Below are 144,179 nucleotides of genomic sequence, written 5' to 3'. Positions count from 1 at the left end.
GTCCATGGGATTTTCCAGGCAAGAGTCCTGGAGTGGGTTGCCATTGCCTTCTCCCGAGTGACAGCCCATGGGGTCACGAAAGAGTCAGATATGACTGAGCAACTAACATTTAAACATAGCAGCAATGAACTAAATTCTGCTAACAGTGAGTGAGCTTAAAAGTAGATTCATTGCCCGTTAATCCTCAGACGCCTCGCTGACACCATGATGACAGCCTTGCAGAAGGTCAGATCTATACCGTGCCCACCCAGACTCCTAACCTACAGGGTGTGAGGTAATAAATGGGAGCTGTTTTCCACCACCATAAGGTTGTGGTCATTGGTTATACAGTATAGACAACGGACACACTCCCTTCTCCTGTAAGCCCCCAATCTGGGTAAGGTGGTCTCAGCTCCCTGCTTTACTTGTCACCTTTACTCCATGTACACTGATTAGCAATTCTCTTTTTTTTTGCTTGTGCTGGGTCTTTGTTGCAGCGCACAGGCTCTTGGATTTGGTGCACAGGCTTCTCTCATTGCAGAGTATGGTATCCAGAGCATGCAGGCTCCAGCACAAGGGCTCTCTATTTGAGGTGTGCAGGCTTGTAGGATCTTAGTTTCCTGACCAAGGTTCGAACCCGTATCCCCTGCTTTGGAAGGGAGATTCTTAACCACTGGACACCAGAGAAGTCCCCAGCAATTCTTTTAGTTGAAAAAAAAGTACCAATTTTTTTTCTTACTACAAAAATAAGACACATTCATTCTAAAACATTTATAAAATACTTATAAGCAAAAAGAAACTAATGAATTTCTTTCAGCTTTCTATTTTTTAGGTAAATTCAAACTTTCTTCCAAGGAGTTTTCTGTCTTTTTGAGTCCTGTAGTTTATTCTTTTTCAGCTCTGCTATGGATGTACCTTTACCCAAATATAAATTTATAATTAGAAAAGACTGCATTTATATGGATTGTTCTTGAACTTTTCCAAAAAGGTGTACTCTCAAAATACCCATATAGTTGGGAAGAGGAATTATTCCCAGAGGGAAAAGTTTCCATGGACACAGCAAAACCATTGTCCAATCTTTGCTCAGAGGGAGTCTCATTCCACCCAAGGAGAAAAGAAAGTGCCAAGTGTCTGAGGCCGTTGTTCCCGAACATCTTTTCAGTAAATAAAGGGCTTCCGAATTTAGAAATTTAGGTGCTGAGTTTGAAAAGGAGGAACAGCAGAGGCAGACAGTTCTATGCATCCTCCTTTACTTTTCCTTTCCTTCTTCACCCTGGGCAGCAGTAGAGGAAGACTCCCTGCAGGCTCGGAGGGTCTCAGACCCCAGGTGGTAGCTCCAAGGCATTTCCTTCTTCCTTCTTCCTTTGCAACTGTCCCTCTTTCTGCCATTCTACCTTGATGTCACCTCAGTGAGGATCACCTGCCATTAGGTGACGCTCCTTATCTTTCTACTTGGCTAGTGATCCCTTTTAAGGGAAGTTCGCCCATGCATTTATCTAACAAACACTCCTTAAGTGACTACTGTGTGCTGAACTGGGTTTCCCTGGGTGGCGCAGGGGTAAAGAATCCACCTGTGAATGCAGGAGATGTAGGTGTGCTTGGGAACATCCGCTGGAGAAGGGAAAGGCCACACACTCTAGTATTCTTGTCTGGGAAATCCCATGGACAGAGGAGCCTGGTGGGCTATGGTCCATGGGGTTGCAAAAGAGTCAGACATGATTTACAGACTGAACACGTGTGCTGAGCACTGTGATGGATGACCAAGCATGTGAGCAAGAGGCAGCCTACACTCCAGGAGCTCAGCTCTAGTAGAGAAGACCCATGAACATAGAGAAGACACAGTGTGTCTTGAGTGCTCTGAAAAAAGTAAAATTGTTAGTTGCTCAGTTGTGTCCAACTCTTTGCAACCCCATGAACTGTAGCCCACCAGGCTCCTCTGTCCATGGAATTCTCTAGGTAAGAATACTGGAGTGCACAACCATTCCCTTCTCCGGGGGATTTTCCCAACCCAGGGATTGAACCCATATCACATAGTCAATTGATGTGACCATTATCAGTCAAGAACAGTTCCACTACACACATCCTTTGTACCACTTCCTTTATGACCATAGCCATACCTGCTCCTCCCATCTACCTGACCCTTGAAACCACTAAGCTGTTTTTCATATCTGTAAGTTTGTCATTTCAAGAATGTTACATAAAGGGAATCACACACTATGTAACCTTTTGAGACTGACTTTTTTCACCCAGCAGAATTCTCTGGAGGTCCATCCAGGTTGTTACCCATATTAATAGTTTCTTCCTTTTTGTTGCCAAGTAGTATTCTATGGTATGGATATACCAGGTTGATTTACCCTTTCAGCTGTCTGGATATTTGGGTGTTTCCTGTTTTTAGCAACTACAAGTAAAGCTATTATGAACATTCATGTACAGATTTTTGTGTAAACCTAAGTTTTCATTTCTCTAAGACAGAGGCCCGGAAGTGCAAATGCTGAGTGATACAGTAAGTGTATATTTAATAGTATAAGAAACAGCCATACTCTTTTCTAGAGTGGCTGTTCCATTTTACATTTTCACCAGCAAAGTCTAAAGATCCAGTTTCTCTGTATTCTTGCTGACATTTAGTGTGGTCATGATTTTCATTTTAGCCATTCTGATTATACATTTATTTTTTAAAAGTTAGACTAATATGCACCAAAACTTTTTAAGAACAGTTATATCTGGCGTGTGTGTGTAGAGCAGGGTGGGGGTGGCTAATACTAAGGAAGACTTACTTTCTATGTTACTTATTTTTTTAGTATTCAAATTTTGCATAAGGTAATACATGTTTGGAATCTAAAACTCAAATAGAAATTTTAAAAATTAATTTATTTGATTGCACCAGATCTTAGTTGCTGCACATGGGATCCTTGACCTTCAGCTGAGACATGTGGAATCTTTAGCTGCAGCATTTGAACTCTCAGCTGCCCCTTGAAAGTGAAAGTGAAAGTGCTCAGTCATGTCCAACTCTTTGTGACATCATGGACTATACAGTCCATGGAATTCTCCAGGCCAGAATACTGGAGTGGGTAGCCTTTCCCTTCTCCCGGGGATCTGCCTGACCCAGGGATCGAACCCAGGTCTCCCGTATTACAGGCAGATTCTTTTTATCAGCTGAGCCACAGGGGAAGCCCAGAGAAAGGAGAGGGACTGATACTACAGGAGTGAAGGAACATCTCTGTTTATCCAAGACCCTGCCTCCTCTGTCCTGCTGTGAGTTCACACACACAGCTCAGCTCCACATGACTTTAAGGCCCCCCCTTCTCTCAGGCAGTCACTTCTCACGGTAAGAGCTCTCCCCCGGCCCCTAGAATTGCTGTTACCGCCCCTGACCCCTCAGCCTATAGAGGGAGCCACAGCTCCCCACTATTGCTTGTGCCCAGCTGGCCCCATCCTACCCTGCCCATACCCCTGGGGACAGTCTTTCCATCAAGCCCTAGCGATGCTCAGCAGCCAGCTCCCTCTGCCAGGGCCCTGGCTGCCGCACCCAATGAGGCCAGCCCACAGAGCTGGTCAGAGGGACCCAGGTCAGCTCAAGTGAGAGGATACCCACTTCTCTGAGCCTGAGGAAAGCAGGAGAAGGTGGACCAATAGAGATGTCTGCAGGTAGGAGTCAGTGAAATTCACACCCGATTCCCTCTATTTTCCTGTGAACGAGGAGGCAGTGACTGTGCCAGACACTAGAGCTAGAGACCGATCACTCCTTTGCACAATCATGCTTCCAGAAAAAATATGTCTTGTTCTTTTCTGAAAAAGAAAGCATTTTCTCTGCTCTTAATGTAGGCTGCTGAGCACAGCTGGGTTTTATTATCACAAAATTAATAAAAGCTTAAGGAGGTCGACTCTGGAACTAGACTGCCTAGTTCCCAAATCCTCATTATCACTGTTCTGTGATGTTGAACGAGTAACCTAGTCTCCAGGCCTCAGCTTTCTCATCTGTAAAATGGGGATGCTAATAATAGGATTTGCCTCCCAGGTTTCAGGAAGATTAAAGGACTCAACACATGGAAAGCCGTCAGCACAACACCTGCCCATCTTGTGCACTCAGCACACATCAGCTGTTCTTACTTCCAGGAGAGGTGGGGAAGGTGAGGTACTGGAGAAATTAAAATAGCCTGGGTAAAGAAGGAGACAGCCCTGAGCAGGGGCAGGTGAAAAGTTGCTGAGACAAAGAAAGCCCAGCTGAGCTTGATGGTGATGAATCTCGTTCTTTCCAAGACAGTCACTGAGTGTTTACCATCTGCCAGGGATTCATAGGAGCTGGCAGTGCAGCTGTGAACCACTCAATTTCAATCAGTACAGGTGGGGTTATGATAAGCGTGGGTGGGTCCAGGTTTCTGGCAGCCCAGGGAAGGGGCGGCTGGGTAGCCCTGCAAATGAGGAAGAGATGCTGCTCCAGGCCAGGTGGCTTGGGCCATGAGAAACAGGTACCCCCTGAAGTTGCTCAGCCCAAAGAGGTGGACGGGCAGGAGGTGTTGCGGGGACACAGCAGGCAACCGCAGGTTCTTAGATTCAAGGGCAGGAAACAGGGTGTAGCCGAAGCAACCTTAGCTGACTGGAAGGAACTTTAGGGGACCAGATGGACCGGAAGGGAAGCTCCTCTGCTCTCCCAGGGCTTCTGGTTTCTTTAGCTTCACCTCTCCTGGTTGCTCTACTCACCTCTCTCTTGACCAGTGTCTTCCTGCTTAATTTTCTGATAGTCACTCTTATCTACAGAGTGATCGCAGCCAATTCACACTATAGCAGGTGGATCAGCTGGCTGCAGTATTAAAATACCCAGGCTGGTCTGTCAGCAGTAGGCAGGTTATCCTTTCTTCTTAGCAATCTCATTAGGCCATTAGTATTCCTGTAAAGTGAGTGGTCCTGTAAAGTAAATTTGCCTTTCCATTCTCATGTTGCAGTGTCCAATGAAAATAGAAATTTTGAGTAATTTTGTTGAGGTTTCTTGTGCTTCATCAGAGCTTCCTCTTGTCACAGAGGAACTGAACAAAGGATGGAAATGATGGCCCAAGATTTTTCCTCCACTTTCTCCATCTGCCAAGTTCTTCCTCTTTCCAGAGACTTTTCCCCACTTAGATCATTCTTTTTTTTTTAATTTGGAAATATTAATATCACATTATGGTTTTATTGAAATGCAATTCATTTACAATGTTGTGGTAGTTTCACATGTACAGCAAAAGGATTCAGATACACGCACACATACAAACACACAGACATATATATATACATATGTGTATATATGTATATTCTTTTTCAGATTCTTTGCCTTATAGGTTATTACAAAATTTTGAGTATAGTTCCCGGTGCTATACAGTAGGTCCTTGTTGATTATCTGTTTTTATGTCACTCTTCTGAATTCTCTCTTGGTTTCTCTCATGTCTTTGCCCTGGATTTTTTTATTCTTTTTTCTTCCCCACCCCTAACATTTCAATTAAAATGTAAACAATCAGAAAAGTTACACCTAGATTCAACAATTCATCTTTGCCATATTTGCTTTCTTCTCCGTCTCTCTCCCTTCCTTCCTCTCCTTGTAGAGAATAAGAACTATCTCCTACAAAACTCCAATACCATTATTGCACCCAGTAAAATTAACAGCAATTCCATATCATCTAATATGTTGTCTATATTTAAGTTCCCTGATTTTCGGCCCTAGCTGTTTGTACTCCTAAATCTTCCCACCTCCACGTTACATTCTGATGCTTAACCCAGCTGCCCTCTTCTTCATAGTGAAAATTCCCTTGGCAGAAACCAAGGAATGCTAGGTTAGCCACAAGGAAAAGCCAAAGGACTGTGGATAAGATGTCCTAGCTGCACCTACCAATGTTTTGCCTTGGGAAAGGAAAAGCCAGTCCACTGTTTTAATTTTTAATTTTTTTTTTTTTTTTTTTTGGAGCTTTGTCCACATTGGGCATCCTTGGTCACCCTCTGTAGAGTCTCTAGTTTGCAGGTTTGTATAATCGATGGCTCACAGCTGGCTTGTCTCTAGCCAGAGGAAGTTCTGAAGCAAAAATCTCAACAAACACCCTGTGTTTGTTGTCTCAGGAACAGCAGTCACATCTAGGTCAAGAGAATGATGGTAATGTAGGTTATTCTAGGCTGGGATCAGTCTGCGCCAGAGATGAAGATGAAGAGAAACTGTGTTCCAAAAATCCCAGGCCTCACATGGATATTACCAACTTTCTCAGATGCTGGATGGGCCTTGGCAGCCTAGAAGCCAACTGCCCCATGAGAGAGGCTGAGCTCTTGCTGACCTGCCTACCATCTCCAGGAAGTTCCTCCCTGGAACCAACTATGAATGAATAAAAGTACCACCTATAAGAAGGAGATACTGTCTCACGATTCTGGAGGCCAGAGTGAAATCAAGGTGTGGGCAGGACTAATATTTAGGAGTTTGTTCAGACTGACTCTTGGTAGGCATCAAATCTCAAGCATCAAAGAAATCTGGATAAATTTCTAGAAAGCCTCCTAGGCAGGTGCCTATGAACACTTTTCTATTAGCAGAAGCACCCAAAGGAGAAGTCCAGAGATGGATCAAGGAAGAAAAAGCAAAAGTCCTACTCCTCTCACTTAGGCCTCAAGCAATTTGTGACACATGTCCTCCGTGTCTTCTCTGTCGCCTTTCAGAATCCCCTTCTAAATTTCCAGTTAATCTCAGCATGAGGAGTAAGTCACCAGCTCTCTGAAGGCCTCCTTGGAGCACAGCCTACTCTCTGCAGGGTATTCCCCATTTGAGCCCTATCTACACCAGCTCTTGGGGATGATCCGATCCTAAGCACACAAACCTCCTCAACTCCTGCTTCCCCCAGCAATTTTTGTGTAAATTAACCTACAAACTGAAGGGCAAGGCAGGGGATGTTTTCCTGTGCTCTTTAATCCGGTATGTAATAAATTATGCCTATTTAATCCTTTAATAACTGAACAAATGACTGAATCAGTCTTAGAACATTCAGCAATCCCTTTTTATCAAAACTTAATTTGAAGTCTATGTAATAGCAGAGAGAGAGAGAGAGAGAGAAGGAGAGAAAGAGACAAGAGACCAGAAAGCGGCAATAGCAATGGCAGTGAATCTCCAGGCCCCATCCTGGATGGGCTGCCAAATGCAGGGGCTAAGGGGAAGGCTCTTCTTCCAGGATAAGCTCAGTGAATGCACTGAGAGGGGGAAAATAGCAGAATATCAGCATCTGAATTCCATCAAAAAGCTTCTAAATTATGGATAAGGCATTGTAATGCCTCTGCTCCAGCGTTTATGTTAGTTAGGACTTGCCTTTGTATAGAATGATGACACTACCAACAGAGAAGTTTGTGGAAGGGGACACTTACTCAAAAGACTCATTGTTTTAGCCACAGGAGGTATCGATTTTATTTGGTCCCTTGCACCGCCCTGGGACTAAGGCACCATGGGTGGCCTTGAGTCACTGACAACAGTGCCTGGAGGCTTCCCGCCAGTAAAACCCTGTCACCCGATTCACTTTTGGCTTCCAGCCAACATTGCCAGTTTACAAGTACCTATGTGCCCTGGATCTTCGGGAATAATTCCAATTTCAAATCCTGGGTCATGTTGCCAGACAATAAGTCAGGCCATGTGTCCTGATGTTTTTAGTTCTAAAAACTCTCATCATAATGTCATATGGTACTAATTGTACTTATAAGAGTTTTTTTTTTATTAAAAATCTTTCTACTACAAAAATAATATAGTCATATTATTAAAATTCTGGAAAATTAGGAAGAAAAACATAGCACCCATAATACCACCATCCTGCATATAGGTATATACAAATGTATAATTTTTCCAGCATATTATCAAAATAAATGCACTATTTTATATTCTACTTTCTCCAACCAATGTTATATTTTTAGAAAAACATTGCTAATAAGCATTTTTAAAGAATGCATTTTAATGAAAGGATAATATTTCTTTCAGATTACTAAAATATATTAATCATATTTATATTTGTTCATAATTTTCACTAGTATTATAAATCCACAATATATACCATTGTAATGTATTTTCTAGATTTTTCATTTTTCTTTAGTTTTTACAAGTTGAATTACAGGCTTGGAGTATGAATATGCTAATGACTCTTGATATATATTGCAAATTGCTTCCCAAAAAAGTTGTGCTAACAAACACAGCCATCAGCCATGTCTGAGGGTGTCTGTTCCACGTCATCACCACCAACAAACCAATGTGTTGAGATGAAGTTTTGAAATGATTCTCATGACAGTTTTGCTGAGCAACGCCCCCATATTTCAGAAGGGAAAGTACAGGTATGACATGGATGATATACTGACGATGGTAAACTGACAAAGGATGTCTTTTAAGCCAGATGAGTAGGGAGGAGAAAAAGCACTTAAATGATGCTTTAAACTCCAAGTTCCAATGATGTATCTGAAGACTGCTAGGAAACAAAACTATGGCAGGCAAACAAACAGCCTGCAGCAATCCCAATTAGGGAAGCTTTCTCAGAAGAAAAGTCTTTTGGCAGATGTGAGTCTGAAGCAAAACTCCAAACAACTCCAGGCGCACTACCCCATACCATGGGTTTGATTTCTGTGTAAATACCTTGGTAAAAGTTGTTGCCCCACACTGGTCTTTTCAATTCTACTCAGATGCAATGTATGGGAATGACTCTATTATTTTCTAACATAACAATAAATAGTGGCTAAATACAACTAAATAGCTATTCACAGACAAAGGAAGGGGAAAATAGCATTTACAGGGAGGGCACCTACGAAGAGCCAAGCCATTCGCATTGGTTTTGTCCGTTTAATGGACTTAGATCAAATGTGCTGGCCCTGCCTCACTTGGCAGCTCTGAAAATCACATTCCAGGGGTGCAGAGTGACTGAGCTTGGGCTTTTTGGTTGGAGCTACCCAGGCTCAAACACTGCACCTCTAAAATGACAGAAAGAGGGGACTTCCCCGGCAGTCCAGTGGTTAAAACTCCCAGCTTCCCCTGCAGGGGGCACGGGTTCGATTCTTATTTGGGGAACTAAGACCACATGTGCCTCGAGGTGTGGCCAAAAAAAAAAAAGAGAGAGACATTTGCTAAGTACTAGGCTTCCCTGGCGGCTCAGATGGTAAAGATTCTGCCCGCAACGCAGGAGACTCGGGTTCAGTCCATGCTTCGGGAAGATCCTGTAGAGAAGGGAATGGCTACCCATTCCAGTATACAGTCCATGGGGTCACAAAGAGCTGGACACTTCTGAGTGACTAACACACACACACAGGCTAATAGGCGAACGATATATGGCAAAATGGTTGATATTGGATGACTGGATGACTCTTGCATTTAGATGCTAATCTTTCTGAAAATTACTGCAGCCTTTAATAGTAATCATTAGATCACATTCTGGATTTTGGCAACTTCCGTGAGGTTTAAAAACAGTAAGGGTGTATTTGTATGACATCCTAGAAAAAATGACCAACTCTTAGTAGGTAAAAATACTATGAAATTTTAAAGATTGTCACAATAAATTCCTGATAGCTGTGACTGCGTGTGTACATGCTAAATCTAGTCCAACTCTTTGTGACCCCATGGATTGTAGTCAGCCAGGCTCCTCTGTCCATGGGATTCTCCAGGCAAAAACACTGGATTGGGCTGCCATGTCCTCCTCCAGAGGATCTTCAGGGATTGAACCTGAGTCTCTTATGTCTCCTGCAATGGCTGACAAGTTCTTTACCACTAGGGCCACATGGGAAGCCCAACTGTGACTAATCTTAGTCAAATAAAAGTTTGTTAATCAGGTTGATGACAGAGCATGGACTCCAGGTCTGCTACCTGCCACTCTGGCCTTCCTTAGCCTGTTTCCTCATCTGTAAATGGGGCAGTATAATATATACTTATTATTACTTGAGAAAACTATCTAACATACTCAGCACAGTGCCTGGCATACCATAAAGGCTCAATAAATATTAGCTATGTTCATTGTAATTATTATATTACATGATGATGAAGATGGAGTCCATCAGATGAAAGCAAAGAATAAACAGGGATGTTTAATCCCTTGGACTTTGATATAATCAAATCATTGAACTATTTTTGCTAAAAAGCTAAGTTTCTCTTGATTAGGGAGTTGAAATTGACTGTCTCTAAGCATAAAAAATATTCATTCCTGGTAATTCCCTGGCGGCCCAGTTGTTAGGTCTCCAAGCCTTCACTGCCGAGGACTCAGGTTTAATCCGTGGTCGGCGAACTAAGATCTTGCAAGCAGCGTGGCACAGCCAATAATAATAATAAATACACATTTCTGAGGTCTCCTTATGGGTTTCTTTACCTTCAGTCTTTTTGTATGTTTGTCAGTTACTTAGTAGATGCTCAGATATACTTGTTGACTAGAGATAAATTTTTTACATTGAGGTATAATTGACATATGAATTATTGCTTTTAGGTATACAGAATAATTATTCAGTATTTATATCCAATTGATCCTTGAAAAACTTGGGGGTTGGGGTAACAAACTCTGGCAGTCAAAAACTGGTGTAAATTTTACATTCAGCCCTCCATATCCACAGTTCCACATCCTCAGATTCAACCAACCACAGTTGTTGTAGTACTGTAGTGTTTGAAGTGAAAGTCAAAGTGAAAGTGTTAGTTGCTCAGTTGTGTCCGACTGTTCGCCAGGCTCCCCTGTCCATGGAACTCTCCAGATAAGAATACTGGAGTGGATTGCCATTACCTTATCTGAGGGATCTTCCCAGACCAGGGATCAAACTCTGTCTCCTGCAAGTCTTCTGCATTACAGGCAGATTCTTTACCATGTGAGGGACCAGGAAGCCCTACTGTAATATTTACTACTGAAAAAAATCCACATGTAAGTAGACTTGCACAGCTCAACTCTGTGTAATTCAAGGGTCAGCTGCATATTGCAAATTGATCATCACAATGTCTACTTAATATCCATCACCATACATAGTTAAAAAATTTTTTCTTCTGATGAGAACTTTTAAGATTTACTCTCTTAGCAACCTTCAAATGTTCAATACATTTTAACTATAGTCACCATGTTCTATACTATATCCCCCAAACGAATTTATTTTACAACGAGTAATTGTGACCCCCCCACCCATTTTACCAACCCCCCCACCCCACCACTCTGCAACCCATGCTTCACCTCTGACAACCACCAACCTCTTCTCTGTACATGTGAGCTTGGTTTTAGGGTTTGGGGACTATATTTTAGGTTCGTATATATGTGAGGTTCATATATATGTGAGATCGTACAGTAGTTGTTTTTCTCTCTCTGACTTACTTCACTTAGCATTACACCCTCAAAGTCCAGCCGTGTTGTCGCAAATTCTTTGCCTTCAGTGTTAACCATCTCAAACTAACCATTCACCTAGTTGCCAATGTGATATTCATACGAGAAAACCCGATCATGTCTTTTCCCTCCTTACCCTCCCCCATGGCCCAAGTATCTCAGGGTGACAGACAAGGCCATCGAGGACCTAGTCCTTGGTCATTCTTCAACCTCCTCTTCTGAGACTTCCCGTCTTGATATATATGTCCTGATTTTATGAAAATGATTGTTTCGCCACCTTAACTCATACTGTCCCCTCTGCTTGCAACACCCTTTCATCTCTTCTTCACTCCCTCTATTTCTACTCATTATTCAAGGCTAAGGCAAATTCCTATTTTTTGTAAAAAACACCAAAAGAAAAGTTTGTCATGTCATATTCATATATGCATCTCAATGTATGACTATCACATTGGAAAGAAATCAAAATATCTGAAAATACAAAAGCCTTAGGAGTAGTTATCTGTAATCATTTTCTTATAATGAGAAAACATTTTAAATATTTAAAAGACTTTAAAATAATTTTAGGGAACTTTCCTGGTGGTCCAGTGGTTAAAACTCTGTGCTTCCACTGCAGGGGGCATGGGGTTTGACCCCGATCAGGGAACTGAGATTCTGCATGCAGCTGCTGCTGCTGTTGCTAAGTCACTTCAGTCGTGTCCAACTCTGTGCAACCCCATAGACGGCAGCCCACCAGGCTCCCCGGTCCCTGAGATTCTCCGGGCAAGAATACTGGAGTGGGTTGCCATTTCCTTCTCCAATGCATTAAAGTGAAAAGTGAAAGTGAAATCGCTCAGTCGTGTTCGACTTTTAGCGACCCCATGGTCTGCAGCCTACCAGGTTCCTCCGTCCATGGGATTTTCCAGGCAAGAATACCGGAGTGGGTTGCCATTGCCTTCTCCGCTGCATGCAGCAGTATGTGGCAAAAGTATATGGCAAAGACAAATATTTTAAATAAAGTTTAGTTGTCATCTCTTCCCAAATCCTCCCTGACCCTGAGGTCTCCTCTGTGCTCCCACAGAACTCCTGAAATGCCTGTAATGGAGAATGCATCATACAGCGTGGAGGTTACCCCACTCTCAACGGGACTAGGGCTATCAATATTTCCACCTTTGTAGCAAGTGCCTAGCATAGTGCCAGGCGCACAGTGAGCACTCAGTAGATGCTTGTTGAACTGACCTGAATTCCCTCATTCACACCTTGCGAAGTCACTCAGTCGTGTCTGACTCTGCAACCCCATGGACTGTAGCCTGCCAGGCTCCTCTGGCCATGGGATTTTCCAGGCAAGAATACTGGAGCGGGTTGCCATTTCCCTCTCCAGGTGTTCACACCTAGTGAGCTGCTGGCAGATCCTGTTCAGACCTGTGGGCTGATCCTGGCCACACACTTGTAAGAGGCACACCCCAAGCAGGGCCAGTGTTCTGTGTCTGCCATTCCCAGTCATTCTGTCAGGAGCTGAGGGTGCCTTTTCCCAGTTTTTGCACTTCAACTTTTTTCTAACTATAGAAGTAATATAGTCTCACTGTAAAAAAAAAAATTTGGAAAGCATAGACTGCAATAAAGTAAGAAAAAAAAGATCTAGTCAGTCCAAATACCTACTATTTTTTAACCAGAATTATTTAGATCACTGTTTTTCAATTTTGTCTTCCCATTTCCTGGCACATATATTAAATTCTAAATTTTCTAAGAACTGGGCTGATTAGGAAGTGGAGGGAGTCTATATCCACAAATGAAAATTTGTAGGGGGCAATAGTGCATATAAAAAGACTTTTAATAATCTCTGTATAACTCAGGTTTAATGTGTTGGCATCTCTTTGTCTCCTAATAAGTTTAAGGGACACTTGGTTTTTGAAATGACGATAGATCTCTTTTTCATCAGTGACTAGGTGTGAAGACGCTACTTATGGCATTCAAGATAGTTAGTCACTCAGTCATGTCCGACTATTTGCGACCCCATGGTCTGTCCACAGGATTCTCCAGGCAAGAATACTGGAGTGGGTTGCCATTTCCCTCTCTAGATTCAAGATAACCCAGAAGCAAAGAAAAACTAATCACTTTTGGAGGAAATGCACAGATATCATTCCAAGATAACTTAGTCATATCCAATGTCAGGAAGAGTATTCTCCATAGAACAAAGGGCTTTCCCTGTTGGTTTTGAGTGGCAGTAGGGTGTCCTTGATGACCCACAAGAATCATTAGACGGTATGTATATCCAGGGAAGAACCCTACTTAAAAGCCAAAAGATCACCTAGGCAGAGTCAGTTGCTCCGTCTCTGTCTGGGATGTTAACACTCCTACAGATCCAACATGGAAAGATCTTCCTCCATTCTGCAATTACTGGTCAACCTCAGAGACTGGAAGACACTGTGGGGCTTCCAATAATGTGGCTATTGCTTAATTAAGCTTCTTCCTAAACCTTATTTAGAAGTACTGGGCCCATGCTATGTCCTGGGGGCCATTGACTAGCTACCTAGCAGGGGCCTGAAGCCAAATAAAGCATGACAAAGTCTCTGAAGATAACCAGGCTCTTCATGCTTCTGAAAAGGTCACAATTTGCCCATGTGTTTGATAACTATTAATATAGCCACTTAATTTTTTTTAATTAAGTATACTTTTTAAAAAAAGAGCATTTTTGGCTTCTCTGAGTCTTCATTGCTGCGCACAGGCTTTCTCTAGTTGCGGTGAGCAGGGGTTACTCTTGTGGTTCATGGGCTTCTCATTGTGGTGGCTTCTTTTGTTGCAGAGCATGGGCTCGGAGGACAGGCTCAGTACTTGTGGCACACAGGCTTAGTTGATCCTTGGCCTGTGAGATCTTCCCGGATCAGGGATGGAACCCATGGGTCCTGCATTGGCAGGCAGATTCTTAAACACTGAGCCACCAGGTAAGTCCAATACAGCTACTTTAAATTGCAATGATACAAAGAATATCATAGCTATAGAAAGCAGTAAAGACAGGTTTGACACAATGGGTCATTCGTGGAGCCCATACTCTGTGTCAGGTGCTCTGTATTTATTCTTTCTAATCCTTATGGTGACCTGGCAAGATAGGATTATTATTATACTTTAAGGTAATTCTGTCCATTTTACAGATGAGGAACTAAGATCCAGAGAGGTTAACACTCAGTTGGTGATAAGTGGAAGGGCTAGGATTCATACTCAGTCTTGTCTGACTACAAATTTCCCTCCCTTCCCACTTGGTTTCCTTTGGTCTGGCTATGCTTGGGTGTCATCATTGGGTGGGTTCTGCTGGAGGAAGGACTAAATGGGAAATGAATTCAGACAGCACTGTCAACCCTTACAGCACTGGTACACTGTGGCAAGGGCCCCAGACTGGGGTAGTTTCTTGGCAAAATATTCAGGAGGGAGAACACAGTCATCATGTCAGCTATTATAGCACTTTGCCACGACTGTGGAAGGTTCTAAAGGTTCCAAAAGAGATCTGAGAGGGCCTAAAAACTCCTTAGAGTGTGGAGATCTCCTATGGAGCAGTTTGCTTTCTAGAAAGGGAAGGACAGAAGTGGTAAAATGCAAGGTGACCACCAGCCCTCTAGGCCCAGGCTTGGCTGCTAAATAGGCTCAGAGAGTCTTGAACAGTGGGGAGCTGGGGTCATGGAAAGTTGAAAGAAATAACCCCTTAGTAGGTGGAAGGGTTGCTAAGCTTAAAAAATAAAAATATAGGATGCCAGGGTAAATTTGAATGTCAGATAAACAAAAAAATTTCAACAAAACATTTATTAGTATAAATTCATCCTTGGATATATACATCCAAGGAACCATTTTATCTGGTGACCACAGCCAAGCTGTTTGAGGATTAACAGGTGTGTACAGGGAACTCCTTCTATGAGGCCTGGGGAGTGTGTCCAGGATGTGTCTTGCTGAGAATGGATATCAGTGTCAGAGGTGGTCCTAGGGAAAATAACTATCTCAACAGGGAACCATGTGAGCCCCAAGCCCTCATTCCAGCCTAGGAGGCAAACAAGCCATCTGAGAATACAGGGGAGTCTATGGATTTTTAGGGGACTTAGAAATTTTCATTTCTAGGTAAAGGCTTCATACTTACAGTTTGATAACATGTTTTACAATTTAAATTGTTAATATAATTGTGAAAAAAAAATAATTAAAAAGAAAAATTTTTAATAGGGCTAAGTTAACCTGTCTGGTATTTGAGGTATTATAAGTATTTGATAAAGGGGGTTATAGAAGAAAGAACTTACTTCATTACTCTTATACTAGAAAAGGGGAACACCACTGCTTGGGTCATTAAAAAACCATTCGAGGCAGTTCAGGGCTCCCCGGTAACTCAAGTCCTTGTCCTTCTGACAGGCTAGCTCTGTACAGGAGAATATTCTCAGTCTACCAAAGGAAGCATAACTTCTCTTTTCTCCAGAGGAGAAGGTAGTACTTCTTGAACCTGGCGTTTCTTGAACTTGGTCAATTAATCCAGTTTTTGGAAAAGAGGAAATTTTTTTTTGTTTGTTTAAAAGAATCATTTTTTAAAGGCTTTTTTATGAAACAGAATTTTTTCACCTGTTTTTTAATATTTAGCAAGTGTCAAGATCATTATATTAGAATGTTGGAGTTTGAAGGAAGGGTTGGGGAGTGTCTCAAAGGCTGTTTCATGTCCAGGAAGCTTCCCCAGGTGCCATATACATGTATGAATTCACTTTGGTTCAAAGGCATGGTTCTAGGCCTTGCACTCTCAAAAACCACTTAATTTCTTGGTTCTCCTTCAGGGGAGACCTACACTAACTGACTTCACCAAGACAGACATAGAACTGGGACACCCATTCATTTACAAAGAAATGTGACAATTTCCTGGATACTGGGGATATACATAGAGACCTCAACTGCAAGCCCAAGGCTGCTTGATGAGCAGGGAATAACGATAATAGATGCCACTGGTCATTTAATGAGTGTTCAAAACTTATAAAACATTAATAGTGACAGTTAACCCTGGTCAAATGGGCAGTTTTCATCCTTACAACCTCATCATGAGAGAAATATTTATCTTTCTTAAACTCATGAGAATACTGAAAAAGATGTCATAGCTCATTAATTCTTTTTTTAAAGCAAAACTTTTCAAAAATAATTTTATTTATTTTTGGCTGTGCTGGGTCTTTGCACCTCGAGGACTTTTCTCTAGCTGCCACGAGCAGGGGCTACTCTGTTGTGGTGTGTGGGCTTCTCACTGCGGTGGCTTCTTTTGTTGCAGAGCCCAAGCTCTAGAGCTCAGGTTCAGTAGTTGTGGCTCACAGGCTTAGTTGCTCTGCAGTGTGTGGGATCTTCCCAGGTCAGGGATTGAACACGTATGTCCTGCATTGGCAGGCAGATTCTTAACCACTGAATCACCAGAGAAGCCCCTCATAAACTCTTAGAGATATGTTTTCAGATGTGAATATCCTACAAACAAAATACATTTATAATATAAAACTCCACAAAAATGTGGTCACTTTTTACTTATCCATCAAATATTTAAGTGTCTAGTGTGGGCTGGGTACTATGCAGGTTGATGCAGACAGAACAGTGTTTAAAATATCAAGGCCCCTGCTCTCACTAAGTTCACAGTCTAGCTGAGATCACTAATCAGTAAAAGAAGCAAAACATCAGCTTTTGAGAATTGCTGTGAAGGCAGTAAGTATGGAAATATGACCAAGTGTAATAGGAGGGGAAGGGGAAAGAAGACAGGTACTCAATGTGGCTCTCTGAGGGGTGACATTGGAACTGAGACCTCAGAGCCATGCAGGGGCCTTCACTTGGGGCTATGCAGGTGCCAGGAAATAGGTCATCTCAGTCCTACGCCCCAGAGCTCCTGACTGTGAGCAGCCTCTTCCGAGGCTCCTTGAAGGGCAACCTGAGCAGTCTGGGTTAGACCCGTGCCCCTCAGTTGGCACAGAAATAAGCAGATAAGCACATAAGTGAGCACGACTCACTGCTCCATGGGATGTGTTGAGCAGTTTGAGAGGTGCTCTAGATCCCAGACCCCGGTTTTAGTCCCACAAGGCAGGGAGCATCATGGACCAGGAACCTGAGGACTACTGTGCCAAGTGCCCAAGGAGTACTGGTGTGGCCCAAAATGCAACCAGTCAGAGTTGAGGACAAGGAGCCTGAACAGAGCTGCTGGTGCAGATTTGAATTTCTGTCCTCCTACCAGGTATTTCTTGCTATTTTAGACTTTTTGGTGGTGACCAAGGTACTTACAGGAAGACTGCTTAGTAACACGTGTGTATTTTGAAAATCGGAGGTATAATTTAAAAATACTTGATTTTCAAAGAGCTTAGCTGGTTTCAAAATCCATTCACAAGAAATTCCAAGACTACACTTGTCAATGAAAGAAAGGAAAGAATTTTAAATATATAACTCCAACTGTTACACTTTTTTGAATGACTGAAAATTATATTTTAAAGTTTTTCAATGATAAGATCATCAAGAATCTGAAGAGATCTTCATTCTAAAGTCTTGATCAGGAATAGTATGTGGCCATTTCAAGTTTAAAACCTGATATAAAAAATCATGCTCCTGGATGTAAGCTCAACATTTCTCAGCAAAAAATTTGAAAACATTTTGAGTTTTACACAAGTTTGATATTGATTTTCTTTAAAACGCAATTATTTTCTCTTATATGATTGTGTAATATAAAAATACATAATGAAAGCTTTAATCAAGTTCCGTACGAATGGCTCCAAATCCGTTTCAGTTTTCTTCCGTGGACCTTACAAAGAGGATCTTTTTCTAAGAGATACGAGAAAGTGCAAAATGTTGCCTTAGAAGATGAGGGAGCCAGCTCTGTGTAAAGCTTATGCGTAAGTGCTCAGTCACTTGGCTGTGTCTGGCTCTTTGCGACCCTGCCTGGCTCCTATATCCATGGAATTTTCCAGGCAAGAATAGTGGAGTAGGTTGCCATTTCCTCCTCCCAGGGATCGAACCAGTGTCTCCTGCAGGTGCAATCTTTTACCACTGAGCTACCTGGACTCCTGTGCAAACCTTGGGGAGAGCATTTAACCTGCAAAACACTGTAATGATCCTCAGGAACGAAGACGAAGACATTGAAAGATAAGGTAGCTGGGCTGCAGCAGAATGTCACTAGGGAGGGCAGGGGTGATGCCAGGCCCTGCTTTTAACCAAGAGCAGTGGGAGGCCTCCAAATGGATTTATGGAAGGGTGTGACTTAATCCAATTTACATTCTATAAATCTAATCTCTGCATGCAATGTAGAGAATGGAACACAGAGGTGCAAGAGTGGAAAGAGAAAGGTCATATAGAAAGTGACTGAGGGGACAGGCAAGAGGAGAGGAGGAGAGGAGCAGGTCATTCTGAGAAGTTTTTCAGAGGTAGGACCAATAGGACTATGCGGAAGAAAAGAAAGGAGGCTAAGCAGGATGCCGGAGTTTTTTGGTTTGAACAATTAAGTAAATCATAATGCCATTTACTGGGCAAAACTGAAGGAGGGACAATTAAGGAAAGAGGACTGGGATCCAAAGCCTCAAGGCAAATTTTTCAACAAAGTGCAACTAGAGAGAATCATAGATGATAAGAGATTTAATGGATATAGTAGTGTTAGTTGCTCAGTCGTGTCCTACTCTGCGATCCCATGGACTGTAGCCTGTCAAGCTCCTCTGTCCATAGAATTCTTCAGGCAAGAATACTGGAGTGGGTAGCCATTCTCTTCTCCAGGGATCTCCTCCACCCAGGAATTGAACCTGCATCTCCCACATTAGCAGGCGGATTCTTTATCACTGAGCCATCTGGGAAGTCCAACCAGCCACCTACCCAGATGCTAAACATACTTGATCCTACAACTAGGAAAAACTTGTGGCCTATCTTCACACATAAATATCACTTCCATTTTACAGATGGACAGCTAAGTAGGTTCAGATAATCCAAGATTAGAATTATATCATCTAAAAGTTTTCCCGGCCCTTAGAAATATTTTTAAGCCAAAAAATGGAAGCTATGGAAAAATCTAGCAGATAAAGAGAACATGAAATGAGGAATTTAATTGATGTGGAATCAGCCTTCCTGGAAAAAAGCCAACAAATATTTTGGTTTCCTCAAAACAAAACAAAAAACAAGCAAAAAAAAAAAACCAAAAACCCTTTTCTTGGCCCAAATTATAGGAACTCTTCGCTGGCAGCTCAGCCTAAGCTTTTTTGCATATGTGCTTTTAGGACAGTCTTGCAAATTGCATGTGTTCTGCACAGCAACCACAGACACTTACCATTCATTAAATAATAATGAAACAGGAGGACTGGATTTTGTTTGTTTCTCCTGGGTCTGTTCCTCACTTAAGTGACCTTAGACAAATCTATTCCCTCTCTCATATCTGATTTCAGGGTAATGTTTATGACTAAGATGCCTTATAAGAGCTTCAGACTATCAATAGTAGTTATGCTCTCCATCTATAAAATTTATCTCCTTCACTATCCTATGGGATGTCTGCACGACACTTCTATTGAAAACCTTCGCACGTAGTTCCAAGTGTAGTCAAAGCCATCTAGGGACGGTGCATATATTCTAAGGCCAATGAAATGACAACGTGGATAACTTGAACCTGAAATCCGTTTCCTATGCTACTGAGAATTGGAAAATGGATAAATGTGATGATCCCCAACGACGTTTTCCTTACTTCTGCCGTTTACCGCCGCATCCAAACTATTCAGAAGCTGCTGACAACATTTGACTCTACAGTATTTGGCAGTTCTACCTAAAAGTGAAATGGTTAAAAGGCCGAACTGGCTGGTAGAACAGCTGCCAAGGCTGGTATTCATGCCCTGGTGCAGTTAGCTGTGTATTCCATGCATTGTTTTAGAAGCTTACAAAACACAGCCATCTTGCATCAGGCATCCCGACCCAGGAAGAAGGCGAGCCCCGTCCCGTCGGCCTAGAGATGCCACCTGCGCGGAGCCAGGCGTCCCAGGTGGCAGAGTTCTCGCTGACCGCCTGCAGCCTGCAACCTGCACCGCGGGACCCGCCACGGCCCGAGCCGGTGTCTTGAGTGAATAAAGTTTGCGGGCTGCCCGGTCGCACCTGGCCCGTAGCGAGAGCAGGAAAACAGCCGTCCGGCCGCCCTGCCAGCTGCTAGAGCAGCCCCAACCGAACGTGGGCGCGGGGTGCGAGGCTTCTATTTGCAAGCTTCCTGTCGGGTAGTGTTTTCAACTGGGGCGCGGAGACTGGGCCGGCGGTGTCCTCCTCCCCGCCCCCACGCCGTCCGGGGCGCCTCGGGGACGCGCGCCGGAGCGGGGAGCCCCCTCCCTCACCCTCCCCGCCGCTGCCCGAGACGCCCGCAGGCCGGGCGTTCACCGGCCGCGCCTCCTCCCGCCAGCCCCTCCCCCCAACTCCCCCCTCGGCGCCCCAAACCCGGGCTTCCTGAGTTCCATGACGTGTGCGCACGGAGCTGGGTGCTAGTGCGGGGCCGGGGAGCCGGAGTTAAAACGGGGGCGGGCGGGCGGCCGTCTCGGCGGGAGCCGGCGGCCCTTCAGCGTGTCTTTTGTGTTTGTACACACACTGCGCGAGGCAGCCGGGAGGAGGGAGCGGGCGGCGCGCGGGGGAGGGGCGAGCGCGCGCCAGCGAACGGGCGCGCGGGGGGAGGGGGGAGGCGGAGCGCGAGCGAGGGGGCGGGGGCGGGGCCGAGCCTTCCCTCCATTGTGTGTGATTGGTTGGCGCGCGGCGCGGGGGCGGGGCGGCTTGTGTTGGGGGATAGCCTCGGTGTCAGCCATCTTTCAATTGTGTTCGCAGCCGCCGCCGCGCCGCCGTCGCTCTCAAACGCCAGCGCCTCCTCTAGCTCGCCGAGCTCCAGCCGAAGGAGAAGGGGGGTAAGTTTCCCCGTCTGCCCGCTTCCCCGGAACCGAGCCCCGCTTGCCGTCAGCCCCGGGCCGGGCCCCGGCGGTGCCGGGAGGGGACCCAGGGTCCCTCCGGCTTGGCCCCAAAACTTTTTGGCCCAGAAATGGAGATGAGGAGCGAGTTTCCCTCTCCCCTCAGGCAGCGGCGGCTCCGGCGGCTCCCCAGTCTCTCGTCGCCTCAGCCCAACAGCAGCAACCGCCGCGTCGCCGAGCCTGTTCTCCCTCCCCGCGCCCCTGGCTCCTTTTTCTTCGGTGAAATCCCGCCCGCTGCCCCTTCCCGGGACCCCAGACCTTCACCACGACCCGCGCGGGCCTCTTAACTACCGACCCCGGACCCCGGACCCCAGTTTTCGGGCGGGAAAAGGGTGGAAATCGCCGCTGCTTCCCACCCTGGGGTAACTCGCTTTTTGCTGCCTCCCCACAGTTGTTGCTAAGCTTCACCATCTTGTCTCTCTTCTCTGGTCACCGACCATATTTTTTCCCCCGTTTCTCTCTTCCCCATTTCAAAAAAGGAGGAAAAAATTTTAAAGAGAAACATTTTTTTCTCCTTTTTAGAGAAGCGGAAACTTGATGCATTTGAAATGCAAAAAAACTTTTGCATTTTGGAGGGCGGCACGTGGCAGGGGATGGAGTATTTTCGAGCGATTTGGTGTTTTGTCTCTTTGGAAAGGAATCGGATACGTTTTGCGATTGTTTCCATTTTGTTCTGGTCTGGGAGCCGAGTTTGTGCCTGCGCGAGGCGCTAGGAGCGAGGCGGGCAGGCTGGGGGACCCTGTGCCGAGGGCCCGGAGGAGGCGAAACCAAAAGTTTATGTGGTGCTTGGGGTGGACCAGTCGGCCAGTCTTGTGCGTTAATTAAAGCCTGGGTGCGGGGCAGGTTTTTTTTATTATTATTATTTCATTGCGAATCCTCTGAGGACTGGACTCGAGGACGGTGCTTTGTAGAATGCTCGCTGTTGGTAGCTGTTGTTCCTCTTGTTTTTTGAGACGCCTTTTTGTCAACAGAACTGTAGAGATGCAAAACCAGGAATGTTTTCAGATATTTACAGCAATCTATCAACTGCCAGACGTAAAGGGGGGGCGGCGGGGGGGGGGGGTGACTAAAACCTTTTTTTGCTGTAATTTGACTCGACCTTTCTGTGGTTTGTGGCTTCGTTCTTTTGACTTGTTAGTGGATGGAATGTTTACAGACATTTCTAATTTCTACTTTATTTAAATTGAAGCGAAAGCTGTTGGGTCTTTTTGTTTTGCTGTTTATCGCTCAGATTGGGCATTTTGAGAGATGACTGGTGTTAAGGCTAACAATTTTCTAGTACTACAGTTTGTTTCAAAAAGTCATATTTGGGTGGTAGACGTAATCTGCACCCTTTCAAATTATATAACATTATGGACCTTTTTTTAAAATACTAATCATAATTTCCAGATGGGGGGGGTGGGTAGTGGCAGGAAAACTTGTGTGTTTGGTAGTTGCATATGGTGATTTTTGGTTTTTCCAATGCTGGTAGGTAAGTAAGGAGGTCTCTATACCATGGCTCGTACAAAGCAGACTGCCCGCAAATCGACCGGTGGTAAAGCACCGAGGAAGCAACTCGCTACAAAAGCCGCTCGCAAGAGTGCGCCCTCTACTGGAGGGGTGAAGAAACCTCATCGTTACAGGTATTTTAAAACAGGGAAAATGGAAGTCTTATCTCTTATAGTATCTATATAATCTAATAAAAAGATGTATAATAAGCATACGTTCTCCTTTAGAGAATCGGTTTTTCCCCTTGTTAAATATTTACTACTTTAAAATGTGCGTATAATTTAGTGTTAGGTTTTATTAGGAATATGTTTAATTTTGAAGCTGTAATCGTGCCCATAGCCCAAAGGAGACGTTGTATCTCTAATAATGTTAATAGGATAGACTAACATTTTACTTAGCTGTTAGGTGTAATATATATGTTTTAAATAGAAAAGTGTTGGTTTTTAAATACATTTTTGAGGATACTCTTGTATCTGGTAAAATAATTTAATCAAGATGGGGGGGCATTGTGTTTTACATAAGTCCTTCATTTACGTGAATTGGTTTTTCCTTCTATTGGCATAGTTTTGAACTACCCTGAGAAGTGTTGTTGAGTGCATCTGCCATTAGAGGGCAGAAGTTGTCTGTATTTACCCTCTGCAAATGATTAGCCTAAAATAAAAGTGTAAGAAATAAGTCAGGATTGAGGTAAATTTCTTGCGTAAAATTACTTAAAGGAAAAAATTTCCATATGGAAGATAAAACACAAAAGAGTGTTCCATCAATTTAATCGTTCATGAGGGATGTGCAGTGTCAAAGGTATTCTGGGAAATTGAACTTAAATACTGTAAGGCTGTTTTTTTTTTTAAGTGAAGCTCATTGGATTGTGCTGGTAGATCTTTCAGAAGAAGGGGATGCCAGTGGGAAGATTGAAATGGTGTCAAATTGAAAGTCTGAAAAAGTTTGACTTCTTTATTAGAGGCCTAGTACCTTCCCAGGTTGTAATTATAACAGAAGTTAGTGATGTTTATGTTACAGATGAAGAAAATTAAGGGGACTGTGATTATCAAACCCCCTGCCAGGAATCTGTTTTAATGGCATGCTTTTTTGTATTAAAAGTATTGTGTTACTTCTAACAGATTTGAATATTTAGGTCATAAATTGATAAGTGAAATTTGATACAAAAGCTGAAGAATAGTTAGGTGATTTATTTTTTGAAAAGTGACTGCATCTCTCTGAAGCTGATGACCTTCTTTTAAGTTCTCTTATGTATTTGGTAACCACTTCTTTAATGTTTTGTTTTAAAGGCCTGGTACTGTGGCACTCCGTGAAATTAGACGTTATCAGAAGTCCACTGAACTTCTGATCCGCAAACTTCCCTTCCAGCGTCTGGTGCGGGAAATTGCTCAGGACTTCAAAACAGACCTGCGCTTCCAGAGCGCAGCTATCGGTGCTTTGCAGGTAAAACGGGTGGGGAGGCGCTTCTGCTTTGTACCAAGGACATCTCTAAATCTTTGCATGTGCTAGTGTGTCATCAGCCAGTGAGATAGGTCTTTATCTATATTTCACTGTTGAGATGTCAGAAAGGTTAAGTTGCTTGAGGTTATACAAACCGATACGATTTAAAAATTTTAAACATGCAGTGGTTAGAGGAAAAAAGAACTCTGGTTTGACTTACAGTTGCTGCTGGACTTTAGGAAGTCATGGGGATAAAGGTCTGTATTGGTAATTAGTTTCAAACAGGGACTGATAGAAAAGGAGAGTTAGAGTAAATGGCTTCCTGGACCTCAAGAGGCAGTTGCAAGTGGAGAGAACATAGTATCTGGGGTGGGGCTAGGCAACATTATAAAGAATTGTACATTGAAATAAACTTGATTGGTAGTTAGGATTGGATTAACAACAGGGAGAAAAAGATGTTACTGGGCTTGTAAAGAGAGAAGTCTGAAGACATGTTTGTTTAAGGGGATTATATATGGATTTCCACTTAAATGGAAAACAGTGAGTTTAGTCTTAGCTCCAGTGTGTCAGAACTTTGAGAAATACAGTTTTAGCTGTGGTTATGTATTTGAAATGGGATTCCCTAATGGCTCAGAGGTAAAGAATATGCCTGCAATGCAGGTTTGATACCTGGGTTGGGAAGATCTCCTGGAGGAGGAAATGGCAAGCCACTCCAGTATTTTGGCCTGAAAAATCCCAAGGACAGGGGAGCCTGGCAGGCTATGGTACAAAGGGTCATAGAGTCACACGTGACTGAGCACACACGTGTATTGGTGGTTTGTGCCAGATTAAACAACTTGAGATGCCCACACTTAAGATACTTGATTTAGGTGTGTGGGTACCATTAACATCAGTCACTTAAGTAACCTATAATGTTAAGTGTGTTTGGCATTCATTAGATCATTGTAACTCAGAGTATGGCAAGACTACCACCTCTGTCAGCATTGGGTTAGAGGTGATTTAAAATGCAGATTACTAGGCACCTCCACAGACCTGCATCAGAATCTCTTTTAGGGGAGGGTCCAGAATCGACATACATTCCATTGGAGGATTTTTCAAGGCTGCTGTTGCCAAGCTTTTCCTTTATGTGTGAGGAAGATTTGATAGGTGCATTCTATCCTGAAGTGTAATTGGTTGAGCTGTTTCTATGGTTAGTCTGAACTTCATTTGATTGGTGAATTCCAGGAGTAGGCATCCATTAAATTCTCAGTGAGTTGAAATTACTGAAATTTCAAACTACTAAAATTTTTCAGTGCTGTTATTTAAGATCTTTATTTTCTGGTTTAATCTTTGACTATTTCTAGATCCCATTTCATTTATTACAAATGCTAGTCACGTTTTCTGCACTAATTTTAAATACAGAAATAGTCTCAAGTGTTGACCTAAAGATGCTGATTTTGTTTTGCAGTTACAGTTGGCAGGGCCCTACTTGAACTACACATTATACTTGAAAGGCCAACATTGTCAAGCCTAAGTGTCAGTGACAGAGCTTTGTAAATTGATTACTAAACAGTCTGGCTAAAAGACTTGTCTTTTAAAAATTCATTGCTGTTATTAAGGTTTGTGTTTTATACTTGTCAGTAAGTGATTGCATTGGTTTTGAGCAAAATGTTCAACTCTGCTGCCTTTAGTACTCTGGCATTGGTAGCTCTTTATTGGAAAATATTTCATTTCTCTTAAGGGTATAGAGATGAAAAATTTGCTAATGCGAATAGGGCAGAAGAAAGCCATTTTTTACTTTAGAGTTACATTGTTTACAACTTCTCTAACACAACTAAAAGAGATGGAGGGGGGTAAGTCTAGGGAGGATGGTGGAAAAATTAAACTTGGTTTGCCATAGATTATCAAGACTTAACTAACTTAAAATTTAGCTTTTGCCCCTAACAACTGAGAGTTTGAATTAAGGTCACCTTATGTTAAAAGTTGACATTGGTGGTTTGAAATGGTGGAACAGTCAGATACTGAATGTTGTGAATTAACATTTCCTTCCATTTACAAGATTTTTTTTTTTTTTGCTATTATCTCAAAATCTTGTTCATTGGGTCCCTCTTTAAATCCCATCATAGCCTTAATGTTTAGGAAACTTTGGACATTGGTAATAGAATTAGAAATACATGGGTCATGGTCAAATTCCCTGTATTGACTCTTCTCCCAGAGCTGACAGACACAACCCTGTGTATCTAGAGTAGGTTCTAAGATAGCAGTGAGAGCCCCAGCTGCCACATATCACATTTGAATAGTACTAGGGGAGCCAAAATCATTCCACTCTTAAATGGGTGTTTGAATTTCAGGACTTGTTGGCTTGTCCATATAGCAGCTCATAGTGCTGTATTTTGCAGAAGCCTTCTAGATTTGCATAATCCTGAGACATGCTGGGTGAAACCAAAAAAAGAAACAACTGTTTTCTTTCTTGAGGAATTTAAGTTCTGGTATCTAATGTGAAACTCAGTAGGGTCTACAGTATGGTATGTTTTCTAAACTTCTTACCGTTTCTAGAATATCCCAAAGATGAATCCCTGAATATTAAAGACTTTTGCTTTTAATATATTCTTTGGAATAGGTAAGATGCAGGGAACTACTTGTGTAGGAAAGGTGCAAATTTCAGGAATTCCCTGGCAGTCCAGTAGTCAGGACTCTGCACTTTCATGGCTAAGGACCCAAGTACAGTTCCTGGTTGGAACCAGGAAAAAAAAGAAAAGATGCAAATTTCAGTTAAGGTTAGCTATAAAAAACCAAGCCTGCAAATACTTTTTGAACTTCTATTCTTTCAAGGGCTAGGCAATGTGAGCATAAAATGAGTATTTAAGTAAGGGTATTAAAAGGTGGCTAGTGTACAAGGCCCGTGGGAATGCCAAGGAAATTAGGAGTTCAAAATTACCTGCACCTGGGAAGCAGGAGCGAGAGGAGTGTTTGCTTTCTCCTTCATGGAATAATCTTGAGGCAGGCCATAAAGGATAGGCAAATAAGACTTATCTGTTGATAACATACTATAGAAAGATATGTAAGGGTAGTAAAATTTGAATGAAACAATTTTATAGAAGAGGCTAAAAAGAATAAAGGTATAAATGTAGAAAAAATATTTTCATAAGAGAATAATAGAAACCATTTGAGGAGTTGTTAGCACTTTTAAAAGCAGAATTTCAAGTGTTACTAGCAAAGTTAGTGTTTATTATAAAGCAAATCTGGTCCCTCCCATCTCTATATCTTATGTGTTACAAAATATTGTGGGGCTTGAATTGCTTAAGAATTTTTTGTATTTCTCTTTTAGTTTTATTGCCTAAAGAGTTCCAAAATGGAAATAATTTTTTAATTAGGACAAAAATAGCAACTCTAAAAATCTGGGTTGTTTTTTTTTTCCTAAATATATCTTAAACAGAAATAACTTGCTTATAGAGAAACCAAATAATGTCTTTGACTTAGTGTTCCTAATCCACTAGAACAGGTTGGACTGATGACTGGTTCATTTCAAAATGAGTAAGCAGTTGTTTTAACCTAGACCAAAGAATTCAACTTTTCAGACAACTGTAAGATGCACTAACAACTTAAGAGTTAATTATAAATAGGAGTGCTCCTTTTTTCTTCCTTCTCTGCGAGTATTGAATGATTTGTGTAGCTAGCAGTTTAGAGTGAAAGTAGGAATAGGAGGATGCTTCAAAAGCTTTCTGATGTAAGGGGAAAAAACAGAGGGATCAGTGTTAATGCTGAGGGGGTACCATGCCATTACAGATAGGGGTGCATAGAGGAAAGTACAGTTAGGGGACATGGTGGGGTGCATATGTTGGCAAAATAGATCAATGTATGTAAGTAGGACACTGACCTGGTGGTCAAACTCTGAAGTGTTTAAAGGAAAGGTAGATGAGGCCCATATGATGGAAACCAGTAGTCAAACAGATATAATGAAGTGGGAGTAAGATTCAGAAAAAGGAGGATATCCCAAGGTGGGAGAGTATTATTTGGAATAGATATACATGATTCCATTTATCTTTGTGAGGATAAGAATAAATGTTAGAGTTGACATTTGATTTTTGCTTTACTAAAGACACATTTCATTTTGCTTAAAAATCACGTATAACATTAGAAAAGGTAAACTATTTGGTAGTGAAATTATTTGACTTTTGTATTTTATAAAGATTTACGGTCTTGAGTTTTTCACTTTCATAAGCTGCCTTTCAACCTCATCCCAGATTTTAAACTAAGCATTTGGTAAGTGGTCAACATCTTCTGAAGCAGGTTTTCACAGGACTCAAAAACATCTTTTTAACTAATATAGATGTATCTTTAACTGTTGATAATAACATTTTTTTTCTCTGTTCCTTTTGTAGGAGGCAAGTGAGGCCTATCTGGTTGGCCTTTTTGAAGACACCAACCTGTGTGCTATCCATGCCAAACGTGTAACAATTATGCCAAAAGACATCCAGCTAGCACGCCGCATACGTGGAGAACGTGCTTAAGAATCCACTATGATGGGAAACATTTCATTCTTTAAAAAAAAAAAAAAAAATTCTCTTCTTCCTGTTATTGGTAGTTCTGAACGTTAGATATTTTTTTTCCATGGGGTCAAAAGGTACCTAAGTATATGATTGCAAGTGGAAAAATAGGGGACAGAAATCAGGTATTGGCAGTTTTTCCATTTTCATTTGTGTGTGAATTTTTAATATAAATGCGGGGACATAAAGCATTAATGAAAGTCAAAATGTTTCAGTGAACAAGTTTCAGCAGTTCAACTTTATAACAATTATAAATAAACCTGTTAAATTTTTCTGGACAATGCCAGCATTTGGATTTTTTTAAAACAAGTAAATTTCTTATTGACTGCAACTAAATGGTGTTTGTAGCATTTTTATCATACAGTAGATTCCATCCATTCACTATACTTTTCTAACTGAGTTGTCCTACATGCAAGTACATGTTTTTAATGTTGTCTGTCTTCTGTGCTGTTCCTGTAAGTTTGCTATTAAAATACATTAAACTATACCTGCTTTTGGTCTTTACTATCAACGTTAACCGTGCAGTTAATTCCTTGAAAGTTCCATATTCAGAATAATTCTAGTATGAAGTGTTTTGTACATTTTATCTGAAACTATTGTGGGGAGGTAAGTATAATCTTTATATGGGAAGGAAACTAGAGCTGCTGGCTTTCCTCCTAATTTTAACTATGGATATGGGTATTTTTAACAATTCCCAAACCTAACTGGCCAGCAGAATCTCATGAAAATAGTTAAATCTGTATAAGTAGTGAAAGTACATTTATAAATAAATGTAGTATTAAACTTTGAATATTTAGTGGTAATTTAACTGCAAGCATAACAGTCTTCAGCTCAAAAACAATGCATTGAAGAGCTGGCTATTTTAAGATACTGTATATTAACCCTGTATTAACCAATCATATATAGTTCATTCTTAAAACTGCGTTTTATTTAGCATTGGGAATGTGAAATGAGGATGGTGAACCTTTTAAGACTTAATATCCCTATAATGTACTGACACTTGTAACATGAACGAAACTGCTCTGAAACTGAAGTGTATTCCTCCAAAGTATGTGCATAGATACGTATGTGTATTACAGAGCTTATCTCATACCATCGTCTTTATTCCTATAAGGTAGGTAGTTCTTTCCTACTTAAAAGAGGTAGTGGAATTTGGGAGGATTCTTAGTTGACTAGGGTCTAAACAATGCCTAGTTTTGAGATCAGGGTTATTCTTTTTCTTAGATACAAGTATGATTTGCCATTCCTTTTGATCCCTGAGTTAATGCTTATTAACTTGAGCTGAAAATCCTTCTACCTGCTATGCTTTGGAGTTGGCTACATGAGAACTTTACCTAGGAAAAATTAGAGTTGGGCAAAAAGTGATGTTGGGGACCATAGTTAAACTTGCCACTGTTGTGCAGTTTTTAGCATCTAAAAAGGGGTAACTTGAATATAAACTATCTTATGAAAATAGCTGATTAATATCTGAAAGTTTCCAGAAAATATTCCAAAAGCCAGGTCAACTTTATAGATGAAAAACCCTATAATCATGGGAAGAGAAAGGTAAGATTCTCCTGGGTGTTCATTAGAAGGACTGAAGCTGAAACTCCAATACTTTGGCCATCTCATGCAGAGTTGACTCATTGGAGAAGAGCTGATGTTGGGAGGGATTTGGGGCAGGAGAAGGGGGACAGAGGATGAGATGGCTGGATGGCATCACCAACTCGATGGGCATGAGTTTGAATTCCGGGAGTTGGTGATGGACAGGGAGGCCTGGTGTGCTGCGGTTCATGGGGTCTCAGAGTCAGACACGACTGAGCGACTGAACTGAACTGAAAGGAAGGGCAAGGAATGGGAAGAGCTTGGAGGAAGGAGTTTGGAAATGTCATTGTCTTGGATAAATGAGGGAATCCCTTGGCTAAAACACCTGTGAGTGATCAGTGCCCGATCTCTTGATTTTCTGATTTTGACAGTCTGGAATTTGAGAGGAAATAAACTGCAAGTTTGAAAATATCAATCTGCTGGAGACTGAGTAAAGGTATAAACTGCTCAGTGACTAAATTCTTATCTCTATGAAATGGGTTCTGTGTATTTTAGAGGTGAAGAGACTTGCCCATGGTCACATAGTAAATAGAAGTGATGGGATTTATTCCCCAGTAGTCTAAACCCAAGGCCTTGCTCTCTCATTCCTATGCCCTGAGTGTGAGATACACAAAAGTAGTTAATTTGGCAGGGTCTCTAGGAAGAAGTTAAGTCTTGACAGTAGAAACAAACGGGAGACAAAACTGAGAATGAGGGGAACAGAAAATTACAAGGGGCCTTCCCTGGTGGTCCAGTGGTTGGGAACCTGCTTGCCAATGCAGGGCACGTGGGTTTGATCTCTGCTCTAGGAAGATCCCACATGCCGTGAAACAACTAAGCCTGTGCACCACAAACTACTGAGCCCATGAGCCCTAGAACCTGTGCCCTGTGCCCTGTGCCCTAGAACCTGGGAAATGAAAGTCACCCGCCAAAACTAGAGCCTAGCTTTCATTCCACAGCTAGAGAGCACATGTGGAGCGTTGAAGACCCAGCGTAGCCAAAAAATTAAAATTGCATTTGAAGACGTGCTGCTCACAACCTGCTCAGTCTTGAGCCATCACCTTCGTTCCTCCATTAAATCCTGTTGACTTCCTCCAAAAGTGTGCCCAAAACTTCCTACTTACCTTCTATCATCCTAGTTTGAGCTGCTATCCTCTCACCTGGACTATTACCATAACTTAGTCTGCATTCATCCACTCATTCCCCCTAGCCTCTACACAGCCCCCAGAGAATGCTTCTAAAACATAAATCATTTCAGATCATTTCCCCACTTAAAAATTCCTAGTGGCTTCCCATTACTCAGCGTAACATCTAAACTGGCTCATGAGGCAGGCCTTTTTGATCTGGCCTTACCAATCTTTCCACCGCTTGCTTACTAAGCTGCAGCCAAACCCTCTGCCCACATACCCTTTGTCACATCCCTTGGTTTTATTTATCAAAATCTGAAATTACATTCCTTTTTTACCCCTACTAGAATGTGCTATAAAAACGGGTTCAGTGTCCTTTCCATTGTAGCCCCAGTACTGGTACATAGAAAAACTGAATAAAAATCGGTTGGATTCACACTAGAATGTTTCTCCTGTCCTTCAGATCGTAATGTTAAGTTTCTATAACCTTAAAACATGGGCTTCCAATGACTCAGCAGGTAAAGAATCTGCCTGCAATGTAGGAGACATCGAAGCCGTGGGTTTGATCCCTGGGTCAGGAAGATCCCCTGGAGAAGAAAACGGCAATCCAATCCAGTATTCTTGCTTGAAAAATCCCACGAACAGAGGAACCTGGTGAACTACAACCCAAAGAGTTGGACATGATTGGATTTATACTAAATGAATGTTTCTACTTTCCTTCAGATTTTAACATTAAATTTCCATAACCTTAAAATAGAGTAATTGATTTATTATTTTGAAGATTAAGTGACAACATGAAAACACAAGGCTGGGCACATAATATTCAATAAATGCTGGGGTAGAATTTTAAATTCTCATAAAGCTAATATGCATACATTCTGTTTCTTGTAGAGAAAAATGCCTTCAACTTCCCATCTTTATAGGTAGTATGCATTTTCTATTAAATTCCTGCTGAATAGCTGTCATTCTTATGCCATTAAGCATTGGTCTCTAAATGAAATAGGATTTAAGTAACACGATCAAGTCAGTTGAGTCAGTAAGAACATTAATAACTAATGGTGAAACTAGGTAAGAAGCATTCTCTTAAAGTCATTATGAATCCTTTTATTTTTCATCTTGAAATTGGTCATTGGTAGTCTGACCAGTGCTATTTTTTTAACTAGAGAATAATTTCTTTACAATGTGGTGTTGCTACCATACAGCAACATGAATAAGCCATAAGTATACAAATATCCCCTTCCTCTTGAGCCTCCCTTCCACCCCCATCCCTCCCACCCCTCTAGGTTGTCACAGAACACCAGGTTAAGCTCCCTGTGTTATATTAATACAACTTCCCACTAGCTATTTTACACATGGTCACGTATATGTTTTATATTCATCTCACTCTCTCTTTCCCCCACTGTGTTCACAAGTCTTTTTTCTATGTCTGTGTCTCTATTAGTGCCCTGCAAATAGATTCATCAGTACCATTTTTAGATTCCATACATATGCATTAATATATGCTATTTGTTTTTCTCTTTCTAGCTTACTTCACTCTCTATGACAGTCTAAGTTCATCCACCTCACTAGAACTGACTGAATTCGTACCTTTTCATGGCTGAGTAATATTCCATTGTATATATGTACCACAGCTTCTTTATCCGTTCATCTGTCTATGGACATCTATTAATAGGTTGCTTCCATGTCCTGGCTATTGTAAATAGTGCTACAGTGAACATGGGTACATATGTCTTTTTGAATTATGATTTTTCTCAGTGTATATGCCCTTCTGCGGGATTGGTGGATCCATTTGGTAGTTTTCTTCCTAGCTTTTTAAAGGATCACCATACTGTCCTCCCTACCAACAGTACAAGAGGGTTTCCTTTTCTCCACATTCTCTCCTGCATTTCATTATGAGTATTTTTTCCAACACTATGTCTAAACATTCTTCATAAAGTTTTAGTCAATCAGAAAATATATTTTTTAAGGAAATAATTATTTGCAGCATAGCTTCCTCATTGAGTTCATGCTCTGGTAGTTTCCTAGCGGTCCAGTGGTAAGCACTCGGCGCTTTCACTGCCTCGGGCCTGGGTTCTCCCCTGGTGGGAGAACTAAGATCCCACAAGCTGTAGAGTGCAGCAGCAAAAAAAAAAAAAAAAAAAAAGAGTTCAGGTCCAATACCTTGTTCATTCAGTAAGTTTTATATTTATGGAACACATACTATGTGCCAGGCACTACTGATGGAATACTGAAGTGGACAAAACAAAGTTCTCTGTCCTCATAGCTATTCTAGAGCTACATTCTAGTGAGGAAAATAGACAACAAGGATAATCCTTAAAGGATGAAAAAGTAAAATACCATAGTCCCCCCCAAATCCCCAGGGACTGGATCCAGGATTGACTGTGGATACCAAAATCTCAGATGCTCTAGTCCTATAGTTGACTTTCCACAGTCATGGCTCCTCATCCAGGAAATCAATCACTGCTGATCATATGATACTGTGGAGTGTGTTTAGTGAAAAATATCCACATATCAGTGAACCCACACAGTTTAAATTCATGCCTTTTAACTACAGAGGCTTAAACTTTGCAGGTCCACTTATAGGCATATTTTTTACAAAATGTTTTTGCTGCTTTGGGTCTTAGTTGCAGCACCTGGAATCTTCAATCTGCACCGTGGCATCTGGGATCTTTAGTTGAGGCATGCAAACTCTTAGTTGCAGCATGTGGGATCTAGTTTCTCGACCAGGGAATGAACCCAGACCCCCTGCATTGGGAGGGTGGAGTCTTAGCCACTGGACCACCAGAGAAGTCCTTGGATTTTTTTTTGTTGTTGTTGGTCAATAAATATACAATGAACCCACCATATCCCTGGGTTCCACAGATACAGAATCCCCACTGTGGGACTTCAGCATCAGCAGATTTGGATATGGGAGGAAGATCCTGGAACCAATCCCCTACAGACACCAAAGGATAATTGTATATCATTTATTAGATAGTGGTAGGTGCTGAAGGAAAAAAGGTAACATGGGTAAGAAGTGTTGTGATACAAGGGGAGTGGGTCCTGGGAGTTAGGCCAGGAAGGCATCACCTCATAAGAGGTGTCTTTTGAGTAAAGACCTAAAGAAATTGAGAAAGCAAGCCACACTGAGGTGAGAGAAGAGTATCAGACCCTACTAGGGGCCCGGTTGAGGGGGCAGTGAGCCTGGTGTGTTCAGGAATCACAGGGAGGCAAAGTAGGAGGAAAATCAGAGATGCAGTGGGCACCAGATCCTGCAGGACTTAGAGGTCCCAGTAAGAACCCTGAGAGGAGGAGCCTCTGGAGAGACTTCTAAGCAGAAGAATAAAATTGTATGACTTAAGCTTTAACAAAATTACTCCAACTGCTGTGTGGAAAATGAGGAGAATAAGGGTAGAGCACGAAGGAGAACCCCTTAGGAAGCTATGGCAGTAAGGTAAAGGTGACATGGTATCGTGGTTTGGATTTCAGTGGTGGCCACAGAGGTGATGAGAAGTGGCATTCTGGGTATTCTTAAAAGGTGGGCTCGCTGGAACTTGCTGACAGGTGTGGGCACAAGAAAGAGAGGAATTTATGGCACCAAGTTTTCGGGCCTGAACAACTGAAAGAATGAAGTTGCTATTGCTTGAGACAGGGGAACCCAAGGGGGCAGGATGGAGGGGGATATAAGGAGCTTAGTTATGGGCATGTTAAGATTGAGGTGCTTAATTAGACTTTAGTGGAGATTTCAAGTAGATTGTTGGATACAAGCCTGGCATTTAGGAGAGAGGTTTGGGCTAGAGATGGAAATTTAGAAGTCATCAGTAAATGCATGGTCTAGAAGCCAAAAAGCTGGATGAGGTCACCAAGGGACTGGGTGTAGATAGAAATAAGAGAAGAGGTCCAAGCACTCAGGCACTCAACATTGAGAGTTTAGGGAGCCAGGGAGCGCTCCGAAGGAGACTGAGATGAGTGGGCAGACAGGAAAAAAGCCAGACGTTTGGGATGTCTGAAAATCCAAAGAAGCAAACACTCCAAAGAAGAGGAGTGGTCTCCATAACAAATACTACCGATCCATCAAGAGAGAGAGGTCTGAGAACTGACAGTTGAATCTGGCAATGTGGAGGTAATTGGTGATCTTTTAAAGGACCATGTTGGTGACACTGGGGGATCAAAACCTGATTAGAGTGGATTCATGAGACACCGGGTTTTTAATCCAAATGCTCACACTGCACATTGTCAATAATGAGATGAACTGACATTATAAACCCCTGATGTAAAACATGAGGACACATTACCCAAATGTTTACCCAAAAGGTTTAACCTGAATATAATCATGAGGAAACAATCAGATAAATCCAAAGTGAGATGCCTTACAAAACCACTGGCCTCTGAAGCTCCTCACTCCCAGTGCAGGGGGCCTGGGTTTTTATCCCTGGTCAGGGAACTAGATCCCACAAGCTGCAACTAAGAGTTCAAATGCCACAACTATAGATCTGGTGTGCCGCAACTAAGACATGGTGCAGCCAAATAAACATTAAAAAAAAACCCTTGGCCTTAGGCTCTTCAAAAATATCGATTTCAGGACTTCCCTGGTGGCACAGTGGATAAGAATCCACATGCCAATGCAGGAGACATGGGTTCGACCCCTGGTCTGGGAAGATCCCACATGCCATGCATGGAGCAACCAAGCTCAGGCACCACAATTACTGCAGCCCCTGCAATGACAGCCTGTGCTCCATAAGAGGAGCCACCGTGATGAGAAGCCGCTGCGCCACAACTAGAGAGGAGGCCCTGCGCGCCGCAGCTAGAGAGGAGGCCCTGCGCGCCGCAGCTAGAGAGGAGGCCCTGCGCGCCACAGCTAGAGAAAGCCCGTGCAGAGCAGCAAAGGCCCAACTCAACCAAAAAGAGAACAATCAATTTCATAAAACAAAACGAGGCAGGGGAACTGCTTTGGATTAAAGGTGACTTGAGAGACATGATAATTAATTGCATGTTAATCAATCCTTCATTGGGTCCTAGATTAAAAAAAGAAGCTATAAAGAAAAGTTAGGGACAGTTGGGCAAACTTCAGTATGAACTATATATTAAATAATGTACCAATTTCAAATTTCTTGGATGTATATAATGGAATTATAGAGGAGAATATACTTGTTCTTGGGAGATGAAAGCTGAAGGAGTGAAAAGTCATAACAGCTGTGGCTTAATCTAAAATATATAGACAGGTGGTAGGGGAGGGGTGGACAGGGAGTTTGGGGTTAATATATGCAAACTAAATACATATAGAATGGATGAACAACAAGGTCTTACTGTATAGCACAGGGAACTATATTCAATGTCTCTGGATAAACCATAATGAAGAATATAAAAAGAATGTATGTGTGCATATATATATATATGTGAGCGTGTATAATTGTGCTTGTACAGTAGAAATTAACACAACCTTGCAAATCAACTATACTTCAATTTTAAAAAAAAAAAAAGAGTAAAAGATAAAAATAAATATGGTGAAACAGTAATTGGTAAATTTACATGAAGAGTATTCATTGTGTTATTGTTTCAACTTTTCTATAGACTTAAAATTTTTGAATCAGTTGGAAATGTTTTTAAAAAGAATTTGAGGAAATGAATTGATAACTCCAGGAGTTTTGGTTAAAATAAAGAGAAATGAAAAGTAACTGAAGAGGAAAGTGGAGCTCAGGAGGGTTTTTGTTTTTTCCTCCAAGATGGGGGAAACAGAATGCTTGCTGTTGTGTGTTTTGTATGTTTGTGCTGTTGGGGTTGTGAGGATTATATTAATTAAAATATGTCAACTGCTTGGAACTGTTCCTGGCACATAGTAAATGCTTAATAAATATTCACTGCTAGTTTTATTGTAAAATTGTTATTGTTAACATAGAAAGTCCGAGAGTCTCAATATAAAATTACTGGTTTTAATGAGATCTCAATAAGATGGTAGGTAATAAAATACTCAAAATCAATAGTCATGATAATTTTTAACATATAAAAATATTGAATCACTATGTTATACACCTGAAACTAATCTAATATTGTATGCCAATTTATACTCCAATTTTTAAAAAGTCAACAGAATTTCTACACATTAACAATAACGACTTAAAATTCATAATAAAACTAATTGCTGGTTATAAGATTTAACATATACATGTGTAATATGAGAATATACTATCTACAATGTTCACTAAGCTATAACACATCAAAAAATAAACCTAGGAAATGTGTGAGAATTATTTAAAGAAAACCCAAACCTCTGTTGAAGGCCATAAGAAAGATCTGAGTAAATTAAGAAAGATATATCATCCTGAATGGAAAGAATCAATACTGTTAAGATTTTAGTTCTTACCACATGAAACTATACATTAAGACAATCTCCATAAAAATTCTAACAGGATTCTTAATGAAACTACTTATTAATTCTAAAGTTCATTTGGAAGAGACAAAATGTAAGAAGAGCTAAGAAATTTTACAAAAAAGAGAAAACACTTGCTTTAAGCAAATGTCAGTGTATTACAAACCACAATATTTAAAAATATTTGCATAAGATAAATAAATAGATAAATGGAACTAAATAAATGTTCAAGGAACAGCACCAAGGAATCCAAGATATGATAACACTAAAGATAGTGTTAAAAACTATTGGGTGCGACTTCCCTGGCAGTCTAATGTCTATGACATTATGCTCCCAATTCAGGGTGCCAGAGTTCAATCACTGGTCAGGAACTAGATCCCACATGCTGCAACTGAGACCTGGCACAGCTAAATAAATTACTTAAATAAATAAAAAGAATTTTTAAAAATCCATTGGATAAGGGTGAAACTATTTAATTTTCAAATAGTAAGATAATTGCTCTATTCATGAGGCAGCATTATATTACTATTTCATACCCCCAAAACTAATTTCAGGATGATTAAATGACTAAATATAAACAACAAAATTAATAGAGAACTGAAATGAAACAGTATAGAATGTTTTAATATTCTTCCTCAAAATCTCCATGTCTATAAACCTGTCTCCTAGAAATGCAAAAGCAAGGATAAACATACATTTCACAGTGCTGTTTGTAAAACTGAAAAAATTGAACATCCTAAATGTCCATCAGTAGAAGAATGACTAAATAAAATGTTATGGAGTGATATTAAGAAATACTATTTAGCCATTAAAAAAGAATGAAGCAGAGAGACCTATACAAGCTGATGTGGAAAGATTTCCAAGCTATACTGTTAAATCAAATAAAAGCAAACTGTGGACTAAGTATAGCATTTTTCTGTCTAGGAATCTAACAACAAAAATGGTAACAAAACCCCAAATCATTTGTAAATCATGTGTGGATGTACTATATGCACATGCATAGAAAAAATCTGGAAGGATACATACCAAACCGCTAACAGTGGTAGCCTAAGGGGAGCAGAGTTTGTGAAATCTCAGATAATTTGGCAGAGGAGCCACTCACTCACAAGCATGGCCTCAGAACTCGCTAATTTGTATAACAACAGCAGTGATTTATTGAGGGCTTGCCATGTGCCAAGCCAAGCACTAGGCTAAACACTGCTTTATCTCAGTTCTCACAAGGACCTCAGGAAGGAGATTGTTCCTACCTCTGTTTTAGAGATGGAAAAACAGGCTCAGAGTATCCCATTCCCGCCCAGCCCTAGTGTCTTGGACACATCCCTCTGTTGTTGCTCCCCTTCTGTAAGGACCCCTCCAGGCTGCCTCCTTTTGTAGTACCCTGTGTCAGGGTTGCTGGCAATTTCAGAAGTTAGATGTAGGGCCCTATGCCAGAATTGTGAGAGGGGCACAATCTCCTTGAGTCTCTGTATACCGGTCCGAAAATCAGGGGCCACTGGTGGAACATAAGGTGATCTCATGTGGCTTGTGAGTGAACTTTCTTCTCTTGTTTCGGCCGCGGGGACCTTACTTCCCTGACCAAGGGTCGAACCCGCGCTCCTTGCAGTGGAAGCGCACAGTCTTAACCACTGGACCTCCCAGGAAGTCCCATGAGTGAACATTTAGTTCATATGTATAGTAGATGAACTAGTAAAATAAACATGGTGCATCAAACCTGTGATTTCAGATAGCACTTCTTTAAATTTTGACTGGCTTAAAAATTAAAAGTAAATAATAATTCAGGTGGTACTGGCCAAAATGACGAAAGTGGCAGGAAAGTAGGGGAATTTATGAGGAAACGCATGAAAAAATGCTTACCATAGAGCCAGAACACACACACAATGAGTGCTCAGTTCACAGTAGATTTTATAGATTATCACCATCATATTTGGACTAGAAATAAGCAGTTCTGGTTCCGAGTGTAGGGGACGGAGGCGCAGTGGGGACAGGGGGGTGACTAGGATTTCTGCCGCCGGACTCAAGGCATCCTCAAGGCGTCCCAGGCGCGGGCTTAGCCGGGTGAGGGACTGCTGAGGCCAGACGGCGTTCTGGAGAACTCGGTGGCTCTAACTGGCTCCAGAATGGTCAGCAGATGGCCGCGCATCGGGTCCTCCCTTCATGTCCTGCGCGACTCGCGGCTCTTAGCGCCCGCAGTGGTGCGGGCCAAGGACGAATTCCGGAGGAGCGCTGCATAGTCTCGGGGATCGGGTGTGGGAAAGGCTGCGGCTGCCAGCCCGCCCTCCGGAGCAGCCGCATCGAGAACCGAGCGCTCAGGCTCCTCCCTGCTCTTCGCCGCCCGCAACCCCCTCGACCTCAGGTCGGGAGGCCTGTCCTCCACGCCTTTCTCCTCCTGAGCCCACCTCTGTGCTCCTTGCCACTGTGGTCGCTCTAATAAGGGCTTTTCTTTTTCCGCGCCTTTCTGAAATCGCCTCCTGACCTGAGCTCACTCTTCGAGATCTCTCCCTCCCCACCCACCGTCCAGCGCCAGAGCGACCCGCCTAAAACGCCAAGCTGATCTTTCCAGCCCCATCTCGCTTAACTCCAGGCGGGCTGGCAGCACCACCACCTTCTCGGTTGTCACCGGAGGCGGCCCCACCAAACCACGCCCCTCGACATCCCGACACGCCCCCGCCGAGACCACGCCCCTCCACGCCAGGATCTCTCCGGGAGCTCGGAATGGGTCGCTCTTGCGGCGATTCCGGGCTTAGCCTCGCACTCCCCGCACGCTCCGCTGGGAGGGACGACCTTGGACGCCCCCTGCCGTCCCTGCACGAGCCGCAGGCGCCCATGATGAGGCCTGCTTCCCAGTCCTCAGGCTCACCGGGGGCAGGGCCGGGACTCGCTATCCCCGCAGCTACTCCTGGCCCTCAGATTTGGGGCCCCTTCCCCCGCCCCCGACAAGGGATCGCCTGCCCTCAAGGCTTTCAGCTAAGGGCTCCCCCACCCCCCGCCTGCCCCTGTGACCCTCTCCAGAGCTGAACACGCCACACGTCCCGCCAAGGGGTTACACTTGGCCCTTTGGAAAACAAAGCTGATTTTTAAGTGCTCAGCTGCCTCGGAGTAGGTGGATGAAAACGTAACATTTATGAACGGAGAAACCATTAGCGTGTAAACACTGCGTTTATTCTTGCCGCGGCTCGGGGGGAGCAGTAGTTAGTTATCCGTCCCGCCTCGCCCAGAGTTGTCTTCGGCAGCCGCGTCCTTCTGCCGGGTAAAGGTGGGCTTCAGCTGCGAACCCACCTGGAGCTGGACCTGATCAGGAAGCAGGGCTGTCAGAGGAAACCCCAGGACGCCGCAGGCTTCCGAAGCACGGTCACTGAGTCCCAGGCTCCCTTGTGACGGAGGAGACTGCGTCCCTGGCTGGTCCCTGACCTGCCCGATTTCCAGTGCTCCGCGTTAAGCTTGATTACCCCGGGCTTCTGTCTTTGATTCAGCCGCCCGGCTGGGAGCTAGGAGAAAGGGTGACCAGGCGGTCTCCAGTCCCGGGAAGGCGAGTCCTTAGGAACACTGAAGCAAGGGGCGGGGGGTGGGAGCGCTCAGCTAGGTTGGTGTTCCTGATGTTCTGGAGGATGAACAGGATTTAAACGGGATCAGGACCAGAGACACCTGGTGAGGCTTTAGGATGGGATTTTATAAATACTGAGAAGCCAGTCACGTGGGGATGTCGCAAAGGGATCAATTATAAAGTCAGGGCAAGACCTGAGGAGCTGCCACTGGGGAAGAGGGGATCCCAAGTCCTGGGGGAGTCAAGTCTTGGGGACGCAACTGTGGAAGGGGATGGAGGAGCTCTCCCAAGAGTGCCTTAAAGGTCCAGCTCAGCTTCTCCCACTGGCCAGGGAGAGGACCCCAGCACCGACACCACTTTCAGTGCTGTTTACCCAAGCCTGGATACCACCCCAGCCAGATATTTTAACAGAACCATTTCCTCCCTTCTCCCAGACTCAAGCACTTGGCAACCAGTCCAAGAGGAAGAACAGGTTAAAACAGTCCTCAGCCAAGCAGGGGCCATTTTCCTAAGGAAAGGGCACACTCAGAGATAACAGTACCACCTCCACTCCTAGGGATTTCCACTAGGTGCCACCAGGGATCTCTTAAGAGCCTCCCTCCCTTCCCTGTGCTGGTTGAGGGGTGGAGACAATGTGGAAGGCTCCCATGGTCCACTCTTAGGAAAAGAAGATTTAACCCAAGAGTTCTAGGACCCTGGAACTTAATGTTGAAAATGGTTGACAAACAATTTAAAGGGAGATATTTGGCTTCATGGGGCTTTCCAGATAGCGCTAGTGGTAAAGAACCTGTGTGCCAATGCAAGCTACATAAGAGGTAAGAGACATGGGTTCAATCCCTGGGTTGGGAAGATCCCCTGGAGGAAAGCATGGCAGCTCACTCTAGTCTTCTTGCATGAAGAATCCCCTGGACAGAGGAGCCTGTTGGGCTGCAGTCCGTAGGGTCGCACAGAGTTGGACATGACTGAAGCAACTTAGCACGCACGCATTTGGATTCGTATCCAGAATGAACATGTTTTTGAATATCTTCTTCACCATGTGCCAAGCCCCACACTAAGCTTTCATTCTCATGTCATCACAGCAACCCTGTGAGGAGTAAGTATTGTTTTCCCTGTTATAGAGATGTGGAAACTGAAGCTCAGAGTTATGAGATGACATGCACCAATCACACAACTATGGAGGGGCAGAGTCAGAATTGAAAAGATGGGCCTTGACTTCAATCTTGGTAGAAGGAAAAAAAAAATAGATAATTTAGAAATAGATGAAAACTTTGTTAGGTTTTGTGAAGCATATAAGGATAAACGTGGACCCACCCACAGGCTTAGTAAGCAGTATCTTCCATATGTGAATGACCAGCATCCCCCGTCATGGTCTGCGCCCTTCCGGTGGGTTGCCCTGATTCATTTCCACTTTGCAATATTGGGTGGTGCCTCTGTTTTCCCACTGGCTCCCCTGCAGGCTCCACTGGGTGAGCAGAGCAGGAGACTGCCAGCCAGGAGAGAGCAAAGGGCTTCTTCCTGGAGGCTTCCTGGGGGCTTTCCATCTGATTCCGGTTTGGGGGAGCATACCTCCATCTCAGTGATTCAATCCAGCAGCATCAGCTAAACCTAGTCCTCAATTAAACCTTCATCATGTACCTCCTGCTATCTACTGGAGATCCTAGCCCTATTTGGACAATGTCCTCTCCTCAGAAGTTTGGGTTCCAGACCCATAGGGCCTCCTCCCCACTGAGACATTAGCACCAGCCAAGCAGTTCCCCCTCCTCCGAGGTCTGTGTGTCAGCTCCAGGCCTTTCCTGCGAGTTTGTTTCCATCATTCCAGTCGCATTCATTCTCCCAGCTCTAGAGTAGGGGCTGCTTCCTGCAGACGCTTCCTTTGTGATACCTTAAAGCTTTCTTTGGGCTCCCCAGTAGCTCTAGTGGTAAAGAACCCACCTGCCAATGCCACAAATGTAACAGACATGGGCTGGGAAGATGCCCTGGGGGAGGACATGGCAATCCACTCCATATTCTTGCCTGGAGAATCCCATGGACCGAGGAGCCCGTGGGCTACAGTCTGTAGGGTCGCACAGAGTCCAACGTGACTGAAGCACCTTAGCACCCACAAAGCTTTCTTTTACTCTTTCACTTACTAGTTAAATTTGTAACTACTTAGTTCTTTTTTTAAAAAAAAATCTTTTAAAAAGTTTTAAAATATTTAATTAATTTATTTATTTAGATGTGCTGGGTCTTAGTTGTGGCATGTGGGATCGAGTTCCCCCACCAGCGATCAAACCTGGCTCACTGCATTGGGTCTTAGCAGAGTCTTAGCCCCTTGACCACCAAGGAAGTCCCAACAGTTCTTTTTGAAAAAATTTATTTTATTGAAGTATAGTTGATTTACAATGTTAGAGAACAGTTCTTTATCTTAAATTTTCTCTGTGAACTGCTGTGGCTTCTGTCTCCTGGGGCCCTTGATTGGTATAGAAATTGGCACCATGAGTGGAGTGTTAGGTGTGCTAACAGCGAGAGGAGCCACTCTCACCCTGATTCCCAGGCCCAGGGACAGACGGTACCATGCAATGGTCTCTGATTCAGAGCATCCACTGTAGCCTGTAAGACAGAACCCCATCCCTTCAAAGTGATGACTCCCAACAAGCACCATAACTAGCTCATCAGTCAGACATTCCACCTTTCAGTTAGGTCAGCTGCTTCTCAGTGATAGAGTGTGTGGTTAAACTGGTTAATCCCATGGGCATCTGCCCTTTGCTGCTCTTTGGACGTGAGGTGACTTCTTTGATCCAAAGCAATATTGTGTAGAACAGCAGGACCGTGAGGAAGGCACTACATAAATCCGTGAATGCTGTTGCTTGCAGAACATTATTAGCAGGAAAGGCACATGTGTATCCAGAACATGTATATAGTCCACTGGGGACAAATCTCTGCCTCTTCCAATATGGAAAGAGTCCACTGTAACCCACCTGCCATTAGGTGGCTCGCTGGGTCCCCATGGGTCTATACTGGGGACTCAGTGTGGTCTCTGCTGTGGGCTGATTAGATGGCTAAGTCGGTGAGAAGTCCATGTGTAGACTTGGACTCAAACCCGGCCATTATGGCTGCTTGGTTACATGGGCTGATTGAGCAAGCACTGGGGTGTCTGGGAAAAGAGGCTGGCTGACATCTTTAGAATATGTTTTGTTCACCTGATTGGCAGGACCCTCCTTTGCAGTGAATACCCTTTAGTGAGTAGTCACATGGGGCACAAATATCCTCACATTACATGCCCATCTGGAGAGATCCAGCCATAGAGTGGGCTGGCCAAAAAGTTTGTTTGGATTTTTTTAAAATATCATATGGAAACCCAAATGAACTTTTTGGCCAACCCAATAACTCTTCCCCAGACCTCGTTGTCACCAACTCGCCAACATGTTCTTTCCACACCCTGCCAATGAATAGTATAAACCCATACTTATGGCCATCTCTCAGTCCAGACAAAGTAGGCAAAATGTCTCTCAGAGTCCTGCCCACTCAGACAAGCTTCTTTCATTGTCCTTCAGGTCCACCCTTGCGTGGGGCTGTAGGGTTATTGCTGTCCCCTTTCTGTTGGCGCCAGCAGATCATACAGAAACTTCTGCAAACCAGGCCTGGACTTTTTGTCTCTTCTCAGCTATCTGATCACAAGGAACTTTCTGTGAAGCCCTAGGATTAAGGTAAGAGAGGCAGGGACTTCCCTGGTAGTCTGGTGGTTAAGAATCCGCCAGTGCAAGTGACATGGATTTCATCGCTGATCCAGGAAGATTCGACATGCTGCGGGGCAACTAGGCTGTGGGCCACAATTACTGAGCCTGTGCTCTGCAACAAAAGAAGCCACCACAATGAGAAGCCCACACACCACAACAGCAGCCTCTGCTCGCGGCAACTAGAGAAAGCCTGCGTGCAGCAACAAAGACCCAGCACTGCCATACATGAATAAACAAATAAACAAGGGAGGAGAGACAATGAAGAAAGAATCGCTGTTCCAGGCATCTTAGCCACCTGCTCACACCACCTACATGTGTCTTCTGAACCCACTGGAGCCCAACCTCTCAGGTGTCATTCCACAGGACAAGCCAGAGTCGAGTGTTGTATCTAAATAGCCATCACGATACCCAAGGTCACCTAGATGTTCCCCAATGTCATCTTCTAGCCGTTTTATAGTTTTATGTTTTATATTTAGGTGATCCAGTTAGAGGTAGTTTTTGTGAAGGGCATAAGGACTGTACCATATTCACTCTTTTGCATGTCCTATTGTTTCAGCACCATTTGTTGAAAAGCATAATTTTATTTTTTGAATTTACATACAGTAAAAATGGACCCTTTGTACAGGGGGTGTGTGTACACTTCTGAGTTTTAATATATATATATAGATTCATGTAACCATCACCACAACCAGGATACAGAACAGCTCCATCACCCTCCAAGATCCCCTCATGCTCTCTCTTTGTAATTGAACTGGCTTCCCAACCTCTGACCACCAGCAATCACTGATCTGTTCTCCATCCCTATAGTTCTGCCATTTTCACAATGCCATATCAACGGACTCAGACACTATGTAACCTTCCAACACCAGCTTCTTTCATTCAGCACAATGCCTCTGAGATTTGTTCATATCCTAGCATGTGCCATAGCTTGTTCCTTTTACTGAGCAGTGTTCCATGGACTGGATGAACAATTTGTCTATGCATTTGCTCATTGAAGAAACTTTGTTTCTAGTTTGATGACTTATTCTAGTTGCTGTAAACATTTGTGTAGAAGTTTTGAGGTGAATATAATTTTCATTTCTCTAGGGTAAATACCTAGGAGTGGGTCCCTTTCTTTTTCAGGTCAGTTTAAATTGAACTGGCTGTTACTAAAGATGGAAAGCATCTTAGCAAGTACACCCCGCAGGGTTGCAGGGTAGTGTGCAGTGCCCAGGCGCCACGTGGCTCAAACTTTGGTCATAGGTGGTATCAGCAGAGACTCCCATGACCCCAGCTTACAGGGTCCCTGAAGGTCTGGAGGTGCCACGGCTTCCATGTCACTTATGAAGTTGGGGTTCCAGGGTGAAGCTGGTCCTCCCGCATCTATGATCTGTCTTCCCTGATGTTATAAGCAGCCAGCCCTCAGACTGCAACTGACAGCAAGTAGGCTCCATGGGACCTCTGTTGATTCCAAAACATGCTTCACACATTCTCTGACACTCTTTCCATCGAAAAGAATCTAATTCCCCTCCACTGGAACATGGGCCATCCTTGGCAACTTGCTTCTAGTGAATAGAATGTGACAGAATTGATGCCGCATAGCTTCTGAGTCTAGATTAGAAAAGGCAGTATGCTTCCTCATGGCTTTTTCCCAGGATGCTTGCTCTTAGAACCCAAGCCCCATGCTGTGAGAAATCCCAGAAGCCACACAGAAAGGCCACGTGTAGGTGTTTCAGCCACAAGTCCAGCTGAGGTCCCAGTCAACAGCCAGCATCGACCAGACATGTGATTGAGGCCTCAGTGACTCCAGGCCCCAGGTGTAGAGTTCAGGTCTAAGCTGATGCTGAGCAGAGCAGAGACAAGCAGTCCTCATCAAACATTTCTCTAGTAACAGATTTGTGAGCCAAATAAATGGTGTCATTGTGTAACACTAAATTTGGGGGGATTTTATTATTATTAGGTAACTGGAGCAGTAGATAACTTCTTTCCCCAGACTCTCTCCTTTAGGCCTTACTGTTTGTCACCACTCCCCAGCCCTAGAGCACCCAGCACAATCTCTTCAATGTCACTAGCTTTGGGAAAGCTAAAGTTAGAAAGAAGAAGGTGTCACCTTGCTAGTTATGCCTCACAATATCTTCTCCCCTTTCTGTAGAGTAATCGAGTTAGGTTAGCACATTTGCTTCAGCTAGAGATGCCATTTCTCAGCAATCCTTGCAGATGGATGTATCTGCTCAATTCAATTTCAGACAATGGAATGTGAGTGGGTGATGTGTGCTACTTCTGGGTTTGGACACGTGCTTTTCTATAATCTCCCCTTTCCATGGGTTGGAACATAGATGGGATGATGTCCCAGCTGGAACCATACAGATGAGGATAAGAGTCTAGGAGATGGAGGAACAACCGCTTCGAGGACGCCTGAGGCCCTGAAAAATGTTGTGGAACAGAGCAGCTTGGGCTCTTCCCTGGTGGCTCAGATGGTAAAGAATCTGCCTGTGATGCAGGAGACCTGGGTTCGATCCCTGGGTCAGGAAGATCCCTTGGAGGAGGTCATGGCAACCCACTCCAGTATTCTTGCCTGGAGAATCCCATGGACAGAGGAGCCTGGTGGGCTACAGTTCATGAGGTTGAGCAGCAGAACAGCTTATCCATTTTTAAAAATTTATCTATTTATGGCTACGTTGGGTCTTGGTTGCTGTGCAGAGTCTTTCCCTAGTTGTGGCAAGTGGGGGACACTCTCCAGTAGCAGTGTGAGTGCTTCTCCTTGCTGTGGCTTCTCGTTGCAGCACAAGGGCTTCAGTAGTTGTAGTACACGGGCTTAGTTGCCCCATGGCATGTGGAATCTTCCTAGGCCAGGGATCAAACCTGTGTCCCCTGCATTGGCAGATGGATTCTTAACCATTGAAGCACCAGAGAAGTCCAGCTTATCTATCTTGAACCTCAGCTGGCTTCCTCTGCATTGGCACATGATAGAGGAGTAAACTTCTATCTTGTTTGAATGACTAAATTTTGGGCTCTCTTTGTCATAGAACCCTTTACCCAAATGATGCCCAAATAATATTGGAAGCAAGTGTCTCTAGTCCTATGACCTAATCTTCCCCAATAAAAGGGCACAGAAGTTCTTGTATACTTTCCTAAAATGGAAAACAAAACACAGAGAGGAAAACTGCAACCAAGGCTCAGGAAATTATCCTGCTCTAAGGTCTTCTCTGAGGAGTGCCATATAACTGGTCTCAGCAAGGGGTCTATGGGAACCTAGAAGAGGGAGAAATTGCCTTCAGGAGGAGTTAATAGGGAAGACACCTACAGAGAGAGCAGCATTAAATTGAAGGTAGGATATGGATAGATGGAAATGGGGTATGGGAAGTTCAGATAAAGGGAAAGTGAGCTAAAAGATGGAGACAGGAAGATGCCAGATCTTTTGGGGAGAGATGGAGAAGAAATAGTACACAGTTTAAAAGTAGAACTAAATGTAAGTCAATATTTTGGGGCTTCAATGCAGCATGGCAAATTCACAGGTTTAGTATCCTGAAAGATTCTTTCCTGTTTCTATTAGAGAGCTGTCTGCAAACAAATCTTTACCTGATGAGAAGTTTAAACATAATTATGTCTAGTATACTACATGCATATTTCATTGCTTTATTAAATCCTTCAAACAACATAGTTCTTGGAGGTATAATTAACCTCTTTAGAACATTACCTCACAACAAAATGAACGAATCATAAACTTCAGATATTCTTTCTAAAAACCCTTTCACACTGCTATATTTAAAATGGATAACCCACAAGGACCTACTGTAAAGCACATGGAACTCTGCTCAATGTTATGTGGCAACCTGGATGGGAGGGGAGTTTGGGGGAAAATAGATACATGTATATGTATGGCTGAGTCTCTTCTCTGTTCACCTGAAACTGTCACAACATTGTTTGTTAACTTGCTATGCATGCGTGCCCAGTTGTGTCCTATTCTTTGCAACCCTATGGACTGTAACCCGCCAGGCTCCTCTGTCCATGGGATTTTTCAGGCAAGAATACTGGAGTGGGTTGCCATTTCCTCCTCCAGGGGATCTTCCTGACCCAAGGTTTGAACCTGCGTCTCCTGCATTCGCAGGCAGATACTTTACTGCTGAGCCACCTGGGAAGCCCTAATCGGCTATTCCCCAAAACAGAATGAAAGTTTTTGAAAAATAAATAAAAATCTCTTTGTAAAGTCTGCAGTCACATTGAGTGATGCCATGTGTTCGTGGCCTAAGGGAATGATCATGGCAGAGTCCCACTCAGTTATTCTTACTCTCCTTCCGGGTCACAGACTTTCTGGCCGGAAGAAATGCCTTTCAGCCTGGCCTGGACCATTGCAGTACACCATTTCCCAGGCCTCAGTGATTAGACCAGCGATGAACACGTGACCAAGCAGGGCCAATCAGAGTTGTTCCCTAGGATTGACGCACAGAGACAGGAAGAGAGGTTTGGGGACTTGTTTTACTCCCAGAACTATTACGCTCGGGCTGCTCCCATAGAGAAAGACTGCAGGCAAAGATGAGCAGAGATGAAAGATGAATAGAGATCTAATAGTGTTGAATTCTACTTTCAGAGTTTCTGCAACTCTTCCTCCAATCCAATGATCTATTCCCAGGATCCTTCCCACTGCTGAGGGTTAAATTCCTCTTTGAGTTGGGTTTCTGTCACTCACAACCAAGAGTCCTGACTAATACAAGGGTGAACCATATAAAGGGAGGCTACTAGGATCAACCACTTCATACCACAGCCACCAATTTAAGATGCCCTTGATTGTAAAACATACTAATATTTTATGTAACACTGAGAAAGGGGGAAATGCTGCCAAATAAGCTATGATGAACCATTCATTATAGGTACATCTTGGCTTCAGAAGTATGAAAATATGAAAAAAGTACTTTCTAGAACTAATGAAATATGGTAGCTGTGCACCCTTGGATGAGCCACTTAATTTCTATCATCCTTAGTACCCTCACCTCTAAAGAGAGGATGATAATACCCACCTTAGACAACTGGGAGGATTAGAAATAATTTGTCTAAAGTATCTACATACAAATGTTAATAATAACCAAAAACTGGAAACAACCTAAGTGTCCATCAATCAGTGAATGGTTAGACAAAATGCAGTATATTCAAATGATGGAATATTATTCAGCAATAAAAAGGAATGAAGTACTGACACCTGTTATGCCATGGGTGAGCTCTGAAAACATTCTGCAAAGTGAAAGAAGCTGGACACAAGAGACAGCTTATTGTATGATTCCATTTATAAGAAATGTTCTGAAAAGGCAAATAGTACATGATATCACTTACATGTGAACTCTAAAAAACAATACAAATGAATCTATATACAAAACAGAGTCAGACTCACAGGCATATAAAATAAATTTATGGCCATCCGATGGGAAAAAGAGGAGAGAGATAAATTAGGAGTATGGGATTAACAGATATGTGCATGCTAAATCGCTTTAGTTGTGTCTGACTCTTTGTGACACTATGGACTGTAGCCTGCCAATTTCCTCTGTCCATGGGGGCTCTCCAGGCAAGAAGACTGGAGTGGGTTACGATGCCCTCCTCCAGGGGATCTTCCAGACCCAGGGATCAAACCCTAGTCTCTTAGTTCTCCTGCACTGGCAGGCAGATTCTTTACCACTAGCACCATCTGGGAAGCCCCTAACAGATGCACACTGGTATATATAAAATAAATAAGCAACAAGGATTTACTGTATAGCACACAGAACTATATTCAATATCTTGTAATATCTTTAATGGAAAAGAATCTGAAAATATATATCTATTTACTGAATCACTTTGCTATATACCTGACACTAACACAACACTGTAAATCAACCATATTTCAACTTTTAAAAATTGTCCAGAAACAGAAAATCTATATGGAGACAGAAAATAGATTAGAGGTTGCCCAGGGCAGGGAGAAAGCAGGAATTACCAGTGAACAGGGGGACTTCCCTGCTGGTCCTGTGGTTAAGACTTTACCTTCCAATGCAGGGGACATGGGTTCAATCCCTGGTCAGGGAAGTAAGGTCCCACATGCTATGGCATATGGCCAAAGTTTTTTTAAAATTAAGAAAAAACAGTGAATGGATGTGAGGGATCTCATTGGGGTAATGGAAATGATCTACAATTGATTTATGATGACAGTTGCACAACTTGGTAAATTTACTGAAAAATTCATTCAATTGGAACACTCAAAATGAAAGAATTATACAAAATGTAAAACACAACTCAATAAACTTATTTTTTAAAAATGTACCTAGAGTAGGAAACAGCAACCCACTCCAGTATTCTTGCTTGAAAAATCCCATGGACAGAGGAGGCTCAAAAAGGTAAAGCATCTGCCGGCAATGCAGGAGACCTGGGTTCGTTCCCTGGGTCGGGAAGATCCCCTGGAGGAGGAAATGGCAACTCACTCCAGTATTCTTGCCTGAAGAATCCCATGGACTGAGGAGGCTGGTGGGCTACAGTCCATGAGGTTGCAATGAGTCAGATAAAACTGAAGTGACTTAGTTAGGTAGCTAGGAAAGTACTAGGAAGCATCGCTTCTAAAAACTACTCTGGTTAGTTCAGCTGTGTAGGGTCCTACACGAAAGAGTAAGAGAGGGTCCCTGTCTATACAGAGCAGACTGACAGGACTTCAGGAGACTAGAAACCTCAACCTGCTCACTCCTCCACCGCCACCATTATACACACAAACTAAGACGTCAGTGACCTAGAGTTTTCTAGGTTGGTCCTGGAGTCAGTTAAAGAACTCAGAAATAGAATCAAGGCTGCTTTCACCTCCTGGAAAGCTGGTTTCATCCCCAAGAGTCTCCTGTGAAGCCCTAACATGTCCTCCTCCCTCCTTACCCTCGGGAGGTCACCAGCCCGGAGACCCTGACATCAGCACAGTGACCCTTGTCATGTTGAGATGCTCAGACACTGGTGGTAATATTCGACCCAGAAAGACATTTCTAAGAGGGCCTCCAGCATGGGGCTTGGACTCAGCTCCCACCAGTGGCCCCTGGGGGCCCAGGGCTCCTCTCCCTGGGGCTGCCAGGCCTGCTGGAAAGAAATATGGGCTTCGGGTTGGGTCAGAGAGCCCAGTGTTCTAAACCCAGCTTTGAGTGCACCGGTCTCGTGACTTCAGGCACCACAATCATCTTGGCTCACCCCACCTCCCCAGGGACTGTAGCGGATGGACGGAATGTCTGGGGTGGCTGCACCTGGATGGGGGGGGGGTACCAGCAGGGCAGACTCCTTTCTCCTCTCCCTTTCTGTGTGGACTGCAATTGGACCTGGCTGCTTTGTCTTCACCTGGGCTCCACCTTACTCCCAGAAATTATGTTGTCAGCAGGTCTTCAGGCCTGAATGAGAGTCTGCCCCCTTGATTTATAGTGACACTTTTACTTTCTTTGAGACTTTGGTAGACACAATCGGGCCTGGCGGCAAAAAACAATGCCCGCTGAGTGGTTTGGGGCTGTAACCATTTAACCATTCACAGCCTGCACCTCCAGGGCCTTGCCTTACCAATGCCTGGCTGTGGGGCCCCAGGGGGCTTGGCCCTGGGGTCACTGCCTCCTGCACTCCGACGACCCCCTCCCTTGCTGTAGCATGCAGAGAGGAGGCAGGGCAGGAGGGCATCTCGCCTCTGCCGAGCAGGGCCCTGGGGCAGAAATCAAGCTCCAGAGCTCTGTGGGACAGAGAAAGCATCACAAGCACCCGGCCTGAGTTTGAATATGCGCTTCAGCACTTGCTGACTAATGACCTGGGCAGGTCTCTTAACCTCCCTGAGCCTCGGTTACTTTGTCTGTAAAATGGGCACCACTGCAGCTGTCTCCCAGGGTTGTTGGGAAATGAATGTGTGCAGAGGCCTGAGTACAGTGCCTGGTGCCCTGAGGTACCTATTAGAGTCCAGGCAGGAGAGATGGCCCTGGTAGGAAGAATAGCAAGAAGGGGAGAAAGAGAAGCCAGAGAGAACCATGGGTTTTGCAGAGAGAAGACTTGGGTTTTGCAGGGCCCGCAGTCCAGGCTTTCCCAGCACTGCTCATCCCCTCATTGCACCCTTCACTCCCCTGCCTGGTGAGGCCTCCTCCCCATTCAGCCTCAGCTTTAAAAACCACCTCCTTAAAATAAATAAATTAATGAATTAATTAATTAATTAATTAAAAGTAAAAAAAATAAAAACCACCTCCTTGGAGAGACCTTCCCTCGAAACCCCCAATCCACGCCAAAGGAGACTGCCCCCACCTTTTTTTTTTTCCCTTCCCGGTAGGATGTATAGGTATATTTTTCTGACCATGTATTTAACATCCACCCACCCCTAGGACGGTCAGTTCTAGGAGGGCAAGGCCATGTTTATCTTGGTCACTTCTGAACCAGCACCCAGCACCAGGCCTGCACAGGTGGAGAGAACCATTCCTTGTCTGCACCTCAGAGAGGTGATGGAGACTGTGGGCAGGGACCCCAGGCCATATGGCAGGGCCCTGCCTCCAGCAGAGACAGGAACCAGGGTCAGCGTGGGTCAAAGGCAGAGCCAGGAGAGGGTGGCAGAGCCAGAGCAGGTAGGGCTGCGGAGGGGCAGGCGTGGGGCACTCTGGCGGAGGGCATGACATAGGCCACAGTCTGGAGGGGCGAGCCTCTCACAGAGTTTGAAAGAGACAATAGTCTGGGGACTGGCTGGATGTGAAGGGGCCAAGCAGAAGGAAGCGGCCAGACTGTAGATGACCTTGAAACAAACTTCCACTAAAGCGCTTGGACCTTCTCTTGGTTTTTAAGTGGGGAAGTAATATGGTCAAGTTCGCCTTGCTCAGAGCTCCCGGCCAAGCGCCACGGTGCTGGAGACGGGGGAGGCTGTTGCCTTGAAGGCAGAGTCTAGTCTCCAGCCTCATTCCTCCCCAGGACAGGGCTCTTGCTGGGCTGAGCAGCTGGTGAATCCGACACGCCCCTCCTCCTTTCACCACCCGTGGCTCACCCTCTACAGGCAGGTTTCCCGTATCTTCTCTAGGTGCCCCCCGCCTCCACTGCATTGGTGTCTGTGCCCTGGCAACGCGGGCTCAGCCCAGTGGCGGCCCCACAGTGGCAGTGAGCCCTTGTGCTTGGAGACCTTCCAGTCAAACCCTCCCCAGCGCACTAACTCCTGATGTCTTCCCTGATCTGCCCACCGCCAGCCCATCTCTGTGTTCCTGAGAGGGGAGGTCCCCTCAACTGGTCTATGAATCAGGTTAGGCTGGGCTCTATTGCAGTAAATCAGCCTCCAAACTTCAGTGACTTTGCAGGAAGGTTCTCACTCAGCCACGTTATATGCTCAGCGCAGGGGGAGAGGGTGAGGGCAGGGCTCTGCTTCACCTAGTGTTTCAGGGATCCAGGCTGCTAGAACCACAGCTGGACAATCCCCAGTCACAGTGGCATGAGAAGAGAGGGCATAGAGAACTCTGACCCGGAACTGACACAGGTCACTGCTATGATGGACCACTGGCCAGCAGCCAGGACTTTGGGACGGTGGGAAGCCCATGAGGGGACTCAGTGCCCAGTGTATTTTCAGCCTGGTGAGTGCCAGGGTGAAGAGCAGGTTGGCTCCTGCCCGGACACAGGAAGATGGATGACAAAGGATGCAGGGGGAAGTGTGGGTTCCCTCCCAGTACCCTCCACCGTCCACCAGCTCCCTGCTTCCTAGAGCACAGCTCTGTAACGTCAGCCTTGCTTCTCCCCACGCCTGCAGAAAACAATCCTGGTCCAGCCTGGCCTCAGCCCAGCTCTTTGCCTCATTCTCCTGATCCCCAGGTCACTCCCTGGCCCCCACCATGAGTCTCTCTCAGGCCACAAAAGACTCCCTGCTGCTCTGAACCTCTGCTTTATCTCCTTTACTCCTCCTGGAACGTTCTGCCTCATCTCTGCTCACTGAAATCCCACCCATTCCTCCAAGCCTAGCTCAAGTATCACCTCTCCCATAAAGGCTTCCAGATTCTTCCACAGCATAGCATCTATGCATCAGACATGTAGGTTTCTCTCACAGTTCATCTCCACGGTCTCCTGCAAGTGAAACTGCCCAGTGCAGAGCCCATGGGCAGCTCCAAGCCAATCATGGGACCACACTCCCTCCCCCGACATCAGCTGATTGGCTCGAAATGGCCAATATGCTGCCTGGCAGCAACCTATGAGGTGGAGCCTGTATGCAAGGATGAGCTGGGCCAATCAGATCCTCTCCGGAGACTTTTAACTGGGGATGGGCATCAGCGGCAGGAGGAAGAGCTGGAGGAAGGCATTGGGGTGCCATAACCCGGAGATGGATGAGTGGGGGCCCCTGTAAGCCGAGACTGAAGAAGCAGAATCATGAGGACAACGAAAAAGGCAGAGCTGGGAGTGACAAAGCCCCAGTTTGTGGAAGAGAGAGGGCATAGGTCTGGGAGTGGAGGGAGAGGCAGGCATTCAGGAGAGGCCTCAAAGCATCCGTCACACCAGGTCACCCAAGGGAGGTGCATCAAAGCTGGCTGTGGACCATTCCCAAGAAATGACTGCACTACAAGCAATAAATGCTGGAGAGGGTGTGGAGAAAAGGGAACCCTCTTACACTGTTGGTGGGAATGCAAATTAGTACAGCCACTATGGAAAACAGTGTGGAGATTTCTTAAAAAGCTGAAAATAGAACTGCCATATGACCCAGCAATCCCACTTCTGGGCATACACACCAAGGAAACCAGATCTGAAAGAGACACGTGCACCCCAATGTTCATCGCAGCACTGTTTATAATAGCCAGGACATGGAAGCAACCCAGATGCCCATCAGCAGACGAATGGATGAGGAAGCTGTGGTACATATACACCATGGAATACTACTCAGCCATTAAAAAGAATTCATTTGAATCAGTTCTAATGAGATGGATGAAACTGGAGCCCATTATACAGAGCGAAGTAAGCCAGAAAGATAAAGACCATTACAATATACTAACACATATATATGGACTTTAGAAAGATGGTAACGATAACCCTATATGCAAAACAGAAAAAGAGACTCAGATGTATGGAATAGACTTGTGGACTCTGGGAAAAGGAGAGGGTGGGATGTTTCAGGAGAACAGCATTGAAACATGTATATTATCTAGGGTGAAACGGATAACCAGCTCAGGTTGGGTACATGAGACAAGTGCTCGGGCCTGGTGCACTGGGAAGACCCAGAGGGATCGGGTAGAGAGGGAGGTGGGAGGGGGGACTGGGATGGGGAATACATGTAAATCCAGGGCTAATTCATATCAATGTATAACAAAAACTACTGTAATGATGTAATTAGCCTCCAACTAATAAAAATTTAAAAAAAAAAAAGAAAAGAAATGACTGCAGAAGCCGGTTCATTTGGAAGTGTTATTGCTCAGTTGTGTCTGACTCTTTGTGACCCCCATGGACTGTAGCCTGTCAGGCTTCTCTATCCATGGAATTCTCCAGGCAAGAATACTGGAGTGGGTACCCTTGCTCTTCTTCAGGGGATCTTCCCGACCCAGGGATTGAACCCGGATCTCTCACATTGCAGGCAAATTCTTTATCATCTGAACCACCAGGGAAGCCCGGTTCATTTGGAAAAGCTGACTCTAAAGCAAGTCCAGGGTGCAGGCCTGCTGAGCTGAGTGTGATCCAACACTGCCTGCTCCCCAGCTTGCCACCCTGCCCCACTGCTGGGAGGCACTGCTGCTGCCTCCTCACTCCTCAGGCCCCGGACACCCAGAAACAAAGGCAAGGAAGGACAGCCTGCCCGGCCAGAGTGGTCCTAGAGGACGCCCCGAACACTGCCTCACACCTGCAATTCCCTCACAGCACCAAGAGCCCCAGGACCCGGACTCTATCTCATGGCACTGCCTCTTGGACATTCAGTATCACTGAGCAAGTTTTCACACCTGTAAAATGGGATAATAATAGCTGTCTGTCCACAGGACATGGGGTTGTCATGGAGATCCAGTGCTTTTACATGGGGGGAAGACTGTCCCTATGTCTTTCTGTTGCCTTCTGTGTTCCAAGACATGATGATGGAGGCCAAGTAAACGGTCTCTCCTGTGACTGAGGCAGAGCTGAGGCCAACAGTGAAGACTTGCCCAGGCGTCTCTTAACCCCTCTGAGCCCTTCTATTCCCATGGCACCTGACCCAGGCAGGCACATACTGTCTTTGTTCCTCTCGCTCACCCTGATCACTTTCCATTTTAGTTTCTGCTTCTTTTCATGATCATATCATCTCCAGAAGTGGCCCCAGGCCCCAGTGACCACTCAGCTCCGTGTCAGGCTGCCAGGTTGGCACGGGGCATCTCAGGGCTGAAGTCAAGTGTAGAAACATTCCCCTCCAGGCTCCTGAGAAGCCGCACAGCAAATCCACCTCCGACACTGAGGTGGAGGTTGCTGGCTGCCTCCCCGGTGTCCACGTATCCCTTCTTCCTTGGTAACTGCCAGTTGTATAGTTGGTGAGAGACAGTGCTAAAAGTCTACATTTCTAACCTAGGGTGCATCCAGGGCAGTGTGTGCTGGTTCAAATGACTCCCTGGTGGGGGGAGCTTCTCCCCAGAGACAAGAGACTGATCTTTCCAAGTGTCTTTATGGCCTTGGATATTGTTCATAAGCATTCTGATTCTAAAAGGGTTCAGGGTTAAATCCATTTAGAAGTATCTACACAGATCTCACTGCTCTAGGTCCTGCCCAAGACCAGTTTCCATAGTTAAGGTCTCCAGTGAGCTCACGTGCAGGGGACTCTCAATTTCAACTGCTGAACCAGCACCTGCTAAACACACTCGAGAAACACTAGGTTAAAACATCTGCTCTTCCAAAGACCCTGCTCTTTTTCATTACAGACCAAGAGGCATGGCACCGGGCTCCAGAGGAAAGACAGGAAGCAGCTTTTGTTTCAGGAAGGCTAAAATCTAGTTTTAGGAAGAGGATGGCAAAGGACTAACACACAGACAAACCCAAATCCTCATGAAAGTGAAAGCCGCTCAGTCGTGTCCGGCTCCTTGCGACCCCATGGACTATACAGCCCATGGAATTTTCCAGGCCAGAATCCTGGAGTGGGTAGCCTTTCCCTTCTCCAGAGGACCTTCCCAACCCAGGAATCAAACCAGTGTCTCCTGCATTGCAGGCGGATTCTTTACCAACTGAGCTATCAGGGAAGCCCAAATCCTCATGAGCACCAGCTGGAAAGGCAAGGCCAGAGCAGGGCTGATTAGAATACAGATGCCTTCACTGGGAGAAGTCAACCTGCATCTGCTCCCCACCGCACACTCCCCAGATGGACAGGAGGTGACCTGTGTCCTGAGGAGGGCCGGGCCCTGTGGAGAGAGGCAAGAGCAATCCCAGAAGTAGACGGAGAGGAGCCAGCAGAGCCGGGGCCCTGGGATGCACAGGAAGCAAAAGCAATGGCATATTCCTTCTCTGGGTGCTGCTGCTTTGAGCCTTGACCAAAAAGAAGAGTTCTGATAAAGCGATGCGCAAGTAGATAACTGCAAAGTCGGCCTGCCTGTTTAGAGGCAAATTAAATGGATTCAATTGCAGCAACTGGAATAGAATTTCCATAAGCTCCCAACACCTCACCCACCTCTCTGCCTCTGTGCTAAAGGACACTGCCTTCTCTCTGGTATATACGGAGACTTCCTGGCCCCAGCAAAGACTTCTGCTCTCCTTGTCCATGCAAGGACATTGCTCACAGCTGGTTCTCTCTCCCCACTGGGTAATCCCCATCAGCAGGAACACATGCTGCTATTTCTCCCAGCTGAAAAGAGAAATTTCTCTCTCACCTCCTTCTCTAGCTCCTCCTCCCTTCTCACTATCTCTTTTTAAAAATTTATTTATGTATTTATTTTTGGCTATGCTGGGTCTTCGTTGCTATGCACGAGCCTTCTTCAGTTGCAGTGAGTGGGGGTTACTCTCTAATTGTGGTGCACCGGCTCTAGAGTGCTCAGTAGTTGTGGCCCATGGGCTTAGTTGCCTCTCAGCATGTGAGATCTTCCCAGACCATGTCTTCTGCATCGGCAGGTGGAGTCCCTCCCTTCTCTTTACAGCCAAACTCTGCTAAAAGTTGTCCATTCCTCTCCTCCCCTTCTCTCTTGGAGCCACTCTGATCAGGCTTTGACCCCACTGCTCCTCCAAAACTGCTCTTGTCTCCATCACCAGTGACTTCTGGTTTGGACCCAGTGCCACACTCTGTCCTCATCACTTGACCTTGCAGTAACATCTGACCAGATGCTCAGTTCCTCCTCCTGGTGCACCCTCCTCTTGGGACTTCTGGGACGCCACACCTGCCTAGTTCTCCTGCTTCTTTGCTCCTTCCCAGGTTTTCTTCCAGTTCTTCCCCAGCTTACTGGCTTTTATGTAATACAGTGCCCTTGATCTTAATTAATCCAGATCCCTTCCATTCTATAACCACACCCCCTCTCTAGATTGCCACTATTCAATAGAAGTTTAATATCAACCACACATGTAATTAAATTTTTTCCAGTAGCCATTTTTTAAAAAGTAAAAATATTACAGGTAAAACTAACTTTAATAACATCTTATTAACTCAATATATCCAAATAGCACCATTTAAACATGTAATCAACATAAAAATTATTAATGAGACACTTTTTGTACTAAATCTTCAAAACACAGTGTACATATAACAGCATACATATCTCAATGTGGACACCAAATTTTCATTGGAAATTCTTGATCTGTATTTCGATTTCATGAACTCTATAGTTGAAAAAGTAGATGTATATACCCAAGTTGCTCCAAACATACTAAGATTTTTTTCCAGTAACTCAATCTAACATCCAAGTTTTAAAAATTTAAATTAATTAAAATTAAACATGTAGAACTTCAGCTGCATGATTTCCACTAATTTCAAGTGCTCAGAAGCCACGTGTGGCCAGGGGCTACTACATCCAACAGCACAGAGCTACATCCTCTCAGAAAACTGTGGTTCTAAATACCAGCAGGGAAAAAAATAAATACATAAATAAATACCAGCAGGTCTTGCTGATGACTTCCCATGTTTATCTCCAGCCTGTACATTTCCTCTGGCCCTGAAGACCTGTCTAACCAGTGTCTACTCAGTTCTGCCCTTGGATGTCTCAGGCACACCTCCAACCTCACCTGTTCAAAACTGCACCCCAGAGGGGCCCACTCCCACCCACCGAACGAGCAGGGCCAGTCTTCTCCATCTTGGTTAATGGCCACTCTTTCTTCCTGTTGCTCAAGACAAAGCCTTGGTACTCTCCTGTCCCTTCTTTCTCTCTTACCTTGTATCTGGCCTGGCAATAAATCTTGTCAGTTTCCCCATTAAAGTATTTCCAAAATTCCATTTCCAGTCACTTTAGCTCCCAACACCCTTGGACATGCCCCTCATGGCTCCTAGATTACTAAAGGGCCTCCTGGATTCTGACCCTGCACCCTGCAGTCTGTCCTCATTCAGAATGCTGCTTTTAAAAGAAGTCATTTCTGCTCAGGGTTCTGCTCAGAACCCTGCAGGTCTCCCAACTCACCTAGGAGAGAAGCCCAAGTCCTTACAATGGCCCCACAAGGCCTTCCCTCATCTGATCCCGCCCCCCCCCGCACGCCCCCACCCCACCTCTCCCCGGCGGACCCCTTCAACCCCAGCTTCTTCTAGGTACCTCCGCCACTCTGCTTCAGCCACACTGGCCACCTGGCTGCTCCTGGAACACTGTAGGCAAACGCAAATCTTGCTGTTTCCCTCCATGTACATTTCATACCCTCTATCCCTGCATTTTTTGCCTTTTGCCTTAATTACTGGCACATTACGTATTTCACTTATGCTGTTCTGGCTCTTCCACTATAAGTGCCAGGAGGGACTTTTGTATTTGTTTGTTTTTGCTGCTTTCAACTGGGTGCCTAGAATAGTACCTGGAACCTATCAGGCCCTCAAGAAAAATTTTAAATGAATGACTTCCAGGAAGACAGAAAAACTGGAGCAAATCCAGGGGCAGTTGCTGCTTTGAGAAGCCTGAAGCTGAAAACTGGCAGGGGGCCCAGACCGCTCCCCGCGTTGGGGTTGGGTCAGGGGCGGTCACGGAATCCTCCCTGCCCTGGAATCTTGCTATCCGCAAGATGGGAGCTGGCGCAGGCAGCTGAGTCTTGGGAGAGCGGCGGCTCTGTGATCTGCTTCCGAGCGGCTGGCAGAAGGCAGAGGCGGGTTGGCTTCCTCCGCTACAACCGCCTCCCGGCCCAGGGAAGCCCGGGAGATCCGAATGTCGAAGAACTCTGAAAAAGCAAAACGTGTCTTTAAACGCAAGCAGGGGATTTGTGCGGAGGATCCTAAATGACAGCTGCCCCGGCGGAGGAGCGCGGAGGGCGGGCCGGGCTTTGTCCCTGGGGGAGGAGCTGAGGGCTCGGAGAACGCGCGGGTCACGTGGCTGCCCGTGGGCCCCGCCCCGCTCCAGCCCCGCGGGACCCGCGCTCAGGGAAAGGAGCCCGTGAAGCCCGGGAGGGCAGCTGAGGACGCATCGCGGCGGTCACACCCTCCCCGTCCTCCGTCCCGCCGGAACAGTGCAAGCCCGAGCCACCGCTCCGAGCCGGGCGCGAGAGCTCCGGTGCCCGGGGCCGCTCGGTGCGGGCGCGCGCCCGGAGCCCCCCTTCTCCCGCCGCCGGCGCGCACGCGGGCCGTGCGTACAAAGGAGAGCCTTTCCCGGGCGCCCGCGCTGCCGCGGCCCCGGCCCCGCGCGGGGCCGGGGGCGGGGGGATCGCCCGCGAGCGGCTCCCAGCCCGCAGGCTCCCCGGCCGCCTGCCTCGGAGCTGCCCTTCATTTATTTATTTTGGTGGGGGAAGGCGGGGGTCATCTATCTTGGAGCAGAAAATCTTTCCAGGAAGTTTGTACCTATTAATATTTCAGTTCCTGGCAGCGGCTTTAAGTGCCGGTGCGTGGGGGAAGGGCCAAGTTCACTGCGGCAGGAGAGGGAGCTGCGGAGCCAGGCCGAGTGTTCTCGGTAGGCCTGAGGCGGTGGGGCCGAAGAGCAGGCCCGTCTCCCTGACACGTTCCCTGCGCCGCATCCAGGAGCTGCCCGGACCTCTGTGGGCCGCGGGCACGACGGCGGCGGGTGCTCTTGGGAGCGTCGTGCTCGGGGCTCCTGCGGGGAGAAGCGGACCCCGAGTCTGCCAACGGAGAGGGGACGTCGGAGGGAGCTGGGAGGAAGGAAAGGCGGAGCCGGGAGCACCCAGTCTCGGAGGGCGCATCCCCGCGAGCGAGGGTCGGCCAGCCGGGTCTCTGCAGCTCAGACCGCAGCCAGCGTTCGCGGGGAACCGACGACGGTGAGGGCCAGAGCTCCGACAAGGTCCAGACGCCCTTTCTGACCTTGGTCGGTCACACAATGGGAGGGCGCTGCAGCAGAAACTTGACCTTATAAAGTTCAGATGCTCCTCGCAACCGCCCTGCAAGGTTATTATCTCCAGTCTTCAGAAAATGGAGCTCGGAGAAGTTAAATAACCTGCTACACAGCGAGGTCCCCTTTTTGTACATATCGTGCAAGAAAGCGTCCCTTGGTAGCAAATGCATCGCTGATCGCTGTGCTTCCTATAGTAGTCCCCACCGCCCCCGCCCCGACACACACAGAATCACGTCCTAAGGGGAACCACGGCACCAAGACTTGTCAGCTTTTCAAAATCCCCTTCATTCACCGCAGAAGTGCCTGCTTGGCTTTCTAGCCAATCACACAACTGGAACGCCGATCATTTTCCAAAGAAACATCTATGTCGTTCCTCCCCTGCACGTGTAGATAAAGAGATTTGAAGCGGTTGACCTCGCCATCTATGGAGCAGGGCTCCTGAAGAGGTTACTTCAAATGCTAACAGGCCCAGGGTAAAAACTGGAGTCGTCTCACACAGCAGCAGGGCACTGTCTCGGTCCCAGTATTGCAAAGTCGGTGGTAGACACCATGGCAGCCTTTTTACTCAGCCTGTCTCAGGGACTCTGGCCAGCCCCGTGTGGAGGTCACTCGCTCCAGGGCCAAGACTTGGAAAACCTTTGGGCAAGGAGCAGTTGGGCTCATGCTCCGTCTCTAGTGTTCAGGAAACCCTGCCGCTTGCCCCCTCCTCTTCCCTAGCCACTTGTGTTTCCTCCTCATCGCCAGAGCCCCGCTGGCCTATGGACCAGAGGGGAGGATGTGAGAGATTCAAGCATTTTAAAGTAGAGCTTGCTGACTGGAAAGTCTTTCCTCACCAGGTCTCCTAGGAAAAATACTCACAGGAAACCCCCTAAGGGAGAACGGGCTGCCGCATCTGTCTCCCCGTGATGCCAGCCTTGGTGATCTGGTGGAGGAATTCCAGCCCTCTGCCGGCTCCAGTCAGTAGGGAGTGCTTTGTGGAGGAGGCTTCAGAGAGTTTTCTCCCCCAGCTCTGGGCCATACCCAAAGCACCCTGTTTCTGCTTGTATTCCCACCGCTGAGGTTTCCGTGAGGGGTGGGGGTGCTGTCGGTGAAATACAAGCCCTCTCCCCAGCTTGGGTGGGCCGGCCTTGCCAGCTGCCTTCGCTCTTGGCTGCAGAAAGCTTGCCAGGCTGCAGTGTGCAAGGGCCTGGAACAATGACTGGTAGCATCAGCTATTTTAATGCAGAGTTAGGCGCACAATCCTTGCTAAAAATAAATACAAAGGAAAACCCCAAAGTAGCTAAGCCTATTTTAATACCTTTTATTTTTCTTGTCCCTGGTTCTTTTGTCTTCCCGTGCAACTTGGAAGTTGTGTTTCACACAGGGCCCACCCTGAGTGTGGTCAGGGCTCCCCTCCACACATGTTCTACCGACGGAGGGAAGGACATACAGCCCAATCTTGATCACTGGCAGGAACAGCAGAGGGAATAGAGGGAACAAAAGGAAAAGGACTCCACAGTCATTTATCTTGTTAAATAGAATGTTGGCACAACTTCTGAGATAACTACAAAGGAGCTTAGTGGTGATGAGCCCCACTGCCTCTCCCCTGCCCAACACAGCCCCACCTTAGGGAGAATGGATGTTTGCAAAGCACCTGGCTGAGAAATAGCTAGCTGCCCTCCTCTAATGGGAGGGAACAAATCCGAGTGCCTCTGGACTCCCGGGGGCATCACTGCTTACCTTTTCATACCGGAAGCCGGGGTGGCAGATAACTTTGGGGGTGTCGACTGTTAAATTACATAAACAAGGAGGCCTTCAGACTGACTGTGGCTCTAATGCATTGGGGGCTACCTAGGCAGACCAAATCTAAGCCTGTAAATGCTTCAAGGTTATGAAATCAGGCCTGAAAAAACAAATCACAAACAGCCAGCTAGGCTGTAAGCTACGGCCAAGAAATAATTTCCTTTCTTTGCTTCTGCAGATCAGTTTCTCGGTCTTCCCCAGCTCCCCGGAGAAGTGCTCCTACCCACTTCCAGTTTAGCCCTGCCCTCTTCAAGTGGGTTTTTGCTCAAACTCTTACAATTTTGAATATGTCTCAGTTGATACAGTATTAGAATCAGTAGCCCCTCTTTTCTCTGGGAACTGATCCTCATCTAGAGAGGCAGTTTCTCCCTGCTGAGATATTACAGAGTTTCTCTCCCTCCTCTGACCCACACCTCTCTCATAGTTGATAGGATCAGGGTGGACCCTTGACCTCATCAGGCTCTTCCCTGGAATTTTGGAACAGAGGTGTAAGGGAGGGAAGGAGAGAGACAATGAAGCCCAACATCTAGGCCTCCTCAGAGAGTTTTTAGTGACTTTTTTTTTTTCCAGCTTACAGGGTACAGTTTTCTATTTCTTTGCATGTCTCTCTTTTTTAATCAACAAGTGAACATTTTAGGTCGGGCATTATAACACCTTTCTGTTTCTTTGCATGTCTCTTTTTTTTTAATCAAAAAGTGGGCATTTTAGGTCAGGCATTATAGCGGTTCTGGACTTGGACGCATTCCCCCCACCCAATCCCCCTAGTCTACCGTTGGGTGTGTTTATCGACTGGCTCAGACCAATTCTGCAGAGTCTGTCTCCCCATAATGTGCCACTCCTGCTCTCTCTGCTCCATTTTTTTCTTCTCGTTTTGATTTTTAATTTGGCCTTTCTAGAGGTTAGCCCTGTGAGCCAGTGATGGGTCAGAAGTTTGTGCCCACACATTTGAGCCAGTAAGGCTTCTACCCTACGCCAGTAGATCTGTGTGTAGGTCAGGAGAATGCATTCAAAGATCAGGCAGTTGTGCGAGACTAACCCTGCCTTTACTTTCTACCAGGCCCTTTTGTGTCTCTTCCGCATGCATGCAAGGCATGCATTCAGCCAAGGATGTGTGGAGAACCAGGGCCCTCTCTGGTCTCTCCTGAGCGGTGCAGCCTTGGGCCCACGCGTGCAGCTTTCCAGACCACCCAGGATATGGACTGGATGCCTAGGAGAAGGGCCCCCCTTCCTCTCCCCCTCCAGAGGACACTGGTCACCAGTGTTAGGCCCCTTACTGTCATGACCAAGAGGGGTGCCTGTGATAGGACCTCAGGCCCAGCCCAGAGGCCTGAGCTCCTCTGCTGAAGAGAGAGCTGGGGTCCTCCTGCTCTCACAGAAAAATGAAGACTTCTGCTCCACGCTAGTTTTACACGGCCTTCCCACTTCTCCCCTTCAGCAGAGAGCAGGTCAGGCCTGGGCAAGGAAACCACAGGACATGGTTCTCAGGCACCAGAAACTCAGGGCTCAGGTGGGGAAGGGAGCCAGATAAGTGACTAGCTCTAGGACAATCCCCTAGGTGCTCTAACCGAGGTGGGGCGGGACGTCGACGGGACAGGGAGGGAGTGTGGGTGGGCAGACGCTGGGCCCTGACGGATGAGGGAGCTCCCGGCTTCGCCTGCCTCTGTCTCTTCTTCCTGCTCTTCCTGGCTCTTGGCGTGCCCCCCACCCCACAACCTCATTCCACTTCCAAAGGGGATCATCACACTTTGGTCCTTTGATTGGCAGGTTTTCTAAGATTTGTATTGTTAAAAGATAAACTGAGGCACATTAAAAATCTTTTTTAAGTTTATTTGAGCAAAAATCAGTTCAAATTGGGCAGCATCCAATCTAACAGAGCTGTACAAAAGGAAAGACTTTTATAGGCAGAAGGGAGAAGGAGCAGTTAATGTGACGCTGAAAGCAGGTGGGTTATCGCAAGGTCACTTTTCTTTAGGGGATAGCAGGGGTGTGTCAGGTGGATGAGCTCACTAGTGCTGACCGGGTGTTTCCTGATGTGTTGGTCTTAGATTCCATTTCTGGGACTGCAGAAACTGTAATTAAGTCTTGGATTGGTAACATAGGGCTTAGCATAAGTAACCCCATTTTGGGCCCGTTGCCCTGTTTTTTTCCCCACAATGTTACTCTGTTGTGCTTATTTATTTATTGTTATGTCTCACTTTTGTAAGTATTTGACTTACTTCCTGGGCGTCCCTGATGGCTCAGAAGGTAAAGAACTTGTCAGGTAGCTGATACATTTACATAGTCCAAAATTAAAAAGGCACAAAATGGTATTCAAACTTCCTGCCTTCCCAGGCCCCTGAAACTCTGCTCTCCTCTATAAAGTCCTGTGTCCCAGCTGAAAAGTTTCAGCTCCCAGCTATACTGCAAAATTCTCTGGCCAGCGGGACTCTGGGACCATCTATTGGGACCACCTGCAGTACCAGCCTTGGAGGCAGGACTGTCTTGACTGAAGCAGAACTTGAGATCTTATCTGTCAAGAGCCCAGTGCGCGCTGGTGGAAAGGATGGGCTGACAAGGGAGCACCCTGATTTGATTAATATTCAGCCACCACACATTAGGGGTCTGCTTCATAGTGTTACATGTCTCATTTCTAATCCTTTTCATAACTCTGTGAGGTACAACTATGATCTTTGTTTTACATTTAAGGGAACTGAAGCTCAGAAAACTCAAGGACACTCAGCTTATAAGTAGCTTCATTGGTTATATGTGTGCGTGAGTACTCAGCCACCTCAGCCGTGTCCAACTCTCTACAGCGCTATGGACTGTAGCCCGCCAGGCTCCTCTGTCCATGGGATTCTCCAGACAAGAATACTGGAGTGAGTTGCCATGCTGTCCTCCAGGGAATCTTCCCGACCCAAGGATCGATCCTGCGTCTCTCCTGCATTTTAGGCAGATTCTTTACCCACTGAGCCACCTGGGAAGCCCTTATTGGTTATATACTGCTGGGGACCCTAAAGCTTGGTGGCTTGGAAATAAAGCATGTTTATTACCTCTCACATTTCATGCGGGCCAGCAGTTCAGGAGTGGCTTCATTCTGGCTCAGGGTCTCTCACGAGATTAGAGCCTAGATGTCTTGCAAGGGCTGCAGTCATCTGAAGGCGTGAGTAGGGGTGGCGGGTTTGCTGCCAAGGCTGCTGACCCACGTGGCTGGCAAGTTAGTGCCACTGGTGGTGGGAGGCCTCAGCTCCCCTTCAGGACATCTCTGAAGCTGCTTCGGTGGCCTCACAGCATGAGGCTGGCCTCCCCCAGAGCCAGTGATCCAAGAGAGAGGGTGCCACGCGGAAGTTGTGATGCCCTTTATGACCTCGTCTCAGAAGTCCCATGTCACTTCCACCTCATCCTATCTTATAGGCCAGTCATTAGGTCAAGTCCGGCTCACACTCAAGGAGGAGGGGATTTTGCTCCATGTTTGGAAGGGAGATTTGCCAAAGCATTTGTGAACACCTTTTAAATCCATCACAGGGCTGATCCAGAATTTTAACTTTAGTCCCCCAAGCCCAATGTTTTTCATTCAATCCCCTATGGGTCCATGAAGCTAAGCTCTCAAATATGAAGCACTGGGATGGGCATGTAAGTTCTCTGCCCTCAGGATGCCCCCATCTGGACATGTCATGAGGACAGGACCCCACAGGACAATATGGGCTCTGACTCGATGGTGTAGATGGCAATTACAGCCAAAGCCAGCAGAGGGTGGGGCCCGAGTGGATCTGAGGGCCCAGGAGAGGCTGGGAGCAAAGGGGGCTGGGACTTGCCGAGCTGACTGGGAAGGGGCCAGGAGAGACTGGGGTGGGCTAGGGTCCTGGGGGCTACTTGAGAGGACCCCTGAAATGACGGGAAAGCCCTGACCAGGTATGAGGGAGTAGACAGTTGTGACGTTGGTCACTGCTGACCCAGGGCCGGGGATGTCAGTCTGTTGGAACAGCATTAATCTTGGCTGTCTGGGCCCCACCATGAAGCTCCTCCAGGCTTTCTCAAGGCACTGGTGGTGCTTAAGTGGGCCCAAACTGAGAGCATGTGCCTGCTCCCAATCTCCTCGGGGTCCTGTGACTCTGGCCACCCCAATGAGGGCAGGTGCTGATGGCCTCACCTTCATCTTGTTTCCTTTCTTAAGCCTGGAGTCATCCTCCTGATGTGTCCCCAAAGCCCCATTCCCCTCCTGCTCCACTGGTCAGGGACCCTGAGTAGTGGGAAATCTCCCTACACTGGGTCCCCCTGACTCCCTCCACCATGGAGCTCCTGAGGGCAGACCCCGTCCCTGGGGAAGGGGTCCTCTCTCGCCCTTTGGCAGGGGGAGGTAAATGCCAGTTGTACTCTGGATGACTTTTAGTGTTTGGGGAACTAGGTCAGAAGTGGGGAGAGGAGGGAATTCTCCCTCATCAGATGATCATTTCAGCAGGAGACTGTCACTTCCTGGAAGGGTAGCATCAACTGTCTGCTAGAAGGTTCTTTAAAGAAGCCCCTGACAATAACGGAGAGGAGATGAAGAATAACGATGATGAATGTGGGTGAGCCAAACCGTGCATCTTCTCAACAGTGCCAGCCCCATGCAAGGCCCCTCGCCTTTGGCAGCCTCTATCTAGGTTCATCACGGAAATCAGGATTGCTGTGGGGGAGGGTGGTGCCTGTAGTGTCTGTCTCCCCTCTGACCCCGGGCTGCCGCCTACTGACTGGAGAAAAGGAGAAGGGGAGAGGAGGCACCAGCTTCTCCTTAAGGGCCAGGAACCCCGGCTGCTGGGTGGGCTTCTTGGTGGGGAGGAGGTGTGAGGAGGATGAGCACATTTGTGAAAGGCAGTTTTCCTGGGTGGGGGGGTGTATGTCTATGAGGAAGGAGATGAGGGGTCCAGAAGAATTCTCCCGGCTGATGGCTGAGTTCAGGGAGGTGTGAGGAGCAGGCCCTCCTGGGATTGGGGTGAGGCCCCGGAAGAGCCTATCACACAGAAGGTGTGACATCTGCACCTGTCCTGGGCAGGAGTCCTCGGTGGTCATTCCTTGACATTCAGTCAATCAGTTACCAACCACGCAGGCAGTACATGCTTGACTGCCTCCAGACAATAAGGGGGAAACTGATGATCAAGCCTGGGGGTTGGGGTGCTGGAGGAGCCCTGACATGTGAGGGAAGACAGAGGGAGACCCAGGGCCTTTGGGGAGGAAGGTCTGGGCTATCTGCACCCCCAGAGCCTCAGGCTGTCTTTCCACTGACCAGAGAAAGTTCCACAGGCACTACTCACAGCCCTATGGCCAAGATTCATGGAGCAGGTCTCAGGACAAGGTGCCCTTGATCTCACTTTACAGATGAAGAAACTGAATCTCAGAGAGGTTGAGTGACTTGAGCCAGGTCACACAGCTAGTGAGTGGTGAAGTCAGAATTCTTTGCCTCAGTGTCAGGAAGTAAGAAGCACTCTTCATGGATCCTATAAAAACATGTTTCAGGTCTCCACTCCCGCCTCTCCTGGAGAGCCTGATTCAAAATAGGTGTCAGGAACTGTGTGTAGAGCAAGTAAGCGAAGACTGAATAGGACACGATGAATGAATTCTGCCTCCTGAGGTGCCTTCTGCACATGCTGCCCAGAGGATGGAGCCCGTCTCTGCTGATCAGGCTCCAAGCTCTCCCCAGTTGTGGGGCAGAGGAAGTGAAGGCAGTCAGGTGGCGTCTTCCTGAAGCCCCAGGTCGTGTGCCCCCCCACAGGCTTCCCAGGCTTGGTCCCTGCCCTCTGGCCAGGGAGGCCCAGGGCTGCTGGGGTGATGGGGTGGGGAGGCTTTCCAACCTAAATGGGAGTGCAGAGGGCCCTGGCAAACCCTGACATTCACTGGGTCAGTCTCCACTCAGCCAAGGCACTGAGCACCTGTGTGTTCCCCTGGTTCTTTGGATTTAATGAAAGACTCACAACAGTCAGAGGATTTACAAGCAGTGAGTGAGCAGTGGTATCTGCTAATGGGGGGTCTCTGCCCAGCACCAAATGGCCAAGGGAAGGGCAAGGCTTGTGTGACCTCCTTGCCTAACGTTGGGTGGTTGAGTCTTTCCTTGTGGCAGGGTGGCCTGAGGCTGGTGGACCAGGACGGGGTCCACACTTCACATGAAGTCCTGGAGCCCGAGATTCCAACTCCTCCACCTGCCATCAACCAGAGAGGTGTCCCACCAACTTTAAGAACGTGTAGGTGTGCGTGAGTGGGTGCCCCCAAGCCAGAGGCCCCACCTGGAGCACCCACTGCAAGCAGGGTGGGAGGCCCTGGCCAGCATGCAAGAGTAGGCTGGCCAGTGAGGTTGCTTCCTGGGTGGACGCCAGGTCTTTTCCAGCAGAAGCATGTGGAGCAGGGAGGAGGGAAAGGGTCAGGAGGGGAAACTGAGGCAGGAAGGGGCCCAGCTTTAGTATCCCCAAACCAGGTGGGACAGAATCCTGACATCCCAGTTCCCTGCTGGGAAGGCTATAGAGTGAGTGGAAAAGAACTGAGCAAGGCATCTATGGGCTGAGACTTTAGTCAGCTCCCTCATCACATGCCTGCCTTTGGCTCTGAATCTCTTGTGTGTGCCCAGTCAGGTCAGACTCTTTCGAGACCCCATGGACTGTAGCCCACCAGGCTACTCTGTCCATGAGATTTCCCATGCAAGAATATTGGAGTAGGTTGCCATTCCCATCTCCAGGAGATCTTCCTGACCCGGGGATCCAACCCACACCTCGGGCACTGGCAGTGGATTCTTTACCCCTGCGCCACCTGGGAAGCCCTTGTATCTGTTATTACCAGGGAAGTATTTATTTTACAAAAGGACCAATTTTCAAGTCCCCTGACCTGTCATGAATATTCAATTTACAAGGGTCACTTTACCACATTTATTCATTGAGAGAAATCCCATCGCAAACGGTTTTGTAAAGCAGGAATCCCTTTGTTAAGCGGCCGCCAGATTTCCCTGTACAGAGTGTGCTCAAAAGGAAGAGCTGCCCCGATGGCCCAGGCTGGGAGCCAGTCGCGCCATCACAGCGTTGGGGCTTGCTGCACCTGGAACTGAGAGGTCCTGGCTCCCACCCTCACCCACATTTGATTTTAATAAATACAAAAGGAGGCAGTTGGTACCACTTCGTGCCGTGCTGGGAAAGCCCACCTCCACCGCCGGGCCTCCACGGGTGGGCTTGGGGCGCCTCGGGATCGCGCCCCGCAGGCTGAGGGGCAGTGCTCATTCTCCGTCCTCAGGCCGAAAACCGAGACCCCAGGAGGGCCAACAACACCTGCCCGGAGATCGCACAGCGACCCGGCTCGGTTCTCTGACTGGTGGCCTCTGGAGGTTCGGGCCGGGACAGGGTCCGCGCGATTGTCCCCCAAGACACACACCCTCCTCCCCGATCCTTCCCCGCCAGGCCAGGCCGGCTGCCTTCCAGCCAGCGGGTCCCCGCCGCCCAGCGCCGAAGCGGGGTAGCCCGCCGTCGCGGGCCTCGCCCCGGGGGCAGCCCTTGCCCGAGCCCGGGTGGCGCGCTCGGCCTGGTCTGGGAGGCCGGGACGCGGGAGGACCAAGGTAGGGGGCCGGCGCCGGGCGCCCTCTGGTGGCCGCCGCGGGCAAGGAGCGGGAGCGCGGGTTTCCCCCCGCGACGCCGCCGGGCGGGGGCGACGGCAGCCTGGGATTCCCCCCGCGCGCGAGGGTGTCCGGGCCTCGCGCCCGCGCGCCCCCTTTTCTCCGAGGAGGAAGCACTTTTGGATGGAACTGAACTTCTGTAAAAAATCAATGAAGTCGACAGGGACACCTGGTCTATAAGACAGGAGAGACGCCCTCGCGCTCGGGACCCGCGGGGAGGAGCCAGGGGGAGCCGCGCCGAGCGGAAATGGTGCCTATTGTCGCGGCGGCGCGCGGCTCCGCTCGGGCCACCGGCCGAGGGGCGCGCCCGCGGGGCCCCCCGGGAGGGGAAGCGGCGCGGGTGGCGGTGGGCGAAGAGGAGCCCCGCCAGGGCCCCCGCACGCCAGCCCCCCGCCGCCCTTTGTCCGCCGCGAGCCCCGCCCCGCCGCCCCCCCCCCCCCCGCGGCCTCCCAGGCCTCGCCCCTCGCGGGTGAGAAAAGCTGGCGGGTGTGATCGCCCGTCTCTACCGCCGAGAACACCTCCGGCAGGGCAGGTGATGGCTCTGAGTCACACGGCACCGCCCGGACCCGATCGTGGGTCTCGGGGCCAGCGTGAGACTTCGGCGGATGTGGGAACCGCACCCCTCCCGCGCCCAGTCCCCCGGGGGGGCCGAGGCGCAGAGGCAGGGACAAGGCCGCCTCAGTCCCTGCGAGGGAGGCAGTTTGCTGCCTAAGTCCCCGGCACCCTCTGGTTTTCAGAAATCGCCCTTTATTTGCAGAGCCCAGTCAGGAGGCGCCGCTTCCTGGACTGTGAAGTCAGAACAGGACGAGAAAGAGTTGCAGCTGCTGCTTCTGAGGATTTGGTCCCAGCTCCTGGGTGCTGCCCGGAGAAGACAGGCTCTTACTTGAGGGGCGGCTGCAGCCCAGACAGGGGAGGGGAGCGTTCCGCGAGCACAGGGCTCGGGCCTTGCCTTCCAGCGCAGGACTGATGCAGGACGGACGTGGGGAGCCGGGGGAGATGGTGAGGAAGCCGGCGGGCGGGGTGGGGGGTGGTTGCTGCTGGAAGAGTCAGAGGCAGATGGGGGACGAGTAGGGAGCCCCCACCAGGGCCTGTCTGCCTGCGGGCTCCGGAACCTGGCACATGGCAGGGGTTCAGTAAATACACGTCTAAGTGTCTGTCAGGACGAAGGAGGGGCTTGAGCTGCCTGGACTCCGGCTGAGCAGAGGCGGCTGGAAAGATCTGAGCGGACTGTTCGGAGCCTGGCAGCCCAGGGGCTTTGAGGGGCAGTTAGGAGGCGCCTGGAAGAGAGAGGCTCGGGGCTGTGTCTGGGTTGAAGATGGGCCCAGCGCGCATGACGTTGAGCAAGGTCTGAGGGCTGGTCGAGGGTGGTGAGGCACCGGGGAAGCGGCCCTGCTGAGGGCTGGAGCTGACTGCTTGTAAAAGTGCCAGTTGACAGCAGTGCACACAGAGGACTCCTCACCAGCAAATGTTTCCCGGCCCGAGCCTCTCTCCAGCTCCTCCCTGGAGAGTGCTCGGTGGTGGTGGCCATGGGCGGCCTGTCCAGGTGAGGCCCTGTCAGGCCAGGAAAGGCCTGAGTGGGAGCCCACCAAGCCTCTTAGATCCCCGAAAAGGCAGCAAAGTCATCTCCCGTGGTTGTAGGAACTGCCCATCACTCACATGCTCCACTCTAACATCTGGGTTCTGAGGCAACTGCTTGCACCACTAGCAGCCGCTGAATGCATGGATCACGGGGTTTTGCACTTATCAGGGTCCCTCACACAAGTAGTTACCTATGACACCTGAGAGGGACTCCCAGGGCTCAGAAAACAAAGAGGGGCCAATTGAGTCTAGGCTGCTGCCACTGTTTGGGCTACAGCGCTGCTGGACGCAGCCCCCTCACCGGCCATCACTCAGCTGTAAGCGCTGCTCCTGGGGGAGCTCCCACTGCCCAAGCTGGGGTCTGCGCTTGCACCCCATTGCCCAGGAGAGGGGGCGCCCTACAGCCTCTGAAGTGGGAGGAAAGGCCCTGCCTCCTAGGATGACTCACACGTTGCCCCCAGTGGGAGGGCGGCGTGATCACTGACAGCCCAAGTGTTTGATGCTGAGAGCTTCAGGGGTCTTCAGCAGGAGGGGCTGGACCCCATAAGGCTCTGAAAGGCCCCCTCCCCACCATGGGGATGATGTCGTAGGGAGGCACCGCTGGCCGAGGCCTGAGTAGAGTCTCAGCTGCCGGGTGTGAGGCTGAGAAGGAGATCCTGAGGGGAGGGGAGCAGAGCCACGGAGGAGCCCGATGGCCCAGGATGGGGGTGCTGGGAATTGGATCAGAAGACCAGGGCTGTTTCCCTCGGGAGAGAAGCAGGAACTCAGGTTAGGTTTTTGTTTGTTTACTTACCTCTTAAAAACTGAAAAAGAGGACTTCCCCAGTGGTCCAGGGAAAGACTCCGAGCTCCCAGTGCAGGGGGCCGGGCTTGGATCCCTGGTCAGAGAACTAGATCCCACATGCCGCAACTAAGACCTGATGCAGCCAAATACACAAAAGAAAACAATACACACACACACACACACACACACACACACACACAAAACTGAAAAGAAGATATACAGTAAAGTTGTGTAAAACGAAAGGCCTCCTTCACTCTTCCCACCCCCTCCTCACCAGGTTGTGTGTCCTGACTAGCCCTCTAATACACTTTAAAATGATGTGTAAGCCATAGTTCGGGTTTGGGTTGGTCTTTTTTAGTAACTGGAATCATGCTGTATATGTCATTCTGTGATATGCTTGTTGGAAATGTTCCAAGTCCTGCATACTCCTTTTAGCTACTACATAACATTCCACAGAATCAGTGTTTGCCCTTTTTTTCCCCTATTTTAACCAGATGATTTTATTGAAGTTAGATAGCTCAGTTGGTAAAGAATCTGCCTGCAATGCAGGAGACCCCGGTTCGATTCCTGGGTCAGGAGGATCTGCTGGAGAAGGGATAGTCTACCCACTCCAGTATTCTTGGCCTTCCCTCATGGCTCAGGTGGTAACGAATCCGCCTGCAATGTGGGAGACCTGGGTTCGATCCCTGGGTTGGGAAGATCTTCTGAAGTAAGGGAAAGGCTACCCACTCCAATAAAAAGTTGGACCCGACTGCGCGACTTTTAACTTTTCAGAAAACATAACCAGTGAATTGATAGTGCCTTGCTTAACGTGCTGCTGATAGTCACTGGATCCAGACCCAAGCACCAATCCTCACAGCCATCCTAGGACCACACACTCTGGAAGGAGTGATGTGCCCCTGTCCCTGTTTGGGTCATTTATTTCTTACAGTCCTGTCCCACCTTTGAAAATGTTTAGTTTTTTTTTTTTTTTTTTTGGCTGTGCCACATGGCTTATGGGATTTTAATTCTCTGACCAGGGATTGAAATCATACCCTTGGTAGTGAAAGTGTAGTGTCCTAACCACTGGACCGCCAGGGAATTCCCCCACCTTTGAAAATGCTTCAATTCCTCTCAGGTTGAATCCCTGTAAAGTCCCTTTGAGTTGGGAGGATGAAATATCAGTATTTTCCTTATATAGTTAAAACCAGATCTTGATTGGGAGTTCCCTGGTTGTCTAGTGGTTAGAATTTGGTGATTTCACTGCTGTAGTCCATGTTCAACCCCTGGTCAGGGAACTGAGATCCCATAAGCCTTATGGTGGGGCCAAAACAAAACAAAAACCAAAGTCTTGATCAGAAGGGTTCATTGACTTTTCCAAAAGCATTCAGGGACTCCCTCCAGCACCTGCTGGGCCACCCGCCAGTATGCACCACATTTTTCCAATTCCTGAGTGTACCTGTGATGATGTCTTTGAAAGGTGGTTGTTTACCTTTTCTTCTAATTATTAAAAACACTTGGATGGGAAGCTAGAAAGGGAGAAGGCAGTGAAGGAGGGGAAGTTCTGACTGGGGGAGGAATGAGCATCCTCATTCAGTTTTTCTGTCACTCTGGAAGAAGGAAATTAAAAAGCTGTGAACTTCCCATTACTGCAGCTTCAACAGTAGATTCCTGATGGCTGCTGGGTTAAAGGAGCATCTGATTGGTTTCTCACTTCAGCATTTCACACTGCAGGGCATATTCTCTTACTTGCGCTAATCTCATTAAAAAATATTTTCCCTTTCTAAATATTTTGAAAGGAAAGTCAGTTTTGTTTCTGTTTTCCTTTTCTCTCCATGAGGCAACTTCTGGAGCAGAAGAATGTGAGCCTTGATTGAAAGGATGCTGCTTTCTGGCCAGCTGCCCACCTTTACCTCTGCCCCTCGTATTTCGTTTTCCTACAGTGTTCTCCGTCTTGATGGACATTCGGGTCGTGTCATTCTGCTCTGATTATGCCCACTTTTGTGCACACGTTTGAGTACAGCGCTGGGTGGGACTTGAAGGGGAGAGAGTCTTGGTGTGAGTCCCTGCCCATCTCAGGAGAAGGAGTGTTGACTTGGCATCCAGCAGGTACCGCACTGCCTGCCAAGTCTAGTGGGAGACTGGCTGGCCTGTGGATTTGGGACTTAAAAGTCCAAAGGCAGCCAAGTGACTAGGTAAATCGTTGGGTTTGCTTCGGGCTTCAGAAAAAGCTGCGGGCCAGGTCGGCCCACTTGCGTCCACTAGATGGCGCCAAAGCCGGTAAGATGAGGCCTGGGCGTTGGAAGCCTCGTTGCAGCAAGGGTTCCAGCTCCTGACCCCTTAGTGCCGGCTCCTGACCCCTTTCTCTCACTGGTGAAGATTCTCCCAAGGCGTCGGGCGCCTCACTTAAACACCTTGGAGGGCTTCCCTGGTTAAACACACAGGGCACCAGTAAACAGCCTTGTTTGTACTCCTTTCTCAGTCCTGAATCAGTGGGTTGTTCCATACAAGGTTCTGTTGCTTCTTAAACCCCAAATAGCAGATTCATTACCAAAATCATATTGTTTTCGGTCACTCCCTTCTGGGGGCGGTGTTGTTTCACAGCACTGGGAACTGAAACATAAAACCTAAAGTTGGGGTGACCAACCATCCCAGTTTGCTGTGGACTGAACGGTTTCTGGGGACTCAAGATGTTCAGTGCTGACACTGAGGGAGTCCAGGCACATGGGTAAAGCAGTGGTTCTCAGACTTTCATGTGCATCTGAAACAGCTGGAGATTTACTCACTCACAGATGGCTGGATCCTACCCCTAGAATTTAGTGGGTTGACAGTGGGGTCCAATAATTTGCATTTCTGTCAAGTTCCCAGGTGCATTGCTATTGCTGGTTGGCACCCAAACTTCCAGAAAGACTGGCCTGAATGAAAGACTTGAGTTCAGTATCTGCAAATCCCAGTTTACTGCATGTCCGTGTACTTTCTCTGTGTGATCCAGCAGTGTGGCAGGAAATGGAGGAGGCCTAGGTCCTCTGAGTGTCAGCCAGGAGGAACCCACATCCTCCTGGCAGGGTGGCCGGGTGCTATGGAAACAAGTCTGCACCCAGAAGTGCCCAGCCTCCTTGGCACCTGCTTCCCAGAGGGAACCTCAGCCCCTGGGAGGAGCGAAGTGAACAAACAAATGTAGAGATCAGCCCTTGGCCAGGGAGGGTGTGTGCAGGTCCCCACCCTTCAGGAAGCAACCCAGAGCAACCTGAAGACAAGCAAGCCTGTGCAAAGGAAACCACCCACCTCCCAGAGTCATGAGTTTGAGAGCTAGAGGGGGTCTCTGCAATCAGGGCCAACCTCCTCTTTTTAACGGGGCGGGGGTGGGGGACATGGGCTTAGGGGGAGCCGGGAAGACAGGCTGTGAGTTGACATGTCAAGACCACCCATCAGGAACGAGGTGCAGTCAGAAGCTTCTCCCAGCCACCTTCCGGGATAGTTCTCCTTCCTCTCAGGCTCCGGCTGCAGTTCCGCCTGGACGCCCACAGGTCCTCACCCGAGCTCGTGGGCCCTCCACCCGTGCGCATCCCCACCCACATCAGCACCTGGGGAGCTGCAGGCCGGACACAGGAAAAGTAGAAAGCGACTGCTGCCTTGTGCCGGCCGGGCCCCAGGCTGCAGTGTGAAGACCGTGGGTTCCTGGACCGTCCCCCCGAGTCTGCAGTGGGGTCCGAGGCACCAACATTTTCAACAGGAGCCCTACACGATTTGGATGCAGGTAGCCTCGGCCAGACTCTGAGAAGCCACCCCGCAGCATCTTCCACAGCAGGCCACCGACAAAGAGATGATAAAGGGACAGAAACTGGACTCGAATGCACTTGGGAGGAAGTGGGAGTTTATTACTGGTTCTAAACCCCAGACAATGGACAAAGCAGAGCAAGGATGTCATTTGGCCTCATGGACAGTGGGAGCTGAGGGAGGCCTGGGATGCGTTCTCTCGATTCTCATGGCTGATGTTTCCATCCAGCTGGAAATAATCACCCACAGGCCACACCTGCCACCACGGGGACTGACTCCCAAATTAAACTCTGGGGGAGGGCTGATTGGGTCAGGTGCTTCTCCCATGAACTGCGATCAGGTGAGTGGGGCCTACGTGGGCCCCGGTAGCCCAGCCTGGTCAGTACCACTCAGGGTGTAACGGAGGGAAATAAGGGAAGAAGGGAAAACTTGGCTCCAGCCTGTGGAGGCTTCCCTCAACCCCTGGGTCTCCGGCAGGAGACCTGGTATGGCAGCTAGCCTCCAAGGTGGCCCCAGGATTTTCGTATCCTGGTGTTCCTGGGCCTGTGCAGTCCTTCCCATCCTGAACAGGGCTGACCTGTGTGACAGATAGGATGTTGCAGAAGTGATGGAGTGTCTTCCCAGGTTATGCCTTAACAGACTTCGCAGCTTCTTCCTTGATCACTGGCCCTGGGGAGCCATCTGCCATACTGTAAGGACATCAGTCGGCCCTATGGAGCAGGGCTGGGACCAGGGTGAGCGAGGCACTTGCCTCAGGCTAAAAAAACCTTTTTTTTGGCCACACTGTGCAGCACATGGGATCTTAGTTTCCTGGCCCAGAATTGAACCTGTGCCCTTTGCCATGGAAGCACAGAGTCTTAATCACTAGACTGCCAAGAAATTCCCAGGCTGAACATTTAAGGGTGTGGGGGCTTCCCTGGTGGTTTAGTGGTTAAGACTCTGCTTCCATGGCAGGGGCACAGGTTCGATTCCTGGTTGGGGAACTAAGATCCCATGTGCCGGTCTGGGAAGATTCCAAATGCTTCGGGCAGTGAGGCCCATGCACCACAACTACTGAGGCTATGAGCCACGGCTCCTGAAGGCCGCACACCCTGGAGTCCACGAGCCGTGACAGGAGAAGCCACCACAATGAGAAGCTCGTGCACCACAACTAGAAAGTAGCTCTCACTTGTCACAACTACAGAAAGTCTGTTCTTAGTGATGAAGACCCAGCAGCGTTACACACACATCAAAAAAAAATAAAACAACCCTTAAGGGGGTGCCAACAAAGTCAGTAATCAAGATTAATATTTTAATGTAATGTAAAAAAGTAAAAACTCATGGGGGACTTCCCTGGCGGTCCAGTGGTTAGGACTCCATGCTTCCACCACAGGGGGCTTGGGTTCAGTTCAATCCCTGGTTGGGAAGCAAAGATGTGGCGGCCAATTAAAAAAAAAGAAAATTCCTCAAGCAAAAAAATCCATGATGAACAAAGTATCAAATTTCTCCGTAAAGACAGGCTCAGTACTGTCTGAACCATATTGAAACTCCAAGCAAAAGGGAAAATCAGTAATACTAGTCCAAATAGCAATTCTGGAACCCGCCAGGAGAGTGGGAAGTCTTAGTCCCGGAGCTGAGGAGCTAGTGACATCCACTCACTCCCTCAGCAGGTGACTGGATAAGAAGAAGAAGGCATGTATATCATCTTCCAGCTCCAGGAAGATGGCAGATCTAGCAGGGCCTTCTGTGTCTGTACTAGGGCGACTGAGCCAGAGGTCCGCTTGGCCCAGCAGAACAGTAGCTGGCCAATTCCTGGTCTGCAGCCTGGTAATGACAGTGAACAGTACCAGCCACATTTGTGGATTGCGGATCATGCATCAGGCCCCCTGCAAAGCCCTTTCCAGGTGTTAACTTCCCTCCTCAGTGGGGACCTGAGGTACATTCTGTCCTAATTACCATTTTACAAATGAAGGAATGGAAATACAGAGACTTAAGTAACTCCCCCAAGTTTACAGAGAGAGTGGTTGGCATCCGGATTTGACCTCAGGCAGTATAACTCTGGAAGCCACAATCTTCATTACATTTGGCTGAATCTGAATCTCAGCCCTGCCAAGTATTTGGTCTCTATATTGGGAAAACTCCTTCACTTCTTTAGGCTCAGTGTTCACCTCTGTACAATGGGGAGAGCAGGTGAGCGCAGGCTTACAGCACTTAGCACTGTGGTTAGTACGAAACCATAAACATCAGCATTAGCCATTATTCTTATGTCTGGTGGATGTGAACTTCATTTTTTTTTTCCATTTATTTTTATTAGTTGGAGGTTAATTACTTTACAACATTGCAGTGGTTTTTGTCATACATTGAAATGAATTAGCCATGGATTTACATGTATTCCCCATCCCGGTCCCCCCTCCCACCTCCCTCTCCACCCGATCCCTCTGGGTCTTCCCAGTGCACCAGGCCCAAGCACTTGTCTCATGCACCCAACCTGGGCTGGTGATCTGTTTCACCCTAGATAATATACATGTTTCGATGCTGTTTTCTTGAAACATCCCACCCTCGCCTTCTCCCACAGAGTCCACAAGTCTGTTCTATACATCTGAGTCTCTTTTTCTGTTTTGCATATAGGGTTATCGTTACCATCTTTCTAAATTCCATATATATGTGTTAGTATACTGTAATGGTCTTTATCTTTCTGGCTTACTTCATTCTGTGTAATGGGCTCCAGTTTCATCCATCTCATTAGAACTGATTCAAATGAATTCTTTTTAATGGCTGAGTAATATTCCATGGTGTATATGTACCACAGCTTCCTCATCCATTCGTCTGCTGATGCCCATCTAGGTTGCTTCCATGTCCTGGCTATTATAAACAGTGCTGCGATGAACATTGAGGTGCACGTGTCTCTTTCAGATCTGGTTTCCTCGGTGTGTATGCCCAGAAGTGGGATTGCTGGGTCATATGGCAGTTCTATTTCCAGCTTTTTAAGAAATCTCCACACTGTTTTCCATAGTGGCTGTACTAATTTGCATTCCCACCAACAGTGTAAGAGGGTTCCCTTTTCTCCACACCCGCTCCAGCATTTATTGCTTGTAGACTTTTGGATAGCAGCCATCCTGACTGGCGTGTAATGGTACCTCATGGATGTGAACTTCAGATGGTAGCCTCTATTCATGGACAGTTTCCCCCTCCACATTTTTTTTTTTTTTTTGGCCACGCTGACCTGCTTGTGGGGTCTCAGTTGCCCGACCAGGGATTGAACCTGGGCCCTTGGCAATGTAAGCACTGAATCCTCACCTGCTGGACCACCAGAGGAGTCCTCTTCCACTTCTTTTACTGGCTTGAGTAACTATCATCCCTCACACAGCAGGGACCCCTTGCTTCTGGTGGGATTGTATGTACTCCTCACCTACCCCTCACGCAGTGAAGCTCAGAAAATCCAGAAAGAGCTATGGGAAGCTGGGGAGAGACTGGTGGGTGGGGAGAGAGGGACAGGAGGTATCAGGCTGGGAGAATGGGGCCCGGGGGCAGGCAGCACCCTTAGCTAGGGGAGCCCTCAGGGCCTGAATCGAACCGGCTTGCCCAGGGTGCCCTGGCCCCGCCCCGACCCAGAAGGAGACCTTTCTGAGCAGATACCTGTGAACACAGACTAACCCGTCTTCTCCCCGCCCTGCAGCCACCAGGGCAGACTCCAGAGACCTGACAGTGGGGAGAGCTACAGGGAGATGGCAGAACCACCTCTGCCCTTCCTTCCCTGTCACCCTCCTCGCCCATTCATGCTCATAAAGCAGCTTGTGGGCACGGGCTGAGGACCAGCGACTGTGTGGGCACTGGAGTGCTGGGGGCAGTGAGCTAATGTGCCAGGTGGCGCCTGCTGGTGCCACTCCCCCCAGCCAGGCCACCCAGCAATCCCATCATGATTTCCCAAGTCCATCAGGTCTTCCGAAAAGACTTGCTCCTTTCTCTTCCTAGCGTCCTGCCTCCTCCCCTCCTGGGAAGGGATGGCATTCATCCCGCGATGGAGGCTTGGTTCTGTGAGGAACCCTGAGACATCGGGATGAAAGGTGCTGGCGGGATTCTGGGTTTCGGTCTGCAGAGGAGGGGCGGGGAAGGGCCGATTTGGTACCTGTGCCTGGGCTGTGGTAGGAGGCCATGTAAGGACAGGGGCAGCAGAGAGGGTTCCAGAGTCCCGAAGCTCATGAGGGAGTAGAAGCATCCCCAGAGGAAAGGCCTGACAGAATAACCGGGGGGAGTTCAAGGGGTGTGTCCTGGGGACACAGATGGGGAGGTGGAGGTGATGGTGTGAGCTCTGTAATTAGCTTGCCTTCATAATTTTTTTTTTTACCTAGAACCCTCTGGGACCTGATTAGATCTGCTTTTTAGAAAGCTCTCTGGCTGCGCTGCAGAGAATGGATGGGTGGGTGGGGAGGTGAATGGAGAATGGGGGCTGGCCCTGGGGAGAGCCTGCTGGCTGGAGAGTGCTTGGGAGGTGGGAATCCACAGGACTTGGGGGCTGATGAGGAAAGAACCTAAAGGGGACACAGTCTGGGAATTCCCTGATGGTCCAGAGATGAGGACTCGAAGCTCTCACTGCCAAGGGGCCAGATTCAATCCCTGGTCAGGGAACTAAGATCCCACAAGGTACAAGGCCAAAAAAAAAAGACAGTTCACTGACATGGGGGATTGAGGAGGACGGCAGATCTGGGGAAAGTTTCCAACATCCACAGGAGAATCCAGAAGGGACCTGGAGAGCATTGTGTAACTGGGGTGTCTCTCCTTAGGAGCAGGAGGAGCAGCCCCATTGTTTGTAAGGATGTCATTCAACCCTCCTCTCCCAAGCCCGATAAGGTAAGCCAGAGACTTACCTCACTCTCCTCCTCCTCCCATGTGACTTAGACCCGCAAACCTACTCAGTTTAAAGGGTGGATACTCTGTGACTTCCGATGGCTCAGTGGAAAAGAATCCACCTGCCAATGCAGATCTGATCCCTGGGTCGGAAAGATCCCCTGGAGGAGGAAATGGCAACCCACTCCAGTACTCTTGCCTGCAAAATCCCATGGACAGAGGAGCCTGGTGGGCTACAGTCCATGGGGTCGCAAAGAGTCAGACATGCCTGAGTGACTGACAACAGAGAACTAAATCCCACATGCAGCTACTAAAGATCCTCGTGTCACAAGGAAGGAGGAAGATCTTGTGTGCCACAGTTAAGACCTGGTGCAACAAAATACATATATAAAGCAGACCATGTCACACTTTGGTTTAACCTGTTTGCAAAGGTTGTCTTCCCATTTAGGCCTCAGACAAAATAACCCCCTAGAGAAACCTTCTTGATCACCCCTGTCCAAGCCAGACTAGTGGCCCCCTGCTCAGTATCCCATCACCTCCCACCCCCATCATTATCTTCTTTACTTTCTTCATTACTCTTTCGTTATCTGACATTCTTTTTTCTTGCTTCCTTGGTCTGTCCGTCCAGTGTCCAGCAGGATGTCGGCTATCTGACAGCAGGGTCCTTTCTAGGCTTGATGCCCCTGTATCACCAGCGTCTGGCGAGGGTGGGCAGGAGGCCAGGGTAGGTGCTCAAGGAGTATCTGTGCTGCCGGGGCCCTGGTCCAAACTGTCTCTGAGCCCTGGCATTTGAGCAGCCTGGGTCAGGGGCAGGTTGAGGGAGATGTTGCCACCCTGCTCTCTGCCAGTTTCCTCCGGCATGGCCCTCCAGCACCTCTCTCCTCTCCTACGGACCAAGTCTGCCGAGTCCTGCTCGGTGATGACACTTCTTTTACAGAACCACCCACCCCTACTCTACTTGGGCAGTGAAGCCAGGAGCTGGCGGAAGCTAGGGGAGGGGCATGGGCTGGGCAGAGCAGAGCAGCAGCACTAACTTTGCTCAGGGTCCTGTGAGATCGGAGAGAGCTGAGAGCAAAGCCATGAGTCCACATCTTCCATGCAGGTTTCCAAGGTCCCTGTGCCCACACAGCCTCTCTATGGGATCTGAAGACCAATCAGGAGGCTCCCTCCCTCTGATTCTCTAAACCACTAACACTGTTTACTACAGAGGAGCTCCTGTTTCCTAGACTACAGAGGAGGCGGCCCCTAAATCATGTAGGTGCCTCCCCTGGTGCAGAAGAGGGGTGCAGCTAGAATCCTGGGAACACTGGCCTTTAGGTGACAAATGGGAAGTGGAGGTTAAGGAGAAGATGAAAGTACCTAAAGGCTCAGAAGGTAGTCGGGAGAGGATGCTGGAGGCCAGTGCCGCAGAGGATTTCAAGAAGGATACAGGATCAGTATGGCAAAGCAGTCCAAGATGCAGATGTGTCAATGGTTAACCACAGAGACTGTTGGTAACCTCTGGTGAGGGCAGAAGCCAGACTGGCACTGTAGGGGCAAGAAGTCTGGGACTTCCTGAGTAGCTCATGTGTGATGGACAGGAGATGGGGCAAAAGCTAACAGGATTCAGGAGACATGAGCCTTTTATAAGATGGAAAGTGAGTGGGACTTCAGTGGTGGTCCAGTGACCAAGACTCCATGCTCCCAATGCAGGGGGCCCAGGTTGATCCCTGGTCAGGGAACTAGATCCCACATGCCGCAACTAGAGATTCCGTGTGCCACAACTAATATTGCCGAACTGAAGATCAAAGATCCTGCATTGCAGCCAAATAAATAAATTTTAAAAATATATATATACACACAGACACAGGACGGAACATGAACATGCTTACACGGGAAGGGAAAGGCGGCCAGGGAGGAAAGAGAACCTAAACAATGCTGGGAGGATCTGGGGGATGGGGATGGAATGGGACCAGTGGAAGCAAGGCAGAGAGGTGAGGTGATGTGGAGCAGAGACGGAAGGGCCTTCTCACTTGTTGGCAGGTGAGCTCACTTGCTGGAGCTGGGGGTCGAGGGGTGGCAGGCCTGTAATGGTTGTTGTAGGGAGCGAGGGTTGTGCAAGGACGTGGAGGGACCTGAGGTCACATGACCTGGACCAACACCCTCGAGGGGGAGCAGGAGACTTTCTCTACAGAAGCACCTGCCAGCCCAAGTGTAAACAAAATCAAGGGTTTTTTCTCCTCCTCCTCCTCCAAACCCTCATTTTATGGAGGTAGCAGTCTTGTCTGTACTTTGGTAGCAGTGTGGTTCCATGAGAGGGAGTGTTAACAATAAAACCAGCTGGATAAAAGAAAATTCTCCATAAAAGTCAACAACAGCAAAACTACCCAAAAAAAAAAAAGTTTCCCTGGTGGCTCAGTGGTAAAGAGTCCACCTGTCAATGCAGGAGACACGGGAGCCTCGGGTTTGATCCCTGGGTAAGGAGGGACCCCCCTCCCCCTCCCAGAGGAGAGCATAGCACTCCACTCTAGTATTCTTGCTAGAAAAATTCCACGGATGGAGGAGCCTGGCAGGCTACAGGCCACAGGGTCCCAAAGACATGACTGAAGTGACTGGAGCACAAGCCAAAAAGAGGCAGGGGCAGAGGCCGGGGGTGGTGGTGGTGTCAATAGGTCTACATTCATGGTGAAATAATAGTAATGCCTCTTGCAAAATGACTGGAGAAAACCGGGGTATCAAAACAGGTCTCCATGTGAATGACTGGTTAGCTCCAAATCTAATTTTGGTTCTACTGCAAATGATTATATGCTTTTAGATAGGTGCAGTGTTTCCTTTTATTTTTAACGTATTGTTAAAAGGCAGTGGAACTAGACAGCTGCAGACTCCTTGGGCTCGGAGGCTTCCAGCCTGAGGAAGTTCCATGAGTCAGCAGCCCTGGGAACAGCCTCAAGGCTCGGTCTGGTGGCTGTGCCCGCAGCAGGCAGCAGATCACCGGCAGTGTGGCCACCTCCTCCCTGAGGTGGTTGTTGAGTCTGGAGCTTGCTTTAGCCCCTCATTTTTTCCTTTCAATTTGTCTCCAGAACTTGGGGCCCTTTCTGGCCAAGACAGCTTCGTATTTTGGATTCCAGAAGGAACCACGCCCCCTCCCAGAATGAAAGAACTGCCCAGGAGGGAAGAGGCTCTGTCCTAAAACATCTCCGCAATCAGTTCATCTGGTCCAAGCTTCCCATTTCACAGGTTAAGATACACAAGTCAAAAAAAAAAAAAAAAATACACAAGTCACCCCCAAAAGCTGTGTTTTGTGAACCTCACAGATGGTGTTAGCACGTGTGTGCCCTACACACGGGACAGGGTAGGTGGGTGGACAGGGCTGTCTTAGAAAGACTGGGAAACTGCGGAAAGAGGGAGGCAGCCTGTTCAGACACTAGCAATTAGTACCTGGAGCCAGAATGTATTAGAGAGATCTGTGGCACACCCATTCTGGGGCCAGAAGAAACCAAATCTTCCCTTTAATCTTCTGTGATCTCCATGGGTAGCTGGTCTATAGGTGTACCCAGTGCTTTGCTGTATAATATGAAGATTTCCCAAAGATGCTACAGAGGCATATAATTCCTCAGGCAGAAATAGTATTCATAGAATACTCATAAATGAAACATAAAGAGTGTTTGCCACAGGATTTTTAATTCTTTAAGGGATTTAATTATATTAAAGAGCTAAATGAATCTGTTCCAAGAAAGATTCCATTCCCCTTTCACAGCCAGTTCATGGTGAAAAGTTTCTGGGGACAGGCAGCTGTCCTCAGAGACAATTAACTGAGGCTTCAGGCTATTGTTGTGGTTGCCTTATTCAAAAAGGCTGAACTGTGAGGAGTCCCTGACAATCACTGTGGGGGACAACACAGGCAGAAACCTCACAGATTGTTGAGAAAAGGACCTTAAAAAAAAAAAAGGGCAGAAAGAAGATGCTGGGAAGGTAGGTAGTCAAATTAAGGTCTTTGAGGAGACTACGGACGGACGACAGGCTTACAGAATGCACAGCTCAAAGTATAATCACCAACTGGCTGTGACAAATTTTTGTCCTCACCAGACCCTGGACTCTGAAGCTAGTTCTCATTATAATCCGGAAGCCCAGTGGATGGATGTGGGAACATCATTGTTCTCTATTCCCTCTGTACTCTTTAAAAGGTTCCGCAATTTTGCTTATGCTACAAGTAAGAAAGCAAAGCCTTCAGAAAAATCAATCTGGGGACTTCCCTGGTGGTCTAGTGGTTAGCAATCTGCCTTGCAATACAGGGGATGTGGGTTCCATCCCTGGTTAGGGAACTAAGATCCCATGTGCCACACTACAAGCTCGCGCACTCTGGAGCCCGTGTCACAACTAGAGTCCCTGGTGCTGCAATGAAAGAGCCACATGATGCCAAGGAAGGCCCTATGGAGTCAAAGGAATTATTAAACAGAACAAAACGAAAAAAACATGAGGAGGTGCTGCCTTTCCAAGTGACTCCTTCAACTGAAAAAAAAAAAAAAAATCAATCTGTCCAACCCAATTAGAGAGAATATTTGCATATCATTTTATCTGTGAAAGGACTGATACCTAGAATATACATTATAAAAAACGTCTACATCACAGCAACAAAAAATCAAACAACCCAATTTAAAAAGTGGGCAAGAGGCATGAACAGACATTTATCCAAAGAAGACATACATGGGTAAACCTTAAAGACGGATATTATGCTAACTGAAGTAAACCATAAACAAAAAGAACAAATATTGCATGATTCTACTTATATATCAAGTACACAGAAGAGTCAAATTCACAGAGAATGTAAAGCACCGATTACCAGTGGCTGGGGCAGAGAAGAAATGGGAGTTACTGTTTAATGGGAATGCAGTTTCAGTTTGGGATAATGAAAAATTTCTAGAGATGGACATTGGTGATGGTTTCACAGCCCATGAATATACTTAATGCTGCTGAAATGTACACTTAAGAATGGTTAATGTGGGACTTCCCTGGTGGTGCAGTTGATATGAACCCACCTGCCAATGCAGGGACACAGTTCAATCCCTGGTCTGGGGGATTCCATGTACTTTCTAGGTTTACCATTCTTTTTTTTTTTTTTTGGCCATGAGCACAACATGTGGGATCGTAGTTCCCTGACCTCATGCACTGGCGGTGCGGAGCCTTAACCCACTGGACCACCAGGGAAGTCCCAATTCACCATTCTTAAGTTGTAGAAATGCATTAACAATGAGAAAAATAGTAACTTTCCTTGAGCCCATCTCAGAGCTATTACAAAGCACCTGAATAACTTGAATTCAAAGGGGTAAGAAACCCATCCAAGCTGAGAAGGGCTGTACTGAGCATGCTACGTTATGCTGAGCATGGAAGAAAAAGGTGGGTGCCACTGGAGATAAGGAAGAAAAACTAAATTTTAACAAGATTTTAAAAGCCAAGTGTGGGTGAGTGTATCAGTTATGACAGTCGGGAGGACCAGAAAAGAACTCACACTCATGTGCAAACTGTTTTCTAGGCTGGGTCTCCAAAGGTACAGAGCAAGAGAGAGCCACCCTTGGCAGCGCATGCATGCCATAAGGATCGACAGCTCTGGGGGAAACAGATGTGAAAACCTACCTCCTTCAAAGGAAAGCTTTCCTGCACAGCCCAGGCAAAAAGCTATTCCAAAGCTACTAGGGAGGACATGAAGTATACCGCTGTAACGCTTTTACACTGTACATGAAGTGTATAATATATCCGAAAGTAGACACATGTTGTGAACCCTAGCACAAACACTAAATAAACCAAAAAAGCTAAATATGAATAACTCAACATGAGAATTCCCAAAAAAGGCAGCAAAATCATCCAAAGAAAAGATGCAACAAAGAGAAAATAGCAAGATTATAGATGTAAATACAACTCTACCAACAACAATTAAGTGTAAATTGCCTAAACACTCCCATTAAGAGCAAATGATCAGAGTGGATTAAAAAAAAATCCATCTATATGCTATCAACAAGAAACCCACTTTAAAGACATAGACACGTTAAAAGTAAAAACATGGAATAAGATATATCCTGTAGACATTAAAAGAAAGCGTAAGTGGTAGTACCAATACCAGAAGAAACAGATTTTAGGACAAGGAATGTAACTTAGGCATGAAGACATGAATAATTTAAAAAACTCAGAATTTAGTTAAAGATTTCAACACTCCTTTGTTGGTAATTGATAGATCAAGTGTACATAAAATCAGTGAGGATAGAGAAGACCTTAATACCAGTATCATGGAGAAGGAAATGGCAACCCACTCCAGTATTCTTGCCTGGAAAATCCCATGGATGGAGGAGCCTGGAGGGCTGCAGTCCATGGGGTGGTGAAAGAGTCAGACACGACTTAGCAACTAAACACTACCACCACTACCAAGCTACCTGACCTGCTTGACATTTACAAAACCGTCTACCCCAAAAGAGAAGACAGACTATACATTCTATTTAAGTGGAACATGGAACATCTACCAAGAGAGACTATTTTGGGATCTAAAACAAGTCTCAATAAAAAGGATTGAAATATACAAAATATGTTCTTTGGCTACATGGAATTAAACTAGAAATCAACAATAGAAAACATCTGGGAAATTCTCAAATATCAGAAAATGAAACAAAGCACTTTAAAATATTAATAACTTACGTCACCAGCCCAGGTTGGATGCATGAGACAAGTGCTCGGACCTGGTGCACTGGGAAGACCCAGAGGGATCAGGTGGAGAGGGAGGTGGGAGGGGGGATCGGGATGGGGAATACATGTAAATCCATGGCTGATTCATGTCAATGTATGACAAAAACCACTACAATAATGTAAAGTAATTAGCCTCCAACTAATAAAAAAATAAATAAAATAAAAATAAAATATTAATAACTTACATATCAAAGAAGACATCACAAAGGAAATTAGAAAATATGTTAAATAAATGCAAACAATTCTTCCCATATATATCAAATTTATAGAATGTAGATAAAGCAACATTTAGAGGAAAACTCATAGCTTCAAATGATTAGATAAAGAAGATCTCCAATTGAAAACCTAAGCTTTAAAAAAACAAAACTAAGCTACCTTAAGAAATTGGGGGATTGTGTGTGGAAGCAAATTAAACCCAAAACAAGCCAAAGGAAAGAAGTAATAAGAGGTAAAATCAATTACATTTAAAAAAATCAATGAAATCAATAGCTGATTCTTTAAAAAGATAGATCCTGAGACATTAAGTGAACAGTAGGAAATATTATGCATAAATTTATGCCAATCAATGACAGTTTGGTAAAATGGGGCAAGTTCCTTGAAAGTATCAAACTACTAAACCCATTGTTGTTGTTTAGTTGCTACGTCACGTCGGACTCTTGCGACCCCATGGACTGTAACCTGCCACGCTCCTCTGGCCCGTGGGATTTAACAGGCAAATATGCTGGAGTGGGTTGCCATTTTCTTCTCTAGAGGATCTTCCTGAACCAGGGATCAAACCCACATCTCCTGCTTGGAAGGAGCCACCGGGAAGCCTGAAAGCCAAAGCTCACTCAAAAAGAAAGAGAACCTGAATAGCTCTCTCTCTATATCAAAGAAATCAAATTCACAGTTAGAAAAAAGAAAATTCAAGGCCAAGATAGCTTCTCTGGAGAATTCCACTAACATTTAAGAAAGAAATAACAATCTTCACACATTCTTCCAGAAGACAGACGACAGTAAACTTCCCAACTCATTTTAGGTGGCCTCCATTACTCTTGATACCAAAACCAGACAACAGTATCATCAGAAAACAAAGCTACTTTTCAATATTCCTCATAAACATAGAAATAATTTTAGCAAATTGAATCTAGCAATATATTTAAAAAGATCATTACCAAGTGGGGTTTATCTTGGAAATGCAGCAGAGTTGGTTCAATATTCAAAAAGCAATCAATATAATTCACTGTATCAACAGGCCAATAAAGAAAAGTCATGTACAGCTCATCTCCATAGATGAAGAAACACATTTGGCAATATTCAACATATAAGCTCTCAGCAAACCAACACAAGAGGACTTTCTCAACTTGATAAAGAAAAACCTATGGCTATCATAATCTGAAATGGTTAAAGACTAAATGTCAAGATGGAGTCAAGAAAGATGTTTCACTCTTACCACTCCATTTAAAAGGAGTGTTCGGCAGGGTGTTGAGCTGTTTAGACAGTGTGCACCCCGAGAAGTGAGGGTGGAACTGCTGACCTCCTTCCTTGGAAACTACACTCAGCATCTCAGCATCAAGCTATCATACTGAGCATCTTGACTTTATCTTGATTTATTTTGTACAGCTGTTAGCAAGGTATGTCCTAATGTAACTGCTTCTTTACTTTTATGCACTTCAGCTTATGAAAGGTCTCGGAGGAATGCTCTACCTTCAGTGGAAAAACCTGGATATGGTCAACTAGGTTTTTTTTTTTTTTGGTGTCAACTGATTTTTGACAAAGATATCAAAACAATTCAAAAGAGGAAAACAATAAGTGGACATTTATGTGCAAAAACAAAAAAATTATTACATTATGTACAAAAACCAACTTGAAATTGATCATAAAGTTAAAATGTAAAACCTAAACTATAAAACTTCCAAAGAAAATACAGCAGGAAAAACTTGAGTTAGGCCAAGATTTCTTAGGACACAGAAACCATAAAAGAAAAAAACTGATAACTGAACTTCATTACATTAAAATGTCTGCTCATCAAAAGGCACTGTTAAGCAAATGAAAAGACAAGTCAAACACTGGGAGAAAATATTTGCAAAACCCATTCTTGTAAAAGGTTTGCATCCTGAAATATAAGGAACTCTTACAAGTAAACGGTAAGAAAATAGCCAGAAAAGGGGCAAAAAGTGTAAATACTTCACAAATGATAGACATGGATGGCAAATAAGCACATGAACAGATGCTCAACATATACTGAACTGCAAATGAAAACCACAATGAGATACTACCTGTTAAATGGTCAAAATGTTTTAAACTGACAAAGTGCTAGTGAGGATATGAAGCTACTAGAAATCTTAGTGTTGGTGGGAATGCAAAATGGTAAAGCTACTTTGAAAAGCAGTCTGGTAGTTTTGTTAAAAAAAAGAAGCTACACGTATACGAACTATACAACTTAGCACACCCACTCCTAGATACTAACCCATGAGTAATAACATGTGTCCACACAAGATACCTATACATGAATGTTGACAGCAACTTAAAAGGGTGCATTTTCAATGCTTGTAATTTATACCTCAGTAAGCCAAAAAAGGTCCATCTAGTCAAGGCTATGGTTTTTCCAGTGGTCATGTATGGATGTGAGTTGGACTGTGAAGAAAGCTGAGTGCTGAAAAATTGATGCTTTTGAACTGTGGCGTTGAAGACTCTTGAGAGTCCCTTGGACTCCAAGGAGACCCAACCAGTCCATCCTAAAGGAGATCAGTCCTGGGTATTCATTGGAAGGACTGATGCTGAAGTTGAAACTCCAATACTTTGGCCACCTCATGCAAAGAGCTGACTCACTGGAAAAGACCCTGATGCTGGGAGGGATTGGAGGCAGGAGGAGAAGGGGACGACAGAGGATGAGATGGTTGGATGGCATCACTGACTCGATGGAAATGGGTTTGAGTGGATTCCGGGAGTTGGTGATGGACAGGGAGGCCTGGTGTGCTGTGATTCATGGGGTCATGAAGAGTCAGACACGACTGAGCGACTGAACTGAACTAAGAAGTTAAATGTAAAATTCTCATGTGATGCAGCCATTCTACTACTATATATCCCAAAGAACCAAAAAGTATTCAAATGAATACTTGTTCACAAATGTTCATAACAACACTATTCACAACAGCCAAAAAGGTTCACAACAGCCAAAAGGTCCATCAACAAATGAGATAAACTGTGGTATATCCATACAATGGATTAGCATTCAGCCATAAAAAACACTGAAGTACTGATACATCCTATATATAACTTGGCTGAACCTTGAAAACATGCTTTGTGAAAGACACAAAGCATCACGTGTTGTATGATTTCTTATATATGAAATATCTACCAGGCAAATCCATAGAGACCGAATGGATTAGTGGTTGTCAAGCCAAGGGACGGAAGGAGCAGAAAATGGGCTCATTAACAGCTCTGGGTGTTCTTCTGGGCAGATGAAAAAATTTTAGAGGCACTGGTTGCACACTGTGAACATCACTGAATCACACACTTTAAAATGATTAAATGTCACTGAATTGTATACTTAAAAATGACTAACTGTATATGATCTTCATCTAATAAAAAGAAAAAATGCATTGGTCTATCCAATGACATATATATTTATAAAAAAAGAGTAAAGCTATTATGTATTTTTGTTGTTGTTGATAACCAGTGCTTTTTTTCCCCATTTATTTTTATTAGTTGGAGGCTAATTACAATATTGTAGCAGTTTTTGTCATACATTGAAATGAATTAGCCATGGATTTACATGTATTCCCCATCCCACCTCCCTCTCCACCCAATCCCTCTGGGTCTTCCCAGTGCACCAGGTCCGAGCACTTGTCTCATGCATCCAGCCTGGGCTGGTGATCTGTTTCACCCTAGATAATATACGTTTCGATGCTGTTCTCTTGAAACATCCCACCCTCGCCTTCTCCCACAGAGTCCAAAAGTCTGTTCTATACATCTGTGTCTCTTCTTCTGTTTTGCATATAGGGTTATCATTACCATCTTTCTAAAGTCCATATATATGTGTTAGTATACTGTAATGGTCTTTATCTTTCTGGCTTACTTCACTCTGTATAATGGGCTCCAGTTTCATCCATCTCATTAGAACTGATTCAAATGAATTCTTTTTAATGGCTGAGTAATATTCCATGGTGTATATGTACCACAGCTTCCTTATCCATTAGTCTGCTGATGGACATCTAGGTTGCTTCCATGTCCTGGCTATTATAAACAGTGCTGCGATGAACACTGGGGTGCACGTGTCTCTTTCAGATCTGGTTTCCTTGGTGTGCATGCCCAGAAGTGGGATTGCTGGGTCATATGGCAGTTCTATTTCCAGTTTTTTAATTACATTTTAAAACAGCATTCTGAGCTCTGCCTATGGCTCAGTGGAGACTGAGAACCGTGAAGCAGCCAGGCTATTATGTATTGATAGAAGATTACGCAAGTAAATTTTTAAGTTGAAAAAGCTGTCAAGTATATATAGTAGGGAAGAATTTATAAATATGTACTTATTTACTTGGTTTTACATAACACAAATGAAACCTGTAATACTGCTTGCCTTCAGAGAGGAAGGTGAGTGGCTGGGGACAGGGCAGAAGCTTTTTTTTATATAAGCTTGTACCTATATACTGTTGTACTTTTTGTATTTTGAACCATGTAAATGCATTAATATTCAAAAAATTAAGAGAAAAAATAAAGTTAACATGGAAAAGCAAAGTACAAAGCTAATCAAAACAATTTTGAAAATTAATGGGAGATGGGACCTTCACTCTTGTAGATATTTAGACTTGTATAAGAGTAGACCAAAAAACAAAGAGTAGAGAAAAGTCCCCAAACAGACAAATACACTCACAGTATGAATACATACATATGCTTTCTGTCTCTAAATCAGACTGACATAAACAAATAAATATAAAAATACACACAGGGTAACTAGTCTATGAATGGTAGTGGAAAAATCTTAGTTATCCCTATAGAAAAATAAATGAGTAACTCCTACCTCACACCAAACATAAATTTCATGTACACTTGAGACACAAAACACATTTTAAAGAGAATCTTTATATCCTCTGGGCTGAGGAAAACTTCTTAAAGTGGATATGGAAAACACAGACCAAGAAAGTTTAATAAATTTAAAGTAAAAATTTCTAAATAGTAAAAGACATTATAGAGTAAAAAGACAATCTGAGGTCTGGCATCAGTTATTTGGATGCAAATGACCAAAAATAAACGGTAGGATCCAGAATATTTAAAGTACTCTTACAAATAAAGACACAAGATAAAGGATATAAATATGCACTTCATAAATGGCCAGTAACATAAAGAGATGCTTATCCTCACTGGTTATTAAGGACATGCAGTTACACCACACAAAAGGTTTTAGTTTTACCTCCATCCAATTGGTAAAATATCAAAATCTGACAACTGTCACTAAAGATGTGGAACAAAGGCACCTTTATATATTGCTTTCGGGAATTTAAATCGACACAATAATTTGAAGACAATTTCGTATCATCTAGAATAGTTGCAAATCCATGCAGCCTATGACTTAATTCTATTTCTTGATATATACACAGAAACTTGTTGCATATGAGTATAAACAGACACATAAAAGAATATTTATAATAGTGGAAACCCGAGAACAATCCTAAATATCCAATAGCAGAAGAATGACTCCGTGGTGTTATATAGTATCCACATGATGAATTACTCTCAGCATAGAGCTATATGAAGCTAATCACTAAAAAAAAAAATGCAGATCAGAAAAAACAAACTATCAAATGATATCATTTTATATAAAATCAAAAGCATTCTGCAAAAGCACACTATTTTGGCAACCAAACTTTTCTGGGAACACACAATTATTATAAAAGTCATATGGAATGCTAAACACCAAAATTAGAATAATGATTATGTCTGGGAGCAAGAAAGAGGAACAGTAATCAGGGAAGGTACACAGAGCTCAACTCTCTCATTCACGTTTTATTACTTTGGCACGATCTGAAGGAAATAAGGTAAAAGGGCACATGTGACCAAAAGGGATTGTGTTCTATACTTAATGTACACTAGAACTGTATCATAGCTGAAAATGAGAAAAAAAGATCAGAAGGAAAATTCCCAAATGATAACTATTATTTCCTAGTTGTAGGTTTATAGTTTTACTCTTTTACCCTATGCATACTGTCTAAATCTTCTACAATAAATGGGTATGGCTTTTATAATGGAAAAAAAAAATCAATGAAAGCTATATACTTTAAAACTCACCTGATAAACTCAAGTCTGCTAACTGTCCACTAGAATCCATTTCCTTTTCCTAATAGCCACAGACAAGAGTGCCCAGCAAGAGACACTGCAGCTAGAGGAGGCCATGTAACTAAGTACTTGCTAATGGAAAATGAACCATGAAATAAGGGTTTTCCTCTTCAAATTAGGCATGAGCCCCACCCTCCTCTCCTGGTTGAATCAGGAATGTGATCCCTGCAGCCTGAGTCAACCACACACACAGAAAGGAGACCACTGCTCAGGACAATAGGGCAGTAACACTGTAACATCTGGGGCTCTGGGAATGTTGGAGCCCACCTGCCCTGCAACATTCGCCGCCTCTGGCCTGTTTGAGACAGCAAACTATCTTACTTGAACTACTTGATTTTTGAGCCTCTGTTGTCCCAGATTAGCCAATATTCTAATTAATAATGGCAGGAAAGACGACTTAAAGGTTGTACCTTCCATTTCTTCTCTTGAAGTTACCATTTAAGAACAAAGAACTGTCTTAAAGGCCATCCAAAACCTACATTAACAAATCAGTGGCTGAATCTCTATCAATTAATCTAGAAATTAATGAAGTATTCCAATGTAAATCCCCAATAAGATTTTTCATGAAATACAACCACCTAAAGATTAAATTCATATGGAAGAAAGGTACAAAAATAGCCAAGAAAAGTATCAAAAGAACAGAGGAGATTTACCATGTATCAAAATGTATTTCAAAACTATAATAAAGTGTAGTATTAGCACACAAATGGCCAAATAGATAAATGGAACAGAATTGAGAAACAAACTCATATATATATGGAAATAAGCAAAACATAAAGGAAAAAACTCAATAAAACTGACAACATAGTTTATAACATCTACAATCAAACAGACACACACACAAAAAAACACCATCAACAAAATTAACAAACCAGCAATAAACTGAGAGAAAACACTTAGATATAATGTATGATCAGTATATAAACTGTATTTTTAAATACTAATAAATCAATATAAAATTACCCAGCTGAAAATGGGTAAAGGACATAAACAGGCAATTTATAGAAGAAGAAATACATATAAGCAATAAAAACAGATGCTTAATCTTACTAGTTAACTGGGAAATACACAAAATTTCATTTTCCCTACATCAGATTAACCAAAATTAAGTCTGATAAAAGAGAAAAAAGCAGTATTCTCATACATTACCACCCATAGTGTATTAGAGGGGAAAGTAGTCAGCCACTTGGAAGCACCATTGGTAGGGCCTATTAAAATTAAAAATGCACAGAATTTACCCAGCAATTCCACCACTTGGTATCTACTCTTGAAAGATTCATGCACATTTACAGGGACATATAAAAGAGTGTTCACTGGAACTAATAAAAATTAGGAGTAACTGAAAAATGTTCACTAACAAAAAACGGCCAGAGTCATCCCATTGCACACACAGCAGGTTGAAAGAACACAGGAGACCCATACTAACCAATAGGAAACATTCTCCAAACACAACCTGAAAAAATAAGCAGCAAAGTGTAGACCTTTTGGAAACATGTTTACATTTCTGTATTTTGCCATGCTCCCCCTTCAAAAAAGTCATGATATTGGTCATATTAATGATCTTAGAAAAGGGTAAAAATTGTTATAATTGTACAGATATGCCATAAAGGTTTAAAAAAAAAAATCAGCAACTGTAACCAAATTTGTACTTGCTCTTTTTAGAAACAGACTTTCAAGTCACCAGTTCACTGCAGGACTGAACTGAGACACCACACACAAGCTTTCATCACAGGTGAGTAACTGCTCAATTTACACTTTACCTATGTTTGGACTGCCTGAGTCCAAATGCCAAAGTCAGTTCTGGAAATGTCATCCACTTAGTTTTCTGGTATAAAATTAAGTACCCTAATCAATTCGCATCTTACAAGTGGCATGTCAACTAATAAAAATAGAGTCAGTGCTTCCATCTTCAATTATAAAACAAATCAGTTAACATAATAAGCATCTGAAAAATGTAATATACTCAAAGGTGTTGAAGGGACAATAATCAACTTGGTCTTAAAAAACTTTCAGTAAGGAAGCTGAAGAACCCTAGGCAAATGTATGGAGACCGAAGTCCAATATTGATTCACAGACGTTTTTAGGGTCAAGGCTCCATAGCATGGTTTCCAAGATGTGCTCACGTATCAACAACTCTAACTGTTCCATGATGATCTGCCTTCATGGTAGCAACAAACCACACAGGGGGAAAAAAATAGGTAGTAACCTCACTGAGCCTCTCCGAATTTCCAAAGGGGAAAAAAAAATTAATGTCCAAGTCTCCTGACATTTCAGTTGGGTCATTTTAAGAACAGTTTGTGGCATTTCACATCACACTGACTGTGGCAAGCCTCACACTGCTGCAAGGAATATGCTATACCAACAGTTTGATAGGGGAAATATAGTAAGTAATTTCAAATAAAAGTCAATTGTCTTCCCTTCCATCAAGAAATCTGGGGATTCCCTAGTGGCTCAGATGGTGAAGATTCCGCAGGCAGGTGCAGGAGACCTGGGTTCGATCTCCGGGATGGGATGCAACCTGTTCCAGTATTCTTGCCTGGAGAAAACCATGGACAGAGAAGCCTCATGGGTTACAGTCCACGGAGTCACAAAGAGTCGGACATGATTGAGCAAATGACACTTTCACAAGCTACAGGACACTTTCAAAAAAAAAAATAAAGTCTGAAAAACTGTTAACCTATTCTAACAAACTAGGGTAAACCACAGCAGAAACAAAATAATCAGCCAACAATAGTTTGATATTGTTTAGCTTTTTAAAACAGATCATTTAAAACATTTCTTCTCCTCCTACCCAAATGATGAAATACAGAACTAATGCTTCAGAGAATAACTATATTAATGAAACATCAACAAGTTACAGATAAACATTTTAATTGATTAAATATATTATTTTCAAGATCTTTTGGAAATCGCACTTTTAATATTCTATTCGACAGCCAAAGGCAATAAAAAAAGTTTAAAACCAAAAATGTTCTGACATGAACATGTGACAGGAATTGCTGCTATGTGAAGTAACATACACTGCTCCCAGGAACAATATTTTTAGAGAATAATTCATCTTAACATGTGCAAGGACAAATCTGTAATCAAAGGCTGGAAGAAATATATATTAGTGCCTGCTTTTTAAAAGTTTATTTTACATTTTAAATACAGTATTTTCTCATTTAAAAAAAAAAAATGCCAGGAGGTACCTAACCCCATGGTTTCTATACCATATACATGAGAGCTGATGGACAATGTGACAAAGCTTCTGGGTGTAACAGAATGAACACCTATAAACTGGGACTACTGAATCGAAATTAAAAAACACAAATTAAGCACTGCTTAGGAGAAAATAATCCAGTTTCCAAATAATCAAAAGAGAACAGAGTTAGCTATGTACAAAACCAGGTATTAAAAAACAGAAAAAAATGCAGCACACAAAAAAAACAAACAGCCCCTTATGTAGTGAACTGTATACACTGCAGCTAATCAATGGAAACCCTCCTACAAGAAGTGATTTATGATCAAAAATTTTAAAAATCTAAGTATTTCAGTAAGAACATATAATAACAACATTATGTGTATATTGCCATCTTTATAATTTTCTATCTATACCACCCTTCTGAAAACAAGAATCTCTACACTAGTCAATCACTTACACAAATTTGAGGCAACTAATCCATATTTGATTCCAGTAAGGAAAACAAAGATGTACCTCCTTCCATCAATGAAGACATAATACAGATTAAAGCTATAAAAAAATTTAAGCATGGCCATGTGCATTTCCAATTCTTTCTATTAAGTAATTCCCAACTGGGATCATGTAGGATATGTGCCTAAGTAGTATCAAATCAAAAGAAAATGGACTATCTCTGGCAGTGATTTCCATATTAGTGCAATGTTATTCACCATACACTGAATTATATTTAAATGACCTTATATATTTTAATTCAGTAGGTGTCAATTTGTTTACAAAATCCCTAACTATATGCTTGTGTAGAAAACAGTTTCAATTTGAGATGCTCTATAAAGCCAAATCAAGACAAAAATGAATTACTTTTTTTGCTTTGCTACTGGTAGTATAAATACCAGATGAGGAGAAAAGGGCCAAGGGTTTGTGGAGGCTTGCTAAGATGGATGTTTTCAGTGTTCTATGTGTCTTGATATTTCAATTATCAATTAGATTTGAACATTCTATATTAAGATTATTCAGAAAATAATTATCTGTAACATAGCTCTTAACTAGACAGCCGTACCCAAAGCAAAACAATCTGGGTCATTCAGAACAAGATCAAATTGAGGCAATTTCTTTTCTATTATATCTGTGACATCCTAAGTTTAAAAAATGGTGACCTTCGATGAAAGTGAGGTGTCCTCATGTAGACTATTACAGGACTTCAAATCAGAGGGCACTGTAGCTATGGGTGCTCAGAAAACACAGAGCAGGCAGCAACGGACTAGCCATCAGCCAGGTGGGGTCAATGTTGAGCTGCTTTATTTTGGAGACTTTAAAAGATTTAACACGGAGCTCGTGTGACATCAGCATCCACTCGTGACACTGCTGGTCAGCACTGAAGGGCTGGATGAGTCTGAGGAGTCCCTTTCACCCCAAAGTACTAATGCTCAAAAGAGTTTCAAGGAAATCCTGATTCCCAGCAAGAGTCACAAACCATCAGACCAAAATCAACAGGGTAAACACTGACTGCAATGCTCCACAAAAGTCAAAAGAAATTTTCAAATTAAATGCCATCTTCCGCTCAACCCTAGACTCCAGACTCTGTAACATCTTTATCTAGTATAATAGACTCTGTAGTAGACTGATTTTGACCTCCACAAAGAGTAGGAGTTGTCAAACTTGAGGAGGTAGACTCCTCTCCCTGGATATTGGTGGCTGCCGGCATACACCTCCTCGTGACAGTCCCGCCGGTACACAGGCACAATCTCATCCAGCAGGGGCTTGTTGGCATTCTTTTTTGCTTTCTCTTCAGAACTGATGTTCTCTGTGGAGAAAACAGAGACACATCAGAGTGGAGAGATTCAGGAAAACCACACGTCTGCCTCAGGCATTTTAAACTCCATCCTTTGAGAAACTGCTCATTAGGAATTCTCTCAATCCACTCTGCAACTTATATGCATGTGAATGTGTACTGATTCCTTCTTACATCTGAGCAGCTGCTACGTACCAAGCACAGCACTCTCTGGGCCCTGGGAGCCCAGTGGCAAGCATCTGGTGGCGGCAGCAGTCAGCAACCTTTCTCCCTCTGTACATGAGCCACTGTTCCTCCCCCACCGTGCCCCTTCCACATCCACTCAGTTCCTAATTCCTCCCAACAGGCAGGATATCACTCATCTGAGTAAGACCGCGGAAAATGCTGCTGTGACCCTCTTCCTCCCAACAATATGGAAGTCCTCTCTTGTTTTAGGAATGGGGAGAAGGGAGCTTATGAGGACTATTACTTTCTATTGATCTAAAATACAGAGAGTAAAATGAGAGACACAGAAAAGAGGTAGACATTCAGAGACACTCTGAAAATTCAATCACTTTCACCTGGCCTGTGTAACCTAGGGATGATCCCAGTGGCAAAACATAGGCTTTGATTCTAGGTTTGCCCCAGGTTAATAGTTTTTTGAACTGTAATGATATGAGGTTAGAAAAAGAATACCTGTAGAAACCTGTAGGAATGAGAACTTACGAACCAGCTGAAAAGTCTTAGTTTAACACAGTAATATCAACAGCCTCAAGGAAAACTGCTATTGTTTAGTCTCTTTGAGACCCCGGACTGCAGCCTGCCACGCTCCTCTGTCCATGGGATTTCCCAGGCAGGAATACTGGAGTGGGCTGCCATTTTCTCCTCCAGGGGATCTTCCTGATCCGGGGTGAACCTGCATCTCCTGCACTGACAGGCAGATTTGATACTACTGAGCCATCAGGGAAGCCCCTCAAGGAAAACAGATCAAGGGAATATTCAGCATAGATGTTAAAAGACTTTCAGGTTTGCAACATGGCAGAATGACTTATAGGCACGAGTCAATTATGTGATGACTGTCAACGGCCACTATTAGGAATTTAAACCAGGAAGGTCTAAGAAACTCTCAGTTGAGCGGAGTTAAGGAGACTTGTTACTACAATGTGGCACCCTGGATGGGATCCTGGAACATTCAGAAAAACTAACAAAATCTTAAGAAATATGGACTTTAGTTAATAATATATCAATACTGGTTGATTAGCTAAGATGAATATACCGTGGGACAAGGTAAGATGTTAACAATAGGGGAAAACTGGGTTTCAGAACTCTTTGTACTATCTTTGTAATACTTCTGTAAATCTAAAGCTATTCTAAAATAGAAAGTTTATTCAACAACAGTAGATGACAAACAGGCCCAAACCAGATTTGTTTTATCATAGCAATACTACTTAAAATTAAATGTCCTTCATTTGCAAATGAGAGATACAAGTCATTCTAAGTATACATTATTGCCCATAAGGAAATCCATGAAATAGATTATTGGGCCCATTAATTCAAGATCCAAATTTTGCTCAAAAATCTACAAAATTAAAGGTTATTAGGAGAGATGAAAGATGCATCTTTCTTCAACCTAAGCAAAGACTTGGGACCTAGAAACAATCGAGTGGAGAATTACAGCAGAAGGATGGATTACCATCGTGTTTTCCTCAGAGAAAACAAACTCCTCCGTCTTTCAAGACCTAATGAAGAAAAACTAAAACAATAAACAAAAAAACTGGACTTTGCTTCCATCTTAAACCAAGCTAAAAGGACCCCACATAAAATAAAATACACAATGTGGACAAGACCTGGTGGCACAGTAGCCTCCATAAGGAGACACATGGCAAATAAAACCATTTGAGTTAATCTTCACTGTTGTTACTTTTTTTTTTTTGGGGGGGGGGGGGTGGCTATGCCATGTGGCTTGTGGGATTCTCAGTTCCCTGACCAGGGACTGAACCTGGGCCATGGTAGTGAAGCCCAGAATCCTAACCACTAGGCCACCGAGGAACTCCCCTCACCACTGTTATATCATGAGTGCAGAGGCTTCAATGGGTCAGTTTAGTTGCAAATTATGTTACAGGTAATCATGACAGGTAACGCCATTTTCCAGGTGAGGCTATCATACATTAGTGCAAAGATCAAAGATGTCCAGCTTCTCACCTCGAGTGAGGCACTGAACCCTAGCCATTTTGATCAGTGTTCTTCCCAACAGCAATAACACAATGATAATCAGCTGAGGGCTCAGACTACGAGGTATCCTGCTTTAAAAGCTCTCAAGCTTACAAACCAGGAGAAATAGATTACTTCAACCCACTTAATAGAGAATTCTATTATTCACAAAGCTCTTTAAAAGTACAGTAATTAAAAAAAAAAGTACAGTAATTGCAAATACTAAAAACTTCCCTTCCCAAACACGTGCAAATCACCTGGTTGTAATGAGTCCCTGTGTGCATCAGAAAGACTAGTAAAGGGCTTAGTTCCTGTCCTGATGCTGCTGAGGGGCACGTGAGACAGCAGAAGTGGCACCTGCCCTGCAAACTCAGGCCTTAAAGTTTTTTTTTCCTCCTTACTCTGACCTTTTTTTTTGTCTGGTTCAGTCAGCAGTATTTATGTGCAATGCTTTCTCATGCTGGTGGAACTCAGAATAAAGACTGCTGAGAACAAAATGCTAAAAGCGAAAGCAGCTCCTAAATGACACTGGCCTGTGTGTGTGCTGCCATACACGACCTGGAGGGGCCCAGAGTATCTTGGTGATATAACTGAAGCACCGAGATTCAGCTTGTCTATCAAAAGCGGACTGAACTTTTAGCCTCCCTCCACGTACCTTCAACAACTACCTCTTTAAACTTATCCCCGCGTAGTCTCTGTGGTTACCTACACTCTTCAATACGCAGTTCACTTATAAGTCACCTGAAAGGTTAGTTATGGTCAAGAATTGAAGGTGCTGTCCCATTCTCCCAGTCAGGGCACTCCTTCCATATTACTTCCAATCAAGTCAACAAATATTTAAGTGCTTATTAGGTGGATACAAAAGCCCTGTGTTCTAACTTTTCTGGATAATGACAAAATTAAGACGACTATCTTCTCAATCAGTAAGCAATACATTTTACAACCTACTTCCCAGACCAAGATAGTTCTGTGGGGTTTTTTGCCTACACAAGACATGTGGGATCTTAGTTCCCAACCAAGTATTCAACCTGTGCCCCTTGCCTTGGAAGCTTGGATCACCAGGGAAGTCCCAACATCAAGATAGCTGAAACTGTCACTGGAAACATTTGATTTTGTCTAGTTAGAGAAAATACATCTTAGAATAACAACCTAAAAAGCTGATATAAGAAATATAAATTCCAGAGCTGGTATAATTTCTTGCTTGCTCTTTTATAATTTTTCAAAATGACCTTGCACATTTGGCTTTTCAACACACAAGGCTGAAAAGTGTAATAGCATTCAGAAAGCAGTAAAATAAACTGTCAAACAGACTTCCCTGGCATTAATAAAAATTCAGGCCCCACTCACTCAGGAGGCTAGCTTCTCTCACAATTTTCTCAGCCTGAGGTCCCACCACTGAAACGTTTGATCCCTGTCCAGGAAGTTAATCAGGGAGCATGAGGTTGGCTGACATCAGAACTGCTACCATTTCTGCCAACGCACAACCCAGCTACTGAATATGGACCAATGGCTCTACCTTCCTCCTCCTCGTCGTCATCGCTGGACTCACTGACATGCACGCTGACAGCAGTGTTTGGAGAGTCTGTCCATTCAAAATATACCCCAAACCCAATGTCATAATTGTCTGTCGCAAATTCCCAAAAGAGATATGACCCTTCTTCATGGGTGGGTACTCGAACAGTGACCACTTCTCCTCGGCCCACTGTAATCACGGAATCCGCATCCTGCCGGATCTTCTCTTTAAAGTCTTTGATCTGGGGTCGTGTCCACATGGATGGAGCTGCGATTACTGGAAGAGATTCTAAAGGCAACAGGAATTACAAAGGATAAAGAGGATGAGCCTTCACCTGTAGGCAGCAATACCTGCATAGGACCACCTGCCCAGCCACGTGCAGGCACCAAGTGCAGGCACCAAGTGCCATCTGGTCTACCTTAGACTGAGGACTTTAAAAGCCTCCCCATGGAAGTCTCCCCCCAAACTCCTATACTTAATACCACCACAGGTATTCAGAGGTCAACATTCCATTTTAAGTAACAAATGCAAACCATATTCTTAAGAAGGATTTTTTCCCAGTACTCTAACTGCCTATGGGCATGGAACAATGACCTTGGAAACTTCCTAGCTGGAAACAGGAAAACAGTCAAAGAGAGATGTGAACCTGAAATAAATTCATTTTTGGATGTGAACAAAGAAGGCTGGGCTTTGACTTCAGACTCTCTGTCAGAAAAAAGTCTTGACCTTGGAGTAAACCAAAGCTCTAAGGGAGGGGTTACTCTAAGGAAACTCAGAGAAAAACTTGGACAGGAATGGAATTGCTAGCAACTGAAGAAAAATGGGTAATGTCTTGTTACTGAAAAATATCTATGTGCACTCAATAGGTTTTCCAGAATCATTCAGAGCCTTTGACAAAAGATTTATTTGAAAATACTGGCAAACTTGTAATAGGAAAAAAAGGGGAAGAGAGGAATGCATCAAGGTATTTCAATGTCTTTTCTGAACCTATTTATTACTTGTTTTAAAAAGACAAGGAAACCAACTTTCGTATGAACCACGCTACCATCATCTCTGATCAGTCACTTAAATGGTCTCTTATTCCTTCTTACTTGGGAACTGGTACTCTTGATTCAGACCGCTCAGCTTAAGTGTCCCTTCCCCAGGAAAACCTCTGGTGACCTAACTAGCTCATATCTCCATATTATGTGCTTTCACACTGTAATGGACCTTTCTCTCCATAAAGTACTTACCACGGCCACAATTTACATTATATGTGTGTTATTTTGCTTCACCTCTGTAGCCCAACACCCAGAGAATCTTGAATGAATTGTTGAATGAATGAATGAATAAATGAGCTGCCCGTGAAAAGGTAAGTAGACCTTTGAAAATCTAAATTATCTTACTGGTAACATGGTACTTCTCTCAAAAAATATATTGTGAATATATGGTAAAGAGCCTACAAGTTGGCCCCCAGTGATCTTCACCTTGGGTATTCATGTACTTGTAAAGTCACCACTCAAAATTCACCAGGACCAACACAATATGGCAGAAGTGCTGACGTATTACTTCCAAAGCTAGGGCATAAAGAACACTGCCACTTTTGCCTTGGTTTCCTTTGCATCATGTTCTCTGGAGAAGCCAGCCACTGTGTTGAGAATACTCAAGCAGCCCTTTAGAAAGGCTCCATGGAGCAAGGAATTGAGGTCCTCCTGCAAATGGCCAGCATGAACTCGGCAGTCATGTGAGGGAACCATCTTGGAAGCAGTCTCTAGTCCCAGTCAAGCCTTCACATGACTGCAGTCCTAGACGACGTCCTGACTCCAGCCTCATGAGAGACCAGAACCACCACCAGTTAGTGTGTGTGTTAGTCTCTCAGTGGTGTCTGACTCTTTGCGACCCCACGGACTGCAGCCCACCAGGCTCCTCTAACCATGGGATTCTGCAGGCAAGAATACCACTGTGGGCTGCCATTTCCTTCTCCAGGGAATCTTCCTGACCCAGGAATCTAACCCAAGTCTCCTGCATCGTAGACAGATTCTTTACCATTTGAGCTACCAGGGAAGCCCACCACTCAGCTAAGCAGTTCTTCAATCCCTGACCCACAGAAACTGTGAGAGATACTAAATGTTTAATTATTATTTTAAGCTGCTAAATTTGGGAACAATGTGTTACACAGCAACAAATAACCAGTATATAAAATAAGACAACCCAAAGGACATCTGATTTGCCCTTCTAAACTATTCTAAGAGTCACCAGAAGCATCAGATTCAGACTAAAAAGAGTGAAAAAGCATTCAACTCTCACAAGTATGTAATTGCTCGCAAAGCTAATGAATCTGACTTCCTGACTTTTGCTTTTCATGAGTCTGAATTACAGTATCTGGATGGAAGTGCACATACAACAACCACACCTTTTGGTCCATTCTCCAGGGCTTCTTCGGCGGCTTCTGGTTCAATCTCTTTTTCAGTGTTGTCAGGGTGGGCTTTGGCCTGTCCGTTAACTGACATCATATCACTTGGCGTAGTTGCATTCACTTTTGAAGATGCAGGAGAGGAAGCCCCAGCTACTGCTACTTCCTGTTGTTTCTGTAATGCTGCCTGTAAGTCAAGAAAAAAGGAAGACACACTGACTAGGAAGGCTGAAAATGGGACATTTACCCTGAGATGCATTCTGAGCCCATCAGAATTTTTGCCTCATCAAGTAGCTCCAAGAAATTACTAATAACCTTTATCAGTTTTTATCCTACCTATAATGAATATTAGTATAATAATATTCTGAGGACCACCTTCTTGTGACCTGAGGATCACTAGAAAAACTAGGAAAAAATTAAAGTAGGTAGAAATAATCATCCCACATAAAATTAATATAAGTAAAAACTGAACACAGAAACATCTGTTCTTAAAACTGATAGAAAACAAACCTTAATAAAATTCATATACATAAAATTTTCATCAGAAAAATTAAACTTGGTAAATTTTAATTAATGGTAAATTAATTTAAATTTTAAATTAATGGTAACAGAAGAAAATTCACAAAGGCAGAAGTTGTAAATGGTGAAACCTGGTAATGGCCCCAAAAGTAACCAACAAATCAGATATGGACAAAAATAATTAATAAATCACATCTTTATACACAGAAAAATTATCACAAACTAAAAACTGCTAATCAAGTAAAAAAATATTGACCTAAAAATTAAATAGGTTTTTAAATGGAGTTTGAGGTCAAAATAATTTCTTTAAAAAAATGCATCACTTTACATAATCATAATTAAAGTATGTATTTTCATAAACATAAAATTTAAAAGTCCTCTGAAAAATGGAAAATAGAAACAGCTTAAATCCAAAGGACAACTACTTTAGGACATTCCTCTCATATTAAAATGAATAAATATTAGTATCAACACTATGAGAAATACCTAAGTATTACTTACATAACTTTTGGGGAAACTTTAAATAAAATTAATTATAACAAACATAGAAAAGTATACAAATCACAAATGTACAGCTTGACCAATTTTCATTAGACGAACACACACATAAAACCAACACCCAAATCAAGACATTATCTGCATCCCAGAACCCTTCCTGGTGCCCCTTGCCAGAAAGTCCTTCAAGGGTAATGACGAATCTAACCTGTAAAATTACAGGTTTGGCTCTGCCTGTCTTTGAACTTTAATATACATGAAATTGTATATTATATTGTTCTTTTTTCTGTCTAGCTTCTTTTACTCAACATTTGTTTGAGAGGTTTATCTATAAAGTCATAAGTATACAACTGTATTTTGTTTGTTTGCATCACAATAGAATATATTATTGTGAAAATAGGAAATTTACCCAATCTACTGTTATGCATTAGGGCATTTAAGTAACTTTAAACTAAAACATTAAGTTATAATAAGTGAGCCTATACTTACAACAGTTTAAAGAAAATAGGGGAAAAAAGCCTGTATAATTTCATGGGTTAGGGATAATGATACATTTTGGCCTACCTGAAACAGAGTTCATTTAATGAAATCATTACATCACTGATCATTTACAAATCAGTTACTTAAACAGCAACACCTCTCTCTGCTGCTAGTGCTGGTTACCGAAACACTGAACATTTTGAAATACCTTCTTCCCAAGCCTAGATTCTCAGTAATTTCCACATCAGTTTTCTAAGAGTACCAGTTTCCAGAAAAAAGTACAACCAAAACAAGTCAGCACACTCAGAACATTTCACTGTATGACAGGAAAGCAAAACAAAAGAGGAATTTCTGTTGATCAATTGGTCAGCTCAAATGGTCCCTCTTCACTTTAGGCTTTTGTTGAAACTCTCTAGCAGAATGAACAACTCCCTACCCTATGATCCCACTGAATATGAGCATACTTCTATTATACAAAATAGATTACCATTATTTATTTACATAATCTCTCTTCTATACTCCAGGAAGTTTTTAAAAGCACAGAAAGGCACAGGGACAATAAAAACACTTGTGTAACCACACCCCAAACTAACAAGTGTTCCCATTTTTTGTCATTTTGCTCAAATATAAAAATAAATACTTTATGGGGCTGGGGTTCTCTTCATTCCTCCCCCAGTTCCTCTTATTCTCTCTTATCAGAGACAACCAATCAATCTGATAAACTGAGTCTGATCACTGCACTCTAAACTATGGCCTTCCAATTCTATTTCAAAGATTTTTGGTTTTACCCTATTTGACTGACTTTGTTCTCACTACGTGATAGCAACCTGTAAGGAGGACAGAGTGTATGAGCTAGCCTATTAGACAACTCTCTCAATACCCATCAAAGCAGCAGGAAAAGGAAGTGATATGCTGAAGTATAAACAGTCTCTGGAGGACAGAAATCCCTCAAAAATACCACTTATTATCCTGTAACTCTGGTTTGACATCCTTTTCCTCTTCTCATGAATTACACAAAATCTGCTGCGCCTCTTAACTGCTTCACTAATGCTAAAGACTCAGGGGAAAACATTTTAGGTAAGGATATGCATTTTCAAGAAGTTTTAAAGAGCATGGCAAAATAACAAAGATTACTTCACCTAACGAAATGTGGGGCAGCTAAAACACAACACTTTTCCTTTTTTAAATTTTAAGACATTTTATTAAATTTATAGAGAAACACAATTTGCGTTTTGGTTTTTACTTTGGCCTTGCTGCCAAGGCAGGGGATTTGCAGGAATCTTTGTTCCTTGACTAGAGATGGAACCCAGGCCACTGTCAGTGAAAGCACCAAGTTTTAACCACTGGATTACCAAGGAATTTCCTCACAACACTTTTCTTCACTCAGATATTTTAACAAGTCATACCTGTTTTGTAACTGAAAATTAAATAAGAAAACTTACCTTAAAGTAAAACTTAAAGTTAAAGGCTAACTTTAAGGAGGCATTTTATGCCTCTGCAAGATGTAAAAAAATTAATGTAAAATCAGCTATCTTTCCTCTGTATCAAATACTTTCACAGAGTAACTATATTTTCATTTCATTCCTCTGATAGTCCTGTGAAGTTAACAAGACTGTGTAACAGGATTTCATATCCCATTCTTACTGGTTGGGTGAAAAGGCAGAAATATCAGAGCAATAGGTAACTAGACTGAGATCAAACAAGATAACAGCAAAGCTAGGACAGAATCCAAGTGGCACGTGACCTCCAGTGCTGTGTCCTTCCCCTCAACCACCTACTCCTGTGTGGAAGCAAGACTGCGGGGGCAGGAAGCCAAGGAGGACCATCAATGTGCTGCAGATGGCAGCGTTGCTACTGCACCCAGCAAAAGGGGCAAGACAGACCCAACCAAGCTCCGCCTCAGGGACTGCGGGTCCTCCAATTAGAAGCTGTCCAGGACTATGATAGCAGTTGGCCTGAAGGCTGTCCTTGAACTAACACTAATCACCCAAGTCTCCATGGTTCTGGGACCACATTTAGAGCTATGTCAAACTCACTGGGATAACACTCAGTTCAGTTCAGTCGCTCAGTCGTGTCCAACTCTTTGCGACCCCATGAATCGCAGCACGCCAAGCCTCCCTGTCTATCACCAACTCCCGGAGTTTACCCAAACTCATGCCCATAGAGTCAGTGATGCCATCCAGCCATCTCATCCTCTGTCGCCCCCTTCTCTTCCTGCCCCCAATCCCTCCCAGCATCAGGGTCTTTTCCAATGAGTCAACTCTTCGCATGAGGTGACCAAAGTACTGGAGTTTCAGCTTCAGCATCAGTCCTTCCAATGAACACCCAGGACTGATCTCCTTTAGGATGGACTGGTTGGATCTCCTTACAGTCCAAGGGACTCTCAAGAGTCTTTGCCAACACCACAGTTCAAAAGCATCAATTTTTCGGTGCTCAGCTTTCTTCACAGTCCAACTCTCACATCCATACACGACCACTGGAAAAACCATAGCCTTGACCAGATGGACCTTTGTTGGCAAAGGAATATCTCTGCTTTTTAATATGCTATCTAGGTTGGTCATAACTTTCCTTCCAGGGAGTAAGCATCTTTTAATTTCATGGCTTCAATCACCATCTGCAGTGATTTTGGAGCCCCCCAAAATACAGTCTGACACGATTTCCACTGTCTCCCCATCTATTTCCCATGAGGTGATGGGACCAGATGCCATAATCTTAGTTTTCTGAATGCTGAGTTTTAAGCCAACTTTTTCACTCTCCTCTTTCACTTTCATCAAGAGGCTTTTTAGTTCCACTTCACTCTCTACATCAAATCCCTTATGACTATACAGTGGGATAACACTAGGTCCATACAAATTCCAAATACACTTATGACAATATAATAGAAGCCACATCATCTGTTGCTTTGATATTATATACTTTCTTTCATAACTGCCACTGCAATGTTAAAAATCTCTTTTAGTAAAGGTCACCTAAAAGTTACTTTATACCTGAGAGGCTAACTAATGCAAAAGTCATCAGCAACTGTTAAACAAAGAACTTTCATTCCAGTGAAACTAAAAACCCTTTCTAAGGCTGAATGTGGGTGTTAGCTATCGTACCTGTTGCTGTGCAAGCTGGACTTGATACAACTGCTGCATATACTGCTGATAGTGTTGCTCCTGCAACTGGCGGATGAGAATCTGCTGCTGCTCGTAGTTCCCTGGATACTGTTGGGCTGCGTACTGCTGGAACTGCACGGCAGTCTGGGAGTTTAAAGCTGCCATTATCTGCTGCCTAAAAACATCAAAAAATATACACTAGTCTGACTACAGGAGATTGACTGTTCATGACAAAATAAAATGTCTTTGTTATTTCGTTTTATAACGAATACCTCTTAAAAATGATTAAGGTAGTAATGTATACCAAGCAGCATGTGTCCAAGGTCCAGAGAAAGATTTAAGAAAATAAACTTGGCTTCTAATTTTTCACTTAGGTTTTTCAAGGCCAACTTGAGATGGAAAAGGAGAAAAATAAGCATATCATTGTCACTGCCATCATCGTCATCACCATTTATTGTGCCCTTACAATGTGCCATGCAGTTTTTTCAGGGTGCTTCAATGTGCTAACCCACCTAGTTCTCACAACCACCCTGTGAGGTAGGGTTTCACAAAGCATAAAATGGAGGATTTCAGTGACTTGCCCAAGATGACAGTAGACGCTAGAGCCAGGATTCAAGTCTAGGCAGTCTGGCTCCAGCCTATAGCTTTTGCTGTAAGAAAAATGGATTGTCATTTATTACAGAGATCAGATATTTAACTGCTGGCCATGGTTTTTCTACATAAATATATGTAAAGTAGTAAAAGGCTGAATAATAGCTAAAAGATGTTACAGGTGGCTCTGGTAAGTACAAATAAAGCCAGTAGAAATCTGAGTACCTTGGTATTTAACGAAAAGCCAGTCTTAAACAGGAACACTGAAGACAATATCTGGGTACAGTGGTCTAGAGATACTGATTTCTGTGAATTATTACTATTCCTTTTTTCCCACACAGAGGAACTGTGTGCTTAACTCAGTCACATGACCAACAGTAACGCCCTCTAAGCCATCTGTTAATAGGTAATAACAAAGCTAAATCTCACAAAGTCCCAAACAGAACATGACACTGGGTCCAACCAGGGCACCCCTCTCCCCCAAAACAGAGTAGTACTCATAGCCTCTCTCCGAGGTAGACACAGACCCTGAGTCAGTTTGAAGTTTTTCTGAGGAAGTACTCAGAAACAATGCGGAGAAAACAAAGGACTTGCATGCTGTCTGGTTGAATCTACATGTTACCCACCTCTAGAACCATAGGCCTTCTCTTTGTTTTATGGGCATTAATCCCTTCCTCCTATTTCCACAGCTCCCTCCTGAACCAATCCCTTCTGAGACACTGGCTCTCACAGCCCTCACTGAATAAGAAATGGCTTCAGCTCCCAGGTCCTGTTCTAGGGGACTAGGAACAGACATCTGACATAGGCTGAACCAAGCGATTCTCTGGCCTGGGAATTTTTAACTGGGTTTCTCGTACTCTAGCCAGTCTCTATCAGATGCATGAAAACAAAGACCACATAAATCCAGCCTGAGACAGCCTTGCACATGCCAAAGCATAGTGACAGTTTGCAGAAAAGAGGAAGAATGCATCAGAGACACAGCTGAGAGAAGCAAGGACAGGAGATCATTATGGACCCAGAGACAGAGAGCAAGCAAGCCACCTCAGCTCCCCTTCTAGCGTCTTGGGTTCTGGGAGCAAATCCCCCATCTTTCTTCTTTTTGCAACCAAACGATGCTTAAGATGAGGCCCTCACCTTTGTAACACATCATTGGTACAAATGGCAATAGCTAATGCTGAGCTACCTCCCAGGCGAACAAACAGAGAATTATTCCAAGGCACGAAAGGTAAACCGTCAAGCACAACAGTGTGGTGGTCCACTTCTCACTCTTAAACAATACATGACAAGCGTACTTCTGCTGCTCCAGCCGAAGTCTCTCTTCTTCTATCCTCCTCCTCTCCTCTTCCTCCCGTCTAAGCCTTTCTTCTTCTTCTCTCCTACGTTTCTCTTCCTCCTTTTGCAGACGCTCTCGTTCTTCCTCTTCACGCCGCCTTCGCTCCTCCTCCTCCTTCCTACGAGGTAACGGACAGACAGAATGAACCCTAAACAAAGAATCCTATATAAAAATAACTTAAGACTATTTCCCAGTGAAGACTGACCCAGGTTTCTTGGAGAAACATGTGATAATTTTATCACTGAAATGAACATTTCCAAGAGGAGAAATTTATCATATGGAATCAACCTCTAACTATACAGATCACGACAAGAACTATGACTGCTACACGGCAACAGAAAAAGGAGTCTATCAGTAAGGTACCACTTAAACCATTACAATACCTCGAAGGCTCCCATCTAAGATATGCTGACAGCATCACAAGCTTTTCCTTCATACTACCTGCTGTCATTGCAAATAAATTTATGTTGATAAATTTAGCAATATATCTGCCTTATTCATTGAAGGACATGTTACGTGAGGACAGAGACCGCCTGTCTCACACAACTGCAGTCTGAGGGTTTATATAATCATGTATAATTTCTGAAATTTAAAAAAAAATTAAAGCTTTAAATTAAAAAAAAGAAAAGAACAGTTGGACATCTGGGTGCAGCTAGATTTTTACCTAGCTCTCACCCACTCCTGCAACCCCTTTCTCAAGGGAGAAAAGATACACTAGGAATGAATGTCACACAGGTCAGAGTGAGGAGGATGACAGGGAGGATGAAGATATGAAGAAAGAGCAGACTTCCGAAGTTCTCAGAGAAGACACCATTTCATGGTCCTACCATGAGAAATGTCTAGATTACCCCACTTATCTCCCCAAACTCCTATAAGTGATTAACACACCTGAGTCACAACCAACCAAGACTCAAAATACAGCAGTAACACGACTGAGTTTCAATATGTGACAGTACACAGGGCAAGATGTTCCAAAAGCCAAAGCGTAAGCTTCAGGATAGAGGAAGTCTTATCCTAAATGCTTTAAAAGAATTCTATATGGACCTCATCTCATGACAGGAGTATATTTTTAAAAGGAAAAACACAGTTTTACATGTTCAATAGTAACTTAAATATTCAATTTATCATTATAAAATAATTTAAAAAGCAGCATATACTCCTTTCAAAGACACAACTCACTACACAATGGATTACAGCACATAGATCAAGTCTCCAGTAAAGGAATCTCCTTCCATTCTAATAAGAAAACTTTTTCTTTGGATAACAACTATATTCCTTTGGATAAATATTTTCTGGAAATATATTAGGATATGTTCTATTATTTAATTTTGGTTCTATCCTTTTAAAGACAGACAAACTATACCCAGTGCTCTGTCTATTAAAAACTCAGGAGTTATAACTCTAAACATAAATATAGTACATGTTATAAAACAGTGATAGTTTACTTTCACATTAAATGACCCATGGCTGCCATATTTTTATAATTCTTACAATTATTTTTTGTGGTTTCTGTCTTTTCCTTCACTGTCAGGCTGTTTCCCCTTCTAATATATTATTTCCAGGATAAGGTGGGAAATCAGGGAACCGACTGTTTCTAAAGCAAGAAAAACATAATTTGAGGGAAAATCAGCTTTATAGAATTTTTCTTTAAAGGTAACTTAGTTTATCTAACCATTCTGTCATTATAGATGCTGACTGCTAGCATTTTTTGTTTTTTTGCTGTTATCTATAGAATTATAATGAACATCCTCGAAAATGAAGTGAAACTGTTGTTGCTTAGTCGTGTCCGACTCTCTGCAACCCCATGGGCTGTAGTCTGCCAGGCTCCTCTGACCGTGGGGTTTTCCAGGCAGCCTACTGGAGGGGATTGCCATTTCCTTCTCCAGGGGAATCTTCCCAACCCAGGGACTGAATCCAAGTTTCCTGCACTGTAGGCAGAGTCTTCACCATCTGAGCCACTAGGCTCATATTCTGGTATTTCTGTAGAATGGGTTTAAGTGGGATTGCCAGGTAGCATTTGAACTTTTAATAAATTCTACAAAATTGTCCCCTAAAAAGTTTGTAATTATTTGCAATTGTTTGTAAATATTTACACTCACTACAAACATAGTATGTGAAAATGTTCATTTCAGGATGTTCTCACAGTGACCGCTATAAAATGGCACCTCATTTTTTCCTTTTAATCACGAACTTTTGGAACAACGTATTCACCATTTTATTCTATGACTTTCTGCCATTTTTCAGGCAACTTCATAATTTCACCTTTTCTTTTTTTTTTCTGGGAAAAGACTCATTTCTTTATTGGAACAGTGAGAAAATAAAGTCCATTAAACAAAAAATGAAGTGGAAGTGTACATAAGGCAGGAAAATTCATCTCTAAAAATAGAGGAAAAAAGAAAAATAACTATCCATCCTAAGATCATCTCTTTAGGAGCTTCCATTACTAGGAACTACCAATTCCATCAGTTTCTCATACCCCAGGATGTTGAATGTTATCTAGTATTTTGCAGCACTTGTAGAAAATAAATCATTTTTCTTCCTTCCTTTTTATGTTGATATATTGAGTTATAATCAATATTCTAAGTGCTAAATCAGTGCTGCAAAACTAGTTAGGAAGTGCTTGATATTTTCCTCAGTGTGGAAGATTTAAAGTAAAATTTGTGCTATTTCAATTTAAATGTTGGAAGAGTTTATCAGGAAAGATTAAGATATTTATGTCAAGTTAATATACTGACATAAACATGGTCATGGTATTTTTTTTATATTTACTTCTTAACATCTGTAGGATGTGTAGTGATGTTTCTTTTTTCATCTCTCAGAATTATATTTTATGTATTCTCTCTTCTTGATCATGTCTACCAGAGTTTAATCATTTATCAGTCTTTTAAAGCAGTCAACTTTGGACTTCATTGATTTCTCAATTCTACATTAAAATTTTTGCTTTCTTGTCCTATCTTCATTATTTCCTTAATTTCAAAAGCTTGATTTGCAGGGTATTCTCCCTTCTTGAGATGAATGAAGGGAACGTTTATTTTCATCCATTTTGTCTTCCAGTATATGATTTTTTTTTCATATTTTTATTTTTTTTCATTTATTTTTATTAGTTGGAGGCTAATTACTTCACAACATTGCAGTGGGTTTTGTCATACATTGACATGAATCAGCCATGGAGTTACATGTATTCCCCATCCCGATCCCCCCTCCCACCTCCCTTTCAAAACTTTTTCTTTTTGAGCAAAGAACTGTTTCAGATGCCTTTATAGCATTATTTTCATTACCTAGAAATTTCAGATTGTTCTTGAAAATATAACTGCTAGATAAAAAAAGTGTTAACTATAATTCTGCTGAATTCACAATCATGACAGAAAATCCCATAAGCATAAACAGTGCATTCAATAGCACCCCCTGCAATCTCTGGAAGTAATTAATGAGCTATCTGGAAGCCACAGCCAATATGTAATGCCTACCTAAGGCATTCCATGTAGCACAGCTGATAGCCATGATTTAGAATATGAATATTCTAGAAAAACAAGAGAGGCAGCAGCAAAGGGTGTGTGAAACCAGAGTGTAGGAGGAGGGGTGGCTGAGCTTACTGGGTTTGCTCAGAAATTTAGTGCAGTGACACAAAATGAATGCTGCCGTGATGAATGGGTGGTTCCTTTTAAAGGTATAGCCAGACGGAAGCAGTAAACCCTCTCCCTTCAAAACTCTTAATAAAAGCACCTGCTCACATCAGAAAGTTTTGAGCAACTGCCATAAGAAGTGGGGACCTGATGGAAAGTAAGACACCTGACTGAGAACACACACTCCATAAAGCAAAAGCATCAGGATACTACGCAGCGGACAGGCTGCCCAAGGATCAAGTATTCTGTGCTCTCAAACTTCACCTTTTTTTTTCTTGCTCTTCCTTCTCTATTTTGTGGGATGCAACGTATGTTGAAAAAAGATGGCAACACCTATTCAGGAGCTTGACGAACTCTACCATGGCATCTTCTTTAGACATGTTTCCCAGGGCTGCCCATTCTCTCCTGTAAAGAACAACAAGAAAGTTACTTGCTACTCTTAGAAGAGTACGAATTTGATTTCATTTAAACCTAAATATAAACAAGTCTCAATTATAACTAAAATGAAGAATGACTCGACTGTACAGATTCAAAACTTCAACATGTATGGACTGGTTTACTAAACTAGATAACCTACATACAAACCAAACCTATACCATAATTTAACTGCATTGCTGATAATTTCCATACCAGTAAAAGGGTATCAAAGTTCTACTTTTCTTATAGTTTAGCCTTAATTGAATAAAATGCTTAATGTATTCTTTTCTGTCACAACTCTGTACGTGTCCCAACAAGGGAATCAACTACCATACTGTAAATTGCTGTTGTAATATTATTTTGGAAGAATCAAATGACGCTGTCTTATGTTCATAATCAGCTGAGTAAACATCTTTCACAATATTTAGCCATAAACATCTCCAAACCAAAAACAGATAAACATCTGACGACTCCAGAAGCTGCAAGCAAAAATGTTTGCTTTGCTTTTATTCTAAAGCTAATGAGCCAGCTATTTACATCTGAACTAATTTACTCTGTACCATTCTCTCCACTCCAATATTCTTGCCTGGAGAATTCCATGGACAGAGGAGCCTGGAGGGCTATAAGATCATAAAGAGTCAGATACAACTGAAGCAACTTAGCATGCACTCACTCATTAAATTCATTACATAATAAAACACTGTTACCTCCTGTCATTTCCCAACACATCAAAGAATCCAACCTCAGGACAAGTGTCTGGATTATATGGGCCCATAAGAACCTGCTTATGCAGTGCCACAAGTTTCAGTTTTTCTTCATAAGTTGGATGAAATGCTTTCCCATCTTTTTCTATAACAAAAATAAACACAAAAACAATTAGCACTGGCAAAATACTACATTTTCAGCACTCTAGGTTGAAATTCTGGTATAAGGTATATCACAAATTGCCTGTGAAATTTATATTGCCTATAAAAACCACTGTAGGAAGATTTTTATTTCAAGTACTAAATTTTAATAATCAAAGCCAAGATAAAAAAACTGCATGCTGAGTTAATTTTTTAAAATAAAGTTAAATACTAATACTTATGTTAAAACTACTACAAAGAGTAAATCAATTAAAAAAAAAAAACTACTAAAGAGAAACCAATGTCAAGCAACAGTACGGCATACACACACCAGTGCACCACTTAACATCTTTTTCGAATACTAAAAATGTTCAGAAACCATTTTTTAAAATAAGTTCAAAAATTTTTATATCAAGCATTTTAAGTAAGAGATATATGCATAGGAGATTACGTATAATTTGAAAGACTATATTCAAAATGTACCCATCCCACTGAAACAGTATAATGTGGTGGAAGGGACTTTGGAATCAGACATCCTAGGTTTAGATCTTATCTCAGACACTTCCTAGCTATAGGACCATTGAAACTCTTAGTCTGTTTATCAATAAAGAGTCTTTTCTACTTCAGAGGTAATAGGACAATATTAATGGTAATAACTGTTGGGTCTTTCCTCCGCTCTGGCAGGTTGCCAATGGGCAATTACAGTGAAGCCAGTATGACCCACAGAGACTTAACTACCACTAGGAACACTTAAAAGCAGTATGAGACTGGGTGCTGACAAAACAGGAAATCCTACTTCTGTGATAAATGGAAGTGTTAGTTACTGGTTGGTTCTAATGATAAGAGACTACCAAATTTTAAAACAAAAAAGGAGGTAAAAAGTAGTGTCTACTGCCTACAAATTTTATCCATGTACAGAGCAGTCACCAAAAGAAAATTACTCATGATAAGAGAAGAATGTGGTTTAAAGAATAGTTCATATACTGTTCAAGGAATCTTAAAGAGGAGAAAAAAAAATACAAGCTGCCAATAAGCATCCCAAAACATTCAATTTCACTAGTCAAGGAAATGGAAACTGAAAACATTAGATACTCAAGATGTTGTCTACCATCAGATAGGTCAAAAAAGTTAGGTCATCAAGAGTTGGTAAGAACAGGACAAACAGGTACCCACTCTCAATACACTCATGCTGAAAGTATAAATTGTTAGTTATCTTAGAGGGAAATCAGGCAATATATTCCAAAATTGTAAATACAGATGCCCTATGGTTCAGTAATGCCAATTCTCATCATCTACTCTCGATAAGCACTCCCAAATACACAGAAGGAGGTGGACACAGGAATATTTTCATTGCAGCACTCTTTTCTTATTACTGTAAACAACTTAAAAGTTCATCAATAAGGAAACAGCTAAATAATGTGGCATAGTCAGTCTATGGAATAAATGAAGTAAAGGAAATATCTAGAGTGGGAAATGGCAACCCACTCCAGTATTCTTGCCTAGAGAACCCTAGGATAGAGGAGCCTGGTGGGCTAGAGTCCGTGGGGCCGCAGAGCCAGACACAACTGAGTGAGTGAGCACAAAGGAAACACAGTTAAATGAAAAAAGCAAGCTGCAGAAAACTATATACAATCACACAGCACAAAATATATTATCTTCAATTCTAAGTACGCCCCCAACCCACACTTTAACATCTCTAAAATCAGATTAGTTTTTACATCTATTGTATTTTATAGTTGTAACTGGCAGTTTTTCTTTCTTTACAGTATGTAATAGTAAGTCTTAGAATTGATGAAATACAGCATGTAGCACACCCACATATATATTCTATGGGTACATTTACATGCATGTAAATGCAAAGAAAAAGATCTAGACGGAGTCACACTAAAAAGATGAAAATGAGGAGTAGTGATCAGAGAACTTAAAACTAGAAATATTTTAATCTTTCAGAGGAAAATATTCAGAAGAACAAACCAAACTGTTAAAGAGAGTGGGGACTGAAAAGAATTACATCTATGTACTTCTATATAATTATATATACATATACTTCAATCTGAATTTTTTTCAGTAAGAACTCATCAATACTTGAAAAAAGACAAAACTGTGGCACTGACCTTATTTATATTTAATAAAATTTGTAACAACTCAGAAACCTGTGGACCTGCCCATATGTCTTTGTTACTGAGCAAACAGTATCACTAAACAATTAGTACCAGAAATAGGAACTTCCTCTAAAGTTTTTAGAACAGGATTATGCATAGGTCTATATATACCAACTAAAAGGCAGTTCCCATTTTAAAATCTAACTCTTAGAAGTCTGTTTCAATTAAGAACACTATAAGACCTTTTGTATATTCATTCGTTCAACTTAGTAAATATTTATTGATCCCTTGCATGCAAATCATAGTGCTAGACACCAGGATTCATCACCCTCCTGGAGTTTACAAACCACTGAGCTCAATTAACAATGTGTAACTTGGCAATCCAGTATATAATTATGTCTAGGTGTATATTTCAGGTATAAATACACGGCAAACAAATTATTAAAAATTATACTGAGATAAAGGAACAATTATTTTAGAGTTTAGGAAAAAAAGGTCAAAAAGGTAATAACATGACTTGTTCCAACTGTTTAGGTTGGACCAGGAGATACGTTTAATTTCAAGGTAATATATAATAAAAATAGAGGAAAATAGATAAGTGTAGAAAACCAAAATACATCTTTACATTATCTCTCATGAAAAAACCAACAAGTCTAATGAATTCTTTTCTAAATACTGCCTTGAAAAATTATCTTAGCAAGAAAAACAGTGTTACACCTGTTCACTGCTGCGTTATTTAAAATCTAATTATTCAACAATAACATAATACTTAAATTACAGTAATCCACTGAATAGACTATACAGCTATTTAAAATGACAATATAAGGACTATATATCATTTCAGAGAATACTTATGAAGTATTAATGAAAACAAGCAGAATAAAAAGATACTAAAAAATAATTTTATGCTTACAACCATGCAAAAATGGGTGATTACACATATAGATCTTTCTTTTTAAAAACAAAATTAACCTGCCAGAACTCTGTATTCTAAGATAATAGTGTTAAAAAAATGTGAAATAGTGGCAACTTTTTACCAAAAAGCCTTTTTCAATTTTCAAGATGCTCGTAAGCTTCTTTTAGCATCTACCTTAATTTTGTACATATTAGTCACCAAAGTTTTCTTATATGCTAATTACCTCTCAGAGAAACAGCCCAGACAACTTTCTTCTCACACCCCCCAAAAGTGATGATTTGAAAAACAGCCCCAACCTTGATCTTAGCTTACGAGTTGAAAGATAAACAAAAAAGGTGCCAACTTAACTGTTCATGTTATCTTGAGCCTTACAAAAGAAAAATATGCTGCTGGTGATCTGAGAGAAAAAAAAGAAGATATAGTGAGCCTGAGAAACACTGAGGGTAGACAGCATACCCTCAAGGGTAGACTCTTTGCTTTGTTCCAAACATCAGGATCCCTGGAATTTTGTTTCTCCTTAAAAAAAAAAAAAAAAAGCCTAAATTCTGTTAAAGTGGTTGCTTCAACTCCTTAAATAAAGATAAAGATAAAAATCAATAAAGATAACATCAAATGGAAACTTTATTCACTGAAGACCACTTTTCTGATCAGTCATGTAATACAGCAATTTTCAAATACACACACACACAAATTCTTATTTGCTTCAGGGAGATGATTTGAAGCTGACAGACAGGACTAGTGGGTATGAAAAAAGTATTTTAGGGCTTCCCTGGCGGCTCAGTGGTAAAGAATCTGCCCTCCAATGCAGGAGACATGGGTCCAACCCCTGAGCTGGGAAGATCCCAAACGCTGCAAAGCACCTGAGTGTGCCTCAACTATCAAGAGCCCACGCTCTAGAGCCCAGGGGCCGCAACTACTGAAGCCCGTGTGCCCGAGGCCCCTGCTCTGCACAAGGGAAGCCGCTGCGGCGAGAAGCTCGGGCACAGCAACTCGGGAGGAGCCCTCTCTGTTAACAGAGAAAAGCCCACACAGCAACCAAGGCCCAGCACAGCCAAAAACAAAATCAAAGTTAAAAGTACGTATTTTTTTTAAAGATGGCTCATATAAAGTTACTTTAATGGAGGGAGGGTCCATTTCTTACCAAGAGATAAATCTGCTCCTTTACTTCAAATATTCGGCAGTGCAAACTAGAATTAGCGGGCCACAGGAGAGGGTGAGTCAACAAGGAAACTATCCACTATTCAGCAAAGTGTTAGTCTAACCTTGACCCTAAAAGGTGACTCATCAACGGGGGGTGGGGGGTGGGATGGGGTTCAGGATATTTAGATGCCATTTTAACATCTGCCCTTTATATGCCAGACAGGATTAAGAATATACTGCCAATCCATAAAGGCTTTTTCAAAAGAGGAATATGTTTTTAAGTGTTAAGTTCTGGTCAAGCGCTCAAATTTGCTCACCGTCATGAACGCCAGTGCTAAGCACAAACTTTGTTAACAGGCATTCACCGCACCAAAACCATGCCCAATAAATCTCTCTAAAGAAGAAATTGACTGTAAAGGTCAATCTCTGTGAGAATAAAACAGTACATCCATTCTCATGAATTTTACTGGTATTTCCACAGAATCTTTATACATTTGCTAATTTTTCTTTTTTCCCCGTCTTATTTGATTCTCTGAAATGACAAACAAAATTGATAAACCTTGAAAAACTCATCAAGAAAAAAAGGGAGAGAACGCAAATCAATAAAATCAGAAATGAAAACGGAGAAGTTACAAGTGACTCCACAGAAATACCAAGGATCCTAAGAGACTCCTATAAGCAACTATATTGACCGCTAAGGGATTAGTCTCCAAAATTTATAAAGTTGCTTCAGTTGTGTCCAATTCTTAGACACCCTATGGACTCTATCCTGCCAGGCTCCTCTGCCCATGGGATGCTCCAGGCAAGAATACTGAGTGGGTTGCCATGCCCTTCTCCAGGGATCTTCTTGACCCAGGGCTCGAACCTATGTTTCCTGTGGCTCCTGGCATTGCAGGCAGATACTTTCTTTTTTAATGCTAAGCTGCCAGGGAAAAGCCCAGCCACGGGAGGGGCGCGGAAGCATACCAAAAGTTAATACTAATAATTATTCCTAAAAGATCAGATTACAGATTTTTTTTCTTCTCTCACTTTTATTTTCTGATTTCCAAAATGCATATGTACTTTTATATCAAATGCACATATGCTTTTTTCTTTTTATAGCAAACATTTTTAAAAAGTGAAGGCAACTTAATCTTTCAGCCTTTAAGATGAGACTAACAGATCATTTATTTTATCCTGAGAACTATACAAAACCCAGGAGGATAAACCAAGAATCCCAACCACCTTTAGTATAGGACAACCCACATCATGTTGACATTCTAAACCTCAAAGAGAACAGAAAGTGAACCCCCTCACCCAGATCAGTATCATTAGGGAGACTATTACAGTGTTACAAAAAAGTTACCTCTCTCACTTTTCAGGTGGCTCTAGTTCACACATTAGGAGGGTTTATTTAGGTTTTCTGCATTAGATGAAAATAATTTTCTCTTGAATTACTTTTAAACTATATTTTATTTATTATTACTTTTATTTTAAATTTGTCTGTAACGTGAGGCTTGTGAGATCTTAGTTTCCTGACCAGTGAAAACACCACATCCTAACCATTGGACCGCCAGGGAATTCTCTCCCCTAAATTATTTTTTGTTCCAAAAGCATTAAATATTAGCAGAAATGAAGTTATTACCATAACTGCATAGACAGAAAAAGTCTTGCTGAAACTCAAAAATCTTTAGCTAGGGCCGCAGTCCTAAAGGAAAGCTCTTTCAGTCCTGCCATTAAGGCAGAGAGCCATCACCCTTGGTCCCTGCATTTGTAGAGTTAATTAATCCAATCAATTTGGAAAACTGCCTTCTATGGCAACCCAAAAGACAAATATAAATTATGCTGGAAAGACGCTGCAGAGCTATTGTTCAGATGTAAGCGTGTGAAAACACATCAATGAAAAGCAGAAAATGACTACTTCTACTACCTGGAGAAGCTGAGTACAAAGCTGGCCATTTTCAATCAAATGGACTAAAAGGGATCACCTGTTAGCATCTGTCCAGTGATACTTATATTAGAAAAGGTTTATTTTCAATAAAATTGAAGACCAAAAGTCAGGTTAAAAATCTATTTTACCTAAAGGAGACACACTAAAGCAGGGACCAGCTAACTAGATCAACTCTGCCCACAGTTGTTTAAATCCATATATCCTTAACTTTTTCCCATCGGTTTGGGTAACATCCACTTTAACTAGTAGTTAGTCATACTCAGCCATCGTTCTCCCCCGCCCCCTAACTGTTTTTTAAGACCTGTGAGCTAAGAATTTTTTTTAAAATCTTTTAAAAGAAATCTTTTAAAAACAAGCAGAAACAGACAAACAAAAAACAAAGAATATGAAGACAGACCACATACAGTCCTTAAGGTCTAAAATATTTATATCTGACCTTTACTGAAAAATGTTTGCTGACCCTGGACTAAAGGAAGAAATGCAAAAGCCAAACTAGCTTCAATATTTTAAATACTGAATTTAAAAAACTCAAATAAAGGATAGAAAACATACAGTTAAACTTCCATGCCAGTATTCTTGCCTAGGAAATCCCATAGACAAAGTCTAAGCCTGGTGGGCGACAGTAACATGGGGTCGCAAAGAGTCGGACACAACTCAGCAACTGAGTACAAACTTCCGTTAAACCTGGTGAACTGAATATACACAATTACATCTGATCCTCAATGATACCCCACTAAAAGGAATAAGGAAGCTAATTTAGAGAACACTGAAAAGGCTCAGGAATTGAAGATACCAGGTTCATTAAAAGCTGGAGTCTAGATAAAAATAGGGATTTTGGCTTAAAAATTATCTAAAGAGCAGGTACCCCTACCTCCCATTTTGTCTGGCAACCCCAAGCAGGCAGATGGCCTCCTTACCCCTACTTTAGCAGAGGCAGTGTATATTTAGCAGACGGGTATATTTGAGAACACAAATCACATATACTCAGGTGAGGGGACATCAGCCTAAGAGTAAGCTGCAGGACTAAAAAGAGAAAAGAAATGAACATTACCCTAGTAAATGGTAAACGACTTCCACCCATGCTCCCTTCTCCTGTCTAGTGCCAAAATATTGGCAGCTAGATAGATTCATATACTCCAGGCAGGAGAAAGGAATATTTTCATGAAAAAAACTGGCCTAAGATAAAAGACCGGCACGTACTGGTTTGAAAAGTACTGATATTTAGAGATCCTCAATGAAACTTCCGCCTCATTACCTACAATAAAAGCTGTACTCAAGGTTACAGTCGGCTCTCCAATGCCTTATCCTTTAACAAGAATGAATGCCCAAGGATCACCCAACATTTGAGAAAGCTCTCAACATGGTGGGGGGGTGGTGTAAAAGAAATTTTCCAATAGGAAAAAAAAAGTCTAAAAGAAAAGGAATTCCAGAAGAAATTTCAACATCACAGAGAGGTGAAAGAAATTTTCAGGATGACAGGAAGCAGAGACTCAACAAAGGAGAAAGCTAAGACTGGATCAAAAATTTAATAACATCTAGGAGAGATGTTTTTTAAAAAAAGAGTTTACCTGAGAACAAAGAAAACAAATGGTAATTACTTCTAACCACACAAAAGACAAAGAGTTTGCATAAGAACCAAAATATAATCAAAGTGCATGATATGTCTCAGCTGTAAATAACACAAATAGAAACAACTCAGTGATTTAATCACAAATGTGGTATCATAAAACTGGGAGTCTGGGAAGGAGGAAGAGAGAGGCACATATATATAAGTGGCTTTAAAAAAAAAAAAAAGCAGCAGCAGGAAAGTGAAGACAAATAAAATACCAGGAGAAACAGTTAAAATAATATAAAGTGGCAGCCTTGGGGGAGAGGGTCTTGGAGATGGGAAAAGAAACAGGGGATGGCTATTTTTCATTATAAATTTTATATGACAACTTGGCATAATTGCCTTGGTTTCCACTTTGATAAAAATGTAAAATGAATAAACACATTTGCTCCATCTCAGTAATCAGTTCATAAGAGATTACAACATGTGGTAGGCATAATACTACTCCCCTCAAAAGAATCCACATCCTAATCCCCACAATCTATAATATATTCCTGTGAATATATTAGGTTACATGAAAAGGGGGAATTAAGGTTGTAGCTGACCTTACCCTAGACTACCCGTATAAGCATAAAGCAATCACAAGAGTCCTTATAAATGGAAGAAGAGAAAGAACAGAGGAGGTATGAAGACGTTACACTGCTGGCGCTGAAGATGTAAGGAGGAGGTCACATGTGAAAGCATGCAGCTGGTCTCCTGAAGGTGGAAAAAGCAAGGCAACAGATTCTCCCCTAGAGTCTCCAGAAGGAACACAGCCCAGCTGACACTTTGATCCTAAGCCAGTGAGACCCATTCTGAACTACTAACCTCTAGGACTACAAAATAGTATGTGTTGTTTCAAGCCACTACATTTGTGGTAACACATTTTCCCAAGTTAATAAAGACAGAAATGGCTTCTAGATTTGTTGTTGTTCAGCTGCTAAGGCATTTCTGACTCTTTCTGACCCCCATGGACTGCAGCATGCCAGGCTCCTCTGTCCTCCACTATCTGCTGGAATTTGCTCACATTCATTTTAATTGCATCAGTGACGCTGTCTAACCATCTCATCCTCTGCCATCCTCTTTTCCTCCTGCCCCAAATCTTTCCCAGTATCAGGTTCATTTCCAATGAGTAGGCTCTTCACATAAGGTGGCCAAAGTATTGGAGTGTCAGTTCTTCCAATGAATATTCAGGGTTGATTTCCTATAGGATTGACTGGTTTGACAGCAGTCTAAGGCACTCTCGAGAGTCTTCTACAGCACAATTTGAAAGTATCAATTTTTGGGCTCTCAGCCTTCTTTTACAGTCCTACTCTCACACCCACACATGACTACTGGAGAAATCATAGCTTTAACTATACGGATCTTTGTCAGCAAAGTGATGTCTCTGCTTTTTAATACACTTTCTAGGTTTCTCATAGTTTTTCTTACAAGGAGCAAAATCTTCTAACTTCATGGCTGCAGTCACTGTCCACAGTGATTTCGGAGCCCAAGAAAATGAAATAAAAATGTGCTTTCACCTTTTCCCCTTCTATTTGTCATGAAGTGATGGGATCAGATGCCATGATCTCAGTTTTTTGAATGTTGGGTTTTAAGCCAGCTTTTTCACCCTCATCAAAAGAACCCCATGACAGTATGAAAAGGCTTCTAGATTACACTCCTATTAAACTATTTAACTTTACAGTTCTAATAAGACAGCATAAATAATTTTGATAAGTGTTATAATCACAGCCACCAAGCCCAAAGCACTGAATGATTACCCTTCCACCTGAAATTAATTATACAAAAGGTTATTAGTCTCACACATCGATTGTTAGAGTAAGTTTACTGAGAAATATTTTTCTCTTCTCTCTGGAGGGAAAGATAGAGAAACATAATAAATTATCTCAATGTTCTTTCTGGCCTTTATCTTATGAAATGAAAGCTAATAAAATCTATGGGTTGAAAAGGATATTAAAGATAGATGACTGAATTGCACAATCAAAGTTCAAATCCTCTCTACATAACCACTTGGTCTACAATAATTTGTTACCTGGACATATTATATAACTAATGTGAGGAAGGGAGAAATGAAAGTATAGAGTTTCTGTATGTTATGGAAGTTATCAGCTTAGACAGTATAACTATAAAATATTTTATATATGCCTCACAGTAACAGCAAATAAAAAAATCTGAGGTAGATACATAAAAGATTATGATAAAGCAATCAAAAACATAGCCACCTAGCAATTGTTAACGTATGCTTGAACACTTCCTGGTGATGGGAATTCATTGTCTCAAACAGTCTAGTCCATGTTTGGATGGATAGCTCTAATTTTTAGCTCTTTATTCTGATTAGATTCTTCTCAATTTTACCCACAGGGTCTATTTCTAGTCCTTGGCATTAAATAAAACACATCTAATAGATCGGACCTCAAAAACAAACAAACACACACCACAAAATACCACATAGCATACTTGCCCTGAGTTCTCTATTCTTTAGGCAAAATATTTTCAGCTTATTCATTCATACTTAACTCCTAAAGACTTATGTTTAAATCTCAGTTCTGTTATTTACTAAGTACAAAATGCAGATAACCTTTCTGAGCCTCAGTTCTGCCATCAAAAAATGAAGAAAATGACTTCTCTTTCTTGTGAGGGGTGGAAATAACGTGTTCCAAAGTCTTGACACAGTGCCTGCACAGAGCAGACATTCACTAAGCAGCAGCTATTGTGATGATGGCGGGGATTCAAATTCCCACAATACAGAAGTTGCTCTCTTCTGAATTAGCTCCATTTTGTCTTTAACTCTATGAATGATCCCTCAAGCTGAAAGCAGCATCCAGCGATTGTCTGAACTGTGTGGATGAGAGCAGGACCATCTCTCTCCTCTCTCATTCCAGATACTGTATTTCCACCAAAGCAACTGAAGCTCAAATCTGTTTTCTTTTGTGGCCCTATCACTGTTTTCTGGCAGAGAATACACATCGAATAAAAGCCATCTTTCAGAAATATTAAAATTAAAACCACATCTCTCCCATGTTCAATTAGGGGAAAAAGTGATATATTTTTAATATATCGGATATATTTTTGTACTACTTATAAGTATAATAAATGCAGTATTTCTGAGTTAATGAATATGCAACTCTGTAAACTGCCTAGCCTGCATGAAGTGCTTAATAAAAGTTGATTTCCTCCTATTAATTCAACACACTCCATAATAAATTCCTGGTAATCTCCCCTCTTCAACAACATAAGCAGTCACAGGATACCAACTGCTAGGTACTCTGCTAAGAGTTTATAAATAATCTGAATAAAGGAAGGCAGAATTTAAACAACTGAGTGACAGAACCAGAAGTAGTATCCCAACAAAGGTCCGTCTGGTCAAGGCTATGGTTTTTCCAGTGGTCATGTATGGATGTGAGAGTTGGACTGTGAAGAAAGCTGAGCACCGAAAAATTGATGCTTTTGAACTGTGGTGTTGGAGAAGACTCTTGAGAGTCCCGTGGACTGCAAGGAGATCCAACCAGTCCATCCTAAAGGAGATCAGTCCTGGGTATTCATTGGAAGGACTGATGCTGAAGCTGAAACTCTAGTACTTTGGCCACTTCATGCAAAGAGTTGACTCACTGGAAAAGACCCTGATGCTGGGAGGGATTGGGGGCAGGAGGAGAAGGGGGCGACAGAGGATGAGATGGCTAGATGGCATCACCGACTCGATGGGCATGAGTTTGAGTAAACTCCGGGAGTTGGTGATGGACAGGGAGGCCTGGCATGTTGCGATTCATAGGGGTGCAAAGAGTCGGACACGACTGAGCGACTGAACTGAACTGAATCCCAGGTAGTATTCACTCCAGAGCTCAACTTCCTAAGTACTGAAGCAGAGAAGCTCTCATTTTAGCTAACTGATAAAAGTAAACATTATCTCCTTCTGAGGGTTGGTTACCAAAGTGTACTCATTTGCAAAAATTCATCAAGCATCACTTATGATTCATATACTTTTCTGCAAGGGTAGTAAACAAAGGGGAGGCCTCAGGTAGCTATTAAAATCACAATAAAACATCCGTAAGTATAAACATATATATGTATATATCCTTGAATACCCCATATTCAAAGGAAAATTTTAGTTCAGTTCAAATCTAATATGAAATAGCAAATAAGAAGATGTTTAAAAGGCATTATATTCCCGGTGGTAAAATTTTCTTTCTTTGTCTCAGGTCTATATATCCTCCTATGCTATACACTTATACCTAAAGACAATAAAGAAGAGGAAAATATACTCAAAATTTAACAGATATTCAGTAGTAACAATTAAACCTGAAATTATCTGAGGCTAGTCCACTTAAGTCCAGGAGGCAGACACTAATCATATGTGTCACCGAAGAATAAATTACAGCTTTAGAGTAAAACATTAATGGAGCCATTTATAAAAGTTCTTGCAAGTGCATATGTTTAAGGACAAAAGAAAATGGAACCATTCAGTATGTCCATATAATTGCTTCTCTGTTATCAGCAATATAACACCATGTAATAGATAGCAATGTTAGTGGAAATGCATTAACAATTCCATAGAAAAGCTGAGTCTAAAACTTTAGTTCCCTCCAAATTCGACTACAGCTTCCTTTTACATATCATACTCTCAAAAACTTATCACTCCACACACCCCCACCCACACACACACACTCCTAGATCTGTCTACTGAAATAATGACCAACCTAGTAGCAATGAGTGCCCACTGCTAACATCCTGATTACGGTTCTTCAAATGCCACTTTCCATTAAAGGAACCAAGTCTCTTTGGAGAAATGGCTGATTCCAATGGAGGCAGGAAATGCATACGATGAATCTGAACTATTTCATTACACCAGAGAGCAAAGAAGCTATGGAAGACTACTAGTCATGCAAAGGAATTTAGGAGCCAATCTGAAGAGACCTACCACTTGCTGAAGATGGTACAATTTGAGGATCAATAGTAAGAGCTCTCAAAATAGTACCTGATATTTAGCAAACATCTGCTCAATAACTGGTGGTAATTATTAGTCTAGAATTTTAAATGAATGCAACCACTCATCAGCTAATGGAGTGAGGTTATTAGAGAAGGAAAACCTCACTTCTAAGAATTCTAAAAACCAAAAACAACTTCCCAGGTTAACTATAACCAAAAAGTATAAAGGCTTCAGTAAAGGCAACCGATTTAGTCCTTAACCCAAAGAGAGAAGAAAATCAGCTTAATCTTGCTAAACTAGAGTAGGGCAACTTTGCTCCTCCTTTTAAAAACCTTCAATGGTTCCTCACGGTCTGACAAACAGGCTATTTACAATGCCAGTCAAGTTCTTACATGGATATGACACCAATTTAGCTTCCCAGTTCTCTCCATCAAACTACCTAATCCCTACTTGCCATTTCCTAGACACACAGAACTTTCCCTTCCCTGGAAGGGCATCTGCCCTCTGGATCCTCCACACTGTGTTGCAGTTGCCACTGAGGCTTTAATTCCTTGGACTATAAATTTCATAATAGCAAAAGGGAATATACTGTTCATTTACAGTGATAGAACAGATTATGGATAAAACTTTATCCATAGTAAGGATTCAACAACTCAGCTTAGGTGATAAAATGCTAACTTACATTTGCCAATATTTTCACCTATTATTTCACTTTTACCATCAAAAACTAAGAGGATAGGCAGTTGACACAATGGGTTCAGTCACTGGCCTATGATCACTGTGATAGAGACAGAATAAGAAACAGGGTTCCTGATTCTTAATCCAAGTTATTTGCAATAGAAAAAGATACCCATGCTTTCAAGATTCATATTTATTCCACAGCAGAAGATAAACTGTAATGTTATTTCTAATTCATGTGAGATACAAAACCATAAAAGAGTGATTTATTAAAGCCCCAAGACTGATAAAAATGTCAAGTATTATGCAGGAAAAAGTTTTTCACACATTAATTCAAAGGCAGCAACACTTGACTCACCCTACTTTGCATAACCCTTCTGACTGCTTTTAGATCCTTCCTCCCTCCCCCCAACCTATATCAGGAACCTCATATACTAATAGCTTCTTCACTGCTAACTATGTAATGATCCATGCAAAAATGTAGCTTTTAATCTTCAGACTGTCGTTTCTCTTTTAAGTACCTGGATTCCACTTTGAGAGCTTAACTTTGAAACTTCCTGAACTGTATCTATCAATGTAGCTTCTTCTCTTTAAGGTGACTATAACTAGGTTCCTAAATTACTGGTTCCCCTAGGAGTCTTTCCATTTGACAAATTGTTAAAATAATGGGAGGTTTAGAGCACTAAATGTGAGATGTCAAATTTCATTTAATCCAGCCATATGTATCTTTATCTATAAACAAATTGAGTCTGAAAGAAAAAAGTTAATTGGCTAGGAGTAGGTTAATAGAATTGAGAGGGATTTCCCTGACGGTCCAGTGGTTAGGACTTAGTACTTTCACTGCTATGGCCTGGGTTCAATCCGTGGTTGGGGAATTGGGATCACGCAGGCTATTAAGAAAAAAAAAAAAAGTCCTCTGGAGAAGGGAAAAGCTACCCACTCCAGTATTCTGGCCTGAAGAATTCCACGGACTGTATAGTCCATGGGGTCGCAAAGAGTCTGACGTGACTGAATGACTTTAAAAAAAGTAAAAAGAGTCCAGAGCTTCTTGACTCCCAAACAATGCTAGATTTATTGCGCATTAAGTGTTTTAATTTTTCAAAGAAGAAAAATTACTACTACTACCTTCAAATAATACAGACTCAGAAGATAAAATTATCCATTTATTTCTTTGTCATATGGCAAAAGTTAGGATTAGAAGTTCATTCTTCTCTATTCTTACACATTGTTCTGCTAAGATACACTTTAATCTTATCGTACACTGGAAAAATCAGTACCAAGAATAAAAATTTAGAGTAAAATATAGTTATATAAATTCTACAGAAACCACCAGGTTTTTATGTCATCGGTAGTATATCCTCACCGCAGGAAACTCTAAATTCAAGCCAGTGATCTAAGGGTCAAGTGTTCCAAAACTCAGTAGCCATTACCAATTCCCCAAACTAGCAGAGGGCTGAACTCTTGGCCCAACGACCATGAATATTTAAAGGGTAAACTTTTTAATAGAAAAAGGAGTATAGATACCAGAAGGGGAGCTGGGGGGTGGGATGAATTAGGAGAATGGACTGACACATACACATTACAGTATATAAAATAACCAACGAGACCTGCTGTAGAGCAGAGAGAACTCTACTCAATCCTAAAGGGGAAGGAAACCCCAAAACCAGGGGATGTATGCACACGAACAGCTGATTCACTTTGCCGTGCAGCCGAAACTAACATTGTAAAACCATTTTTTACTCCAATAAAAAAATTTTTTTAAATGCAACGAATGGAGAACGACTAAATTTTCTGTAAAATTTATACAAGAAAGACTATCATCAGTTTGCACAATTATTTTCAGAGAAAACTAACTTTTGAATGTATCACCAACGACTCAACTTCAGCTAGTAAAATATGTACTCCAAAAGGTACTCCCTCTGGGGAAAGGTCATAAATATGCTGTTCTGGAATGTATATAGAACCTAGCAACCACTTTTAAAGTTTCATTTGCCGAAATTTCTCCCTTTTCGTCTGCCCCACGAGATCTAAATAGCTCATCAGTCTTTCCCACTGACAAGGTCATGTGACTCACCATTTCACTAAGTGAACCATCATCCTCCCCCCCGAAAAAAAAACAAAAACAAATCCAAGACCACAATTTTGCTCTAAGACAAGATTTACTACAATTAATTCGGTGAGAAATATAGAGGCTACTTTTAGGCCTTAATCTGAGAATCCACTCTTGGACACTGGAAAAATTTTAACCATCGAGAAGTCGCTAGACCACAGCAGCTATCCCTTCTCTAATTTAGAGTTTGACAACTAGAAGGGATTAGCTGAACACTTAACTTCTTTCTCTCTGCCACATGAATACTGCCAGGTGATTAAGCCCTATTCGAGTTTATGGATCCCCAGAATGAATGGAAAGCGTAAGAATGGAACCCATAAAAAAATTTCTTCCACTATAGAAGAGCAAAAATCGGTGGTTCTGACGTGCCAAATACACAAGAAACAAGAAAATGAACGCGACGGTTAAAAAAAAAAAAAACCCAGATAGGGAACCTCTGGGAAAGAGAACTCATTCTTCCATCCAGGATCCTGGAAAACCGAGAAGCTAAATCCAGGTAAGATGCCTGGTAACCTCCGGGAGACAGGACCCGGAAAGCTAAACCAAGGTTCCAGGCCCCAAGGGGTGTGACCTAGTGACCAAGCGCATAGTGACAAACTTCGAGTACCCCCAAGGACAGAGCCCAGCTCCGGTCGCCGGGGTCCTGCACGGGTAGGTCAGGGCTACTCGGGTCCAGTCTCTCCAAGGCCCGGCAGAGGCGGCGGGGGTGGGGCCTGTCCAGCTCACCTTTGAAGAAGCGCAGGGCCAGGCCGTATAGCTCCTCCAGGCCGAAGCCCCAGCGCTGCTCCAGCCGCCGCGCCTCCTCCGCCGCGCCCCCAGCCACCGCCTCCCCAGGCTCTGGCTGCTCCCCTGCGGCGCCCGGGCCCCTGCCGGACCCTGGAGGCGAGGGCGGCGGCAGCGGCGGCGGCAGCAGCGGGGCGCCCTCAGCGCCGGGTCGCTCCTCCGGGTCCGGGCTTAGCGTGAGGCCGTCGACGGAGACCTCAAGTCGCTCTGCGTTTAGCACCGCCGCCATCTCCGCCTGCTGCGCCTCCTCGGCGGGGACAGGCGGCGGCCACGTATCGACTTCCTGCTGACCTCTGACCTCCGCTCACCAACACCGGAACTTCCGCCGCTGAGTAGGCGATAGAGTTCCCGGAGAGGGGCTGCGGCCTGGTGCCCCGCCCCCAACCCGGGGGTCGTCGGTGGGCTGCGCTCCTCCACCACCCGCCCCGCCCACCATCCCGGCGGCCTTCGAACGCCCCATCTCGAGCCTCACCCGGTCCCCTTCCGGCCCTCGTTCTTCCCAAGGGCTGGTGCTACGCCCAGAGGCCCCGGCCCTGCCGTTCTTTGCCGCAGCTCGCGGTGTCCAGCAGGGGCGGGGTCGGATGGGACCCGCGTGCAGTCTGTGCGAAGAGGGTGACTCCTGGCGGGCGACCTACCCTTCGGGTCAGACCCTCCCCATTTGTAGAGTTGTGTGGTTTGGTTGGAGAAACTGTTGGTAACTCTTAAGGAGATGCCCAGCAAATGCCTTTTTTTTTTTTTTTTTTTTCTGAGCAAGAAACAGGCTGCAGAGAAATCCCGAGATTTCTGAGACGCGTAGAGCACATCTTGGTTTTGCGGGAACTGAGCTCATACAATTTGTGGGGTCACTGTTTAGTTAAAAAGCAAAAAGTTAGAAGCAGAGAGTTAGGGAAGTGAATATATAGAATGAGAAAGAATTCACAAGTGACATTTGAAAGGTTAGCAAAACTCACAACCGTCACACAGATAAACCATAAAATTTTTACTAACTGCCTGACGCACTTCTACAGGGTGTCAAAAAATCCAGAAACGTAGTTTTCTTTTAAGATTAAAAATGCTCTTGACAACTACGTATATTTACTTATCTGTGTCTCTAGACTTTCCTGGGTGTTCATTGGAAGGACTGATGCTGAAGCTGAAACTCCAATACTTTGGCCACCTCATGCGAAGAGTTGACTCATTGGAAAAGACCCTGATGCTGGGAGGGATTGGGGGCAGGAGGAGAAGGGGACGACAGAGGATGAGATGGCTGAATGGCATCACCTACCCCAGGGACATGAGTTTGAGTAAACTCCCGGAGTTGGTGATGGACAGGGAGGCCTGGCCTACTGCGATTCATGGGGTCGCAAAGAGTTGAACATGACTGAGCGACTGAGCTGAACTGAACTGAAGACTTTTGGGGCACCGTTTACAATCATTTTTCCCACTGTTTTTGTATACTTTTGATCACTTTTCTATGACAGTTATTTTTTAATGCTTTCTGTAAAGAAAATAGAAAAATCAGTATTGTCTTTTTAACATGGTGATCACAATTTGTTTTTTATTATTGTTTATAAATTTTAGATTCGCAACTTACTACTTTTTTAGGATTATTGTGAAATTTAGGAAAACATGTATGAAGCGTCTCTCATATATGAGCTATAATATTTCAGAACTGTTTGGCTGTTTCAGTGGCAATTTATTGCTTAGTTTTTCTTGGATCTCTAGTACTCTTCAGGGCAAGATTTATCTATGTTAAGACAGGGTCTCCTTAAGATGAATAAAACATGTGACTTCACATACAGACTTACTGTAGTACAACTGCGGTGGAGCAGGGCCATATGCCTGCCTTTTTTCTGTGGAAAACTTTAGCCAAAGAATAAGTTTAATCTGAGAAGTGAGAAATGCTGAAACAAAGGAAAACAGTATAAGGAGACTAAATAATAATAATGTGGTCATCAAGCACACTTAAGGACCCTTAGTTCTTTCTCAAGGGCTATAGATAATATTCTGAGCCATATCCTGTGAGCTGTCTTATAGATACTAAGACATCAGGAGAAGTTAACTGCATGATGACCAGACTGTACCTAGGGCTTGAGCTGCCACAATTCCAAGAAATGACCCCAAAGAAATGGGAACAAGTGCACCCCAGAACTGAAGATTAACTGTACCTAAAAGAACCAAGATGATGCTAGTCAGACCACTGATGACCAATTTGAAGATGACTGTGCTGTTTCTGCATGTAGCCCCCCCCACCCCCGCCCACTCTGTCTATAATGCTCTCACTCCCTGCTTGTTGGGGGGGGAGTCGGTCTTTGGACAGATGTCTGCCACCCTCCCCCCGAGTCGCCAGCATCTGAAATAAAGCAAACTTTCTTTTCTACCAACCTGGCCTGTTGACTGGCTTTTGAGTGCCGAGCAGCTGGACTCCCCACGCATACCTTTCGGTAAAACAACTGCAGGTTTGTTTTCCATAGATATAAGAATTCTAATATATTCCATTTTGTATGATTCACACAAAAACAAAAATACAGCGCACTTGCAGTAGAATATATGACATTACTTAGATTCCTGATGAATGAGAACCTTCATTTTAGGTTAGGCATTGAGAAAATTGATCCCTCCACTGAAGAGTTTTTTACTTTTGAGAGTGGGAAGGATTTTTTAATGGGCTAGTTTCTCCTTTTCTTTCAAACCTTGTTTCTCCTCTGTCACCCATGCATCTGTGCCCGGCATCACAGAACTCTTCTGCCTCTAGCCCTGTACCTCTGTGACATGGTGCTGGCTGAGTTGGCATAATGGGCAGTAGGTGAATTCCAGAAAGCCATTCCTACACCCACGGTGAATAATAATTTAACAGTAGATGGAAATAACTGCAAACCATAAATGCATGCCTCTAAACCCAAATGAAATGTATCCCTAAGTCAATCATTGTTCCCTTAGTCAGGTCTCAAAAAAGCCAGTAGCTATTCCTGCACCATTTACTGCAGAAGAGAAATGATGGAAGTTTGAATACAATGTGATGATGGTCTTAACTATCTTAATTTAGAAACTTTTACAGAAACTTTTGACCTAGTAAATATATTGGCCAGGGTCTGTCCAAGGGCTTTGGAAGTGACCCGTGCAAATGAGGCGCCCTGAAGCTTAAGCTTCATTAATCTATGGTAAACCCATGTCTGAAGATGAATTCTGCTATTCCAAGCCCAGTGAGTTTTTCCACTTAGCTGGGATCTTTAGATTTAGCTTTAATTATTTAAAAAATATGCATGTTAGAATATAAGGCGTTGCCTCCAAGAAGTCATATATACATTACCTTTTTGTAGTCGACCTTTAGTTTTCAGTAACTTTTGAGGGTGATAATGTTAAATATAACGCTACTTCCTAGAATTACAGATTCTGTTTCCCAAGTTTACTATAATAAGCATTTCTTTTGTAATCAGAAAATATTTTTTTCCAAAGCACTGTAAATATTAAAGCCTATAGAACACACCTAGAAAGATGGACAGGTAAGATATGATACACTAGTAATTATTGACTTTTTAAAATTGGTTTGGACTTTAACATATTGAAAATTCTTGAAAATGTGCTCATTCTCTAGAGCAAACATGTAAACCTCTTAATGTAACCATCAAAGAATGCCCAGCAGGGAGTTGCTCTTAGTGACTAAAACAGAGTAGGGACTATAATTTTCCATTAACAACTCATGGTGGGAAATGAGTTCTAGACATTCACTATAAGAGGTCAAATTTAACGTGTATGAGAATCTGCAGATTTCTGACTTAGGAGGGAGGCCCAAGAGTCTGCATTTCTCATAAGCTTTCTGGGCTGATGCTGCTGTCTACAGACTACATCTCAAGTGTTTAGGAAACTTTTCCTCATAGCTTTATTGAGGTATAATTAACATCAAATAAACTGCAAATATTCCAAGTTCACAATTTGACGAGTTTCAACATATGCAAATACCTGTCAGACCCATTACCACAATGAAGATGACACGCATGTCCATCACCCTTTCTTTAACGCCGCCCTCCCCCAAGACAGCTCAGTAAATAGTTGTTAGGATGTGCTCGTCACAGTGGAATCTGATTTCTATAAACAGTTTAAGGAAACTACCTCTATTTCCACATTCCTGTCTTTTATATGTGAGGAGACACAGACTTAGCAAAAAGGTATATTTTCTGAAACCTTTCGAATATCTTCCCTAAGTCTGTTTCTGTACAAAAGAGTGCTTTTTAACCAACCAACTTTGTTGTGTGGATTTCAGTTAAGCACCATCACATTCAGATGAAGTAATACCATTTGAAATTTACCAAAAATTTCAAATGCTTTTGAAATTTCTTCCCTAAAATCAACCTTTCCTTTTGTTCTCTCCACATATTTTCATCTTCTCTGTAGACTTTTAGATCACCAGACAGAGACTAGGTTGAATTGTATGTTTCCTGCTTCATCTGGTGAATTCATTATTTGTCCTTGGTGAAATTTTGCAGTTAGTCTTATTTAGTAATGATAATTATGGACTTCCCTGGGGGCCCTGTGGATAAGAATCCACCTGCCAGTCCAGGGGACATGGGTTCGATCCCTGGTCTGGGAAGATTCCACAGCAAATAAGCCTGTGCACCACAAGTACGGAGCCGGTGCTCTAGAGACTAAGAGTGCAACTACTGAAGGCTGCATGCCTCAGAGCTGTGCGCTTGCAACTACTGAGCCCAAGTGCTGCACCTACTGAAGCCCGTGTGCCGAGAGCCTGGGCTCTGTAATAGGAGAAGACACTGCAGTGAGAATCCTGTCTCTCGTAGGTCAGAGACAGTCTTGCACACTGTAATGAAGAATAGCCCCTGCTCGCCACAACTAGAGAAAGCCCACAAGCAGCAACAAAGACCCAGTGCAAAAAAATAAAAATAATAAACCAAACAAATTGTTAATGATAAATACTATAGTGCTGCTGCTTAGTTGCTCAGTTGTGTCCAACTCTTTGCAACCTCATGGACTGTAGCCCACCAGGCTCCACTGTCCATGGGATTCTCCAGGCAAGAATACTGGAGTGGGTTGCTATTCCCTTTTCCAAGGAATCTTCCTGACCCAAGGATCAAACCTGGGTCTCCCACATTGCAGGCAGATTCTTTACCATCTGAGCCACCAGTGATAATAATTTTTTGCTCCTTGATTGGAAGCACCTGGAGAACAAAGATTGTGTCCCATAGCCGCTAACACAGGACAGGAAACGTGATAGTCACTCCAGATGATTTACTGAGTGAATGAATGAAGGTATAGTTACGTCTATTACACGCAGTTCAGCTCAGCATACATTTAAGGAGTACCCCACATGGTATTGTAGGAAATACACAGATGAGAGGTTCTGGTGTCTGTAACAAAAGGATCACGGTCCAGTAGTTAAGAACATGAAAGAAGCACTTATATTAGGATCAGGCTGCCAGTACTGGAATGAACTCAGCAATTCGGTGACTTTTTATAAAATGGGGATGATAATAGTATCCACCTCTCAGACTGTTGGGAAGACTGTATGCATGAATACCTGTAAAGCACTTAGAAAAGGACCTGTCAGGCATATAGTGAGCATGTAGCAAATTTGGCCACTATTATGTACAATGTTTTATTAAAATGTAGAAGAGAGGAGTTCCTGGTGGTCCACTGGTTAGGACTCTGTGTTTTCACTACCATGGGCACAGGTTCAGTCCCTGATGGGAGAACTAAGATCCTACAAGCCATGCAGACAAAAAACGTACAAGAAATATTGTACACTGGAGGCCCATCAAGTGAAGCCTTCCCACTAATGTCTTCTCCTGGCTCACAAGAGTTGGTCCCTGCAGTGCTTTAAATCTGAATCAGTTGCTAGTATTTTAAAATCTGGAATTTTTTAGACAGAAATTTTGCTTTATTTATTTATTTTTTGGCCTTGGTGCACGGCTTATGGGATCTTAGTTCCCCAACCAGGGATCAAACCTGGGCCCACAACAGTAAAAGAGCTGAGTCCTAACCATTGGCCTGTCGGAGAATTCCCCCTAAAAATCTGGAATTTTACATTAAAAATTCAGATATCTGAGTTACCTTAAAAAATTAAGAAAGTTGGCAACACTGGCCTGGCACTGGTGCTAGACAACGATGAGCTAAAACTTTGTACAGGCTGCCTTCTTAAGAAGGGACACAAGCTCTCAAGTTTGCAACAACCCCCCCAGCTCATTGGGACAGACACTGTTCCTGGTGTTTAGTGTGGGCCTGTAGCTTGGGCTAGTGCTTATTTTATATTGACTCTGTTAATATTGCTACTTGCCTGGCTGTTGTAGGCATTTGTGTTTGGAACTTCCTAATGCAGAAGGAAGAGAATGACATACTCCCAGGAGGGTTTAGAGATGGCCTCAGAGAGGAGATAAGTATGATCACTGTGCATGCTTACATTAGAGGAAAGTAGAAACGACATTCTAGGCAGAGGGGATACCATTTGCTAACTTCCCAAGGGTTAAGAGAGCTGGCAGATTTGGTTAGCCTCAGAGAAGTGAAGGAGAAAAGCCTGAAGAGAAAGGAGGCCTCAGATGTGCAGAGCCTAGAAGGGTAGGTCAGAGGCAGTCTTGAAGCTGGTGGGGAGTCACTGAAGGATTTTATGCAAGGGAGTTTCACAAATAACTTAGGCAGTGGTGGAGGGAGAACCTGGAGGGGAGGCAGGCCGTAGGGAGCTCAGAAAGAAGCTGCTGTTAGCCCAGGTAAAGACCAGGTGATCCTGAAGAGGAGTAGCTTAAGGAGATGACAAGGAAGAGACAGATTCCAAAGAGATGTACAACAGAGCCAGCCAGAGTTGGTATGGGCAAGGGACTGAATCCATCACTTTTTTAGGTGTTGTGAACTTAGGGCCATTTTCTGGACCTCCGTCTCTTTATCAATAAAAAAGTAGGAATTGTTTCTGCTCTGGCCTTTCAAAATCCATCAAGATGTGAAAATGCCTAAATTGTACTGTGAAAGTGCTTTAGAAACTGTAAAATTCCTGAACAGATAAGATATGATTAGCTTGGCAGCTGCTACCATTCTTCCCAGGCCTCCACATCCAAAACACTTAAGGGCCACTTTCCATTATGAAATAATGTATATTTCTTCAGGTTCAAAAGTAAAAGTGAGTCTAATAAAAGAAGTCAAAGACAATGATGACTGGTGTACTGCACAAATCTTTCAATTGTGAAGTGTGTATATATTTATGTGCCAGACACCTAATATTCATGAACAGCTGCAAAGATATTCAATGGACATCGGATTAATAAAAGAGCATTTTTTGCTCCATTATGTTTATTTTTTTTTGATGAATTTGTAAATTTAATTATTTATAATCTTATTTCCTACAGAAAGTCCATTATGTTTTAAAAAAAGTCAAAGACATAGATACTTGTATGTAAAAATATAACTCTTCCATAATCACATTACTGAGATCTAACCAGTATTAGCAATGTGGGGTACATTATTTCATTGTCTTGCAAATAATAATATTCATATAACAATGGTGATGATTATAAAGTAATATTCTCCACTTACAGTAAGGAGAGGTGAAACGTTCAGGAAGAGCGATGCCCTGATTGCAAAGGGATCTATTAAAAAAATGCGAAACTAATGCTTAAGCTTCAGGGCCCCTCAGCCCCACCTGCTGGCCGGAGGAGGTAGCGCTGCCTGAGCCGGGCTCATTGTCCACACCTGGTGTTCCTGGGATTGCCAGACTTGCCTCGGCATCCACAGCCCTGTAACCATCTCCTGGGTTGGGGGAGAGAGATGAGGGCAGCCATGGGGAGGAGCTGGGCTTCCCTTGTAACTCAGACGGCAAAGAAACTGCCTGCAATGCAGGAAATGCGGGTTCAATCCCTGTGCCAGGAAGATCCCCTGGAGAAGGAAATGGCCACCCACTCCAGTATTCTTGCCCAGAGAATTCCATGGACAGACCATGGGGTCACAAAGAGTCAGACACGACTGAGCAACTAACACACACAGCGGAGCAGCTGCTGGGGCCCCACCTGGGAGCTGCAGAGCCAGGATGAAGCCTGGAGCCCTGGGCAAGTTTGTCTAGATGATGACACTTCAAAATGATGAATTTGATCAGCCATGCTAGAGGAAAAGACTAAATTGTCTTTCCATGCTCTCAGTAAAAAATTAAATTATGAAACTGTTATCAAATGGAGGACAAGGAGGATGCAGCCAAAAAAATGTAGGATGTGTCAGGGAATCAAATAACAGTATTAGTAGTAATAATAGTAATAGCTGTTGTTGACTTTTGTTGTAGGTGTGTCCTTTGAATTTTGTCATTGCTAGTCAGCTTTTTTAACATTCATGATTCACTATGATTATTTCTCAGTTTAATTAAGCATTCATTTTTGTACCTAGTTGTTCATCTTTTTTCTTTAAGAGTTCCCTGTCCCCCCAAAGTTGAATAAGGTTCAGGCCAGGATGTGTCCTTGCTTGTTGCACTGGAGAGCTGCTCTTCAAAGAGCACAGAACTGAAGCTGGAGACACAACTTCCGGGATGGTTTGGTCACTTGTCCTGTATCTCGGATCCAACCTGTGCTTCCTTCCAGCTTCACAACACACTCGGTGCAGCAAAAACTTACTTTACCTGCACATGCGCTTCAGCTCCCTGGTGGCCAAGCCGAAGACTGACCTGAGATTTCCTGAGGGACACTGGCTGTGACTGCTGTCTTCCCCTTCCTCGCACAGTGCCTGGGAGCCTTGGGTTGCTCTCCAAAGAAGTGGGCATACACCAGAAAACTGGCAAATGCAAACAAACAGGGAGAATGGAAACTGGGTCCTCACGTGCTGATAGGGTAACTGGGGCAGGAGGATATGGTTGCTGAGTGCAGTTTGGGAAGACTTCCTGGAAAAGGGATGATTTTCAGCCTTGATTGAAATCAACAAGCAACAAGAGCAAGAAGTACAGCTAAATAGATGTGGGAGAGGGGGGCTGAGTCTGGGAAAAAGGTATGTCAAGGAAGAAGTGATGGCTCTCCTTACGTATTCCAGTGACTCTCATGTGGAGGAGGGGTACTTCTCCCACATACAGGGACCGGTCCTTTTTCTCATTTGTGCTCACAGGCCTGGCCCAATCCCTGGCAGGCAAGAAACAACCAATCCATGTTTGCTGAATGACTGAAAGAACATACCACAATAAAAAACATTATAAATATTTTTTTAAAAAACAGAAAGGGCATAATTAGATTTCATGGCAATGCAAGGAAGTTACAGGAGACCAATTTCAGCTCAGTAACAGGAAGGACTTTCTAAAAATTAGAACTGACAGCTGAAGAACACCAATAATAGCTACTGAACATGTTGTATGTGCTGTGGACTAGGCTAAACTTTTGATGTACCTTTCCCATTGAAGCCTTACAGTCAGTAGCTGTTTGAAATAGGCATCACTGTCCTCATTTTAAAGTGAAGAAACGAAATTGTAGAGGTTAAGTCATGTGCATAGGGTCACAAACCCTTGTTCAAAGCAAGTGGAGGAGCCTTGATTTGTACCCAAACCTGTCTGACACCAAAGCCACAGCTGACCCCACCCTGGAGGTTTGCCAGTTCCTCCGGCCCTCTCTGCCAGTATCTCCTGCATCTTGCTGGCCCATCGACGCTTGCATTTCATATGCAGAATATGCACAGCCTTTCCCCTGAAGAGGCTCTATCTGGTAAGATCTACCAACAGGGACAGGAAAAGGTGCTCAACATTACTGATTATCGGGGTTTTGCAAATCAAAACCATGACAAGATACCGCCTCGCACCTGTAAGAATGACTATTATCAAAAAGTCAAGAAATAACAAATGTTGGGAATTCCCTGGTGGTCTAGTGGTTAGGATTCAGCACTTCACTATCCTGGCCCGGGTTCAGTCTCTGGTCAGGGAACTGAGATCCTGCAACATGGTCAAAATAAAAGTAAATAAAAAGGAACACATGTTGGTGAGGATGTGGAGAAAAGAAAAACCTTGT

At 43.8% G+C, this 144,179-nt stretch overlaps 2 protein-coding genes and 2 long non-coding RNA genes across 5 annotated transcripts; 2 read left to right on the top strand and 2 right to left on the bottom strand.

Annotated features, from left to right (window-relative positions):
• Positions 1-3,052: 3,052 nt before the first annotated feature.
• On the top strand, positions 3,053-20,368 carry LOC110128808 (uncharacterized). 2 transcript variants are annotated; one of them, XR_002311286.2, is made up of 3 exons: positions 3,053-3,304; positions 3,995-4,106; positions 14,059-20,368. It is a non-coding gene; the product is annotated as an uncharacterized lncRNA (long non-coding RNA). The 2 variants fall into 2 exon arrangements; XR_002311287.2 differs by having other exon boundaries at positions 3,053-3,624.
• A 650-nt stretch (positions 20,369-21,018) lies between these two features.
• Positions 21,019-29,152, top strand: H3-3A (H3.3 histone A). The gene is made up of 4 exons (XM_020879783.2): positions 21,019-21,124; positions 22,656-22,806; positions 23,959-24,112; positions 28,471-29,152. Exons 2-4 carry the CDS (start codon positions 22,679-22,681, stop codon positions 28,597-28,599), a joined length of 411 nt encoding a protein of 136 aa, XP_020735442.2. The 5' UTR covers positions 21,019-21,124; positions 22,656-22,678; the 3' UTR covers positions 28,600-29,152.
• Positions 29,153-60,517: 31,365 nt separating this feature from the next.
• LOC139037382 (uncharacterized) lies at positions 60,518-67,353 on the bottom strand. Its single transcript, XR_011490156.1, has 3 exons — positions 67,073-67,353; positions 63,559-63,706; positions 60,518-61,143 (listed from the first exon to the last, which is right to left on the bottom strand). It is a non-coding gene; the product is annotated as an uncharacterized lncRNA (long non-coding RNA).
• Positions 67,354-96,395: 29,042 nt separating this feature from the next.
• Positions 96,396-134,535, bottom strand: ACBD3 (acyl-CoA binding domain containing 3). The gene is made up of 8 exons (XM_020915207.2): positions 134,185-134,535; positions 117,933-118,074; positions 117,073-117,213; positions 113,145-113,303; positions 111,262-111,436; positions 106,670-106,856; positions 104,281-104,565; positions 96,396-100,586 (listed from the first exon to the last, which is right to left on the bottom strand). Exons 1-8 carry the CDS (start codon positions 134,468-134,470, stop codon positions 100,375-100,377), a joined length of 1,587 nt encoding a protein of 528 aa, XP_020770866.2. The 5' UTR covers positions 134,471-134,535; the 3' UTR covers positions 96,396-100,374.
• Between the last annotated feature and the right edge of the window lie 9,644 nt (positions 134,536-144,179).

The sequence above is a fragment of the Odocoileus virginianus genome, chromosome 11 (genome assembly GCF_023699985.2).
Source record: "Odocoileus virginianus isolate 20LAN1187 ecotype Illinois chromosome 11, Ovbor_1.2, whole genome shotgun sequence".
Lineage (NCBI taxonomy): Eukaryota > Metazoa > Chordata > Mammalia > Artiodactyla > Cervidae > Odocoileus > Odocoileus virginianus.
The sequence above is the reverse complement of the archived record's forward strand: the minus strand, read 5'-3'. Positions and strand labels throughout refer to the sequence as shown.

Excerpts from the sequence above, each read along its gene's own strand:
- H3-3A (XM_020879783.2), top strand. The coding sequence starts at position 22,679 with ATGGCTCGTACAAAGCAGACTGCCCGCAAATCGACCGGTGGTAAAGCA. Across the intron at positions 22,807-23,958 it reads AAGAAACCTCATCGTTACAG|GCCTGGTACTGTGGCACTCC; the intron begins GTATTTTAAAAC and ends TTTGTTTTAAAG. Across the intron at positions 24,113-28,470 it reads CAGCTATCGGTGCTTTGCAG|GAGGCAAGTGAGGCCTATCT; the intron begins GTAAAACGGGTG and ends TTCCTTTTGTAG.
- ACBD3 (XM_020915207.2), bottom strand. The coding sequence starts at position 134,470 with ATGGCGGCGGTGCTAAACGCAGAGCGACTTGAGGTCTCCGTCGACGGC. Across the intron at positions 118,075-134,184 it reads GGCCCTGCGCTTCTTCAAAG|AAAAAGATGGGAAAGCATTT; the intron begins GTGAGCTGGACA and ends TTTTTGTTATAG. Across the intron at positions 104,566-106,669 it reads CCTGGAGAATGGACCAAAAG|AATCTCTTCCAGTAATCGCA; the intron begins GTGTGGTTGTTG and ends TGTTGCCTTTAG.